The sequence below is a fragment of the Rhamphochromis longiceps genome, linkage group LG10 (assembly GCF_057381845.1).
Source record: "Rhamphochromis longiceps isolate RC_006_pf linkage group LG10, R_longiceps_female_GT1.1, whole genome shotgun sequence".
Taxonomy (NCBI): domain Eukaryota; kingdom Metazoa; phylum Chordata; class Actinopteri; order Cichliformes; family Cichlidae; genus Rhamphochromis; species Rhamphochromis longiceps.
Window position 1 is genome coordinate 27,636,979 of NC_140566.1, and position 120,761 is coordinate 27,757,739.

The 120,761-nt window shown below is 39.9% G+C and overlaps 8 protein-coding genes across 11 annotated transcripts; 4 read left to right on the plus strand and 4 right to left on the minus strand.

Annotated features, from left to right (window-relative positions):
- Nucleotides 1–294: 294 nt before the first annotated feature.
- Nucleotides 295–19,315, minus strand: LOC146661136 (E3 ubiquitin-protein ligase CBL-like). The gene is made up of 15 exons (XM_085421201.1): nt 18,733–19,315; nt 16,574–16,821; nt 14,653–14,799; nt 12,735–12,891; nt 12,253–12,374; nt 12,000–12,137; nt 11,470–11,557; nt 11,185–11,316; nt 9,522–9,731; nt 9,124–9,240; nt 8,023–8,306; nt 7,559–7,726; nt 5,832–5,935; nt 5,480–5,662; nt 295–4,374 (listed from the first exon to the last, which is right to left on the minus strand). Exons 1-15 carry the CDS (start codon nt 18,874–18,876, stop codon nt 4,031–4,033), a joined length of 2,586 nt encoding a protein of 861 aa, XP_085277327.1. The 5' UTR covers nt 18,877–19,315; the 3' UTR covers nt 295–4,030.
- A 692-nt stretch (nt 19,316–20,007) lies between these two features.
- Nucleotides 20,008–25,402, minus strand: alkbh4 (alkB homolog 4, lysine demthylase). Of its 2 annotated transcripts, XM_085421203.1 has the most exons (4): nt 25,269–25,397; nt 23,780–23,873; nt 22,908–23,096; nt 20,008–21,907 (listed from the first exon to the last, which is right to left on the minus strand). In XM_085421203.1, exons 2-4 carry the CDS (start codon nt 23,783–23,785, stop codon nt 21,386–21,388), a joined length of 717 nt encoding a protein of 238 aa, XP_085277329.1. In that variant the 5' UTR covers nt 23,786–23,873; nt 25,269–25,397; the 3' UTR covers nt 20,008–21,385. The 2 variants fall into 2 exon arrangements, with proteins under 2 accessions (XP_085277329.1, XP_085277328.1); XM_085421202.1 differs by lacking the exon at nt 23,780–23,873 and having other exon boundaries at nt 25,269–25,402.
- Nucleotides 25,403–26,510: 1,108 nt separating this feature from the next.
- lrwd1 (leucine-rich repeats and WD repeat domain containing 1) lies at nt 26,511–36,582 on the plus strand. The gene is made up of 16 exons (XM_085421204.1): nt 26,511–26,560; nt 27,412–27,498; nt 28,004–28,238; nt 29,231–29,350; nt 29,566–29,712; nt 29,797–29,889; nt 30,068–30,445; nt 30,965–31,079; nt 31,223–31,329; nt 31,480–31,690; nt 32,244–32,316; nt 32,521–32,664; nt 32,834–32,937; nt 33,292–33,453; nt 34,030–34,139; nt 35,102–36,582. The coding sequence occupies exons 2-16, from the start codon at nt 27,419–27,421 to the stop codon at nt 35,252–35,254; spliced, it is 2,232 nt and encodes a 743-aa protein (XP_085277330.1). The 5' UTR covers nt 26,511–26,560; nt 27,412–27,418; the 3' UTR covers nt 35,255–36,582.
- Nucleotides 36,583–38,267: 1,685 nt separating this feature from the next.
- bckdk (branched chain ketoacid dehydrogenase kinase) lies at nt 38,268–54,565 on the plus strand. The gene is made up of 11 exons (XM_085421205.1): nt 38,268–38,670; nt 43,384–43,452; nt 43,551–43,661; nt 45,886–45,933; nt 47,376–47,495; nt 48,020–48,118; nt 49,506–49,579; nt 50,176–50,304; nt 51,135–51,224; nt 51,453–51,608; nt 51,839–54,565. The coding sequence occupies exons 1-11, from the start codon at nt 38,425–38,427 to the stop codon at nt 51,981–51,983; spliced, it is 1,287 nt and encodes a 428-aa protein (XP_085277331.1). The 5' UTR covers nt 38,268–38,424; the 3' UTR covers nt 51,984–54,565.
- Nucleotides 54,566–58,156: 3,591 nt separating this feature from the next.
- On the minus strand, nt 58,157–64,050 carry orai2 (ORAI calcium release-activated calcium modulator 2). Its single transcript, XM_085421206.1, has 3 exons — nt 63,737–64,050; nt 61,915–62,138; nt 58,157–61,014 (listed from the first exon to the last, which is right to left on the minus strand). The coding sequence occupies exons 2-3, from the start codon at nt 62,131–62,133 to the stop codon at nt 60,445–60,447; spliced, it is 789 nt and encodes a 262-aa protein (XP_085277332.1). The 5' UTR covers nt 62,134–62,138; nt 63,737–64,050; the 3' UTR covers nt 58,157–60,444.
- A 2,140-nt stretch (nt 64,051–66,190) lies between these two features.
- usp28 (ubiquitin specific peptidase 28) lies at nt 66,191–91,967 on the minus strand. Of its 3 annotated transcripts, none has more exons than XM_085421207.1 (26): nt 91,807–91,967; nt 89,091–89,168; nt 87,607–87,727; nt 86,820–86,907; nt 85,653–85,815; nt 82,140–82,226; nt 81,894–82,031; nt 79,739–79,809; nt 79,559–79,635; nt 79,333–79,481; nt 79,093–79,220; nt 78,808–78,903; nt 78,560–78,739; nt 78,147–78,355; nt 77,223–77,293; nt 76,730–76,958; nt 74,985–75,317; nt 74,167–74,300; nt 73,362–73,643; nt 72,991–73,086; nt 72,218–72,396; nt 71,825–71,903; nt 70,886–70,965; nt 70,302–70,425; nt 68,408–68,606; nt 66,191–67,605 (listed from the first exon to the last, which is right to left on the minus strand). In XM_085421207.1, the coding sequence occupies exons 1-26, from the start codon at nt 91,864–91,866 to the stop codon at nt 67,430–67,432; spliced, it is 3,627 nt and encodes a 1,208-aa protein (XP_085277333.1). In that variant the 5' UTR covers nt 91,867–91,967; the 3' UTR covers nt 66,191–67,429. The 3 variants fall into 3 exon arrangements, with proteins under 3 accessions (XP_085277333.1, XP_085277334.1, XP_085277335.1); XM_085421208.1 differs by having other exon boundaries at nt 66,192–67,605; nt 74,985–75,320; nt 89,091–89,165; XM_085421209.1 differs by having other exon boundaries at nt 66,196–67,605; nt 74,985–75,320; nt 91,807–91,964.
- A 5-nt stretch (nt 91,968–91,972) lies between these two features.
- htr3b (5-hydroxytryptamine (serotonin) receptor 3B) lies at nt 91,973–104,456 on the plus strand. The gene is made up of 10 exons (XM_085421210.1): nt 91,973–92,078; nt 92,755–92,792; nt 93,457–93,620; nt 93,797–93,841; nt 93,983–94,092; nt 94,673–94,842; nt 96,253–96,410; nt 99,214–99,424; nt 102,618–102,827; nt 103,238–104,456. The coding sequence occupies exons 2-10, from the start codon at nt 92,759–92,761 to the stop codon at nt 103,501–103,503; spliced, it is 1,368 nt and encodes a 455-aa protein (XP_085277336.1). The 5' UTR covers nt 91,973–92,078; nt 92,755–92,758; the 3' UTR covers nt 103,504–104,456.
- Nucleotides 104,457–106,470: 2,014 nt separating this feature from the next.
- Nucleotides 106,471–112,743, plus strand: htr3a (5-hydroxytryptamine (serotonin) receptor 3A). Its single transcript, XM_085419688.1, has 9 exons — nt 106,471–106,540; nt 107,344–107,507; nt 107,803–107,847; nt 108,375–108,484; nt 108,577–108,746; nt 109,208–109,368; nt 111,493–111,703; nt 112,055–112,291; nt 112,433–112,743. Exons 1-9 carry the CDS (start codon nt 106,471–106,473, stop codon nt 112,741–112,743), a joined length of 1,479 nt encoding a protein of 492 aa, XP_085275814.1.
- Nucleotides 112,744–120,761: the final 8,018 nt, after the last annotated feature.

A 120,761-nucleotide genomic window follows, 5' to 3' on the forward strand; every position in this document is an offset into this window, starting at 1 on the left:
GTCTTGTAATCGGAAGGTTGCCGGTTCGAGCCCTGGCTTGGACAGTCTCGGTCGTTGTGTCCTTGGGCAAGACACTTCACCCGTTGCCTACTGGTGGTGGTCAGAGGGCCCGGTGGCGCCAGTGTCCGGCAGCCTCGCCTCTGTCAGTGCGCCCCAGGGTGGCTGTGGCTACAATGTAGCTTGCCATCACCAGTGTGTGAATGTGTGTGTGAATGGGTGGATGACTGGATATGTAAAGCGCTTTGGGGTCCTTAGGGACTAGTAAGGCGCTATATAAATACAGGCCATTTACCATTCTCCCCCTTAGCATCAGATTTAGAAATTTAGTAACATTTCTTTTCATTTAGTTCCGTTTGAAGTATTAGGTTTTTGCACTGTCTCCAAATCCAGCAGCACATTTATTGGGGGTGGGAGATCCTAGTGTCTGATAATTACGAGAAACATTTTTCAGATAAAGTTCATGTTTAATATAAGTCAATCGCCCTTTGCCCTTTCACCCAAATCAGGGTTAAAGTTTGTTATTTTGACTTTAAAAAGTGGAGCTCTCTCTATTCTGAAACACTTTTAAGTCAGTTAAATTTTTTTAATCTAAAAAGGTAAATTTGCATAAACTGTAGTTCTGATATAGTGTTACCATGGTGAAATCAAGAGAGCGCTTGACCTGAAAACAATCTGCAGTAGTTTCCAACACATTTAAATGGTGAATGTGGAGGGGTTATTTTGGCTTGCCTGCTGGCATGTGCAAGTTGTGATGGACAGAAGGCACGTTTACTGTACATGTCGCTGCGGAGGAATGAAAAGGTGACCAGCTGACAGTGAGCTTCCTTTCACTGTCAGGCTCATTTGATTAAACTGGGTTCTTGTCATCTACCTTTAGGACTTGTAAGAACAACAACAAAAATCAGCCTATGGTTTAAATAATATTCATGCAGAAAAACATAAATGTTCCAGATGTTGCAACTCTTTTTGTGTTGTGTTTGGATTCAGATCAGATCACTGTTCTCCTTTAATGTCTTTAATCTGAATCTTTCTTTAGTTTCTTAAGTAGACAAACCAACAGCCCTCATGCAGGTATGACGCTGAATACCACCGATGGGCTCATCTCAGACGCTATAGGTGTGGTGATGCCTGGAAGTGGCAGCTGCTGAATTTTTTGGTCCATTGACAAGAAAATATAACCTGAGAGAAATCCAAACCTTTAAAGGGCTTTTTACGTGTCAATTTGGATATTTTATTGGCGCGTTAAGGACCTAAGATCTCTGTGCACTGAAAAGCAGCAGTTCATAAAAGTATGTATGGGAAGAGTGTTGATCTCACCAGATGTTTACTTCTTAGCAGCTTTTAAAGAGGAGAAAAGGGGAGTAAAACTACACAGTAGCGTACATGAATCAGCGAAGCTGCACATGGTCACAGCAGGAATTTGGAGAAAGTCCCGTATCGTCAACTCAGACATTTTAAAGGAAAGCTAGTATTTGTAATGGATTGCAACACTACAAGTATTACAATCTAAGTTCATCCTTAGTGGTGGTACCAGAGTTTTGGTGTGATGAAGAGCACGCATGCTTGAAATTTTACGCGAAGAAGTTAACGTGTTAGTAAAATTGGAGCAGATTGTTGATTTCTTTGTTTTTTGTACCAAAGTTAAAATAGAAGTCAGAGTCTACGAGTCCCTGTTCAAAGGTTTTGTGACAATTTCAAGCCAATTTATTCTGGGCATTTATTCCCGACCCATATAGGATAAAACAAAACTGATATTTAGTGATTTAAAAATCTGATATCAACAGTTTGTTTTTCTTTCAGCAGCCGAAATAAACAAATTTGTTATGCATAGTCTATACACACACAAATACAGACAATACATGTCATGGATCACTCGTTTACTCTCTCACTCTGCTCAGAACATTCCTGTTGCCAACAGGGAAGTTACAGAGTGCCCTCTGGTGGAAAACTACGAAACATCACGGATAAATCTTTGAAGGATGTTTCGCTCATCTAGTCTTTTCTTTTTAATTTCCATTTAGTAGCAGTTATATAGTACCAAGAGTGAAATATATCTGCAAATAGCTCAAATCAGCCCCCCAAAAATTGGCTTTCTAAGTTTGAAACTAGTGATCAGGAGCGTGTTTAGAGTTACCACTTGCGCATCTAGAAGCTGGCTATACAACACGTTTATCAGACCACCATCCAATGTAAGGTTTGTGCCCCAGCTGCTCTAAATGAACAGTGTTAGTATTTACCGAAATCATCTCCATACCAGTTAATCCACCAGTATAAACAAGCTATTTGATTGAAATTTTATTTTTAATGCTTGAATATAATTATTTTTGTTGTCCATTAATTTGGTTTAAATACAATTTTATTTTTTTTAAATTAAGATGCCACATACTTATTTTCTTGCATTCTTGCACAGAAAGTTTTTACTGGCTCACTGCTATGCCTGAAAAACATGAATTCTGTTCATTATTAACATTATAACTAATAATACAATTTTGTTTTAAAAAGTTTTTACAAATTTCTAAAACATGTTTTAGAAATTTGTTGGCATTTGTGACAGCTGTAATGTGTTGTAAATTGCTTTGACGGATTAATACAATCCTGAGATTTTTGTTGCCTTTCCCCAACATTCCTCCCATGAAGAGTTTTATGAACTGCAGAGTGACTGAAATCCACAAAATGGTCATACAGGACTGTGGACAGATGGAATTACCGCAGCTACATTCGAGTCATATCCAGAATTTAAAGTTAGAGGACGTAAACGAGCTCATCGAAGAATCAGAAAACAGATTTTAATATCTTAACTATGGTAGCTGTATGTAAATATGCTGCAGGAAACCTAAAAATATAAAGAAAATCCACTCTATGGAATGTCTGTGAGGATGGAGGAAGCGTGTCCTTTAGCATCTGCTCGTTACATATAACCTGGCTTATTACTGAGTACCTGAGTCCACGTGACTTCACCCCACTTTCAGTTTTTTGTTTTTTGCTTTAGGCTTTAGAGTTTGATGTGATTTCCCAGTGAACTGAGTGAAGCTGTTCTAAGAGCTTCTTTCGGTTAATAACTAAGAAACTACGAGCATAGAGAGAAGCTTTGCGACTAAATAAACCAGCCTTCAGTGTCGGGCCACCTCTAGCGGTGGCAGGAAACGATGGAATTAAAAAGAACTCAAACTCAGCCATTGTTAGTACTACGCACACCACAACACATTATGAGAGTACTTAAACATTAAATTTGTTATTTCATCATAGAACTATCACCGAACCTGGAGCTGACAGACGGCAACTGAATTGTGTTCACCTTGTCAGATACCATCGAAAACGGAGCGAGCCACAGCGACGCGTACGACATCGAAGCCCTGCAATACTGCACCGCGACTACACGTTCACATTCATCAGCACGAGCACGACTGCCACACAGTTAATCACCAGTTTCAGACCGTATCGCTACATATTCGTACGCCACGATTTGCAAAGAAGCCAGTAAAAGCACCAGACCGAGCGGCTGCAGGCAGTGGGACGCCCAGTCGGACACGACTATGTGCGGGGTACCTTCGCTGAACAAAGTCTGCACGGCTTTAACACTTAGCTTAATGAGAGCGTGCACGCAGACTGAGGGGAGACACTGCCGCAGCATTTAACTAACTCAGCGAATCACAGCAGGGTCACAGCAAGCCCATTTTAAAGGCTCCGATTCTCCATTTATGCTGTGTTCAGGTCATATCGGACTTACAGTTGACCTCTCACCTTTAAGGCCAAAACCCTCAATCTCCAAATGAATATTACAAGTAAAAGAGATTCTGAGACTGTAATTTCAGCCGCTTGACATTGTCTTTAACAATAGTCCCCCCACCCCACCCCACGTTGCTGTTTTCCCACTACAAATGACTTTGGATGAGATATAACATGAACGCAGCATCATCCCTCAGAGTAAAGCCTTCTGAAAGTACTTGTGGCCCTGCAGGAAAGTGCTTGGTAAATGATAATGGCACAGAGTGGAGAGAGACGAGACAGAGGATGAGCCTGCGCAAAGTGACTATGTGGCGATGTGCGCTGTGGAAGGGATGGAGACAAACTCGCGCAGGATGTTCTTGGCCGTCTCGAGGTTGTTCTGAGCGATCATCAGGGCCTTCTGGATGTCCTGGATGGAGTAGCCTTGGGATATGAGGCATTCAATCTCCCCGTTTAGGGCCAAGCTTCCAGGACCTGAAGGAGGAATAGTCGGAGGTGGAACAGGGGAGGCAGATGAGGAGGGGCCAGGGAGGTCTGGCGGCGGCGGAGGTGGCTCGCGGTTTAACGGACGAGGCCGTCGGTCAGAGTTGGCTCGCCGCGGGAGAGGTTTTGGGGGACGTTCGGGGTCGCCGCCTGCTACAAACATACCTGAAACAAATGAGAGAAAATGAAAGAAAAATAAGAAACGTGATGAGTCAAATACAAAATAAACACGTCAAATACACATTTACATTGACACATGAGCACTGATGAGTAGATGATTTGTGGGAAAAATAATTTAATATTTGCCTTTATAACCAGACATTTGCTAACCTGAAACATCTGAGAAACAGAAACATTTAAGAAGTCCTTAAAAACTGTTAAAAGTATCCGCACTCTGAAAAAACTAAAACACTGGATAAATCATCTGTAACAGTCTGTGAAAGGCAAAGAAACAGCATGTGCCACAGAAATAAAACTTGCAGGAAAAAAGGCCTTTAGGTTATCACTGACATTAAAGTTCTGGCTTCAAAATAACTGTTACCAAGCAAACTGCCAAGCAGTGACACTTGCTCCTAGAATGAATGTGGCTTCCTAACAGAAGGCTGATTGGTCCAAACTACCTGTAGTTCATCTAGAAGCACATAGCTTCAAGCCTGGCACGATGGATTCTGTTGCAACTTTGACCTCATGAATCGCCTGAGCAGTTTCACAAGCTGGCCTGACATGCAGCACTATGTGTTAGAGTATCTATGAAAGCAATTTCCATCACTGACTTCAGTGTGGTTAAAGCAGTAATTTGCTGAAGCCAAAGTTAAACAAGAAGTTTCAAGTTACATTCATGTAGCCTAATTACTTCTCAAATTAATATTCATTTGTCCACCACTACAGAGTCTAACTAAAACTACTTTTCTGTTTGGACTTTTTGATTTTTCTTTAATTGTGATTAGCTTCAATGCCAAAAAAATTGTTTGGCACTTTTTGTTTTATTTCCAGCCTGAGGAAAAATGCTCAATAAAACAACATTAATAGCGTGGACAACAGAGAACTGGATGTCACCGGTTTGTTCGTGCATCATCTTGAAGCCCCAAGCTGAGCATACTGGTGATCACTATTAAAATATAAATCACGCTGTGTTCAGTACGACGTAACTAATGACCACAACTCCCTTTTTGAAACCAGAAATTTCGCCACCTGCTGATCATTAGAAATTAAAAAAGGGGGGAGAAAAAAAACAAAACAAAACAAAACAAAAAAAAAACCCCACACATACTGGGATCTACTGCAGAGTCTATGTTGAGATTACTGAAGGCTGAAGAAGGGCCGCCGATATCTGACAGGGCTCTTCTGGCGGGGGCAGGAGGGACCACTGGTCTGGGAAAGTCATACTCGTAAACATCCTCCACACTGGCCTCCTCCTTTTTGTCCGGCGGAACAGCTGAATGCTGAGGAAGGTCTTGGAGGGGGAAAAAAAAAGTAAATAAAAATGAGGTTTTACACTGATATTCTTAATTCTGTGATGTCAGTTTATCCACTACTACTAGAACAAATAGTCCGATTACTGTTAGTAATCCACAATGATCAAGCACTTCCCATACACTGAAGTGAGAAACTGAGAACGTTACCCAGCTCAGAGTTCTGTGTCGTCTCCGACGAGCCAGCCTGGGCCTGGATGTTACACATGGATTCGTAAACCTGGGGGTCCTCAGAGTCACTGTCCCCCACCTCACTGCAGGCACACAGCGAGACGGAGAGAGATAGAGGAATCATTTAAAGGGGAACAAACTGTGCTTATTTTCATTTAAAGAATCTTATTCTTGGACTCAAATAGTTTTCCATGATTTTAAATAAATAAATAAATAAATAAATAAATAATGCCATTTATACTTTCAGGCCACCGTCCCCTTAAAGTCAGTTTTCTTCTGATAGGATGCCCCTTGCAAACAGCAGGTTTGAACTGTAGGTGGTTGGGGACAGAGCAGTGTGCCTGGAAAGTCTGCATCCTGAGCCCCTTACACTTAACTCATAATCTGAAATTTTGTCTAGTTACCATGGTAACACTACATGACCAAAATAAACAAAAAGAAAGGAAAAAGTATTAGAAGCAGATTTTGAAAAGGGCCATTGTTGGCGATCCTTTATGCCTGACTCTTACACAAACTAATCCTCACAGAGAAAGTAATATTCTCAATGACTGAATCTACACTTTGTAAGCTAAATCACCAAACCTCTGATCAAAAACTCATCATTTCAGTGTGCTAACATCACAAATAGACCGCTAAACATCTAGCTCTACTTCAAACAAAAATCCACCAATCACACAGAGGTATGAATGCTTCCAAATATTACACATTTTAAGCCTAATTAGTCATGCATGGACCCAGTGAAGGCATCTTTGTAGGCTCACACCACAACTTTCAGCTCTCGAGTTTTAAAATTTAAGCAGATTTCCTATCCATTCGAATTCCCTACATTTTAGACACTTTCATCATTTTAATCAAAGAGACAAGCTGAGATGCAGCTGCCGTCATCTTCAAGCAATGCCCTTTAAATTATTTAAGGAGGTGAAAAACAGCAAGTAAGTGAACGAGAGTTCTGTCTAAGGAATGGGAACCTCGAGAGCACCCTGCTGGACAAAATACACAGCTTCAGATTTGAGGGTTGCATTACTGTGTGTCAGACTATCCCTTTAACTTGTTTATAGACCAACTTCCTCACTTTTCACTCTACGAACTGTTTGAAATTCACTTGTAACCTTTCCCAGCGAGATTTTTCTCTGCAATTCACTATACAATTACATAACCACACACATAAGCACATTTTATTACCTGCTGGAAGGTCTGAGCATGTTTGTTGATCTGCTGGTATTTCCAACAACCCAACATCTATATTTTTCCCTTAAAGACAGCGCCATATAGTCCTGTTCCAAAAGACAGCACACCCTGGAGCTTCAAGTCATCTGACCTGATCTGGTGTAAAGTTCTTCCTTTTACACTATACATACTCCATTAATAAGATGACAGTGGGACCAATTGTGTCATTTTTATGCTCCCTTTGGGTCTGATTTTCTTTCACTTGTAGTCTAAATCCAGTGTTGTCTATTTTTTTCCTTACACTGTGATACTTTCAATGCTGTTAAGCTGTGTTCTTCTTCTGGTCATTGATTATGTTTGGCCTTTAAAAACTGAGTCAGAATACTAAAACTAATCCAGAAACCTAAAAATATGGGAAATAAATAGCCCACATGTTAAGTGTCAATACGTTCCAGCTGCGGAGAAGCCTTTAGAGGTCATTTTCCTGAAAAACATTCTTCTAATAGAAGCAACTTCATCCCCCTTGCTGTTCCGTTTACCTGATGTCATTGTGGTTGTTTCCCTGGGTTGGTGGTGGGGGCACCAAGGAGCCTGTTATTACCCATGGGGCACCGGAAGCTGGAAGGGATGTGGGACTCATGTACTCATTATCTTCACCGTCTGACGACAGCTTCTCCCCGCTGGACACCGCTGACCCTGGCAACGACCTGAGCAAAGGTAGACATCACAGAGCGTGTTTTTTCTCATCAGTCGTAAATGACAAATTTGAGAAATCCTGAAGGAGACACAAAACGCAAACACACTGACAGTTTTTTTTTTTTTACTAGTTCTAGAAATATATGAAAGGCATCATTTTGATAGATCAGAACACTGATGTGGCTCTACATTACATCACCAAAACAAATGTTAAGAACGCTGCTGGCAAGGTCGAAGAAAGATGGAAAAATATCCATTCGCTCCTCATCAGTTCTTGTCTCACTACATTATTTCCTGTCTACTACACCTTAGTGCAGCCAGGCAGTACACAGCATTGATCGCCGTCTGCGGTTTGCTCCCCTCTGCGCCGGCTCCGTTGCTCTGAGGGATGGACGACGGGGCCTTCGTTGCAGGGCGTGGCACCATGTAGTTGGCTGCCCAGGCTGGCTGGTCCGGGGTGGAGGGGAGGGGTCTCCTTTGGAGTCTGGATTCCTGGCCGACCAGGGAGGGGCGCTCCGGTGGGGGAGGAGGGGGCAGCTCTCTCAGTGCTGGAGGCAGAGGTAGAGGCTTGTCCCTGTGAGTGGCTACCATCTGGGTCAGAAGACACAGTACAGGATGTTTTTTGTTAGAGATGTGAAGACTCAAGTACACACACACACACACATCCTATTTTGGTATTAACAATAATTGTGTTAGCAGGGCTGGCAGCACACTGGAGGTTTAATAAAAAGGCGTGACTATTAATCTTTAAGTCACACGCAAACAATTGAGCAGTTGTGAATACCAACACTTAGCCAATTCACATAATTTCCAGGAATCTGCAGCCACATTAACACATGATTATTTTTGACTATCAAATGGACATCTGACACACACTGTGGTAACTTCAAGGCTTCTAGGAAATATTGACTAAAATATACTTGGGCTCATTACAGCTTTATCTCACAGGCTCTTTTGATCACAACTAAAACTATAAATGCTCTTTTCTAGAGAAGATATTCATTAGATATTTATATCGTTAGCCATTCATATACATTCATTTATTGATATAAAAAGTGAGTTAAAGCTGGTAATAGGAGGTGGTTAGTTTGTGATATTACTCTGACCTAAATGTACTGCTCTTGTAATGAAGTTTGCGTCCCAGCAGCAGGTGTTGGCCTTAACACTTTGCATATGACTTCCATATGATTAAGCAGTTATTACTTCTGGTTCAACTGTATGTTTGCACAGGGCTCTTCTTATAGGCACTATTCAGAGGGAAAATATTTCAGTGACCGGTAAGTCTTGAATGCACCTTTGGCCAATGCAAGTGTTTTTCTAAAAACTATTTTTCCACCCTTTGAATTCTTTTCCACAGCTAGTCGGTCTCAAAGTCTTTTGTCTTTAGTGCACTCAGGCGTGTACTTACTTTGGCTGTGGCTCCCTGACTCAGTGCACTAAGGGAGGTAGAGGACCTCTGCTGTAAGAGGTCCAGTCGCGGAGGCACCGGAGGCAGCTGAGACACTGGAGATGGAGGGCGCTCCACCTGCACACCCACACATTGATTTACAGATTTTGTAGCAGATGAAGTGCTTGTAATATTCCTCAGCGATATTTACACGATAAGGATCACTCAAATCACCTTTCATTCCTTTTCTGATGCTCTGCTTGAACTTGAGCAGGTCATCTTGACCATATCTATTAGCTAAATTTACTGAGTTGTTGTAGCAATTACCTGATTAATTATGTGCATTAATAAGCAATCGAACAGCTGCGTCTAATAAAGCACCCAGTGAGCGTCTAAATATATGTACGTGCTCGTCTTACTTTGGTGCAGGCCAGCCTGCTCATGACAAGTTGCTGGTCTTCCAGCCGATCATCCTCTTCCTCTTCGTTGCCTGCGGCTTCTGCTCTGCTCGACCCCTGGAAACCAGCAAAGGAAGCCCCACTGGCCTTCGGGTGAAAGGGGTCCACTACAATAGGCTCCGTGCCTTTAATCTCACATCGGCAAAACGGGCAGCCCTGACCCTCCGATTCCTGAAATGCACACACACAGAAAGACACAGCAAGGTTAGGAGGTAAAGGTAAAGGAGCAGACTGAAGCTTTCATCATTTGTAAAAGGCTTTGCTTTGATTTAAACCCAAATTACAGCTGCAAGTCTTTTCAAGAATGAAAGCTGAAGGAGGAAACCATGAAAACTACCACAAAAAGAGTCAACCTGGATAGGATGAATTATAATGTAAATAAAACTGAAGATGTCAAATAAATGTTGTACATCAAAGATCTGCAGAAGGAGCACTTCAATAAAAACCATGTCTAAAGAACTCTGCAGTCATGCTGCGATTAATTAATCTGTTAAATTAGCCCGGAGAGCATTTCTGTCGTGAAAGCAGAGTAGTGAGAACAACACGACTGTGCTTGGGAAGACAACGATTATATTGTTCGTCTGATGTCAACCACAATCAAAATAAATTCCATATAAGGAAGTCTAAAGTCCAAAGTCCATCAAGAATAAACAGCACATCAAATTAATTCACTTAATCACTCACTCATGGCAAACAAGTCCTTTGTGTCACTCTTAGCAAGTCTATGTTCCCAGCCAGTAAAGTCTATTTAATCTTTTATGTTTGAAGAGGAAAAGTTGTTAGTTGTTAGTAACAAGAAGGATTTTATTAAAGGAAGTACAAAAAGAAAGTGCTTCAGCTTCACTGACTGTAAGATCACGTTAATAAAACAATAAAGTTACAGCTACACGTGACCTCGGTGCGTTGGTCCAGTCGTCACCTTGTTGTGTTTTTATCAGCACCCTCGTTAACCTGATCTCACTTTAGATTTATTCTTAGTGCCGATTGGCTGCTGAAGCTTGATGGTTAGTAACTGGAATCTCTGTCCCTCCCCTCTGCCTTTCTGTTGCTACAGGCCTGTTTTTTGATTTTGTTTTTGGTTCTTAGTTAAAAAAGGAAGAAAAAAAGTAGTTTAGGGGTGACGCCTGAAGCAGACAGTCTGGTGTGGTTCGTTCATGGTCTCCTTCCTCTTTTGTTTGTTTGTTTTAGCCGGAGTTCTTTTGCTTCCCTTTGTTTCACACTTTCATTATTAAAACTCAGCAGCACTGTGGGATCTTATGGCTCAAAGAACCGAACGTATAAGTTTGGGGACTGCAACAGTTACACTGAGGAACATGACACGACTCCTCTACTGCAAGAACTACTACTAATAATTTTTTAAAAAAAGAAAAAAGACATTATACTTAAGTTTAAACATGCAGATCAGAGAGTGGAGTAAAACACTTGCAATCTGAAAATGAATCTAAATCAAAGACTTATTATTAATTGACCTATTTAAAAAGGCACCATTGAACACAAAAAACTGAATTTAAAGAAAATTCTACAGCAGGAAAAAGAAGATCCCTGTCAGGATTTATCGAGCTGCTTCAAATCAGTGTAATAAAAGTTTATAGTTTAAATGGAGAGGTGGCAGATAAGGTCATACCTGCCAGGCGGTCAGACACGAGGTGCACATCAGGTGTCTGCACGGCTCGATCTTCACATCCTTGTCGTTCTCTGCACAGATCTTACAAAGCTGGAAAGTAGAGCCCATCTCGCAGTAGAGTTCGTACTGCTCCTACACAGAGAAACGAGGGAAAGAGGGAGACCGTTCAACACCGGCTGCTCATGTTACTCTCATCCTGTAGAGATTTATTCCTAAAAATCTGTCATTTTATGCATCTGTATTTGTTCTCTGCATTAAAAACATGCACGCACATGAGAAACAAACCTGAGTAACTTTGATGTGATCCTGTGGAGACGGTTCACACAACCCTGTCAGGTCTGGGTTCTGTGCACGGCCATCTGGGAAAAGATAGCTGGAGAACCACGGCGCACAGAAACGCAACCAAGTCACGAAAAAAGGGTCAGTTTCAGATTTTATAAATCAACAGTAAGAAACAACAACCTCGCCATGTTTTTACAATTCATCGAGGCTGCCAAACAATTTCTCATTATAAAATCCTTAAAAAACAACAAAACAGGTCTGTTTCTCTGCAGGATGACACAAACTAGTTAATTATACATCGATTGTGACACCATTTTATCCACACTCTCCAACCTGTTCCTCGTAAGGTTTTTTGTTAAATTTTGAGGAACTACTACAAAGACTCCACCCTCCACACTATTAATTCAGTAACCTAAAGTAACATGTACTCAGCAGGCTGAAAGACAATACCCTCCCCTGACAGCTTGCAGTTTAATAGTGCTATAAATCGACACTAAATACTAGTTCATTGACCCCGATGATATGCGACTCACAATCCCTCTCTGTATCCATCAATGAGTGCTTGGAAGAGTGGTTTGTTATGCGGGATGGTCTGCAGGATGTTCCCATCAGCTGTCACATAGCCAATTGCCCACTGGCCCAGCCGAGTGCAGCTCAGCCTGAAGATATAGCTGTGGGAGAGAGTTATTTCAACCAACAGCTACAAACTCCTGCAACAAAATATTTAATACAGTAGGAATTTCCCCCCAAAAGTATTATAGGATATATCTGATCTGTGAGGCCTACCTGCCAGGTTTGTGGATGAACCTGTGCAGTCGAGCCTTCACCTCATCGTAGGTTAAGAAGGCCATATAACCAGGGTGTGTAACAGCCAGGCTGTTCCAGTTCCTTAGAAGAGATGACCATGGCTGCAAGACAGATTCACAAATGCAAACATTTTATTTATGTTGTGTACATCGGCTGTTTTGAAGTTGAATTCACAACAAAAATCAGGTATGAGACTATAATGCATATAGGACAGAAGATCTGTTTGCAGCAATAAAATTACAAACACCAACTCTGATCGCTGGCAACACTACAGAAAAACATATGCGAGTGGGTTCAGACCCTGCTGCTGCATTTACACAGGAGAGACTAAGCTGGACTCAAATTTAAACAAATAAACAAATTTAAGCGTCCTCATATAATTCACCGCCTTTGCACTTTAATAACATTTTAGTAAACTGTGCAGTTTTACAGTGAACTACTCTGAATGCTTTGTGACGTACCTGAAAGAGCCTTGTAAAGATGTCAAACTCGAAGACAGAGATGTAATCGTTACAGGTGAGGTCGATAGTGGATTTGAGCGCCATGGCCTCCAGACCTGAGCTAATAGGGTGAAACTCATGAAGAGCCTGCCGAAATGTCCTCCATGGCACTATAGTCCTGGGTAGAAGGGAGGGAGAGGAAACAAATGTTTGTTGTGGGAACATTGCCTTTCACTATTAGTTAAGACAGAATTTGGGGTTAAACAGAACCTAAAATGTAATAAAATTGCAGATTTGCTAAGCTAACACCTAGCTAACTAGGCAGCAGACCTTTATAAAGACAACTCTAAATATATACACAGGTGTATTTTTAGTTGACTAAAGGGGACCTGGTATGCTTTTCCTCAAATACACACACTCAACTGTGACTTTATTAGATACGTGTGTTCAACTACTGATTAATACTAATATCTGAGCATGACAGCAACTCAGTGCATTTATGCATGCAGACACATATGTATATGGTTACTAGGGGTGTGGGAAAAAATCGATACTGTGAAGTATCGTGATATTTTGTTTGCTAATAATGTATCGATACAGGGACAGCAGAAATCGATATTTTGTTACAAAAAAAAGTTTTTGTGGAATGGAACATGCTCTGACTTCAGAGCATGTTGATCCTTTTTCTGAGCAAAAGATTAACTTTTTTTTGGCAGCAATAAACATGACAGTTTACTTATTTTAATTTAAGACATTTTTTATTTTAATTAAGTTTAAAACTTTTTTATTTAATGTAAAATTATATTTTGTTTTCATTTACTTTCAAATTCTTCAGTTGCTGAAGGGGCTGCATAGTTTTCATAAATTGCATAGTTCAGAATAGCTATAATTGTACCAGATGGTTGCATTCAGTTAAGTTGGACTAGACTGTAATACAAACCGTTCAGTTTGTCAGCAATAAAACTGACTGAAATGAGAGAAAGACTGAGTGTGAGACTTTGATATTAGATAAAATGAATATTGATAAAGTTTACCTTTATGTACAGAATCTGAATATTGCAAAATATTTTAAAAAATTGCAATAATATCATATAGTGCATTAAGTATTGTGATAATATCGTATCGTGGGATGTATGGTGATTCCCACCTCTAATGGTTACCACTGCCTGCTTAAGTTCAAACTGAGCAGAATGTGGGAGAAAGAGCGATTAAAGGACTTTGAATGGGACATGCTTGTTGGTGCTGCTCTGAGCATTTCATAAACTGCTGATCTGCTGTGATTTTCCCCCCACAAACATCTCTAACATCTTTTGATAGCTGCTTTCAGTAAAATAACATATCTGGTGATACAGCTCCAATCAAACTGGTTTTCTAAACATGACAGTAAGTAACATCCAAGCAATAGCATTCAAATGGCCTCCAGAGTCCAATAGGGAAACCTGGGTATGTGGCAGCAACCTTATGATCCTGTCATGTCACTATAGACCAAAATCAGCAAGGAATGTTTCCAGCACCTTGTTGAATCAATGCCACAAAAATGAAGGCATCTCTGAAGCAAGGTGCCCCTAATAAAATGGCTGGGATGCTCACAGTCAAAGGTTCAAATCATGAGGTCATCTTACGTAGCCTTAACTCATGACCCCAAAACCCAGACCTCCCACTGCTATAAATGCTCAGTTTCAGCGCTTTTGTTGTGTTTTTTTTACTTTGCGTATGTATGTTGCCCATGAATGTGACTATGCTAATATGGTAATCTGACTTCTGTTTAAATCTTTTGTTTGCAAGAGGCAGGAAGCAGTAAGTAAGATAAAACTGCTTGTATCAGCCAGAGATGAACTGGAATCGATGGCCAGCATGACATAAATAAGGATTACTGTGAAATATGAGTCATTCGAGCATCACCCAAGAATAAGAATAAAGAGCTGAAACAAAAACTCACTTGTCCCCGAATGACCTTCTCCAGAATTCAGCAGCATCAGCTTTGGTAATCCTGAAGTTGTCACCCTGAAATAGGCCATTGGGGAAGATGGCTTTTAACTCCGCTAGCATGTGACTGAAGATCAGAGACAGCTTGGTAAGGTTTCGCCTAAGTGAGAGAAAAGGAAGAGAGACAATTAAAGGAAACCGTAGCAACAAGTTAGTTACAGGTATCATCAGCCTAATGTCTTTAGTATTCTATAACGCCATGTTCGGTTTTAAATAAAAAGGGGAAGTTACACTTGCATGCACACAGAAATAGAAGTTTTCAGCAGCCAGACACTTTCGAGTACAAAACAATCAGGCGGAATCAAAGATGGTACCACTCGTCTCGTACATTTCCCTCTCCTCTGGCACATTTTATGGATCTACAGTTAATTTTTTTCCTCTTTCTCAACAAACACAATAGTCAACTGGACATTTTCTTCTTCGCTTTTTTCTTTTTCTGCTGTTGAAACAACTGGTGTTATTTTGTTAAATGCATATAAAGCACTTTCTGTAAAATTACTTGTGGCCGGCTGCACCACCTCCCAGATAAACGAACCCCATTCCTGACAACTCAAGTGTCAAATTTATAAAAATATGTCCACTTAGAGCTGAAATGATGAACATAACTGCAGAAGAAGGGAAGCAATGTTGAAAATTGACATTTACACTTGCGTTTGCTTTACATTTGAAGATAACTGGTTTGAGCAGTCTACACGAAACGCTACTTTTCAGAGGAAGTGAGTCCACCCTCATTGGGGTTGAACATAACCAGTGCGGGTGCATAATCTAGTCCAAACTTGTTTTGCTTTTTTAAACAGTAAATCAGTTTAAAAGGAGGCACAAGGTGACACATGACAAAAAACTGAACCAAAAGTCGCAGACGCATACTGAGCACAGCCAGTTGGGCAACGACTTTTTAAAATATATATGTTTATGACATCGTCTGAGCATGACCTCAGCTTTGAAGGTTCAATTAAAAGGCTTTCCGATGACCTATACATGCATTTGCTAATGCCAACACAGCTGTTTGTGTAGAACATCTTACACTTGATAAAAATTCAGTGCGTAAAAGGAAGGATGAACTTTTGCTTAGCAAAGACTTTCTGAGAAGCAGAGGAAGTACACATGATTGCGAAAGTGCAATCACTTCCCTATAAAGTTCACTTTGCTTCATATGGTTTGATTTAATCGCAGCGATGGAAACTTGTAAGAACATTTCGAGAAAAAAGACAAACTTTTTCAATACTTCAAATTAATATTTACAAAAAGATTGCATGTTTAATGTTATAGAGCTTAAATGACATCAGCAATTCCAGTAGTTTTCTAGTCATTTTAAATGCACAGAGTTAGAGATGTGCAAGCATGCCGCTTTTTTTTTTTTAATCTTTTTAATCATCTGATGGAGAAAAAAAAATAGCACACAAAAAATCTCAGTATGAGTTGTATTTCTTGGGTAGTTTAGAAGGTTTTCATTAAGAACCCATTTTTTATTTTGGTTAAAATAAAAATAAAAAAAGTCAGCCAATGCTGACAGCAGACCTTCAGACAAAGGTGGTCCATTAGTGAAGCTTTTATTCTATTTAGGTAACGATCTTTATTAATGTGATCATCAACATCTGTGCTTTCCAACTATTTCATGTCAAAACAGATGCTGTGAAAAAGCTCAGTTCTGTGCTCCATAGGACAGAGACGGTCTCGAATTATCGTACCATCATGAGCTTAAGGGATTATTTTATTGATAGGAAGCCAAGAAAAACAACGATTAGCTCTTTAACTGTGCCATGATTCAGATACTCCCTGCTTCACAGCTTTTGCATCCTGGCTTTCTGCTGGTGCAATATTCCGTTTCCCCCCACAAAGATGAATCGTTTTGACCAGATATAACGTGCGCCTACCTGGGCTGGGAGTTCTCCTCGTACATCCTCTCCTTGGCCTCCTTAAAAAGGCTCATGGTCTGCTTCGTCTTGTTCGTCAAGTTGTCGATGACCACGCGGAAATACTCATTCTCGCCGAGGATCTCTATTTTGCCCTCATACCTGGACAGAATGGTGCGTAAATGCTGGTAGGTATCCGGCAAAAGGTCTAGGATGTAGGGCGGGCTGTTCTTCAACGCCACCTTGGGGTTCTGGCACAGACGTACCACCTGGACAGAGAACGCAACGGCTCAGAGATTTTTTTATTTTTTTTAACTTGCAAACAACGAAAAAACAAAAAACAATAAAACAAACAGGATTAAAACCTTTAGCTGTGGCAATGCGAGATGCTGCAATGTGCATGTTTCACAAAGTTTGTCTAAGTATGGTACTGGAGAAAAGCCTGAGGTCATTTAAATACAGGACTAACCAGTTTAATACTCAGGGCGCTTAAAGAGACCTCACAGATTTCGTGACAGTTTTCCAGCTAGATCATCAGCTATCGCACGCAAGTTTGGATATGGATGTGTCTATAAATTTTAAGCTCATAAAACTGGGTCACGATTTTTGCAATGTGATGTTACTGGACAAAATTGCCATTCTTACAGATGTCATGGTTTGAAGTTTCAGCCAATATTTCCTAATGTTTATGATGATAATGTTCTTGATAAAGTCTTTTCGGTAATCGGAGAATAATGCGGCACAAGCTGTAGATCAAAGTTTGACCAGGAACTGTTTCTTTAATCTGTGACGGACATTTACTACCCGACTAATCACCTGACAACTAAGGTTACTTATCAAATTGCACTCAATTATGCTCCCATACCCACCAAATAACTTCCAATATATTGTGACCATAAACATGAAATGGCTCATAGTACAATAACACGTTGAATACCTAAAATTTGCATCAACTTCACCAGAAACTTAGCTGTCACTATTCATTTAAGTGCATCTTTTCCCCACGTTGCTGTGGACCAACTGTGCATGCAAGTAGGGTTTTGTTTCTTTTTTGCATACATTTGCACACTCACTCTTTATATCAGATCCAGCCCTTCCCCCAAAGGGCAGGGATAGCTCAGTAGGTAAAGTGGTCGCCCCATGATCGGAAGGTCGGCGGTTCGAATCCACTTAACGGCTACCCTGAGGTACCCCTGAGCAAGGTACCGTCCCTACACACTGCTCCCCGGGCGCCTGCTTAGTGGGCTGCCCACTGCTTCACAGAGTGAATGGGTCAAATGCAGAGAAAAACAAGTAATTTCCCCATGGGGATCAATAAAGTATCCATTATTATTATTATTATTAAACCCTCGGATTCCTCATTTTGCTACTTTGATGGCAATATATTCCCACAATACAACTTTACAGCAAGGCAGTAAAAATTTTCAGCACCCAGCCCTGAAGCATACCACCCAGGTGTGAAAGCTTTTGACCTCAAACGTGCCATTTACAAGCACAGGTGTAAATGAGTCTGCACAGAACACTGCACATGCATGCCGTGGTTCACTCTCTATTATCTGATGCACTGTTACTTCCTACATCAGCTCACTTGCATTAATATCTTGTGAGCTCTTGTCTCACCATCTCTCTGCACTTCCCGCTCATCTGATTTAGTTATAGCCAACTGCAAAAGAAAGTAAATAGGCTGCAATGACTATAGAGAACCTTGCTTTGCCCCTGCAACATGTACACCTCTTCTTATCCAATACTAAATATAGGGTGTCCTCTTAGGGATATGAATGTGACCTAATTCAGGAGAAATGACCCCAATTAGACAATCAGACACCACTGTACTCCAGTTTTAGGCTTCAGGTTTAGACTGCTTTAAAGGTTATTGTTTAAAATTTAAGCCAAAGCACCTTCCTGTGTGGATGTCCTGGAGGTTATTCATGTCATGCAAAGGGAATTAGTGATGATTCAATATAACCGCAGTTTCACGCTAAGTGAAGGAGCATATGGAAAAGTTGAGCTAAATCTTTTTTCAATATGTGAGAAAAGAAAATCAGTTAAAGTGGCCTTGCATTTGTCTCTGATGTCGAGTTACAGACAAAAAGAAAAAAAGTCAAGTAAGAAGTTTTTCGTTTACTGTTTCAAACCCCTTTCTTGTAAAGGATTTATTACCGGAAAACCACTGTCAGTACCTTATCCATGAGTTTCCAGCATTTTTCCACCATTTTCTTGTCGACCACTGCGGGCTGGTGAGGCTGGAGAGCTTGCTGGTGAGGCTGAAAGGCGTCCTTCATCAAGCCGATGAGACCGGCGCCCCTTCTCGGATTTCCGGCCATTAATTCGGTCGGTGACCGGGGGTTAGCCCGGGGCTGGGTGTGGGTGGCTGACAACCGAAGATCAGTTCTTGACACGTTTTCAAACAAAACGATCGCTGTCTTCGTGCCCTGCCTGCACTCAACACTGGTAATAATTTGTCATGCAGAGGCTGTCCATGAGCAGAACAAAAAAGGCAGTGTGTACACTATACGCGATGCAGCTAGCTAACAAGCTACATTTGAAAAGCCACTCAGTTTGATTCCGAGCTCAGGACATGCTCACCGTGTTGCTTAATCTGTCCTCAAAAATAGACCTACCGCCTCCCGGCGACGGCAAGTCAAATCTCCCCCTGAGAAATCAGCCCGGCTTATTATAAACTCGGGGCGTTAATAAGCCACACAGCGCGATTAACAAACAGGTTGAGAAGCGGATCCAGCCAACAGCAAGCCAGCAGCTAAAGTAAACAAGGATGTCCGGCCGTACCTTCAAAGTAAAAGCACGGTCAACAAACACGCAGAACCTGGGAAAATTAAAACTGGCTTAACGTAAATTACCTGTAATAGAGCCAAATAGCCAAAGTTATAATAATTAACTGAAACTAAACTAAGAACTAAATCTAAATGTAAAAAAAAAATTAACTCAAAAAAACAAAACAAAACTAGACTATGAGTCAACTGCTTTAAAAAAATGTTTTTACTGTAATATTCAGTTCACTATGATATATTAATTTTCCCTCAATCTTGCACCCCCCATATGCTTTCCACATAATACTAATTAAAGAGACTGAAACAAAAAAAACTAAACTAAAACTAAACATTTTTAGAAAAATAAAAAGCAAAAACGAAACAAGAAAAAAATTGAAAATATAAATCAATTATAACTCTGCTAACAGCTAAAATAGCATTTAAATTAAGCTGCTGTTTCAAGTAAATTGCCATTTATTCAAAATCTTTAAAAAATACTGAGCTTACAAGTGATTTCAAAGGACTCAGAAATCCATAACTTTAACTGCTTTCTTTTAAAAATGTATTGTTTAGTAAAGTAATCTCTCCAGTGACAATTCATTTCCCCCAACATGAAAAATGTTATTAGAAATTGCTCCAAACCCCAGCAGAAATAACACTCTATTCAGGAAATACAGAAGACAATAATTCATTTGACCCTGGCTTTTTATTGAAAAGTTCTCTCTTTTACAATATAATTTATTTTTTCCTTTAAATATCACAAAGTAAATCACTAAGCAGCAGCGGCACTACCAATCCCTCTACATCCTGAACACAGTAACAATAAAGGTTTTGTCTTCATGTTTGTAGTCCTTAATCAAATTCATATGTTGCCAGCTGGATGAACCGGAGACGTGTTGTGAATACAGACATCTGTGACCACTGAAGCTAAATGTGTGGATAACGGCAGCAACCTCAAAAACACATTTAGAGAACTGAAAAATAAAAGCTTTGACACCATTGCACATTTCCTGTTTCTTTTAAATAGACAATGACTTCAAGAAGAATGACTTGAACACAAAAACTTTGTAAAGGCAGTCAGTTTTGAGTGTGCGGGCCACATCCTGTTTGTAGTTCTCACTCTGTGTCTGAGAACTCATCGGGAACTGGACAAACTGGGTTTCCGAACAATGACTCGCAGCCACTGCTGATTCAACAAAGCCAGATATTAAAGGGCAGCTATTGCACATGATTGTTTCAGGTGACAGATCTTTTGATTCACTTTTGCAATCAGATTTGTTTTTGTTTTAAGTCATACTTTACTGTTAAATGTTTAACTTAACAATTACAACTGCAGTTCTGAAGGAGAAAAAAAAAAGCTTCAATCCCAACAAGTATATAATTCTCTATTCAGCTTGTCATCAAAGATTTGTCCTTATCATCACAACGTCAAAGATTAGGTTTGTGTCAGTCTCTCTCTACACACACACACATATTTATATGTGTCAATAAAAGCTTCCACTTTTAAACATCTGTAATCTGAGACCGTCTATTTCCAAGAATGACAGAGACAGAAATGCAATTCAGTGCAACAATTCACTTTAAAGGCCATATTTAAAATTATTTTGACACAATAAAAATAATCAAGCTTACTAAATTATTATTATTAAGGTATCTACTCTGGCCATACCATTCACCAGATTTGAACCATTAAAGAGATGTGTAAGGCTGTGCTCTCCATCATCCAAACACTAAATAAGTGTGTATGTATATTTTCTCTCCATTTGTCATAAAACAAAAAGAAAATTGAAGTTTGTGGTGGAATAAAATAATGACATTGCAGCTATTTTAAAACAATTTCTCCCCAACATTTTTTCCAAAGCAATTTGACTTCAGCTTGGCTTCGCAGCAAAGCAGATGTTCAACTAATTAATGCACACAAGCCTCGTGAGCACTGCTCACTGTTTGGGGAGCTGGCACAGATCCAGCAAACAAGCCCTAGGGTGCCTTAAAGGACACATCTTCACAGTTTAAGACAAGTCCAAGTGATTTAGATTGCAGCTCCCTCTGGATCCATCAAATTAGATTAAACCGGAGAGCCTTGGAAGTTCAAGGCGATATTCAACAGCTGGGCTCCGAGGTCTGCCTGCTGCCCTCCAGGCAGGAACTCTGCAGATAGCTCTCTGTAGGTGCTGCAGACTCTACGTATATGAATGTCCTTCCTGTGAATGGCGTGTTTCCATATATGCCGTGCCTCGCCGTATAAAACTACTAAACATCTGCGAGGAAGGTGCACAGCTACATGGACCTCCCCTGTTAGTCCCAGCTCTGGCAGGCCCAGCTCCAGAGACATGGTGAGTGTAGTGTCTGACAACATGTTAATGGTGACTAAGCGCTCCCCCCATAGCCAAGAATCGTCTAAGTGTGGATCAATGGCTGCACCTCGCTCAGGATGATAATCCAAGTTGCACTGCTCCACTGGCTGGAAGGCAGCTAGAGTTGATTCCTGATACATCCGAAGCACAAGTTTATGGCTCAAAGCAGGGAGTCCACTGAAGCCACCCACACGCACTTTCTTTTTCTTGAAGTTCACCTTCGGGCCAAAGTCCTGCAACAATATTGGACTCCATTACTAATATATATATATATATATATATATATATATATATATATATATATATATATATATATATATATATATATATATACACACACACACACACACACACACACACACTTTCCATACTACATATATCAAATAGAAGATAAGAATTTTCTAACCTATACATTTTTAAGTAGCAGAAAGCAATTCTGGTTATTTTATTAATATGATTATCAAAACTGAGACCACAGTCCAAAATGATGCCAAGGTGCCTGACTTGTTCATTGTGTTTCAGAGAAAGGGATAATAAATATGAACAAATTTTCTCTGTCTCTGACTTTTTTGGATTTTTCTATCTTGTCTCTATTCATTTCTAGAAAGATTCTAGACATCCACAAGTTAATGTCATCAACGTAGCTTCATAATTTGTGAACAGGTTTCAGAGGTGTCGAACTCCAGGCCTCGGGGGCCGGTGTCCTGCAGGTTTTAGATCTCACTCTGGGTCAACACACCTGAATCAAGTGATCAGTTCATTACCAGGCCTCTGGAGAACTTCAAGACATGTTGAGGAGGTAATTTAGCCATTTAAATCAGCTGTGTTGGATCAAGGACACATCTAAAACCTGCAGGACACCGGCCCTCGAGGCCTGGAGTTCGACACCTGTGAGTTAGATGATAAGGTTAAAAAGTAACCACTGACAGAATGTTTATTTCTGCAGTTCTAAAAATATTAACTGACACATAGAAACATTTACCCTTTAGTCATGATGAAACCCAATCGAGAAACTGAATCACGAAGCCTTTGAATTAAAATATCACGATCAACAATCAACAGTGTTGAAGGCAGCATGGAGAAGTATGACTCAAACTCTCTGTGAATCACTGTTGATGACCTGAGTAAACTCGGACTGGCACTTATATTGACTTTACAGCCCTGATAATCGCTTCTATAAATCATAGTCTAAACAAAAATGTTTTGTCTGTTTTTATTTGATAACATGCTTACCTGTTTTCTTCGACCGGACTGCGACTCCTTCCACACATCCTGGTCCATCGCACATATGAGCTCCTTCTCTTCCTCTTCTGATATGAAGTTCTCCCACAGAAAGACCCCAGAAAAGGGGAAGGATGCAGCCTGGGCATCTTTTCCAACAGCGAGCCTCGACTGAGGATCGTAGAGGAAATGATGGACAATCTTCACAGAAAGATAGATAAATAGAAAAACATCGTTATTTATACAGTAATGCAAATGTATTCCTAGAATTATTATTATTTTGGCGATGAAATTGACAGTTTGTAGTGAATGCCTTTTTGTTATAATGACAAACGCTGTTGGTAGTGATGGCCCGCTTGAAGCTGACGCTCCGGAGCGTGTGTCGAAAAAAACAACACACTGGTTCAGAAGCACTGTGTCGAGGCTTGCTTCGTTTGGCAAAAGTCACGTGACCAGTGACGTCCGAAGCTTCATTACGCACGTAACTGCTTCGGTACCTGATTCAAACGGATATAAGGAAGTGAATCATCCACGGGATTCGTGGAGTGTGTTGATGGTGACAGATAGCGACGAGGTGATCATTCCACTGACAGATATGGAGCCAGCGAGGAAGAGAGGACGTTCTGGCGTGTGGGAATATTTTGAGTTGATTTTGCTCAATTCATTTTATCTGCCGAAGTGAAAAACTTGAAATGTCCAAAATCATGTTTTCATAATGTAAATATCATTACAGCATATGACTTTAGGAACACTTCCATGTGAATTAAAGCTAATGAAGACTACAACAATGTATTTGACACTATACGTACATTACATTGCTACACAGTTTAGAAAATCATTTTGTTTATTGTTTTTAGGTGATAGTCTGCAGGACCCAGGAATACCTGCATATCTACCAGCTTGCAGTGTGGTTCCTGCACTCCACAGCCTCTTCTGTTCCATGCAAGTGGATTTTCTCCAGGGCAGGAGAAACTATTTCTAAGAAAAGAAACAGACTCAGCCAGCGCACAGTAACACTAATCCTCTTTTTAAATGTAAATAACAAAAGGGCTACCTTACATAGATCATGTTTTTACTTTGCAAGTTCTTGATTAGGGGTGGGTTTTGATTATCGCCTTTCTGATTACAATCCATGCTAAATTGAATAAAGTGATATTGATTCATTAAAATCCCGTGTCGATTTGTAAATTAACGTTATTATGCCTGAAACGCCAGCATCTCAGGTTAAACCTCACAACATGTCGTCAAACACCATACAGCTAAAACAGTAACTAGGAGCAGGTTTACGGATTCTGCATACAAACGTGAACACAGAGCGCGGACCCGACGCGTCAGAATCAGATTTTGATGTGTCGTCGGGTCCGCGCTGTGTTTGCCTCTTTTTTTTTTTCCGCTGGCTTCTGCAGCTGCAGGTTCATAACTCTCTGTTTACATCTCTAATTAAGTCTAACATGTGTCAGCTTTCTTTTAATAGATATGAAATTATGGATATATACTGTTAAATGATCAGAATTGTAATAGTTCTGACTGAGGCAAAACTTTCCAGATTCCAATCAAATTGAATCGGATCCTGTATCGAATCAAAATGATTCTACAAATCAGTGACGATGCAGCCGTACTCAGCTCCCTAAGCATTTTCCCTTTCCAGTTCACAATCAGTCCCACCCCTAGGTCAAAAATATGTATAGGAATTGGCCTAATCTAATATTTTGTATGAACCTGTCCAGCTGTCCAGTGATTAAACGACAAGTAGATGGAGGCAGGACTTCACAGCAGGGGCATACTCCATAATGTGCTGTGCATTCTCATATGTATATTATATATATTGCTCACTTATTGTATTTACCAACATCAAGGAGTTATGAGCAAAGAAAGGCCACACCATAGTGCATGTTTAAATAGGGAAAGTTTATTGATCAAAATGTATTACGCAGATACGCATTACATTTTTTTCAGCCCCCCAATCGAGAAAACAAAACCAATTACATGTTCAAAGCAACGGAACGGTGGCCCAATATCAGAGAGAACTCCACTCTTGAGTGAGCAGTGATAATTGAGCAGTCCGTTTTATTTTGCAGATTCAAGCTGCTCTTCAAAATTTTCACCACCAGATGTCACCGGAGAGGACTGTGTTGAAAAGCTTCGAGTAATGAACCGTTTTTCAATACAAGCTTCAGTGCTTCGGAAAGCTTCATTTGGCCATCACTAGCTGTTGGCACACATTTATAACCGCAGTAATATCCCTTTAATAAGGATGGAATGTCCTCAGAGGGCACCCGTAGCTTGTTGTGTGTGCGATGCTGTTAGCAGTATTTGATTATTTTTTTAACTGTTATAAGCACAATATATAAGTATTCTGTTGGAAAACAGTACCTTTGATTCACTCGCCTCCGGTTGTACTTTCTCTTTCAACCCTTCGCAAACGAGACACCGGCGGACACCTTTACAAGCGCATGAAGGCACGTCGTCACTGGTGTCGGGAGCCATCATCCTGCATCTTCTTCTTGTGTCAGGAAGAGGCAGCAAACGAAAACATTTTTTATCGACACCTAGCGGAGAATGCGGGTATTTTCAGGGTTTGAGAATTATCCAACCAAAGCTAAAAGAGGATGCAAATAAGAAAGCACATTTCTGAATATAAAAAATACACACACACACACACACACACACACACACACACACACACACACACACACACACACACATATATATATATATATATATATATATATATATATATATATATATATATATATATATATATATATATATATATATATATATATATATATATATATATTTATTCATATATATATATAGAGAGATTGTTGATCGTGATATAAGGGTAAATGTCGGGAGTGGCTGCCTTAAAAATCTGCCCTCCAACTTTTATGTCCTTAAAATACTTGTAAAAACTGTTTGCTTGTTTGTCCAAAAGCCTCTTATTGCCTTTGTTTTCTTAGAACAGATAATGGTACAATAAATAATTTTAAAGTGTTTTTGCGGATATTTTGTTGACTCCGTTAACATATAAGAGATTTTCATATACTTCAGTGCCACCCTGCCTAGACCTCTTGCCCCTCCTTGCCGTTCTGTTAAAGTCTTCATTGTTCATTGCTCTAAACTGGGAGTGCCAGAATGAATGCATTTCAGGGGCTACAGACAGCATAATCTACTCTTCAGTTCTAGACCCTTTCTTTTGAACCACATCCTGAAAATGTTCTGAGTGGTGATTAACGGCACAACTTCAACTAAATCATTCAAAAATGACATGAATTTTACCTTTTTTGTTTTATCACATTGGAACTATACAAAAGCAGAAAATATTCAGATGATGGCTTTTTGGAATGAAATGTCAATACTATTTCACTTCTTTGTGATCCAAAGAACTTAAAATAACGTAATTTTAAATCAATGTCAATTTAATTTATACAGCACTTTTAATTACACTTAAACTCAATGTGCTTAACGTAAATGAAAAAGAATCATATTAATAAAAACTAAGTTATTGTACAATTGTCATAGGGTTAAGGTTAGTGCCTGGCAGGCAAAACCCAGGCTGTAAAAACAATCTCGTGTTTAAACCACGCCCACCGGATATACGTAACATTTCCCCGGGAAAGCTCGGTTTCGGCAAGAGTGTTTTGAGTTCGCTCAAGTGTTTGGTAAGTGATATTAATCACAGATATTGGCAAGTTTTAAGTTGTTTAATAATAAAATCAAAACCACTAACGCTTGCTCTAATTAAGCCAATAATTGTTATTTGTGTTTGTAGCCGAGAAATATAAATATATAGAGATATATACGGCTGTCGGCACTGCAACGTGGTTAGCTAGAAGAAACTCAAACTTATTCTCATATAACACTTTCTCATCTTCTTTAAGTGAAATATCCTTCCTCACCTTAGTATGTATGGATCTCTATATAGACGTTATGATAACGTTACTTAAAGGATAGCGCGTTATGAAATCGCATTTAGCCTGTTATTGTTGAATAGCCGCTAATTTATTGTAAACTGTTTTTGGAGGAAATCTTCCATTTCTTTAACAGATTCATCATGCTGAGGAGCTAGAGGGGATTTTAATTGCTAAATGGAAAAAATGCCAAAAAAGAGTAATTAGATCAGCTAAAACAAGTGGAACAAGCTCAGTTGTAAACAATATCTGTGTAATAATATTAAACACAAATCTACTTTTCTAAGTCTTTGTCTGTACTACAGCGTTTCTCATCCACAGGAATTTTCATTGTTCTCGAGGCTGATCAGTGGTGTTGATTACTAATCAGGCCTTCTAAAGCAGTTACAGACCTTACCCTATTGTTTGTATCTAATTATATTCTTAAAGAGCTTTTACGGAGTTTCAGTCCTTGATGTAGTCAGTTTGTTTTGGCCATGTGGGCGGTGCTCTGGTTGTGTGATTAGAACAGGATTGACAATATAAACAAACTAGGAGGACACTTCTCTCAGCCCTAGCTTCAGTTTGCCATCTTCACTCCTGAATTGTGCTTCTTCCTGCAGATAAGCGATGGAAAAAATCACTGAGAAACTTTTACTGGAGAAAGCCTCTCCAAAAGCCAACAAACTGGAGCAAATCATGACTTTGAAGTAAGGACTTCTTATTCTTCTTATTCTTATTCTTCTTATTATGCCCTGTAGGTGTCTTGCTGTCTTGCTGTTAAAGTTGCACTGAAGTAAACTGGTAATGCTTAGTTACAGTTGTGGTGACAAGTTTACATCCACTCATCATGGGCATGATTGTCATGGTATTTTTATGATGATTCTTGTTTTTTTAAAGTAATTAAAATGTATCCATTCATTCCACCCTGGAAATTATGAAGCCCTAAATGACCATGACATTTATACCAATGCTGAGTGCACATAAACAGCTAAGGCCCTAATAGTCAAAGACATTTTCCAGTTGGCTATTTAAAAACTGGAATAAAACATTGAATTAATGGAAATATTTTTATACTTTTGTGATATTTGTGTGTATGCAATAAGATTTAAATAAATGATTATAGATGTAATACTATAATCACTAAACGGTGTCATATGTAATTTTATTTCATACCCCATGGAAACACTAACTTTGGTGCTCTTTGTGTTTCAGCCTGTCTAAGATGAGGTTGAAGCTTCAGGATCTACCTGTCAAGCTGCTGTCCCGTCTCCAGTCTCTGGAGAAGTTGGATCTTTCTGGAAACATGCTGCAGGAATTTCCCAAGAACCTGGAGCTTCCTGCTCTTCGTTTCCTGGACCTGAGCGACAACCAGATCGAGGACGTTACCACTCTGGACTCGCTAAGCAACGTAGAAGAGCTGAGGATGGATGGCAACCTCTACATCACTGTGAGCACATCGCTTTGTTTTCTCCTTACACTCCTGTTTTAGTGTCACTCTTTGCAGCTACAGCACAAATGGCAAATACATGAACAGGTTATAACTGACACTTGTCATCAGTATTTCATAAAATCACATACATCTACACCTACTGCTGTCTGGCTTGGCTCATGGAGAAATATTTGAGTCAGGCCACATTGCTGAATGATCATATCAGCTGATTATTAGTGTTAGCATTGCAAGGGAGCACCCTGCATCAGTTGTCATGACAATAAAATATTCATGTGTTTGACTCCCTCAGCCAGCTCAGGCCTTTGTCTGCTGAGTTTGTGTATTCTGTCTTAAGGGTTTCCTCCTGCAATGCAAACACATGCTGATGATGTGAAATGAAGTCCTGTAGGTGTGAATGGCTCTTTTTTGTGTCAACTCTAAGATAGACTGTTGTCCAGCCTTTTCCCCCCACTGTGAAAGAGACACAGTTTCAGCCCCCACTATCCTGCAGATGATAAATGGAAATAAGGAAATCCTTGCTCCTCTGTAGGATCTGGTTGTTTTTCTAGGTGATTCATATGATAAAGCAAAACACATCCCTGCATTCTTATTATCCCAGTGCCCCAATGAAAACTGTATTATTAGCAGAGAAATTCTTTTAAAAATGGTTTCCGCTCATTTTCATCATTTGCTTCTGATTGGCTGCCACTCATAAACAAGATCAAATAGCTGGCACACAACAAATATATATGATCTTTGTCAGCTCAGTGATCAGAATGAGTAATTACATAATAATTCTGAAGTATAAATCATTCACTGAACTGCAAATAATGGAGGAATTAAACTCTTTTCCTTTTTTGCTGTGATCTCCAGTGTCTTCCACATTTGCACAGTCATATCAAATGTACAGTATGTTTGAAAGTGTTCACAGAGAGACTGCTTTTTTAGGTCCCTTCATCATAAAATGCCGCCACACTGACTTAATTGTTAACGTTTCTTTTGGTTATCAGGTGAGTGACACTTACAAGCTGATGGTGTTGCTGCCCAATCTGAGGATTTACAACGGTAAAGATGTCAGTACTTATGCCAACCACTTGCGTTATGTCTACAGTGATAATCTGAGGACCAGGGTATGGAACTAATATCTTATTTTGCTCTACTTCATGGTGTTGGTGTTAATGTTCCTGCATTTGATACTGTACAAAGTCATAACATGCACCAAAAAATGATTTTTAGCAGCTGTTGTTTTGGAAAAAAAAAATACTTCTGGCCCAGATGTGGCAATGCGTCATCGTTTCATCACGTAGCCTGGAATCGCTGTCCTAACTATTGCTGTTTATTTTAGATTGCTGCTCTTTGGGAGAATAGCTTCTGCCTCCCTGATCCCATCACAGCAGAGAAAATAGATGTCTTGGAGAGCAAGTTTGTCAGCACTGCTTCTTATCAAGTTAAATTTGGGCCCAATTCAGTCAGTGACTTCACCAGGTGGAGGGTAAGTTTAGAGTGCTTTAGCACTTGTTTTTGGCTGCTTTCTGTTACATTTAATAACTTCTTCTTTGTCTCCTTTGGATCCTAGGTGGGGATATTAGCTAAGGAGTATCTTCTCTCACTGACAGAACCAAAGAAAGAAGTTGATAGCGTGGAGACTACAGGCACTCAAAATAACTCTGTGAGTCATTGTGTGCACTAAATATTGCTGCATTAATGAAGTTGCACCAGAGAGCAGCAGCTTCCTACTTAGTGTCTCTGCTTTAGTCCAGAATATGCTTTTATATCCAAAGTTCTGTAGTCAGCTGATGATGATGTTAGAAGATTTAAAGTTCATACAGTGGCTTCGTCTTACACAGGATGTCTCGAAGCCCGCAAAGAGGAAACAAACTGAATCAGTTATAGACACCAGCATAAGACTGAGGCCTCACAAAAAGCCTCGCACAGATCCCGCAGCCTCTGCAGCCTCAGACAGTCCACGCCAGTCGAGATTCCGCCTCAAGCCTCAGACACAAGATCCAATCGACACAATCAGGAATGTCCCCAGCAAAACAAGTCGGCCTCCCATTACCCCGAGCAGGGGAGAGAGGAGATCAGAGAGACCCAAGAGAAGTTTTCAAGAGCAGCAAACCAGCGAGGATGATGCTCAGAAGAAACGGAAGGAAAGTTTGGGCAAAAAGGATTCACGGAGAGATGCTGACATGCTGCAAACAGTAGAAATTCGCAGCGACACACAGGTAAGGGAAATATACCTTCTTTGCTAAATGCAGTCATTTAAATTTTAGTCTGGCCAGTCAGATTCTCAGGAAATTTGCTGCCAATGCCATTGATCACTGGAAAATTGATCTGTCTGAATTCCCAAGACAAAAGATCTAAAAAAAATTTAAAAAAAAGGAAAAAACATACCTGAAGTCAAAATGTATCTTGAGACAGCCAGTAGGTGGCAGTATTAGTCTGTGTTTCCATGCAGACTTGTACATCTGGCAGCTGGTACAGAACATATGTCCCCTCTTGATGAATTTTAGTAATTTGGCTCTTCTTTAATTTTTCATTTAGCTCCAACAGGTCTTTTCTTTTGTCTAATAACCTGGTTTATTGTCAAAATAGCTGTGAACCCCCCACTTTTCTTTTTTTTTTGCTCGAGCTTTGTGTGCATCAGTATTGGTAGCATCACTATAGGTATCATCAGATTGTGCCTTCATTAAAGTTTCTCCCCCTATCTCCCTTCTCCATCTCATGATTCCTTCCTCCAACAGCCGGTGCATCTCAAGCCGCTCCATGTTCTTCAGTGCCACAGCAAACAGGACAGCTTAGAGGACTTCTCCACCCAGCTGTGGGCCTGTGCTTTCCAGCCACTGCCTGATTCTGCTGGTATTGTTTGAATACACGTTGAAAAACAGTTGCAGGGCATCTCCAAGTCAAACAAAGCTTTAAGGATTAGAAGAAAGAGATTTGAAAGTTGTTGTTTTTTGTAAATGTGGGATTAAACTCAGGCTTTTTATCTTTATTAACAGGCAACGCTGGAGGAAGTCGTTTGGTCGCTACTTGTGGAGGAGACTCTATCTGTTTGATTGACTGTGAAATGGGGATGGTGATGAAGAAGTACAAAGTTCCCGGGGAGGTATGCTCCATTTATTTGGATTAGTCTGCAGTAGTTAGGCTTTAAAAACCTGAATTTTCTCTCTGTCTTTTGCTCAGACTCGTAGGATACTTGGTTCATAATGGCAAGAAAACAATAAAGCTCTCTGTCTGTTGCTTTCCTTTACACCAGGAGTTCTTCTCCCTGGCCTGGACTACAGTGCTGATGTCCAGAGGAGGCAATGCTTCAGCGCAGCACTGCAGCATTCTTGCAGCCGGTGGGAAGAGAGGGATAGTCAAACTGATTCATCCCAGAAACAACGTGGCCTACGGAGAGTTCAGAGCCAGCCGAAAGGCGCTGTCTGTCCTCCGATTTAACCACCAGCAGGGAAACTTCCTCTTCAGTGAGTAATTAATTACACAAACTCAAACCATAATAGCGAGTATGGATAAAAATTGGGAGTTTAAAGTTCTGACAGAGAATCAGATGGTTTGTAAATAAATCTTTTGTCAGGCTTAAACTTATAAAGAGAAAACAAATGAATAGCGAGGTGATTACCCATGTCTGTTGTAATCATTTACCATTGTTTACATATCAACCTCTGCTTCAGCTGTGATCTGATGTAGTGTAATTGTCCAGTTAGGAATTATTACCACCTCTTTGAATGTTTGCTGGACTGTTTTCTGCTCATGTTTTTCTCTCTGTTAGATATATTTTTTAAGGTTTTAGGGATCTGATGCCGTTTGTAAACAGTTGGCTATGGAAAGTGACACTCCTGTCTCTGTGTTCTAGTTGTATTCTTAGCTATGCCTGCTCTTAAGTCCTCACATCTCACTGATATTGCTTTAGCAATAATTTGCTCACCTGTTAGAGTAGTGGGCTTTACATAGTTTGATTTGCTCTTGTTTAAAGTGGGTTACTTGTAAAGTAACACCGCCTCAACTTCTGTCTTGTAGCGGGATCGTACGACAACAAGATCTTGATGTGGGATATCGGCGGGGTGGACAGCCAGTACAACTTCAAAGTTGTGTGAGTCTTTCTGCCAGGAAAAGTGTTTGCGATGCAATTTCTTTAGCAGATCACATCTGTTGTACTGACTTTTCTAAAATATATAACTGTTTATCAATAATACATTTTTAAATATATTTTTTATGTTTTTTCAAACTGCTACCATTGACATTAAGATGAACAGTTCAGACTGTGATGTTGAAAATTTGCTGTTTGACCCTCCAGTCAGCTGCTGGTATTGGAAATCGGTACCACCCCTCTGCACATCTGCTTGCCCCCCACTGCTCCCAGTGCACACCTACTGACTGCCTGTGAGGACGGCTTGCACTGCTACAACACACAGCTCGGTGCCAACAACACCAGTAAGAGGTGAGATTTGAATCTCTCCCAGTCTACCTTTTATTCTGGTGACAGTCAGTGACCTAGACTATACTGGCTCACTATATCTGTTCACTGATGTTTTAATGAGAAAACTATGAATACATATGTGGCCCACCCAGAAACAATTACAGTGTTTTTGTTTTTATCTCCTTGGTAGGTCAGAGGAAATGGAGATAACTTTCCCCATATACAAGAAGGAAGACAAAGACCATGACTACCACACGGTGGACGGCCTGAGTTTTCTTAATGATGACATAGTGGGTAAGTGTACCACAATACCACTGTAGTTTTATTTACAGTGCCTTTAAACACATGCCACTCTGAGCTGGAAACATTGACTCATGCTGGATATAATTAGACCTTTCAGCGATGCTTGGCGTTGGCAGTCAGTCCAGGTTGGTCCTGACTTCATTTAAGTTTGAGGATCTGACTCTGGCACTCTGTAGTGTCATAGTCTCACTGTACAATATCAATCGCCTTGAGGTGACTTCTGTTGTAAATTGGTGCTACATAAATAAAATTGTCTAGCTTAAAATCTCCTGCTTATTACTATTCCTGACTTCCCTTTTCTCATTTTTTTTCCTAATCTTTTGCGCGCTCTGTCAATTATGATAGCATCCAAGAACTACCTGTATGGTTGCATCTACCTGTGGAGCTGGAGCAGGACCAAGGTTCAGCGGCCTGACAAGAAGAGCAAAGCAGTGCGTGCTGTGGTTCTGGCTGAGCTGCAGTGGACCAACACTCAGATTCCCTACCTGGCTCTCAACACCTGTCCTGGTAAGTTCACCTCATCTCATCAGTTCTGATGCATTTAACATTCAGTCGTCATTTCAGGTCATCATCAGTGTAGACAAAGGCAGTAAGCTCATTAACTGCCATCTTCCGGTCACCACAGATATTTTGGGAGCTGGGACACAGAAGGACAGTCCAGACTGGGTCTGAAGCCACTCCATAGTTGCCCTGACTGTCGGCTTTACTGTAGAACTGGATGTTTTCACTTTACAATCTAAATTACGTTCCAGGGTTATGATTTTAACCCTCCAGATTGTGGTGAATCAGATAAATAAAACATTCTAAAGCACAAATAGATGAGTGCACACCTTCACCGAAGCCACACACTCAGACCTGCAGCTCTGAAACAACAGAGAGGACAGCTGATGTAACTCAATCACTCTATGCTGTGAACTAATTTAGAAGATCTTGAAATGCAGACAGCTAATGACCTGAAGGACTTTAAAGTTCATTTAAAGGTTCCTGGTAGTAACTTGTGAAAAAACTACTTTAGTGCTTAGACCAAGAACATCACAGATACTCACCACGTGTACTTTTCTGTGTTCTCATTCCTATCATTAGGTCAAGCCTACATGGTGTGCGGTGATGACAAAGGCAAGATATGGACATACCACATCCCCAACCTCCAGAAAAACAGCTTCCACACTGGGAAACCCATACTGCCCACTGAGGTATCTGTATTCTCAGACAGTAGCTTTCTCTTACGATTCTTGTTTAGAGAAATATCGATTGTTTGTTTGTTCTTTTTTTTCCTAAAAATGAGTCTATTAAATTAGTCTGGGAGGTAGTTGCAGTCAGACAAAACAAACTCTCAGATTAGTGAACGTTATCCTAATCATCAGTTATACTTTCCTTCGTTGTCCTTGTTTTTGCTCTCTTTTACTTTTATGTCTTATTAAAGTTGTTTCACAATCTTAGCTCTGAAAAGTGAAAACACATGGAGCTTCATCCGCCCACTTGTTTGTTTTCCAGCTGGATTTCTGGTGATGTCACAACATACCCAGATCTCAGCACTGGGCTGAAACATTGTCCTTCATGTGTGAATCCACTGAAGTCCCGTAAAGAGAGAGTTTCTTTGTCTTGCACTCACAAGACATTTAAATTTGCAGAAGCAGTTAATTGTGTTGTTCCTAGAGAAATACACGTGCACAGGAATGCACACAGGAAGCTTACAATAGATAAACACGGGCCATTCAAGTATTATTTTAGCTTCAGCATAATTTCCTCAGATTTTGTCTGCATCTCTGATAACAGATGTGTGCAACCACCATAAATATGAGAGATCTGAGCTGTGTAGTTGATTTTTGTTTCATTTTGGAAGATTACACAATGACCAGCTCTCACATATAAACACAGGATTATCGTGCACAGGAGTGCCTGTGCAGGCCATTAAGATAACGTAAAGGATGGAGACATTTTAAACCTACATTTCAATGAAATAAATGTCACTATCCATCTTCACTCTTTAAAGAGAGCTCAGTTTGCTTGCCTCTTTCAGCCTGCACATGAAATGTAAAGACTAGTGATTTGAGACTTCCAAAGCTTCACGTCGGCTGCGTGTAATGAGCCTAAACTTCAGATGCATTTCGCTTTTCTCTCCACTCAGCACTAACATGTTGTTTGTTTTTGGCAGGTGTTGGAGTGGCCGACCCCAGTTAAGAACGGCCACGGCAAGGTAGAAGGCCCCTCCATCAACAGCGTAGCCATGGACCCTGAGCTATGCTATCTAGTTGCCCTTAGTGACAAGAATATGGTGATAGTGTGGAAGAGAGAGGAGTCGCCCTGAGCAACCATGGACTGCACAGCCATAAAGAATCTGAGTGTGCCCCATTACTGAAAATGTGCACATTCATAATTTGCGAGTGTTGATGCTACATCAGCATCTAAAAGCATCACAGACTGAAGAACAAAAGAACTCTGTTACTTTTTTTACACAATAATGTATTATGTGGAGTTTAAACATAAAACTGTAATTTTCAGATGTTTTTGTTTTGACTTAAAGTTGCTGCTGTTATGAGTTATAGGTGATCATAGCTAGGTGACTTTGACTGTGACAGAATTATCCGTTGATTTGTCCAGAATGGACAGAAACGGCTCCATTTAGATCTACATGGTTACAATAATGAACCGTGGACTTCAAAATTCAGCTGATGACTGAATTTGTTTTCTTGTTTCTACTCCCTGGCACAGTTTCACAGTTTGGATGTGCAAACTTCAGTGTAAAAGTACAAGCGAGCCCAACATTAACAAAGCCATTTAGCTGGTTTAAGTTTAACTTGAATTAGTTAAAGCTTTGTTAAACTTTTTTTAGCAGATCTGTGTGTAATGTCAGAACGGTCATGAGTTCGTGTCAAAGAATTATTCCTAACTTTAATGATGTGTTGTGGTAAGGTCTCACCCCTCCATCACCCTTGTTTCCACCAGTAAGGACCTGGTTTTTGCAGAAAAAGCAGTCCTAGCACACAGCAGATTGTGACTCCACATAATAAGACTGCTCAGTGTCTGCAGGATGTTTTAAGGGCTACAGTTTATCCACATTTTCACTGTAACAAACTTCATGTTTCACATTAAATTGGTTCATTCAGATTTAAGCCGTCAAGAGTCTGCGGCTTGTTTCTTTTTTGAAATATATGCTTTGTTGATAAGTATAGTTTTTGAATGTGAATGATTGAGGCTTTTATTTTCCTGTGCTACTTTTTTAATGATCAGATAACACTGAAGAGTGAAACTGCTGCAACATTTACTTTTCTGAATACTTCTCATGTCAGTGTGCTTATTGTGTTTTTATGCTTTAAAGCTGAAAGTGGACTGTTTTTTTTATTTTATTTAATTAAAGAAGTTTTTAGCTTGCTTCTAACTGCTTTTGGCTTTTAAGTGTATTCTGTTGTTGAATCAAATGTCTGAATTCTTAAGAAGTACAGCAAAGATGTAAACAGGTTGTTCTGTTGTACCTGGTATTGACTATTCTCATTTTAACCACTTGGTGGCTGGCATGGTTGTTTTTTCCTTAGCTCTGAAAACACAGACTACATTCTTTGGAAGGAATTTACTTGAAGGGTGCTTGCTACCCACTGTGCCCAGTAATGTATATGCTTAAAAAACAAACAATAAAAACAGAAGATTTCATTACAGAATCATATGTTTGGAAAAGGGGTTCAAAAATTAGATGAAAAGAACCACTCAGCTTATTTTACTGGGAGTACTTTGGTGCTACAAAGAAGAATGGATTCAATTACACAAATGATTTCCAGGAGTAAACATTGAAGTATCTGTAAAAGACAAAGATGAAAAGAAGAAGATGTTCCAAAACTATGAAAAATCTACAATGGACCAGCTCAGAAAGTGTAAGATGAAGGTTTTGACGTGACTCTCCCGGTCCACAAACCTAAACAATAATAGGAAATCTCCTAAAGGTGTTCTGAGACTCCTGGGAACCCAAGACTTTGGCAGGGATGGCTGTAAATTCTCTACACAAGAATCAAAAGACTTGCTGCTACAAAAAAAAACTTCCCCAAACAAGTTTTACTGAGCAGGTTATCCAACCATGCAGGATGTCCAAACTTTTACCTCAGACTTTTGTCCTGTTTTGTCTTCATAGGTCAGCAGAGTCCCTTTGTTAACAGTTTAGAAAGAATGCACTTTTGTATTAATTCAACCACACTTCATGTAAGGCTATATGAGTGCAAAACAAGACCGAGGGAGTCTTTCTCTTCACCTTCAGTGTTTCTGCCCTAGTCATCTTCCTAACATTGAAATATAGCAGGTATTAAGAAGTGCCCTCTCACCAGTAGTTTGAAAAAATTCTACACAATGATGACACATCATTCTTTATTATTCATCATTTCATTTTCTAACACCTATCCTGTGACACCTATTTTCGGCCCTCCTTCTGTTAGGACATGCCTGGAAAACTCATTTGGGACTCCCTCCCAAATTACTTATTAACTCCTCACCCTATCTCTAAGCAAGAAGCGATCTACCGTTTGGAGGAAGCTATTTTCTGGGATCTATGTATCCTAAGATCCCAGGGTTGTCAGGGGGCTTTTGCCTTTGGTAGGGTCTCCCAAGGCAAATCCTGGATGAGGGTACCATGAAAGATAAAAAAAAAAAAAAAAAAATGAAGGGACCTGTTTACTCTGGATTAGGGTTAGGGGGTTAGGGTTACTGGAGTTGCACTCTTGGGCCGGGTCTGGGGAAGGAGCTTAAGGGACAGGGTCTTCTGTGGGCTCACCACATACAGGATCCCCAATGAGGATTGGGTTCAAAGTGTGTTGGGTGGCAGTAAAAGGCAAGAGGCTGGGCGGTTCAATCCGTGGTTCTTGGGGCGGATTGTTGGGACATTCTCTATCATTATTTACATTTATTTAACAGGAAGTGAAACTTGTGGGATTTGCATTTTTCACTTCTTAACAGGCACACAGCAAACACTAACTGCAGGTCCCTGAACCACGTTTTGTTTTTTTCAACAAACAGGAAAAATCCTAAGTAGCAAAAGGCATTCTAATTAATGGTCCTGAGCTCGATTCTACCTGCATAAACGATTCACAAGTAACATACATGTTAAAATGTCCCCTTCAGCCTCAAGTCGGCCAATAAAACTTATGACTGGTGCAATTTGACAATCGGCTGTTCCTGCTTTGCCTCCAGTACAGTACAGTACAGAACAGTACATTGCGGGGGGGGCTTTGCAGACTCTGGGCTCCGGGGTGTTGTTGATGCTGCTTCGCTCCGCCTCTGGTGGACTGATTGGCTGAGCTGTCATGTCGTTCCCCCAGCTCTCTTCCCCACTGGCCAATGCGCACAAAGCCCTCTCTGCACCCTCAACGCAACTGTATTCAGAGATACATGCCTTTGTGCTCTAGTACGACGCGACCCTAATGGCCTCGTAGCGACTGTGATATTCCGTGTTTGTATGAGAGCAGGGCAGCCCTGTTCGCACACACAGCTCATCTCCAGATGCGTCTGGCCCTGGCGGGTGTAGCGGCTGAGATGCTGAGCGGCGCAGCCAGCAGAGCTAGGCCGAGGCTCGGCACCTTCTTGCTGGCCCCCGCCACCAAAACAGTACCGCCGCTGGCAGGCACGGGGAGCCAGAGATTTCGGTCAACGTCCTCGATGCAGGGATATTCAGAGATGGCACGAGAGCGGTCGAAGACTGTCACGTCGTTTTATAACCAGTCTGCAATAGATTCTTCTGCAGAAAAGGTAATAAATGTGACGGGTTCCCGGTCTTTTCTCCTGAAAAGGTCTCAGAACTCTTGGGTAACTAAGCTAGCTGTAGCTAGCTGCGGCAGGGTTGTGCTACGTTCAGGGGCAGGTGGAAAAACAGTGACATGCTGCTACTTAAAAGAGCAGTGCTTTAGTCTTCAGAACTAATGTTTTGTCAGTTAGAAGCTTAAAAACGAATTCCTTCTATAAGAGGAATAAAGCTGTCACCTACATTGCAGTGTCTGTAGTTGTAATTTGTAATTTTCCTTTAATATTTCGGAGATTCCTCTAGCAAAAGAAAAGAGCGTGCTTTGTTCTGTTATTTTGTTGTTGTTGTTGTTTTAAGTCATATAGTGTATTGAATTATAATGGTCTATTTAATAAAAATAATAATTCAGTAATAATGTAAAGCGGCTGACATGCCCGGTACCGAAGACCTGAACGCAACGCCCGGGTAAATTTATCTGCAGCCTGCTGAGCTTCTAGACAAATTATAACGTCGGTTCTTTGCTGTCGCTGATGTTTACCGGACCAGACGAGGTGCCAACGCAAAATTGTAATATTAGCTACACTATAGACATAAGACGATTGTCCAGTAACAGGAGACTTGATGGTGTAAAGTTTCAGCGATGGAGCTGAGCTGACGTTGCCCCAGTTAATGAGAAGCAAGTCTAACAATCTGTTCTGCCAATCTCTAAAATACTTTGCCTTAAAGTGAAATAAAAGAAAGAAAACACAACTCCTGAATGAATGTCGCCATGTTAACTAGTATTATTATTATTATTGTTATTGTTACCAATAAAAATAGCATAGATGCTTTTCTTCCTCCTGGCTCAGTTTTGTTTTGTTTTTTTGGTCACATTCTTCAGTTTTTTTTCACTTACTTACTTACTCACTTACTGGAGTGAATATAAGAAGTACTCTTACAGCAAAAAAGAGGAAGGAATTGAAATATTGAAACAAAACACTACCCAACGACAACATTTTCACTTTACGGAAGACAAATGTTATTGTTTTGTACAGTGATATCGATGCGATGGCTTAATGTTTGCATCAGTATACATAATGTAATACGACCAATCCAGCAGATTGTTGTTTCCAGTGGGTCCTACCTGCGGGTGTAGGACCCACTGGACCTACTGCAAACATTAGGACTGCACTGACATTACTTAGCATTTAGATCCTGGAGCAATGAGTAGTGTTTTTCCACTTGTACATTCTCCACTTGTGCATGTCGGTTTAGCACTGGAGTGTCAGTGTCCTTTTGGGGTAAACACAGCTAGAGCTTATAAAACTGATGCCTGTTTGACTTAGGTGTGCCTGTTAGGCTCCATTTATCCTGGGTTCTAACTTGAGATCTGTTCCCAGATCTGTAGACCATCACCAGGCATACAGCTGTGCATTCTGCTTGTATTTACACAATGCTTTTTACTTGTGCACCTGCAAATTGCATCTTACTGTGGGGTGTGAATGAATGTTATTGACTGGACCTGCAATTTAAAGATGCATTATTCTAACAGTTACTACAGTTTTTATGTTTTTTATCACACTGTAGTATGTTTGATTTAATCAGGCTACTGCAGTGATTCAACAGGAAATCCAAACCATGAACCATTTCTTTAGTGTTCTTGTCTTTCTAGCTAGCTCAGATTGTGCTACTGGCATCTCGCTGTGGCACCCTCGGATCCATTTTGGAGCTGATGCCACGACTTGCTCCAGCTGGTGAGCAGAGTTGGAGTGCTATAAAGTACTGGAGCACACCGTAACATTGCATGCATGCATGTGCACTGTTATAGTGCACATGCCTGTGGTTGGTGAAGTTGTGGCTCCGTTGTAAGGTTTTATAATGTGGCAAGTTTACATACATTAGTCAGTGATGACTGAGCACAGTATTAAATGTTAGACTTGCTTTACCACAGTGACTTACCTCCATCTTAGCCTCTGTAACTATTAGGGCTGGGCCATATTATACCGTTCACGGTAATACCGGTATAATGTTAGGCAACGATAGGAAAATGAAATATCGCGATAGAATGGGAGTAAAACGCGCATGCGCAGTGCCTTTGTTTTCATACGCACATGGCCGATTGTTGAGTGAAACAGATGATCCAGAATTGGTTTGTAAAAATGGTGCAACTTCCGTGATGTGGAACTGGTTTGGTGTTTGTCCATCAGATACACAACAAAGCACATTTTTTTGCAGAACATGCAAGCGGCCGTTGTTATTGTCGTATTTGTCGGACTAAGATGCTCTTAAATCTGGGAGTAATCTGGGTCCTAAACTCCGTAAACCTTCAGGTCAAACAACACTGCAGCATCACTTAGAGTTAAAAACTGTCTAAATTCTTTCATCTTTAATAAAACGATCAGCATTGCTGCTTTACCAGGTGTAACTATGAAGTTTAACTTCCAGGCATCCATGAAAACAAAAGTTATTACATTTAACGGAGTTAGAAGTTAGCAGGAAGCTAGCGGAAGTTAGCTCGCTAGTTTCGCTAGTTACCTAAGCATGATATTGCATGTTCTGACTGAGAGATTTCTGAAAAAAATCAAACGTACACCTCTGCTATCACTTGCAACATAAATGAAGACAGGAAACTAAACAGCAGTGACGTTTGTAGGGTTACTGAAGTTGGGCTAGCTGGTATATAATGATGTGCTACGTGATCGCTAGCGACACAGCTATGTTAGCATAACATAAACAGTGAAGCTGGAGGACGAACACTAACACTTTTCCACTTATAAAAGTTAACGTGAAGGTTCTTCATGGTTAGAGACAAATGCAATCGCATGGCAGGATGCTGTAAACGGACCAAACTTCAGTCAGGAGAACAACTGAGATAATCCATCCACAATACGAGGTTAGTCATTAATATACTGCAACAACATGGGAATAGAGCAGCTGCCAGAGAATTCAACATTAAGGAATCAATGGTACAGAAATGGAGGAAGCAAGAAGAATGAGTTTAATAAAGTTTGATTTATCTGACTGCTTTGTTTCGCTTAATGTGCCTTATAATCCCGTGCACCTTATGGTCCGAAAAATACGTACTGCACACTGCAGTTTAATGTTGCAAAGCACCTCTTTTTAACTTCAGTGGATATTATACATGGTTATGCTCAGGATATGTCAGCCCATTTCTACTGGAAATGCCTTTTGGTTAAACTTTCAGCAAGGAATTTGCATTTGTACTGTTACATTTTTATAAAGCTTTAATGTACATAAAAACCAGCTTCTTGTTTAAGTGAATATAAATGGAAGGTTGTCTTTTTGCGCTAGTAATGTTGTGGAGTTGTATTTTGTCTGGCATCAATTATATCGTCGGTTATATCGTTATCGCAAATTTTCAAATATATATCGTGATAAATATTTTTGGCCATATCGCCCTGCTCTAGTAACTATCACTGTCAGACACTGACTTTATCTGAGAGATATATATCTTCCCTGTCTTTCTATCGATAGTTTTTTCTTTAAATCTGATTATATTCTAATCGATATAGAGATGGAAAATAATTCTTGAAAACAAACGTATTCTTACAAGAAAGTCTAACAACGATGTCTAGGTGATGTTGAAGCTGTAATGCGCTGAACATGGTTCTCTGTTGGCAGTGCGTTAGCAGACAGGATAGCTAATTGTGGGCTGTGTGTAGAGAAGAGCGAAGTGCTAACATTTAATTGCATTTAAAACAATGAAGGGTGTCTGCTTTTGTTAAATTAAAACAATTATCAGAACTGTGATTTAACAGTCTTAAGGCTTTGTTTTAACAAATTGAGTCAACAAAATCTACAGGCCTAGTCAGTGATAACAGGTATCACGAAGCTGGTTATCAACTTTCTCTGCAGACCAGTTTTTCTGCTTCAGGCTCTGTGTGTGCAGATATGAAGGGAGTGTTTCATGTGTTCTTTCTATTATCTACAGCACCAAAATGGACCAAATGAGAACATAATAATACACTAAGCAAATGCATCATTGTTGCTGCAAGCACATCAAAATAGCAGTGCTGTTTTGTACATCCATATCCTGCCTTCGACATCGGTGCATGCTTTTGAAGGCTTGGCCTCACGAGAGGAAATAAAACACACAGTCATGCAGCGAGCGTATAACAAGCTGAGTTTTAGATGTTTCGCTCCGAGCACTTTTGCAGTTTTTTCAAAGTGCCCAGAGCTTTTAGTCTCAGGAACCTTTGTTTCACGACCAGGCAAATAAGTTCACAGACAAAAAAAAGTTGCTAATGTTTTTACATGTGTGACTTTTTAGAAATGTAGTGATTGGATAAAGACAGCTGTCTTTTCTGCTTTCACAGCTCCAGGTCTCTGTGTCTGGGTAGACTTAACCGCCATCAAACAATCACAAAGTAATGCTTTAGTTTTCTGAGTTACTGCAGTTTGGAAGGCCAGATTATGGACTTTCTGAATATAAATTATATACCGCAGTGAAAATGTTTCGTTATGTTTTGCGAACACTCAGCTCTGCTCGTCACCTGGACCAGAGTGTACAGCTAAGACAAGTATGGAGTGTCCTTCAGTGTCCCAGCTAAAAATCTGCATGAACTGCCTGAAGGACTTTATCTGTCACAGGCTAAACAGCCAGTCATTTATGTGGATAACAATCATGTGTGTTTTTACGGCTGCACACTCGAAACTAAAACACAATCTCAACCCTGCTGTTATGATTGTGTGTGTAATTTTATGTGCCGCTTTCTCCCTAGGCCTCTGTTCGACTGACTTTAGCAACCCTGTTGTATTCTGGGAAGTCTGCCGATGGACACCACATCTTGGTAAATATTTCAGCCGTGCTGGGATTTCTGTAAAGTGTAACAATAATGAGACTTCTGAGACTCTTCATTGTTATTTCTGTGTGTTTCTACGCTCACAGAGCAGTGCCAAGTACCTCCACAAGGAGCTGCCTGTACGAATCGCTCATCGCATCAAGGGTTTCCGTAGTTTGCCCTTCATTATTGGCTGCAACCCCACGATTCTGCAAGTGGTAAGCGCACAGCTCTCCAGACACACCCAAATGCAGTTTACAGATTGCTGAGCTATACAGGAAGTGGGCCCTGTAACTGATTATATAAATAGAAAGTAACAATACTGCGCAGGAAAGTCTTGACAGAAAGCGCTCTTAAGATGCTCCCTGTCCACTCCCGTCAGAGTGGACAGGGAGGTATGGCTGTGCATTAAGAGGTACAGCAGGTTTATGGTTCAATACCAAGCTGAAATACGACTGCAAGAACTGAAAGGAGGGGTTTTATTTATACACATAATGGTGACATCAAACAACCTGTAGACTCTTTATGGGATATCCATATCCTGTAAAGATGGGTCATACCAGGAATGTTGTACCGTTCTGTTTTTTTATTAAAATAAAGAGCATCAATGGCTGACGCAGGAGCTGCAGCTTGTGATTTGAAAGCACATGTTTGTATTCAGGTTTGTAGTAAAACTGTCCTGGGTACTATTAATGCTGAACAATAAATGCAGGTTTTGTTTTCTGCCACCCAGATGTTGTTTTTCAGGAAGAGCATTGCATATTACCGCAACAAATTGCACATTTGACATTTTTAGGTGGAAGTTCCCATATTTGGACAAAGTGATGGGGTTTTAAGTTATCATCTGATTTTATTTTTTTATTTTTTTTGTTTTTTTTTAGGAAGCTTGGTTTGCAATATGCATCATAAACATGCTTATAAACACATAAGTGGTGCTTAGTAACAGACAAATACACAAAACTGAAGCACAGGCTGCCTGGATGGTCATTATCAGAAAGCTTGTCTTATTATTTGTCATTTAAAAAAAAAACTTCAGAAGGCACCAACACTGCAAACACAGTGGAGAGGTTCAGTTCACTTATTTGAGTTAGCAGAGGTGAGCGCAGGCAGTAAGGTGTCAGCACACCTGTCAGTCTAAGCTGCCGTGCCCTGAACGGTTAGCTTCAACAGTATCCAAATGTAGGAAGCAGAAAAAAGTCCCACAAAACCTTTTATTTTCTGGATGCTTTCCGGGGCTGTTTAGTTGGTCATTTTAACACAGGAGTCTATGGAGATTGATCCACTTTCAGAAACAACCTCATGTGGCCATTCGAGGAGCCTTTTGGCACTTAATTGTGGTTTGTTTTCCTGCCACTTTCCACTTTCCTGCCAGCTGTCGCAACTACTTTGGAATGATTTTCTGGCACCAAATGCAAAATATTTTGAAACAATGCAATTTCTCAGATTTGGTAATATTTGCCATTGTACTATTTTTAAATCATAAATAGGGTTTAAATGACATCGAAAACACTCTTTTATTTAAGTTTCTGACAGTCTTCCAAACTTTTTGCAGGCAAGGTTGTTTTTGATTAACTGTAACGACATCAGTGCCACACCCTGTCCAGTAAATAATTTTGATACTGTTATTTCACACATGACTTAGGCCTGTCATATCAATAACTCATACTTAATGACTATGCTGTCATTCTCTACTTTCCTAATTTTTCATGGGAAATGTTTCTTCCAGCAGAAACTGTCCACATCAGCAGGATTCTGATCTTGCAGGGCTGTTTAGTTTTTCAGATGCAATTTCAGACAGAGGTCAGGTTTAAAGCTCCTTTATACATAGATCTCAAAAACTTAACGAGAAAAATACGCATGTGTCTGGATATAACAGACTCTTTGACACCAAAAGAATTGTTGTTGTCATTGTTCCCGCTGAGCCTTTAATTCCCCTGCAAGCACTTTGAGTATTTCGCTGCCTCTGCATGTCTCGTTGCTGGTGAACTTTCACCCAGATTCCTTCCTTTTCTGGTATCACGGAACCGCTCTGTGTCGATTACATAAAGCAAAAGCTCCTTTTCTGTGCCACTACTTGTGACGTCGGAGTGACTGTACCGTCACTGTTTAGCTCTTTGATCAGAAATGAAATAATTGCTGGAACTGATTTTAACTCTCCAACTTTTGCACATCAAGATGATCAGATGGATTTTAATAAGCCAGTCTAGTCATTTATGCAGAATTCTGATTCAGAGAAATTGCTCAACTCTGCAAGTAACAGAAAACTCATCCCACTGATGCTTGGAGAAAGTTGCCACGTGTAAGCCTCACATGGACTTGTCAGTAACACAGTGAGGCCCAGTCAGGGGGGACAGTACTTGTGGTGTGATGTTTTCTGGCTGAGTGAACGATCACAGAGAAATCGGTCTAACCATAGCCCGCATCTCTCTTCTTTTCTCACAGCATGAACTGTATATCAGAGCCTATCACATGCTCAGTGACTTTCCAGAGGTGAGTGCCCGACCCACTCAAACACGAACAGTAAACACACACGTGCACAAACACGGGTCACAAGTTCCAGTTTTATTTCTCAGGGAGTGGGTTTGCTCATGAGCAAAAACAGGAAGTGTGAACCTTTTTCCTGTCGAGACGTGTGATGAATCTGCCCGCAGCCGCTTTAGGATTGGCTCATTTGAGTAGTAAACAAGCCGTGACTCTGTTATTAAAACTAATGAAACATTAGCCGTATGCATTGTTCGAGTCAATAAAAATCTGTTTCTCGCCAATCATTCTGTTTGGCATTGAAAGGTCGTAGAGGGAAGGTTAGTGGATAACTCTTCTCTGCTATCGAGTTTAGGATTTGTAGCTTTTCTACGACACTGATTATTGTTTGTATTTATTTGTGTACTGTCAGGGCTATAACACGTGTTCCATCACAGTCATCCTTGCTTGCTAGATGTAATGCATTTCCTGGGTTATCAGTGCCAAACTGTCTCACTGACTGCTGCATGCAGTAGCAAAGTGATCATTGTGTTCTGTTCTTTTTAGGTCTGGACAAAGCAGACGAGTACACCCAGTTGCTCAGTGTGTTCGCACATGTATGATTGGAGATTTCAAACTGGCTGAACCTGTTTTCCTCTGTGTTAATGTAAACACTAAAATCTGATAAGTAACCCTAACATTGTCAGGTTAAGAAAAAACAACACCTATTTCAGTGCCTATAAAGGTGTGTGCCTTCTTTATGGAGCGTGGAAACACTGTACTGTGCTGAGACTTTCAGACTCCTCTTGTTCTCTTGTATAAACACATTTCTAAAGAGATGAGGCAGACGCAAGGTTAGCTAAAAATAAAAGGTCCCTAGATTTAAGAGGAAACTACAGAGACAAAGGATCAGATAATGTGACTCTGGGTTGGAGTCACCTATACTACAATAGCTCTCAGGGGAAATCATAGTGTCTAAAAACATCTCTGTGCTACAGAGGCAGGTCACGCTCACCCGGCTTTTATCTGTATGCCTGAAACCTGCTTTGCTTTTACATTTGAATTCTCTCATTGGTGGCTTTAAAATGACAGCGGTTTGCACAGAATTGCTCTACTGATTCTCAGTCACTGGTCCTGTGCATTCTTTATTTATTTCTCAATACACCATTTATGGATTTAAACAACCGTTAATGTGAAGCTCTAGTCGTGAAAGAAACGGACAATTTCATAAATGGAAGCAGCGTTTCTGTGAAAGAAGAAAAAAAAAATCTCTGTGCAGTAGAAGTGTTGAGTATGAGGCCGTTGCTGCACTGAAGCTGACTCTATCAGTGCAGCAGGTAAACATGAAGCGTTGAGTCATTCAAGCCAGAATAAATATAAAATCCAAAATAATTAAAAGGCTCTTCTTAGAGCAGGCTGTTTCTTTAAACGTCGGGTTTCTCGGGTTTAGTGTGAAGCATCTCTGTTTGCAGATCAAGGATCAGGACGTGGAGGCTCGTTTCTGCAAACTAGTGCGGCAGCTGCTGGACGACCACAAGGATGTGGTCACAATGCTGGCACAGGGCTTCAGGGAGTGTCGCAGACACATCCAGGTACAGAGATACTAAGACTGACCTGATTCACCATTTGCTGGAAATGACTCCTTACTAAAACAACTTACTCTCGGTCTGCACAGGTTAGGTTATTAATGTCAGTTTGTTTGTTATTCAGTTTAATTAAACACTATTTTATTATTTGGAAAGACTATTTAAGGCTTTCTCAGCTAACAATGATGTGTTTTCTTAAGAAAGCTGCTGATCTGCCTTTAACTCTTTACTCCTTAAAGCTTTCAGGGAGTCACTCTTGAGGCTCTTTATGTCATATTTCAGGCCTGCTTACAGAACTAAATTACTGGGGCTGCATTAGAAGTTAGTGAGGGCGGTCTTTGCATTTGCAGCTACACAGGAAAAACCTGGAAACTTTTCTAATGGTCATTAAATCACATCTTTATGTCAGAACCTTTATGGGAGGTAGAGCTAAAATAAAACATTTGCTGTGATTCACCAAAAGCTGTTAGAGTTGATAAGTTAGTTTCAACTGTGAAGTTTCAGTTGCTTTTTTTTATTTGCTGTCACAGGATGAGATGGTCATCCGCAACTTCCTGGATACAACGCTGTGCTCTCGTTTGGGAATACGAATGCTGGCCACGCACCATCTCGCCCTTCATGAAGATAATGTACGTGCAACTGTTATTCAAAGGATTTGAAAACCTCTGAACGGTGACGGTTACCCAGAGCAAATCATGCGGTAACTGTTAAGGGGAAAGGTGATAGTTGTCCAGCTTTTCTGCAAACATGGGATTAATGTTGGGTTGGGACCAGTGTTGGTCAAGTTACTAGAAAAAGTAATCAGTAACTAATTACCGATTACTTTCCCAAAAAAGTAATCCCGTTACTTTACTGATTACTTATTTTCAAAAGTAAATAATTACTTAGTTACTTAGTTACTTTTTAAAAACACAATTTACAACCTGAATAGGTGATAAAGCGATAGATCTTTCAGCCCAATTCTACTTTTATCTGCATAATCCATCATACAAAATGTAATCAAGTGGAAAAGTCTCTTTTTTAAAACTTGTTTAATTAGTTTTAATCTTTTAACTTTATGCATCAAGCAAAAATGTAATTATATGCAACATTCTCTGACTGGAAGAAATTTGTTTAACATTTAAACCTATTTTCTGCACATTCCAGCACATAAATTTTTTTTTTTTGTGTGTTTACACTCAGTCTTTCAAATAGATGCAAGTAAAACACAGCAGAAAATAAATAACATCAAAGACTAGCGGTCCTTTTGCTCTATTTTCACCTGTAAAGCAGGAGTAGGGTAGGCGGAGGTTTACCCTGGTGCAGGTGTGCCGCGGTCAGTTGAAGAATCCGCGAGTTTCTCTGTGAGTTTCCCATTACGTCGTTGCGCACTCGGTGCTTGCTTGGAAGTTTAGGGGGGTTTTTTTCGCTGTAAAAAGAAGTTTTCTTCCCACGCACAACGGACGCTAATGTTTTTGTCACTTTTTATGGAATCAAACTCAAAGCAAGGTCAGTACTTCCACGCTTTAAACGCTGCACGCTCATACTCTCTCCGGCACTCAATATATGATCCATTGTTGATCTGCACACAGCTGTTGTCACGGACTCGCTTACGTCACTGACATGAGACATTCTCGCAAAAAAAATCACGGTTTTAGTAACGCAGTAACGCAGCGTTCCTACGGGAAAGTAACGGTAATCTAATTACCGTTTTTGCAATAGTAATCCCTTACTTTACTCGTTACCTGAAAAAAAGTAATCAGATAACAGTAACGCGTTACTGCCCATCTCTGGTTGGGACAACAGGATCCTGTCAAATAGAAGTTGCTGGTTTCATGGTGTTTACCTTCAGCTACAAGGAAGCATAAAATACGTCATGTTTGTTTTGGCAGCTGGCTATTTAAGTAAACGCTATTGTGTAATTAAACCAACCGTATTGATTAATCAGCGGGGATTTAGTTATTTTGTGAAATACTTTTTAGACTTGACTAAAAAGAATGTTTGTTTTCTTCGTTGTTGTTTTTTTGTTCATTCCAGCCTGATTTTGTTGGGATCATATGCAGACGTCTCTCACCCAAAAAGATCATCGAGAAGTGGGTGGATTTTGCCAGGTGAGTGTTTGGTACGGCTTAGTTTATCTCACCTTTCGGTGACTTTGTCTCTGTGCTGACCGAGGCAAACCAGAGTTCATCAGATAACCTTTCAGAAATGGCATGTGGAGCTGTGAATGGGCTCTCATTCTTGTTTGTCTTTGGTAATCTAATCAAGTGACCTTTTATAGACTTGTTTTAACCAAGTTCAAAGGAAGTTTGCAAAGAAACAATCAGAGATACAGCGTGTTCTCTGTCGTTACAGTTTAACATTTGTATGAATGAAATTGGACTTCCATTTAATGAACTGTATGAACTGTAATTGTCATCCAGCAGCATTAGTAGGTCCACTGCTTTGGTTTCTAATCCCACGCAGACAAAACTAACACCTTTCCCATAACTGTGAGGTTTACTTAGTGCTTTGTCCATGGTAACACCCTACACTACGTGTGGCTCCTCCTCCTTTTTTTTTAATCAGGTAAAAAAGTCATTAATATTTTTTTAAAAAGTGTCATGAAACAGTTTCATTTCACTCGTTGTGTGGAAGCAGAGAATTTGTATATATTTTTGACCTTGTAGTCTTCAATATTATGAGAAATGTTCTTGGTGTTTGATAGACGTCTCTGCGAGCACCAGTACGGTAACTCGCCCAGGGTGAGGATCAACGGACACGTAGCAGCTCGCTTCCCGTTCATCCCTCTGCCTCTGGATTACATCCTGCCAGAGCTCCTCAAGAACGCCATGAGGTAAACTAACCACTCACTCACCCACAGAGATGTCCACTGACCTCAAATCAGCTTGTGTTAAATAAAGTTATATTGAATGATTTGGCTGGGTTTTTTTTTTTGTCTGACAGTGAAAAATTATGTGAATCAGTAAAATAATAGATGAGCAATAATGTGATGGCAATAAAGGATCATTGAGGGAGAGCAGTGAAGATTTTAGTTGGTGCTGTTTGACTGGTGTGAGTGAGCCCTGGAGCTGGCTTAATGTTGGCACCAGTGTAGCTGTTGCTAATGGTTTCCAGGGCAACAGCGGGAGAGAAGGGGTGCAGTTTGGAAAATGATTGGCTCTTTTGATGTAGCTTTTAACGAGTGTAGAGAATGTTGTTGATTTCAGCTTGGACATAGAAGCCAAGTCCAAGTCGGTGTGCACACAGGTCCTTTTTAAAAAAAATTTACTGGGCTATTGGACCAGCATTTAGAAAGATTATTGTGTGTCATCCACCTGGAAAAATTGAGATTTTCATGTGTCACAACAGTGGCTCTGGCACAATTTAATTTAGTATTATGCACAAGAAGAACAGGTTTGCAACAGAATCTTCACTGTTCGCTCAAAAGCCTGAAAAAGTATGTAGTTTAGACTACACATCTGCTTTTTAGCACACAACTTAAATTTAAAAGTGGATTGCATCAGTTAATCAATTAAATGAGCTGAATACTTGCTCTTGCCTCCTCTGATTGACAGACTGTAGAAAAACAAAAGTATTATTAAAAAGATTTTTTTTTTTTTGCATACTGGATTGTTATTAAATGGGAGTACAGTTGTCACATCGATCTTCAATTTGCATCTTCAGGGCCACCATGGAGAGCCATCTGGACACCCCATACAATCTCCCCGATGTGGTTGTCACCATTGCTAATAACGACATAGATTTTGTCATCAGGTGAGTGCCAGAATTGTAATCCAGGTGTGTCCTGAGCCTCTGAGCAGGTTTACCTGTCCAGGCATGGTGACCAAATACCCAAACCAGCCCAGTTGATTTCTTTTAACGTGTAGGACCAATAATTTGTACTTCCTTTGCAAATCTGTGCGCTCCTCACTGCTGCAGGGGAGACTTCCTGTAACAGAAGGTATCGTTACAAGTTTTTGTTGCCATTTCTTTCTAATTCAGGATCTCGGATCGCGGCGGCGGTATCCCTCACAATATCATAGACAAGGTGATGGACTACCACTTCAGCACAGCTGAGGAGAGTGCACAGGATCCCCGCATGAGCAACCTCTTCAACAACATCACCAACAGTGGGAATCAGTCTAACCCTATGCATGGGTAAGCTCTTTACTGATGCACTTCTGTTTGTGTCAGAGATAAGAGAGGAGTATTGATTTTATCCAGTCTCGATGATTCCAGTAGGCTTCTTTATGAGCCAGTAAAAGCTCTGATGGCTGCCTGTATTTACCTGCAGCTTAATGTTTCACCTACAGTAAATCACTTTCAGCCTGGTGTGATTCTGTCACTTCACGTAATCACCTTAAACCTGTTGCCTGTGTGTTGTACAGGTTTGGCTTCGGCCTACCCACGTCTAGGGCCTATGCGGAGTACCTCGGTGGCTCTCTGTCTATTCAGTCTATGCAGGGCATTGGCACTGATGTTTATCTGCGTCTGCGCCATATTGATGGCAAAGGAGAGAGCTTCAGGGTGTAACGTTCCCCACGTCAGTAATCCATGTAGACGCCAGCCAGGAAATCAGGCCGTGCAGGAGTGCAGAGGGTTTCCCACGACGAAGGCTGGTGAGGACGAGGACGAAAAGTGTTTTTCAGAAAGCTCCTAAATTCACTAACCCACTACTTGTTCTTTAGTTTGTCTTTTTGCCTTTTGCCTGTCAAGGTGATGATTTCTGTTGTTTTTCCTTTTGTGTTCTTTTTGTTTTGTACCCTGTGGCATGTTGTATTGAAGTTTGAGGGGCGGGGCGGGTAATGAACTTTGAATGTGTAGGTTATCGGGACAAACTGTGCATGATAATTGATATTATTGATGACGATGATTATGAGAGACAGAGGAAAGCAAGAAAGAAGAGCTTCAGTTTTAAAGAAGTTCATGATGAAGTTGCATATCTAATAGCCTCAAAGTAGAAATTTCGATGATAAATGTTTCAAGTGGAACTATTGAGACACTCCAGCAGCCCTGTCAAAATCTCCTCAAAGTTATCAATGCTGCTCATGTGTTAAATTACCAAATCCTCCCAGCGTGTCATTGACTGCAAGGGGAAACGTTGGTAGAAGCAGTATACATGCTTCGCTTAATTATCCTCTTCTTAAAGCTCATGCGCTCTCCTCAAACACCGCTTTCTTCTTCTGCTGTACAGCTGTGGCTCTTAAAAACAGAAGAAACTGCCAAAAACACCAAATGCTCATTAACACATTTCTGTCTTCTGTTCTGATGAGCGTCTTCGTCGAGCAGCGTCTTTGCAGAGCTTTTGAACGGGGAAGTCGACCGAGATGTTCAGCTGCCTTACGCGTGACACTAGTCCTTTAACTGCATGCTGAGTTCTTTTGTTTTCTTTGTGGTACTTACCTTTATTGGGTCACACAGACGCACACCATGTCAGAACGTTTCACTAGTAATGAATAGGTTTCCTGTTGTAATGCTCAGTGCAGATCATAGCAGGCTTTAACATTGTAACAACTTTCAAAGTAACAATATACCAGAGAAGTATTGTCTGATATACGCTTCTTTATTCGTTATTTGACTGTTTTCTCACAGTTTTTCTTTAGGAAGGTGTATATTTTCTTTTTAAAACAAGGCTTTGCAGAAGGTCCCATTTAATTTCACAGCATCAGTAGACAAAGGAGTTTCTCCACCGTTAGCCAAGTTTGCTGGTCTTCTATTAGGTATAGATCACTGCTTGATTATGTCATTATTGTGAATGGCCAAACTTGTAAGTAGGACACACTTTATGTGTGTGTATAGTCAGTGTGATTGTCAATTTGGTGGATGAAAAAGTAGCACCAGTACCCTACAGGTGGGTTCAAAGCTTCCGGCTTCCTCCCACAGTCTAAAGGTGTACATGTTAGGGTGATTGGTGACACAAAATTGTCCGTCTCTCTGTGTTTGCCCTGCGATAGGCTGGGGCTCCAGAAAATAGATGCATAGATGGACCGATGAAAAACAGAATGTGTTTGAGAAAATAATGAGATAACCATGTTGTGATCTCAGTATTTGTACAAGAAAATCACAGCAGCACTGTTGGGAGTAGAGAAAAAAAATCGAGCAGAGTCAGGTGTTGAAAAAGTTGCGATATATGAGTTAACACAAACACTCCTTGCAGTTTGTTGAACATTCCCCAGTGGGTCCCAGCTCCAACAGATCAATCAGAAAGCTACACCTCTTCTGTTTGATCCGTGGGCTTGTTATTGCATTAACTTTTTTTGTTTCATTTGAAAGGGCATTAGAAATCTTAGGATGTTATCTGCAAGATGTAACATCTCTAAATTTTTAAAATCCGTCAGGTTTTTGTTTGTTTGTTTGTTTGTTTGTTTGTTTTTTAGATTTCAGTGATACGGTCTTTATCATTAGCCTGAAGTTGTGCGACATATTATTCTACAGCTGAATGCATATTACTTGTATAGACTATGAACTGGTTAGAAACAAAATGACAAAGATCTTTAAAAAGTTGAGTAGAGAAAGCTTCATTTCTTCTTTCCCTGATTTTACATACAAATTAGTTCAAATGCCATTTTAAACCTGTGAGACATTGTGAACGTATTCTTTTGCCTTCAGAATCTATTTAATTTTGTAAAGGCTGGTATTTATTTTGACATTTTGTGAAGCAAAAACAGCCCCCTATGATTAACTGTTCAAAGGTCAGAGAGGGTATACTGTCTGTACCTGTATTCTTGATGAAGCCTTCTACATGTTTTTATTACTGATTTGACAGTCTTGAAGTTCTTGTATATACTTTAGCGTATACACGTTAAGGCGAGGGAGCATAAACAATCATAGCTTCAAAAAATGCAGGTGAACATTTGAGGTTTGTATCTCCTTTTGGAAATATTACTGTAAAGAGCATTTTGAGGATTCCTCCTATTAAAAAAAAAAAAATGCTGAGAGTGGTTTTGCACATTTTGAATTTCACTGCCAGGCTGTAGCTTTTCATAAACATAAAATGTGCACTGTATGCCCCCTGTAGGCCACAAAAGAGAAGGGCAGACTGAAAAATACTGTTCATGGAGAGAATATCAAGTGATTTTTTTTTTCCAAGGAAGAAGAGGACATGGTGAATACAAGTTAATTTAATTGTCTAGAATTCAGATTAATTTTGCATTTTAAAATGAGGATCAGAAAAAAGTTCATTTAGAAATGATCTCCAGTACAATACCAAAATATTCAAGTCATGTTACTGAGAAAGTGTGCTTTTTTTTTTTTTTCTCTGACTGAAATTAGTTTCTCCCACATTTTCTGTAGATATTAAATTTCACTTTGTTGGAACTGAGAGTGAGCTTGATTTTTATTCGTTCGTTATTTTACAAATGGTCTCACCTTACCGTGTTAGGTAGGGTGAGAAGCTTGACGAGGAGTTTGGCATAGAGACGACATTTCTGTGCATTAAAAGGTGCTTTTGTAAGGGTTCCTAGGTGAGGTATTTAGGGGATGTCATATTGAGGCAGTGCTGGAGAGACTGTATCTTTTGGCTGGCTTGGGAACACATGGGGTCACCCTGGAAGAGCGGGAGGAGGTGGCTGAGGAGAGGGTCTACTGCCCCCGCAACCCGGGCCTGGACAAGTGGCACAGAATGAATATATGGGTGTTTTGTTTTTGTGGTTTTTTTTTTTTATTTTTATTTTATAGCTGACACAACTAATGGACGTATGTGACTGTTTAAAGCCACCATCAGTGCTCCTTTAGTTTATCAATGCTAAATCACAAACTATAGGTGAGTCAGTGTTCCCTGTGTATAAATGGTTAAAGAGTGGAGTCATAAAGAAAAATTATTTTTTTGTTAGCTAGACATTTGCAACATATAAGTCAAGGCAGAATACACAAAGTCTCAAAGGTAACATATTTACATACACAGAATTATGTATACATCTATAGGGTTTATAGGCCTATATTTAGCCCTAGATTGACAACAAAGTAAGGAATGTCACACAACATTCTTGTGTACTAGCCAAATATGTGGATTGTTAACATACCTTTGTGTGCTTAGTCACTCTGGGTTTTAGTTTCTTTTATCCACATTGCTGGTGCCGCATTGGAGTAGAGTGCAGTACCAAGACCAGAGAAGAAAAGATGTTCAGATGGTTAATGCCAGAGGAATACAAACTCTAAGAGTGAAAAGAATAGTAAAGAATTTATAGGGTGTACATTAGACATGGGGATTTTTTTTTTTTTTTTTTTTAATAGTAAGTATTGACCTCTTAGAAGCTAAAATTACCTCAACCTGACAAATTAAAGCTGTGAACTGGCACATATGCATTTAACATTAGTGCTATAAACAGGTTATGTGTAAACGCGAGTAAAATCTTCAGTAAAGTCTAAACTGCAAACTCAAAATGGTTATTTGAGATGCTCTTAAGTATACCTTAGTGAAACCAATCACTGCAATCCTGGTATATGGAAGAGCAATGGAAACGTGCAAAAAAGAACTTGGTGTCTGAAGGTAGGTGTGTGTGTGTGTGTGTGTGTGTGTGTGTGTGTGTGTGTGTGTGTGTGTGTGTGAGAGAGAGAGAGAGAGAGATTCTGCAGATAAGTGCTTGGCAGTGATGTGTATGAAGTGTGTGGTGTCATTCCTGTCACTGTGTGTTCAGGAGTGTGATGTCTTGGGGGAATAAACTGTTCCGCAGTCTGGCAGCGAAGGCCCGGATGCTCCGGTACCTCTTTCCAGAAGGCAGCGGGGTGAAGAGTGTGTTTGAGGGGTGTGTGGGGTCCTCCACAATGCTTGTGGCTTTGCAGATGGAGCGGGTGCTAAAGTTGTCTGTGATGAAGGGAAGAGAGGCTCAAATGATCTTCTCAAATGCTCGTTGTAGGGTATTGCAATAGGATACGGTGCGGTTACCATACCAGACAGTGATGCAGCTGCTTAGGACGCTCTCGATAGTCCCTCTCTAGAACGTGGTGAGCATGGATGGAGGGGGATGGGCTTTTCTCAGCTTCCGCAGGAAGTAGAGACGCTGTTGGGCCTTCTTAGTTATGGAGCTGGTGTTGCGGGACCAGGAGTGGTTCTCGGCCAGGTGGGCACCAAGGACTTTGGTGGTCTTGACGACCTCCACAAAGGATCCACCGATGTTAAGTGGACAGTGATCTCTCTGTGCTCTCAATCATCTCCTTTGTTTTGTCAACATTCAGAGACAGGTTGTTGATTCTACACCAGTCCGTTAGCTGCTGCACCTCCTCTGTATGCTGACACAGTCGTGTCATCGGTGAACTTGATGTGGTTTGAACTGTGCATTGCTGCATTGCTGCACAGTTGTCTGTGGAGCAGTAAAGAAAAACACCTGATGGAAGTCGGTGATTTTTCCTAGTGGAAAAAGAGATGTAAACAGAAAATAAAAAATGACCTAAAAATTGAACTCTGTGCTACACCACAGGTAATATGTACTGCAAACTATGAATGATTGCTCTACCTGAAGGTCCTTTCTGAAAGGGTGTTCTTTAACTAAGCAAATATAGAGTCCTTGATGACAACCCATGTTTAAAGCTCTATGTATGAGCATAGGTCTCTTTTTACTGAATCTCAAATTCTCTCTTTGCTGTAAATGTTGGACCGAATTCTAAAATGACACCAAAATGTTTCAAGTTTCTCTTTTTGAAGTCTGTTTTTAAGTCAAAGCCAGCGTCCTTCAGTAGTCTTTGTGCAGCCGGCTTAATGGTTCTCTGAATCCTGGACAGAGTTCTGTTTCTCTTACAAGGTTTGAGTCTTTCAAAGGTTAAGTGCTTCAAAATATGCACAATGTCCTCCACTGCTGAGCAGAGGCATGCTCGCTGCTTCATATAGCGCACTGCACTAGTCTTAGACATGGGCTAAACTTCACTTGGTGACACTCATCTAAACAAATGATTTCAAGCAGAATTTACATTTCAGGAGTACAAGAATTCCTGTTTGCTCACCATATTCATCATCACTGTTTAGCATTTTTATCAAACTGTTAAGAGTGATGATTTAACTCAGTGCCACACACAGAAACCTCTGGCTTTAAATACCGTGGATCGTTCAAGCCATGCAAAATGCTAAAAAAGTGCACTATCATATTGATATTGCATGTTGGAGATCTTTTACTTTTTTGCTGTCTCGTGCTGTTCAGGATGTCTTTGGCTTGCTAATCAGTCACAGTCAATCAGTTATTTTGTAATACTGGCAACTGCAAGTTCCCAGCTAGCAGGAAATCCTCCCACAGTGTTGATGACGTTCTCACGGCCTTCTCAAGAAATGTTCAAAGAACATCAGAAGGACGTTTATCACTAAAATAAGGTTCCTTACAAAGGTTTGTCTAAGACATTATGTTTTTGACAGCAGTAGTCTGAAGATGTTTTTACTATTAGCATGTAGCACTGCAGGAATGCGTCACAAAACAACACAGTGTGACCTGTTACCTCAATAACACCACCTCACATTACAAGACTTTTTTTTTTTTAAGAACGTTTGGACATTTCAGGCCTCAGTCTCATCCTGAGAAGATTATCAGAACTAGTTTACCTGGTTGGGACAGGAGCAACAAGACAGGAAAAGTTTGATTTTATTTATCTTTTTCTCAAGTACCATTTCCTCCTGTGGCCATTAGTCAAGCCACACGAGGTCAGTTCATTTCAATAGACAGAGTGAAGATAAATCATTATTTTTCACAGTGCCTAAAAATGGACGTGGACATAAAAGACACAGAGAACTTTTTATTTTTATTTTTGGTAGCCTTCAGGGTGTTAATTATCTTACAGCACAGGTCTCCGTGTCCTCTGCAGTATCCATTTAAGAAGCAACAAACACAACACAATGGAGGACGTTCTTTGATAAGAAACCGACACTTACTTACTGTACAATTAAACTACAAGTGCACTTTCTGTTCTGAAAAGAAAGAAACGACACATAACTGAGCAACACTTTGGTCAGTCATATTTGGAATGTTGTTTTGAACATTTTTCTTTTTTCAAACATCGTCATTCGCCGTGCGGATTTCCGTTCATGGACCCGCACTTAACTGAAAACATTTAAAAAACTGTAAACTGTAAACACCATAAATCATGCTCGTTACATGCACTTTGTGACTGTTCATATGTGACTCTTCCTCCAAATATTTGGATGACACCCAACTCACATTTTAGCTTCACTACATTTCCAACAAAAGATGTGCTTGTGTTATGACCTTTAGCAAAACAGCGTTTCATAAAAGGCAACAATTCTGTAAGGCAGAACTATATTTGGACAGTAACACATTCATATTTAAGCAATTTGTGCATCATCAGTATATACAGAATAGACACATTTGACATCTTTTACAAAGGATCCAAGGTCTTAACAGACAGTAAAAGCTATTTGAGTAAAAAGGGAAAAAAAAAAGGTTTGAGGCATTTGTGAGATTTTGGCTGAAAAAACACTAGAATGCAGCTTTTTTAAGACATACCAACAATAGATACTTAGTTTAACAATTCCCCTCCAGTCAGAACAGAGACACCGCACAGCTGCTTGCAGTTTGTTGTATACCCCACTGGAGGGGCAGGTTGAGGGTGAGCAATAAGGCCACCACATAATGCATGAGGTCTGGGGTTCAGTAGCATTTCATCAAACCTAAATCAAGTATTGGCTTTGCTATACAAAGCCAAATCTTTGAGTCTCTCACAGAATCCATCTGACAATTACACACAACTCGCGTTTTTGTTGGCAGTTACACTTTGCCTGTCATTATAGAGTTAAGCATGTAGGTGCAAAAAGCTGCATCTTTCTATATCAGGATGGCTGTGGCTCAGAAGGTAGAGCAGGTTCTCTAATGATTAGAAAGTTGGTGGTTTGATTCCCAGCTCCTACAGATTGTGTCTAAGTAGCACTGGGTAAGAAATAGCTTCCAGTGCATACATGTTATTCAGAAAGTGCTTTGTGGGTGAATGTGGCTTGTATGAGTGTTCAGATATAAGTGCTGTAAAAATATTAAACCTTAACTTGGTACAACTAATTAAAAAAAGGTAAACTGACCAATTCCATAATTGACATCAAAGACCTTCTACAAACCTCTCTCTAAAGTAGAATTTTTCCACTCTGGATTGAGACTCAGACCCCTTTCAGACACACACTCTTTAACTTGAATCTGATGGCACCTAAATGTGTCATCTTCAAGTGAAGTAAAACCTTGGTCAATATGATAACCGCGTCACAGGATTATGAGCATCTCTTCCATCTTTGTGAGTAGCTCGGCTCATTCTAATGTCACGTATACGACGATTAATATAATGATCCCTCCCACAAAATGGCATCTGCGTGGGAGGGATGGTACAGATGCATAAAGAAACATGTTTTCAGTAACAACAGTAGGAAAAGCTGAACGTTCAAAAGCATCGTTACACTTTGCATGACAAATACTGCACGCTATGGCTCTCTCTGTCACAGTTATGCCTAAATAAAGCTGAGCATAGAGACCAGTTTTCAGAAAAGACAATAATCAAACAAAAGCCACATTACATTATGGCAAATTACTTAAGGCAAGATGATAAACAAAGCTTAATCAGAACAACTTTTTGAGAATTATTGGTTACTTTTATGCCATTAAGTGAGGACTTATAAGAGATTCCAAAAAAATGAGTCATTCTCAGACTGAACAAACATTGCAACAATGGAATCATCACCAGCTCCCAACCCTAACATGAAAACAGAGATATAGCAAGAATGGCACACAGAACTTAATAGCCCTTTTTTTCTGTAAACCTTTTAACTTGACCTTTCATCAGCACAGATTAAAGATTGAAAGCACAGAAAAAAGTCACTGCACAAATCCTACAATACAAGTTCACCATAAGAATAAATTAGCAGTCTGGAACACATTGGTTGTCGGCACTGCAACACTTTAAAGCTCACTGCTGACATGTCCAAGGTATTAAAAGTGACCAGAATACATTTTAGAAAAGGGAGAGAGGGTTTGATAAATATATGAGACAAAGTGAAGTCATTAAAGCTGCCGTCATGTCTTCAGACATTCTGGAGTCCTCTCTCGTGGCCGTCCAGCTGCACCTTAATCTTGTGCAGTTCTTCGATCTCCTGGTGGTGGCGCTCTGTCTTGTGGCGAACCAGAGAGCGATAGAAGTGAATGGTGAACACCACAAAAATCACCCCCACCGGGACCATGATGATGGTGGAGGCCAGGGCAGCCTGCCAGCCGGGGTTCTGCTGCGAGGGGGTGGTGGTTTCCAGAGGGGTGGCTGATGTGGTAGTTGTCTTTTTGATCTTGCCAGATTCTACAGGCAAGAACTTGATCCAGCAGAGGAGCACCACTTCTGCTAAAAACAACAGGATCCCCAAGGCCGTGGAGAAGCCCCAGGCCAGCTCGATGTAGTAGTGCATGCGTTCGTGAGGCGACTCGCTGACGGAGTTGAGGTTGTGGATGTTGCTGACAGCTTCCACATTAGGAAGAATGCAGGTGCTGATCAGCAGAGCAAAGAGGTGCACTGCCACCAGGATGGTGGTGCACACACTGAAGGCGATGAGAAGCAGACGAGGGTAACTGTATTGAACTTCCAGCTGCACCTCAACCATGGCCACCTGAGACATTTAAACAGAGACATATCCAAATTACTCTACATCCATGAGTACATCAAAGCACACCAACACAATGCAAACTATACTACGCAAAGAATTTCAGGCATTTTCTAACCCTTCTGTATGAGGTCCCATTAACTGTGGTCAGAAGTATTTAAGCCACTAAGAAAGAGCAGTTTTTTGGCAAGTCTAAGCCTTCAGAAACTTTCTGGAATGTTAACTCTCAAGTCAGATAACAACCACCATGCTTCCAGGGCTGAAAAATAAAGCCAACAAACTGCAGTCCCTCAAATGGAGGCTTGAATTGGCTTCAGCATGAATAAATCTCTAACTCCAATGATCAGGGGTGTCAAGCATAAGGCAAGAGGGCCAGAATTGGCCCAGCAAAGACCCGGTGGCGCGCGCACGCGCGCACACACACACACACACACACACACACACACACACGGGAAATGAAGCGGTTTATGAAATTTCAGTTTCTGGGTCAGTGTCAGATTCTGTTTCGAAGGCAATGCGTTTTGCTCTGTCTGCCTTACTCTCCATAGCAACAGAGGCTGTGGCTTGTCTTGTGAGAAGCCACAATGCCAGAACAGCTACAAATGCTTCTTCTTGATGAGCAAAATAATTAATTTACTATGGAGATAACAAAACAGCAACTAAGTTAACTATATAGCTGTTACTTTGTGGGAAAATTGCTGTCCAAATTTGATCACAACAGAACACAAGATGTGCTTCTCTGTCAAAAACTTAATTCATCAACTTTAACGATATATTTAATTTATATTGTCAGAAAAAACACTCATCCCATTAAGAATGCAAATGGACAGCACAAACATGACATTTAAAACCACTTCCTTCCTGCAGGTTAGTGGGGATTTTTCATATTAGACTAAACTGACTAACCATTGCAAAGCCAGACAACAGTGCAGAGGTCCTGCTGGAGGCCTTCAGCTTGGCACGGCTCAGATAGAGTTTCCTCCATGACAGTGCCTGCACTGAGTGGTGGTTGGAGCTGACCAACTCCAGGTAACTACGTCGCACCCAGTCCCTGTAGTCCATCCCACTGTTGTCTGGGGCATGCTCTGCTGGAGAACCCATAGGCACATTCAGCTCACTGCTCATTTCACCTGGTGGATATGAAGCAGAGACAGAATCACATCAATGACCTGGTGTCTCAGATCCCATTACAGATTAAGATTAGAGATATGAGATTAATACACGTGGCATGTTTAAGTGATAATAACAAGTTTGTTTTTTTTAAAATCTCCTGCAAGAACCCTTTGACATGTACCACTTTTATGCAAAAAATTAAGCCACTTTAGCGTGATTCTTACTTTAGCGGTTAACAGTCACAGCTGTTAACCGCTATTCTATCACATTACCATGAACTTTATTTTGAAAGCACTTCCTCAAATTAATCACCAAATTATGATTGATTGAGAAACAGGAGACAGTGTTAACCTTGTGATCAGCGTACTGTGGGACATTTAACAAAACCAACCTTTTTTTTTAAGTGACTCATTTTGAAAACAGAAAACTTCCCTTGTGGTCACAGGAGATACGCATCAGATACAAAAATTTACATTTGGTGATGCTGCTGTGGACAATTGTAGCTCATAAATCATCAATCTGTGACATTCATATTTTTAACCATACAATACTGCAGCATTTATAGCCAAGATGGTTTACCAGCTCCTGCCCATATCTAGGTCTGTTTACATATTACAAAAAAGAAAAAAAAAAGATACATCATGGGTCCTTCAGTTTATTAACTGTGATGTTATCATAGTAACCCAATAAAGTTTATATATAAAGAAATGCTCGGTTGTGAATGTTTATCTTTGCTGTGTTTTCTCCTGACCATCAATCACAGGAGCTCACTATCCAAATACTCCCAAACTCTGTGTGTGTGAGTGTGAGAGAGAAGAGGGGGGCTGTGTCAACAATGTTTTGCACCAACAACCTATTGGCAAAGAGCCAGGGGAGCTAAAGGGAGGGAACAGGAAATCACTATTTTGGAAAAAAAAGACAAAGTTAACGCATGAATACAAACAGCCATGCCATGAGTAAAAACACATGAAAAAAGCAAAGACTTAAGCATGTATATATAAGCACATATCCACTGGCATATTCTAAAGTGATGCACTCAACAACAACATTCAACAAACTGCACAGCAGCAGTACGTCTATCTCCCTTCACGATGTGCAAGCACAGGCTGTGCAAACACAAACCACTGAATTTTACAGTTTGCACTTTAACCATTAATGCGTCAGTGCTTATGATAGTGCGCACCACTATCTATATATCTAACTATCTCGCCCACTCTCTTTCTCTCCATCTATCTATATATACACACACACACAGACAGACAAGTGCAAAACGGTGGCCCCATGATTTTGCAGGGGTAACACGTTTCAGCAGATGGGTGCACCTTTACGTCTCTATGTATATTTAGAACTCTGGTAAGTTGGCAGGATCCGTTTACAGAGTTTCGCTAACAGAAAGCTAAAATACCGCTGTTATTTCAGTCAGCGTTAAACAGTAAAAGCCGGAAGACATAATGCGAATACTTATGCAAAAAATCTGGTGCGCATTTTAGCCTGAGTCCATCTTCACCTGATATGAGCACCATAACAAAATTCAGAAAAAGCAGGTCTCTACCAGCTAGCTTATTTAGCTAGCCATTCTCAGCAAGTTCGCCTGTTCCTTAACTTTCCGTCTTACCTATCCGCCAAAGTGCCTTTTAATTACGGGTGCAAACTCCGAGACAGTCCTCTCTCCACGTTGCCACCCGACAAATGAACGCTCTCCGGTCCTCTCCGGGTGTTTTAGTCAAACAACTTCCGCTCTTGGCTTGTAGTTAATCAATAAAAGTACCCCCGTTTCACTCCTGCATCTGAACCAGGTCCTCCAACTGCACTGCTCTCCTCCATACCCCGACAACCTGCGTGACAGTTGCGCTTCAATTCCAAGTAAGTTCACCTGCCGCCTGGTTTCCTGGTTCGGATGGTGCGGTCCCAGCAGAGTGCAGAACGGAAGCTGAGGAAAACTAAAGTCCTTAAAATAAAAGGTTTCCGCTTGGGCGTGTAACTTTCAAAATAAAAGCAGGTTGAAGCCTCCCGGTGTCTCCTACAATACAAGGAAGACTGTTCAAAAAGCCCCTTTCATTGTTAATGCATAAAATAATTCCACATAAAACACTTAAAAACAATTAAAGAAAGTTTAACAGTGAACCCTGTTCCCAATAACACTGCATTATAAGCATAAATAGTTGTCTAGACTGGGTTTAGAAAAATGACTTGCACCATGTTGTGATTGTTTCTAGACCCAGCAATGCTTTATGTCACAATCTCTAAAGTAGGCCTCTCACTGGGTTAATAAGATACATAAATTAAATAATGTTATTATACCTCTTAAAGTATGTAATAAGACCTGTAATGTTAATTTTAGATCAAACTCAAAAGTGCAACTAACTGTAACTGGTGGGTAAGATCATCCAGGGCTATTTTGGAGGTAATATCCTCTGTAAAGCTGACAGAGTGGTTATATCCCTCACACCACTGGCACTAGCAAAATGCCAGTATGTGGAAGTGCATTTACTGCTGTCAAAACTTTTTTTTTTTAGATGCATCTATTTAAAGATTTTTCATCCAGGAGCCAGGCTCACGCTTGCCACTCATGTCAGTTTCCTGTGGCTGAAATATTGTATTGTATATTATGAGAAATCTTGCCTTATGCACAAAACTACTTACCTGTAGAGATCTTTTTTTGGTTGTTTCTGAAATTATATTTTAAGAGTAACTCTTGACAAATTGTCTATTTAATTTGCATACATGCTTTTGTTGTTGAATACCTATGTAGTTGCTGAAAGTAGCTGGTAATGCCTTTGCACCTGCTGTGAGGATTGCGAAACTCTTTACAAACAGAACAGTCACTGCTGTTTGTAAAGAGCAGTGTGTGTGCTGAAGTGGTCCCAGATATAATCCGGGAAACACTGGACTTCTATGCTCCTTTAAAAATGTTGCTGCATTCCTCAAATGATGAACTTCAGATGGAACAATAACACTACATGTCCTGAAAACTTCAAACAGCTGTAGACATATCAACAGCCCCCCTTGACATCCTTCAACAATGCTGACTAGCGAAAATCAGATCTTAATCCACCTCGTGCCAACTCTGACTCTCAAGTATTATTGTCTTAATCTCAGTATAACTGCAGAGAGATCATAAATAGCAATAGATTTACACGTGGTCTAATCAGCAGATGAAATTAACTCATTGAGAGTAAAAGAAGAAGAAAAAAATCCAACTAAATCTGGTATTATCCTAATGTAAAGAAATCTGTTAATAGGCCAATGAGAGGTAAGTGTGTCTGACTTCTGTAACATAACTGGTTCTTATTGTAGATTTACAGTACTGTGCAAAAGTCTGGAGCCCTTCTTATTTCATTATATTTTTCTAGGAAAATACGTGTAGTTAAAAAAGCAAGCAAACATCAGTGAAAATACAATATTTGAGGACAAACATAGTTTATACAATTCTAACAAGCTTGAAAATCAATATTTGGTGTGACCACCTTTACTCTTCAGCAACTGGGTGTCTTAGGTAAGCTGTCCTGTACTTTCTTTAAGTAACTCCAGGAATTGTTCTCCAGGGGTCTTGAAGGAGATTCAAAGCTCTTCTTTGGATGCTGCCTGCATTTGTTCTGCTCTCTGTCAAGATGATCCCACACTGCTTCTGGAAGCTGAGGAGGCCAATCCATGGCTGATAGTGTTCAATTGTGTCTTTTTTAACCAGGTAAGCATTTACTGCATCTGCGCAGTGTGTTTGGGATTACTGCCATGTTGAAGCTGTTGCTAGTCAGATACTTTCTAGATAATTTTGCATGGCAGATCAAAATTTGATGGTCCTTTTCTGTGTTCATAATTCCATCAATCTCCAACACCACTGGCTGAAATACCAAACCATGACAGAGCCTTGTCTTATATGCATAAAGACAACTAGTGCACAAGTCAACTTGAAAAAAAAAATACAATAAAGTATGACTCCTTGGAAGAAGCAGCCAGCCCGGAAATGGGTATTATCAATTATCTTCTGTGGATTAAAACACATGGCATATGTGCTATCTATCCAAAATAAGATGTTTACTATAATGCAAAAAAAAATCCCCAAACATTGCTGCTCATTGATTTATTTTTCTTTAATACTTACTGGGGAACAGCCAAACTCCTTAGGCGGATTAATTCTGTTTGGGTGTTTGTGATGCTGCTTTGGTTTTGGGAAGGAACAACAGCTGGAACAGCTTCAAAGCCTGCCCACACAAGTCACAATAATAGTCTCAATAATAAGCACGCAGAGAGTATTTAAAACATTTATTTGTATCATCACAGAGCACAAGTGAAAGACTGAAATCAGTGGGCAAAAATGGCTGTTACAGTAGCTCATCTAGAAATCCTCATTCATTCACGATAACGTGTTGCATCTGCGACACAAAACAGGATTGCCAATATCAAGTCTCCTTTCAAAAGGCTTACAGCGTTTACAGATAGACCTTCAAAGATAATAAAGTAATATAAAACATATATTTTTTAAAAATCTATTAAACACTATTATTTTCTGTGCAGTATAAATTTTGTGGGTTTTTTTTAGTCTTGTATATTCACAATCCAAATATCAATCCAGTCACTTACTGCAGAGCTGAGCGACAGGACAACTGTTAACACTTTTTCAAGTTAACGGGGTAGCCCAGCTAAACATTTCCATATATGAACATTTGCACCAATCAGAATTTCAATGCCTCACTGTTCTCCAGCAAGCTGGTTTTGTAAATTGAGATGGTCAGAGCTACTTAAATCTTTATCGGTCTCTTTGTAGCAGGTAACATAAAGACAGTTTCAGACAAGTTTCAAACTTTTAGGTGTTACCTGAAAAGATAATCCCCGCTTTAGAGTTGCTGGTTCTCCATCTTGTACCAGGCAAAACATAGCAATACTGCAACCTTTTGGGCTTCTTTTTGCATATCCTTGTGATGTAGTCCTTAAAATTTTAAGTACAGTTTGTACCTCTTTTACACATTATAGCTGTTTGCGTATGGTGAGCAGTCAAAGTGCATACCTTAATATTCTTGAGAAGAACATTGACTTCTTTTTGAGGCTTTTGGGGTAAAATGCCACGATATGTGTTCTTGTAATAATTATGTATTCGTGTGGTGACAGCCCTGCATGGTCCATCATTTACCCACAGGGTTTGCTATGTGAACAAGGCAAGTGTGCAATGCAAAACAGCAGATATACTAAAATAAACAATCTGTGCTAAAACTACATGATGTCTCCGCCCTACAGTCTGTCAGTGGAGAAGAAACCATCAGCCGGGACACTTTCAGTTAAGATACACAGTTTAAAAAGAGTTGTTGGGATTTCACTTCACAATGACCACTGATGTGTTGTGGATGGATTCCATAACAGCAGCCAGGCGACTGCACAGGTCGTAGGCCTGGGTGACGTGGACTTTGGGTGGGTCTTTAAGCACTACTGTGTCAGCTGAACCGTCCAGAACTCTGGGAAGCAACTCGCCGAGCTTCACCTGCAATGACTCTGAACACAAAGGAAGAGCAGCAGAAGTGAGCGACTTAGTTTATTGTTGATTTTCTTTATTGCAGTTTTGTTTCAATTTAAGGTTTAAATTTTAATTAGCTAGCAGCATTACTGGTATAGAATTAAATGTATGTGTGTAATTACAGCAAAATGTTGTCTAAGGGTGCACCTACACTATTGAGTATGCAAACTTTATACTGTATTGACTCAATATAAGCCTTTATGCCTCTGTCCCACATTCCTTTTAATTTAAATGTATTTCAAACTCTCAGAATAAGGGATCCTCATCTACTGTATACACATAAAATATTTATTCAAGATGCACCAACATGCTGACTTAAAGTAATTTGATTACATGTGAATTTTCCATATAATTTTGTTACATAAGTCATAATGTAAAATTTAATGGAATCTGGTCAAATGAAATTTACTTTACTGGTATACATCCAGTTTATATCAAGCACATTTTCCTCAGTGATGAATTATTTGAAAAAATAAACCCTTTCTTTCATATATGTCAGTTGCATTTAACTGAAAATTAATGATTTGTGTTTATTGAAAGTTAAAAAATAATTGAGTGTATTTTGACATTTTTGATGCAAACCCTACAGCAACCTAAAAGCATCCTAAAAGTCAGTATTGCAGAAAATGCACAAAACCATGGCAGCAAGCCACCTTATATATTTATTTCTTTTTGAGCTGCTGTAATTAAAACTTCTAGCTCATCATATGAGACATCATGTATACAGCTATAAGAATAATAGAGCTGGACGGTACAGACTGATGTACAATCTAAACTTACGATCCATGTCTCGGCCCAGGCAGCAGCACCAGTGGCTGCGGATGGCCTCCATTGCATCTCGGTCTTCCTGGGGTAAAGTCGAGTCCCGGTTCATCAGGTGAAGGCAGGGGATGACGGCTTCATCCATGATGGCAATACCCTCTTCTACTTTGGCCTCCTCACCGCTGCAAAATAGCTGCGATGCGCTCTCATTTAGTGCCTGTGTGGTGGATGACAGGACATATGTACAAACCCTGTTCTGAAAATGCTAGGATGCTGTGTAAAGTGTAAAAAAAAACAGAATACAATGATTTGCACATGTTATCACCCTATATTTTAATCACAAGCACCGGAACCACTGTGTAGCCCTCTCAACTCCTTTTAACAGCAGTCTGTAAACATCTGGGATCTCAGGAAAACAGCTGCTGAACTTTTGGGAATGTTGTCTCATTTTTGTCTAATAGAGGATTCTAGCTGCTCAACAGTCCTGAGCTTCCTTGTTTTATCTTATTCATTTGATTATGCTTATGAAATGTTTTCAGCTGTTTTAAGGTCTGGACTGCAGGGCATGAAGCCATGCTGTTGTAATAGATTCAGCATGCGGTTTAGCATTGTCTTGCCGAAATATTCAAGGTCTTTCCTGAAAAAACTGTCATCTAGATGGGAGCACAAGTTGTTCTAGAACCTGTATATATCTTTAAGCACTAATGGAGCCTTTCCATATGTGTAAGCTGCCAATTCCATAGGCACTAATGCAGGCTTTTTAAACTGAGTGCTGATGATAAGTCGGATAAACCCTTTCCTCTTTTGTCCAGAGGATGCAGCGTCCATGACCACGGAGCAGTTTTCCACTTTTGCTCAGTCCGTTTTAAATGAGCTGTGACCCAGAGAAAACATCAGCCTTTCTGGATCATGTTCATATATGGCTTCCTCTTTGCGTGACAGAGCTTTAACCTGCATTTGCAGATAATATGGGGAACTGTATTCGCAGACACCAGTTTCAGGAAGTCTTCCTGAGCTCATGCAGTGATTTCCATAACAGAATCAGGCCTGATTTTATTATAGTGCTGCCTGAGGGCCTGAAAATCACAGGCATTCAGATTTTTCCAAATTTTAGAACCTTTTCATGATATTTCACGAGTCATATTTCACGAGTCTTTGCAATTTTACATGGAGGAACATTATTCTGAAATTTTTCCACAATTGGCAGACACATTTTCTTTTTGAAGATTGGTGAACCTCTGTCTGCTTTACTTATGAGAAACGCTGCCTGACTAGTTACCCAATCATGTAACTGACCTGTTGCCAGTTAACCTAAGTAGTGAAAATTGTTCCTCCAGCGGTTTCTTTTTAGCACCACTCACACCAGTTGCCTTGGTCCCAACTTTTTTGAGACGTGTTGCTGCCATCAAATTCAAAATGAGGTTGATACTAAACTATTTTAAATGTAGGGCATTTTAAAAGTAAAGGTTCGAGAGACACAATCAAAAGCTGCAAAACAGCAATTAAAGAACCGTCGTTTCCAAGTCAATATACTTTATAAAATTCAATACATTGGAGAACAAATCTACTCCTGCTCTAATACTGTCCGACTAGATTTTATACAGGCTGTAATGGGAAACTAAACCAAGCGCAGCTTATCAAAACATTTCCTCTCCTAAATGTGGCCCTCTTGGCCAGTCAGTCCTTCTATCCACATTTTTGGTACAGAGAAATATATTTTAGAAAATGTCAGGGGGACATGGATCACTCCCAGAGGATGGATTCTAATGATCTGCAAACATCTTATTTTAAGCAAACCAAAACCTCTTATTTTTAGATACTTTTTCTTTATTGATATTTCAGACTTTATAGAGAAGAATCGAGCTCAGCGATCTATCTGCAATTCGACGGAGTGGAAAATAGTCCTACTCACAGTGAGACACTTCCTCCTGTAAACAGCAATGAGAGACTTGTCCACACCACGTTTCTCTCCGTTTCGCAGCAGGGTGCTGTTGGTCTCGTAGGCGTGGGCCAAGTAATTCAGTGCATCACGCATCCTGCAGTACGCAAAGGCAACAACTGCTGTCATATTACACAAAAAATACACTTTTTGTAAAAAAAGAAATGGTTATTTCCCACACAATGTAATCAAAATGTAAGCAAAATATTTAGTTTTATGATCTGAAAACATATGAAAAGTATTTAAAATGAGGGTCCCCATGCTTTTAGAAATTGTTTCGTGTTATGTTACTCTAAAGTTATAGTATTCAAGGATATAGATATCTGAACTGTACTATCATTAACTATTCTTTGGTATGTATATCCTGGCTTTAAATGAGTGCATCTTTACTCTGTGTAAAGAATTCATAACTTAATAGGCAGTGTCAAAAGGATCAGTGATGTGTGAGATTTTTTATGTGTAACGCACGAATGAGCACAAACAACCATATATTAATCTGGAAAAATGTGGTCAGACACATGCTGAGTTGTGGGTTGTGCTGAATATTCGACACCTACTTCCCGTGCTGGTAATGCTCCAGCCCAGTCAACAGATTGACAAAGACCGTCCTGAACAGCCTGTAATCGTCATGCCACTGCTGTGAGAGAGCAAACAGAAATATCACCATCACGTAATTCCCTCTTTTACACTCCTCCTATTTTTTCCACTTGACAGTATTTGAATAAAAACTTCTATTTTGTAGAAAAAAAGAAAAGAAAAAAAAAGAAGTAAAATCAGACTGTTAGAGGCTGCACAGATATAAAGACATAGAGAATATGTCATTTAATCAAAGACAAGTTTGGTGTTAGGTTTATGCTATATTCTTGATATAAGAAACAGTTTATTACTGCAGTCTGTGATTGGTGTCTTCACCATCCCAGCTGTCTTTCCATGCTGGACATAGTTCTCATTCCAGTGTGAACAAATGTCACTGGGTTTACATGCTCCCTACTGGAATGTCAACCACGCAGACCCAAATAAACACAGATTAGGGATTTAATATACTGAACACAAACAAACTTCCTTCATAAAGCTGAGATAGCCATGTAATAATATTTTTATAAACGCAAAATACTTAATAAAACTGACATTTGAGAGCAGTGCAGGGTGTCTATTTTTACTTTTGGATTTTTAGCCTTTTATTGCTATTAAAGGCAAGAATGAGGTGATTTGGCCACAAATCTGTTAACAGAGCCACTAATTTTCCACAGATGCTCAGCAGTGGAACAAAAATTCAACCCAGTGAAGCTACTTAACAGATGTCTGCCCCTGTTCTGTTTTGGGGGCAAGTCTCAGCTGCTGTTACAGATCACTGCCATATTGCATCATGGACCTAATGACATTTTTTCATCAAATATCTGTTTGAAAATTATACTAATTTCTTTATTTGCATATTTATGATGTTTTCCCTGCATAAAAAAATCAAACATTTTATCCGTTCAGCCTAGAGACGGTACCATGTATTCTTCCATGTCCATGTCTTCTGGCTTAATGAGACGAAGTTTGGCCCGGGCTTCCCTCATGATACTGATGGCTCTGTAAGTACCAAAAATGATAAATGAAGTTTAACAGCAAATGCATGGAAAGGAGAAGATACTGTAAAGTTACAGCTCTGAACTCTGGACACTAGATGGCACAATATGCATGCTATATATTCTACTGTATTTTTAGTTACCATTCTGCTTTCCAGCCACAGTATTACACTCCTATTCCTGTATATACACACACGCTACAACCTTGAAATGCCTCTGTTCTATGTTAGTTCATTTATAAACTTTTTTATTTGGGGTAATCTAGGACAAAATTCATCTGTGTTACAATTATTTTGGCCACTCAAGGGCTGTGTGCACCTCTCATCAAAACTGAGGTTGCGGTCAGTAAACTGCTCAAGCAGCGTCCTCTCAATGACACGCTTGGGTGCCTTGTTCTGGAAGAAGTAGACCAGAGCGTGCTGCAGACGTGCATCCTCCTGTGGTGTGGTCTCCTCTTCAGAGAGCTCATACAAGCGCGAATACTCTTCATGGAAAGCCTGAAAGAACCACGGGAAATTTTAATGTTTTTAATGCTTTATTTAATTAATTGTACACTTTAAGGCCTCAGTGTAACTTATACAAGGACCGCACATTTCACAAGTTAAAGTATTTTCTTTGTTGTTTAAAATCTAGGAAATATGGGGATTTCATCATGACTTTAGTGACAAAGTTAAAATACAGATCTTGCTATTGATGTTAATCTTTTTAAATATGAAACACTGTGCTTCATAGAAGTTCTTTATCAAATACAGAAAGAATACTTCAAGAGGCTTCTCACCCTGCAAAGTGAATCTTGCTTCCCGAGCTTATTGCAAGAGAACCTCCAGTTTAGGATAAAAGGAATTCCTTCAGGGATTAACTTCTAGCGAAAAAGTCCCATAAAATGTGCATTTTTGTTTTTGAGTGGATTTTTAATAAAACTGTCTCGCAGAGAGATAAAAACTGCAATTAGAGCACGGGTTGATCCAAGGACAGTTTATGAGTATCTGGGTCTAAATCAGGTCAAATCAGTCATACAGCTTTTACAGATTTTTTGCAATTTAGAGTTGATGTGTGATTAAAAGAACATCAATATCCCAAACAAAAAATACCTTGATGAGGCCAGCCTCAGGACCCTCCTTATCAAAAATTTGTCTGGCCTTGGCTATGGCTAGAATGACACCCTGCATAGCTGGAGTTAGCATCATCTGGGAAATGACATGACAATGTAGAGAAAAAAGAGAATGATTATACCATGAAATGACAGATAATTAGTCCAAAGGGTAAACAAAGAAAAAACATATGACACATATGATATATGACTCAAAACCTATTGTATCTCTTTAAATCTCATCAACGTTTACATTAACCCTGCATTTGATCATTTAGCTTATATTTGTGTCCACTGACTAGGAAAGCTATCAGCTGCAGGTATGTATTTATAACTGCTTAAATCACACTCCATTAAGACATTAGGCCTTACCTCTTCATTGTATCCGTCAGCATCCGCCCTCACCATGATCCGGCCCACATTGGGGATCTCCACTTCTGAGACCTCATTCTCAGTCTGTCGTGGTCTGGCTGGAACCTCCTGCTGCTGCTGCTGCTCCTGATTGCTTTGCTCTGCGATAGGTTCAGGAGCCTCTCCAGAAGCCTGGGGCTCTTCTTCAGTTTCAGAGACGAGGCCGGCCACCTCTGGGTCATCCTTCTCTACGTGGATGTCAGATGGTGTCTGATCGCAAAGCTCTACATCAGGGCCAGGGATCTGACAGAGAAAGTTTTCAGATAGAACACGTTAGTATATACTCTCTTATATCAGCGTATGCTTTCACAGCTTTTGGGGGTCTTGTCAGCATACCAGTAAGCTCTGGAAGTCTAGTACCTGGCTTGAACAGTGTGTCTCAAAGTGCTAATTTACAGTACTTTGCAATTCTAACAACAAATGTATTCAATGAGAAACATGGTGAGAAATATTGTGATTCAGAATAGTTATCTGCATTCAACAGAAGCGGGTTATCTGGGTCAGCAAAAACAGTTATGTTTATATTATGATCACAACAAAAAGTGCAAAAATTACTTCAAATAACTACTTGTTATCTGTACACTAATCTAAATAGGTCTCTAAATAAGCTCTACATAAGTCCTGAAGGGTCATCACCATGCTAACTGGGGAAATCTGATCGCTGACCCAGATGGACGCACTTTATTTTTGTGGCCTAGAATTTCTGACCCATATTCAACATGGTAGGGTAGGGAATGATAGGGTGAGGTGTCGTGTACTTGTTCACCTGATTCTGCGGCTCCTTCTCCTCTGAATCAGAGCTCTGGCTGACCCCCGTGGTGTCAGTGACTGTTGGAGTGCTGGTATCACCTGGCTGGCAGCCAGGGCCCTCTGGTGGTGGGGGAGATAAATCTGTTTGCGCTAAGGTCAAAAAAGAAAGACAGGCTTTGACTCTTCATGTGTCTTTTGAAAAGAAGAAGTGCTAAATATATAATTACATTACTGGATATATTCTAATCTCATCTGGTATTAGAGACCCCACCTAGAAGGTCTGAGCAATGATACAGTCTATTCGTCCAGCCTGAGGGCAGACTTCTGTCTAGAGTTAAGAAAGCTCTGCAGTAACAAGTGTTCATTACATTTTTGATGGGCTCTTGTTACACAGCCAATAAAACTACATTGGAGGGAGGTGATTTTGTTGGAGAGAAAGTGATAACTGACACCTGCTTAATTGGACAAAGAAGTGCAATCAACTAGTTCAATATTTCATGTAGAATTAGATTTTCTTCTATTGAGAATTGCTTATCCTTGCTAATTATATTTTGGGTCCATACAGTTTTTAAATACAATGTCTACTGCTGTTTTGGGCTCCTTAGGCTAAAGCTTGAACAGATATATAATACTTTGTGTTTTAATCTGCTTCTTAAGTCTCATCCTGTATATATTGTGCTCCTGAAAGAGGTTCAAGATTTGATTGAACTGGCTTAGTTGCCCTGGTGTGAACATAATTACAATGACTACATGTTTCATATACATCTCCACATTATCTAGAGTGGTGATGAAATATTTTATGTCATTCTCACTTTTTCAGGCATCACTACAGACCTTCTGGCTCTTTTCTGAGATCAGGTTCTGGCTCTTTCTCTGCTTCTTGGTCTGGCTGTGGCTCTGGAGCAACTCCTTCATCCACCTCTTCAGTAGTGGATCCTGACTGGGGTGCTGGCTCAACAGGTGACTGCTGTATGTTATCCAGACTGGGACTTGTGGGCTCTGCAGAGGCGGTGGACTCTTCCTGCGGGGTTGCTGTCTGGCAGAACTGCTCCTCCCATTCGCTGAGCTCCTGCTGGAACCAGCGGTTATCTTCGTGGACATAGCGCCTGAGGATGGGTGGCAGAGAGTCCATGCCATGGAGCACCTGGCCCGTCTCATCATCTGTGTCTTCTGGGTGGGATGTAAGACATTTTAGTTAGGAAATTAACTGTCATTTATTATCATTTTAATGCCTTTCAAGTAATACCATTTGAATTCATGCATATTAATATCCATTGTACAAATAGGTATTTCAATATGCTACTATACTTAAAATGTTTGCATAGAAAAATGTTTATGCGTTTCTAGTTTCTAGTATCTAGCCACTACTTCACTACTGGGTGAACTCCATATAATTTATACATAAATTGTTTTCATTTCAGTTTCCTTTATCTTTACTGAATCTCACTACATGAGTCCAAGTTACAGGAAAAAACATATTTTTTGCTCCTTAACGTTGCTTAGCACTTACATAAGTACATACATAAGTGATGCTGTCTATCTAGTGATGTGTCCCCTCATATAAAAGGTCTTGAATATTTTAAAGACCTCAGAGTACCGTATCACCCCAACAGACTCACTCAGCAGTTCACAGACTGCTGGCTTGTGGTTACTACAGTATTTATAGGTAGAATAGTCACTCTTCTGCGGAACCAGCTTCCAGTTTAGTTTCAGGAGACAGACACCCTCTCTACTTTTGAGATTTGGCTCAAAACTTTCCTAAGGTTATAGTTAGGGCTGGATCAGGTGACTTTAAAAAAACATCTTTTAGTTACACTACAACAGACCTTTGCTGCTGGGGGACTTGCAATGAAGCACAGAGTGTTCTTTCTTCTTTAATAACCATTCTTTCACTCTCTACATGTATTTATGCACACTCACAGCATCTCTTGTCCTGTCTCCCCCTCCTCTCACCTCTAGCCCCTCTCTAAGCCTGGTTGTGCCCAAGGTTTCTTACTGTTAAAAGGGAGTTTTTCCTTCCCACTGTCGCCAAGTGCTTGTATCCATCATCTTACAATATAAAGCGCCTTGGGGCGACTATTGTCGTGATTCGAGCTATTTAAAACTGAACTGAATTGAATACTGGAATGAGGAATTCTTGACAAACCATTTTTATAATGATATGCTGAGCATTTTGTTTCATAAATACAGTGTGAATTTTAAATTTACTTGAATTTGGCAAATGAAATGTACTAGTTTGGTATACATTTATAAATCTATAAAATCTCAAATAAATCCTGGCTAATAAACAAAGTGATAAACCTTTGTTTTAAAAATAAATATATTTCAGTTGAATTGACTTGAATGGTACACCTCCGCTTGTCAGCTATAGTATGTTGATGCTTTGGTTTCTGCTCAGGTGTTTGATAGCATTCCTCTCTTGAATATTAAGGTTGGACAAAGGAATCTTTGCACTGGAGAGAGCAGCTGAAACCTCTGAACTGCCTCTTTGCATCAAGTAAACGGAGAACGCTCTGCAAAAATTGCTTTCATTCCTCTCATTTCCTCTTAAAAATAAAATAACTGAAAGGTAGGTGTACCTGTGATGAGCTGAGGTAGCCTGTCGTCAATGTACATTAGGCAGTAGGCACTTGCGTTGGTCATGCCTCCAAAGGAGTCTCGCTCCAGCTCATCCCACGATGACTCAGTGACACTTATGTCATTGTACTTCAGCCAGCGCTGGTTAGCATGGTCATAGATGTAAGCCCAGTAATGACCAGCTGATGCCTGGCCTTCATGGACAAGCACTGCATGGAGTCTGTAGGGGGCCTAAGAGTCACACAAGAGACATAGAGAAAGAACACTGGAATCCAGCTTCCCAACTTAATATCAGCTGTTCGCCATGAACTGCAACATTACTTTCAGTTGACCTGTTCTTATTTGTGTCCTGTTGTCCTGTTTACATGACACTATTTTCTGTTTCTCTGTAGATATCAGTAAAGTTTAATCTAATCTCAGCTCATTCACTTTCTACAGCTGCAGATGTAAAATATGTAATTGAATTGCTAAATTAGGTGAGTGTGCAGGCCTTACCTGGCAGAGACTGTTGTCTGAGTACATGCCCTCGAGCGTCTGAGTGAGCCTGTCAATGCTGGCCTTTAGTTCTGGCAAACAAGCAAAAAATAAACACAGACCCTGAAAGGAAATGATTTTCACAACTGTTGGAACAAAAATAAGTCAATCTGAATAATACTAATTTGCATGCTTGCATAGCTGTCCTACATTTTATATGATATGTGCCATAATGGGGAAGTTGAGAGAGCCGGCCAAATGTCTATCACCCGTATTCAAAGAAATATGACTCATCTTGACATTTAACATATTCTGATGTATTGTCTGCGCCTGAATGAGTCACAGTCAGCAGAAGAACATTGGCTCTATTTTTGTGCAGGTGCACAGCTCTGTGCCAGTACACTTTTTGTTCTTTACTCACCTGCAGCACTTATATTTAATGAAATGTATTTTATTCCACTGAAGATGGCGAATAAGTGTAGCAGACCAAGTGTCATTGGAAACCGTGGGGCTCATTGCAATTTCACTGTCAAGGCTACCCACATTAATGCATCATCATCATCTGCTGTATCCAGTTTGGCAGCAGTTTTATTGAAGCATATCTTTAAGCACAGTGTTTTTATTACTGGGTGTTCAAGTGAGTTTATATAATGTGGAATATGCCAGACAAGGTAAAAAACCCAAGGAGATTTATGACCCCACTCTACTCTATGCATGTTTGGGTTTTATACTATGCAGCTTGATTGTTTTGGTTTACTCACTCTGAACTTATCAACCCTCAAGCAAGGCACCAAAAGACAAATCGTTTGCAGCTTAACAACTGAAAACACAACACAAAGAAAGCTGAAGGATGTTATGATTTCATATGATGCTTACAAAGCAATATAAGTAAATCTTTAAGGTAATATCAATGTGGGTATAAAAAGAGAATTATCATTAGCATACCATTTATGTCATTCTCAACTTCAGTCCTCCAACGCTGAAGACAGGTTTTAGCAAAGTGCAGCTCTTCTTCTGTGATGCTGTGGGGGGCAGGGTGTGGTGGGCAGTCAATAGGTTGTCTGCACTGAGTGAAGGGCTTGTATATGGGGGTCCTCTGGCAACTGGAAACACTGGAACCCAGGCTCTCTGATGAAACTGATTCTCCGGGATCACTAAAGAAGGCAAGAACAACGACACAGCAGTTACAAGCATGTCAGGATTTCCCATTTAAAGAGACGACTGTGTGGAACCACACTAACTGAGAATAAATTAAATCTATTAAAAGATGATTTCATTTTCGAGATCCCACTTGTGGCCTCGGTGAGTATAATGCTGTTGCTCTATACAAGAAGAGTAGAGTTGAAAAAGGTAAACACCTGCTTTCTTTGGCAATGGCTTCACTGAGGGGGGCACTTGGAGGAGTCGGTGACGATGCGGCCTGTCTCGAGTCTTCAGCTGGGGAAACGCTAGTCGGCTTGGTGGTAGCAAACTCCAGCACAAACTGGAGCATGTCAGCTAGAGGGTACTTTGTAGGTCCAGAGCCATAGTTTTTATAACTGTGAGTAAAGAAAGCAGATAATTAGATGGAGATTTGACCTTAAAAAAAAGAAAGGATAAAACTTACCACTCAAGTTTCTGTTGAAGGACTGCCAGTTGCTCCTTTAGTTTCTTTACTTCTCCTCTCCTCTCATGGGTCTGCTCAATGTTTTTGTGAAGATATCTGTAACCACAAAAACAAGAAGATTCCTACAATTAAAAATGTGGCAAAGTTATATTTAAATATTTACACCATACACACATCATAAAATACCAATGGAATAAAGTTGGATGACCATTTTGGTGGAAATGACCGCGGCCTAAGTTATCAACAAGCCTAGTCTGGAACCATCCCCCTCTGTTTTAAACTCACCTGTCCATATAAATGATTTGAGGAAACTCCAGTTTCTTATGTATCTTCTCAGGGCGCCCAAGCTGGGTGTTGAATTCAAATCTCGAAAGTTCAAATGTCAAGACTGGTGGTAGCTTTTTGAACCATCTCTGAAAACATGAATAAATAAAGAGTTTCTTAGCAGATCATTAAATTTCACAAACTCTAGCCGAGCGTGCTGCACAAAGAGAGATTCAATTTTAAGTTTATCAAATTCTTCACCTCACGTCCAGATGTGACATGATGCTCTGAATGAACCGACTCAATCTCCTTCTCTACCATAGCACCTTCTAAGCATTCATCAAGATTGTTGAAGCCATTGACTTGCAGGGGGTACTGGCCAAACTGCTCAATATTATATACCATCTTACCTGAGAAAAAAATCACATAGATACCAGGGGATGACTGAAAATCATAGACAACACCAATAAAAAGACCAAACTCATACCCTCGTGTCTTCTTTCTGTCACAAAGGTACCATAGAAGAGCTGGACCATGGGGTTATGTTGTTTATCTTCTGCATTTCTAAAAGTAAAACATGGCATTATTTTAAATTAATTTAGCAAGCAGTAGTGCACTAAAGATGACAATGACAAAACACGCTGGGTGCCATCAGCTTAAAACGTACTTTCCACTGGCAGCCAGCTGAAATGCATCCTCGAGCCAGTCAAGCAGTTTGTGGGAAAACTCACTGACATCCTAAAAGGGACACATTTCAAAAAGGGCAATTTACTTGTCTGAGTCATTTATTTAATTGTCTTTCTGTTATGTGCTTTTTCTGTACTCTGTCTCTGATGTATAAAGACCTAATGAAGGGCTGTCTAAGAACTAAAGGGACTGCTGAGCATTAGTATGTGCTGAATCTACATAAACATATAAACAACAAATGGGAAGGTTAAATATTATTACATTTACATGACAATCTTCACTGAAAGTTAGATAAAGAAAAAGTCTTTTAGCTCTTAATTAAAATCTTAATAAAAGATCAACTTGTTTCAGTATCATCTCATGGTCTTCCCCAGTGAATGGAGCTTGTCTAAGTGTATGACCACCTGTTGCATGACCACTGGGAAGTCTTAAACCAAGACTAAATGATGACCAGGTGTGCATAGCACTACCTCTGGCATGCTGAACACTTGAACTCAGTCAGCCACATTAGCTAAATCTTCAGCTGATTCCCTTCTGTGAATTTTACCGGGGAATAAAAGAGTCTCAAATTGGCATCCTATTTAAACAGTTTCAGCCTGCTTATAATCTCACTGTCCGCTTCATTAGGTACACCTTGCCAGTGCTGGAATGAACCTTATAGTGCCCTCATAACTGCCTTAATTATTATGGCATAGATTCAACAAGGTGCTGGAAATGACATGAAGTTGCTGCACATTTGTAGACTGCACAACCGTGACGAGCCATCTCCTGTTTAGTCACATCACAAAGGTGCTCTATTGGATTGATATCTGGTGAATGTGGAGCCCAAATGAGTACAGTGAACTCATTGTCATGTCACAAAACGAGTCTGAGATGATCTGAGCTTTGTGGCATGGTGCGTTATTCTGCTGGAAATAGCTATCAGATGATGGGTACACTGTGGTCTAAAGGGATCGGCATGGTTGGCAACATGTGATAGGCTGAGGCATTTAAACAATGCTCAGTTGGTACTATGGGCCCAAATGCGCCAAGAAAATATCCACCACACCATTACAACACCACCACTGACCTGACATTGAGTCGAGGCAGGGTGGATCTGTGCTTTCATGTTGTTTACTTTGCCGCTGTGATATAAGGGTGATGAACAACATGGTTCCATGTTGTTTACACCAAATTTTGACCCCATTATCCAAATGTTGCAGCAGAAATCAAGAGTCAGCTGACCAGGCAACATCTTCTATTGTCCAGTTTTGGTGAGTGCATAAAAACTGTGGCCTCAGTTTCCTGTTCTTAGCTGACAGAGGTCACACCTGGTGTTAGCATATTGTGCATTCAGAGATGCTCTTCTGCATATATTGGTTGTAACTCGGTATGACGTTATTTGAGTTTTGCCTTCCTATCAGCTTGAAACAGTCCTCCTGAATTCACCCAGAGATCAGCCCCTTTCTTTAATGCCTGCTCTTTTCACTTAAGCAGTCTTGTTGCTGCTCTCCCTATAGACTTTGCAAATCTGCAGGTAGAAGGATTGGAAGGTCCCAGCCTAAAATTCATAATTATTACAGATGAAGTAACAAACCTCTTTTAACTAAAGTGGCCCTGACAGAACTGGGCTAAGAGCAGGTCAGGGCAAACATGGACTGCATGTAAATTTAATGGATTCAGTGCAAAACCCAGATAATGATGCCTGCCGTCTGCTGATCCTATTACAATGGACACTAAAAAAAAAGTTTGTGGGCAGACTTGCTCTGGAAAATTATGGCTGGTTTCTGTCATGGTGGTTTAGAAGAGTTAAAACATCATAAATCCTTCAAAGACACAAATAAAATATTCAGCTGGAAAATAGAAAAAATAAAGAAAATGAGTCTGAGAAGGACAGCAGCTGAAAAATAGAGAGACTGCTGACCATTAAAGCCTACATGTCCCTGTAGTTAATGAGAAACAATGAGGCAGTGGCTACAAATTTCAGAGAAACCAGAAGTCTGAAGTGCCCTGCAGAAAAGGTGCTGACAGATGTGCTCTGGTTACTGTATCTGAGAGAGGAACACCTCAGCTTTATCAGCAAGTCAGAGAGTATTAAAAGCAGGTGCGGAGTTAGGTTGTTCCTTAAAAAGACAAATACTGTACATATCTCGTACCTGTTGGGCCTCATTGGTCCTGAAGGCGTCACGCAATAACTCCACAGCAGCAGAAGGATCCACAAACCTGCGGGTAGAGCCCACCATGAGGGCAAACAGGCAGCGCAGCTCCTGCATGAAGGCTATGTTCCTCTTGTCCTGTTAACGTAAACTCATCAACTTCATCACCCTTATATCACAGCGGCAAAGTAAGAAGAGTTATGTGTTATCCTGTTCTGTATATACTCGTGACAGTAGCTTACTTACTGAATGGCTTTTACACTTCTCCAGTATTTTCTCAGACAGATGGTAGTTGAGAACCAGTCTCCTGAACACAGGCAGGTGGAAGAGTGACTGTAACAAGACAGCATAACAAGGCACATAAATCCAGCCATCCACTGAAGGTTGGATATGGGAGATTACCAGATGGCAGATCATCGCTACAGCAGAACATTTATTGTAACTTGGTTGAGGAGAAAATGTGGACATATGTTTACAAATATGTTGCTTGATTAACAAAGAACACTGCTAATGTTCTGCCACTGACATTTAGCTTGCTGTTTGGAAATTTGCATGCGAGTGTTAAGTAGATTAAGTATTCACACATCAAACAACCATCACAATAACTGAAAGGTGAGGCTAATGACATCAGTTCTATTTTTTTAATGCAATGTTCTGCAGGGAAAAATAGTTGCTTGGGAATGGCTTGAGGAATACATGAGGCACAGGCAACGACCAAGCATCCAAACTTCCAAAGCATCAACTGCGAAAACCACAAAGAGCAACCAAAGTCCTGTATCCATGCCACAACGGGTCAGAGATATTTTGGTGGTTAAATAATTGGTGGAAGGTTTTGATGTTGTGGCTGATCTGCATATGAATACTGTGGTGTAGTTTCACCTGGATTCAAAAATGTAGGCTAAAATAGGCCAACATCCTCTGTTTTTTTGTTATTCTTTTTTCTTCACATACAGTGTTGCGAAAGAGTACCTGCTCCCTTCCTAATCTCTTATTTGTGGACATTTTTCACACTTACATGTTTCAGATCATGAAAAAAACTAGATAAAGATAACCTGGGCAAACACAAAATAAAGTTTAACATGATGAGTATATTTATTAAGGGGAAAAAAGCTATCCAACCCTATGTGAAAAAGTAACTGCCCCCTACAGCTAATAACTGCTTGTGCCACCCTTGGCAACAAGAACTGTAATCAAGTGTTTGTGATAACTGGCAATGAGTCTTTCATATCACTGTGGAGGAATTTTGGCCCACTCTTCTCTCCAGAATTACTTTAATTCAGCTACATTGGAGGGTTTTTGAGGATGAACAGCCTGTTTAACCCTTTAAAGCCTGAACCCTGAAATTATTGCCAAAAAATAATAATAAAAGACACATAAATTGGCTACATTCCGTATTTTATGGGTGCAATTTATTACTTAAAAATGTATTGAGCTATTTATTTAGGTTTTTTCGGGGGGGAAAACGTTACATTGATGATGTAAAACAGGGGTGGGGGAAACTCCAGGCCACAAAGGCCGCTGTCCTGCAGGTTTTAGATATTACCCTGGGTCAACACACCTGAATCAAATCACTAGTTCATTACCATCTGAAACATGTAAGTGTGACAAATATGCAAAAGACTAAGAAGTCAGCAAGTCGGAAAATAAGGTTTTATAACGGTATATGTCAATAGCTTAATATATTTACAGCCAGGAACAAACCCCATATCAATTTGTCATAAGATACCTATGTTTCTCAGGATAAACTAAATGCATTAATACTAATCTTATGTGTCATGTGCAGGGCTGATGGGAGCTTATAAGCACTTCTGAGTATCAAGATATGCATTTACATTTCAGAGGGAAATTCAATTACGGTTTATCTCAGTTTTACTGCAATTTAGTCCACAAAGGATAATTGAAGAAATATGAGCTGACAACTGAGTCACGTGGTCACTCAGCCTCAATCTGATAGCATAAAAATTTTCTAGGGGAGACGACGAGTCAAGCTCTGTTGAATCTACAACAGCTCAGTTGTAAAACAAGGAAGTGACTCTGGTACAATAAACAGAGAAAAAAAGGTATGATCTGAACGCCATTTGTATTCTAACAATACGGCCTTATTTCCCCCATTTCAATTTCCAGATAAAAGCCCGTCATATGCGGGTGGGACTTCTTAACAGATATGGAAGCATATCTGAGTTTAACAGAGAGAAACAATCACAGTCTCTTCTGTTTACTTTATACTCAGGCTGCCACCGCTCACTCCGTCCTCGCTCGCTATTTAATTATCAATATAGCCGGTGTATCTCAGTTAGGGTTCTGGTTTCTGCCGAGCTACCTGATAGGCCTGGAAAAGTTAAGTTAGCTGGAATGGACTTATAATAGAATTAAGAGCTCAGATTAATACTGTATGCTCAAGCTCACCGGGAAGATGTTTAACTTTATTAGCAAGATAGAGGGTTGATGAAAAGGTGAGATAGAAGGGAGATTCTTGTGTAGCTGAACAGGTTCTGCTTTCGCTTTAAAAAGATGTCTGTACTGTACATTTTAACCCAGTGTGGTCAAATTTTACCATGGAAAAACTAGGTGACAGATATTGCTGAAAGCAAAACAGACATGTGATGATTGACACTGGATCAAGAGAAGTTAGAAATCTTTGAAAGGAAACTCCAAGTCTATAAATGTTTGTTGAACTAAGTGCAAGAGCTATTTAGGTCTTGGGAGCAACAGAGGCGAGACTGTTAGAACAGGTGGAGATCGGTGATGAGTTTCATGCAACAGAATACATGCTAGGTGTCGCTATGTTTTCTGAATATGAATTTGAATACTTTTGTGGTCAAGTGTCATATGGGTCTAACATCGACATGTGTTATATATACACTACATTAAAAATACAACACTAATTTATGTTAGTGGGTATCAGGGTTATTACAGTCAACTAAAATTAAACTTAAAACTGTTTACTGCTTAAGCTATTACAGCTTGGCTGATGAGGCTTTGATGGCCTTGTTTTTGAGTCGATAGATGTCTACAAGATTGTGAGTCAGCTGCTTTCAAAAAAGTAGTGTTTTTATTGTAATACCTGAACTGATTTTGCTAAATCTTGCCTCTGACATATGCCCTTTATACAATGATAATTAAAAAGACTGAAACTCAAAATGCTTTCACCCAAAAATGAACCAAGAAAATCAATTTAGGAAACTAAATGAAACAACTTAAAACAAAAAGTAAAAAAAAAAAAAAAAAATTAAAACACTTGTGACTGCTAATGCTAACCCTCAACCTCCTAATTCCTCCTCAAATTGGTGGTAAATATCTGTTATAAGTCAACAGATTCCCTATTATGTTTTGCATATTTGTTCTTCCATATGTTTTTTACTTGTCTTAAATACTTAAATTTTAAGATAGTTATTTTATAAGGAATTTTAAGTAAGTCTGTTACAGACAAGTCAATTAAAGTATTACATCCATTTGCTTAAATTCACATGGATCTCATTCTATATCAACATATTCAGGACGTTTATGGCATTACAATGTCATGTGTTCCTATTTGATCATATTTATGATTGAGGGTTTTTTTTTTTCATTCTAAATAAATTACACTATTTTACAAGCAATAATAGATTTTAGCAACATTTTGATTGTTTAGTATCTCTCTGTGAAGCATGATAGGGGTTATATTTATGGACATTTGTTGTTATTAATCTGACCTCTGTAACCAAAATGCTCCTTTTTCATCTTATTATTTGTTAGGTGAAAAAAGCTCCTTGTCCTCACCTGGATGACAGCACTGAACCAGCAGGTGTTTCCTACATTACGAATGCCCACAGGCCAATCTTCCTGACGGATCCACTCTGCAGGGCTACACATTTCACTCTGGGCTTCACATCTCTTCCTCTTTATTCTCGCAGCATTCTCCTCTGCACTGGCTTCCAGAGCCCTGCACAACATCAGTTTACCACTTTAAAATGGTTATCTGACAACGCTATTGAACACAGGTTAACTCATTCCCAGTGTTATGGGTTAGGGTTAGTATAATGTAATCTTTATAAGTAAAATCACCCCAAAAAGATTTGTAGAAAAACATTAAATGTACATCAAGAGGAGCAAATGAGTCTAACAGGTAATCAGTATTGTGGGAATTATGAGCATCAACATGCTTATACATTAAATCCAGCATTTGAAATGAAGAACAGCTCATGGTGAATGAACTATGCTGAAGTAACTGCCCTATTCATCTGCTCACATCTCAGTGGCAAAAGAGCTGCAATGCAAAACGCGGGCCTGTTACTGGAAGCAACTCCAGGTTCAGTGTTAAAACTGCAGCTCCCAAGCTGCACACAGTTTACCCAAGTGTCCTTGGGTAAACTGTGTGGGGTACTGCTGGACCAAAACCGCCATAACTACCCATTTTCAGTGTAAACTGAAACACTGCATGGGATGAAACGTTAAGAAATCTGAGGTTCCCCAAAGACATGGAGCTAAATCATCTTAGGGCCATCTATGATTGGATAAATGAAATCTCCTCTTCATCAAAAGTCAATGAATCACCATTACGATAATTAGTTAAGGTCTTTGATAGATGGTTATCATCTGAAAGAAATTTCATTTCAATCCATCCAGCATGGCTAGAGAGAAAGTGTAGTCAGACACTTAAAGTTCTTTGCTATTTTATCTACTTTTGATCTCAGATTAACTGCTAGACCACACTGTTTTGTGTGTTTTTGCTCCGTGTGAACTGTCAGCTGTCAGCAGTGACCTTTGCTGAGAGTGTAACACTCACACAGCCAAGATAATAGTTGTGGCATCCATGGCCATTTAGTAGCCTGAGAGGAAAAACACTCATGCCGCTAACATTTTAATTTTCATAGTTCTCTCTATTGAAATTAAAAAGTGAATTAAACCAAAAACAAGTGTTGTATCAAATGAAAAGTCGTCCTTTACCTATGAAATTCTCGCTCCTCTTCCTGGGCTTTGTGGGACTCCTGCAGGCTGAGTTCTATAGCGGTCTGCAGTTCATCTTTAGGAAGCCCTGAACAAAAAACCACAAGAGCGTTACAACAGAGATCCTATAATTCAACTTAAAATGGGTTAATGTAAAAATCACACTGAGCACTCATAATAAAATTCTGTTTCTTCTATGTGACTCTGCCTTCACTCAAACATTGTTTTCTAACTAAAGTAAATGGATGACCCATAACATTGCTCAGATATTCTCCTGTTAGCTTACTTACCATTAAAATCCCCAAACAGATGGCTATGAATGGCAATACTTTAAATGTATATTAAAATATGTGTAAGTTCACCTCGAAAAAAAAATGCTTGACACATTCTTTGTACATTTTACTTGTGTTTGAAGAGCAGTGTGTTCCTTATCTGTTTCATACCTAATTTCCCTAACGCCACACATAAGTCAATCGATTTTGGCAAATCTGTAGTAGCCACTTTTGGCTGCCCCCTTGCCACAAGGGGTCACCACATGTTTGATTTGGCAGAGTTTTACTCTGGATGCCCTTCTTGATGCCACCCCAAAGGAGATTTGTGTCTCCGGCTGGACTCAAACCAACAGCCTTTTGCTGGCCAACTGAATGCATTTACTGCTGTCTTCTCTTCTCTTTTGATGTCTCATAGTAAAGCTTTCTTTATATTCATCCATTAAGCTCAGTTTGCATTTGTGCTGGAAGTGTCACTTCTGCTATCAGCTTTGTGTCAATTTGCATCCCCAGAGTACCTTTCTGGCCCTCCCAGGCCTCTCCAGATGTCCCTGACTCCTGTGGTTCTCCAGGGTCCTGAACCTCTGCAGTCTGGGTTGTCAGCAGTCCAACAGCATGTCCAATGTCCCCCTGACTGACCTTGAGGAGAGAGAAGAAGGAATATATAAATATTGAGGATTTTATCTGTGACTGCAACATCTAATAATACATCACAAGGATAAATCAACACATTTTAAAGACACACAAATCAAAATATAAACACATGGCCATATCCAGTCGATTGTGCTTTAAACAAGAATTTTAGACTTGTATGACTCAACGAATACATAACCCTATTGCCGTCTGCATCTGGTTACACGATGCCTGTGAAAGTTAACCAGTGTGTTTAATGTACTGTTTGTTTAACTGTTACTTTTATGATGTTCCAATTCATTCAATCTTTTAACGGGGTTTTCATATGCAGCTGTATTTAAACATGGTAAGCTTGAGGTAGAGTGCTGGAGTGAAAAAATGGGACCCTATGGGGTCTTTAACATAATTTACACTTCAAAGACTCTTTAGCTGCCTAATAGTGCGGGAATGGATTGCTACAGTTTAACAGTTTTAGATTCATGTTCTTCATGGTATTAAATCTTGCTATAAAACATCTCCTACCTTTTAAACTGTCTAATATATTTCTCCAGCTAAAAGCAGAATTCTCACCATTACTTAGATTACCATTTGGATTTCTTTACAAATAACTATGGCTTCAGGATGTTTGCTAGCTTATCTGTTTGTTAGCAGCATTACTCATAAAGTTATGGATGGAGATGCATTTACCAGACGTAGCATAACTTAGAAATGTTTCACATTTTTAGGGAATCTGGATATTAATCTAGGAATGTTTGTAAGGATACTTTACCATTATGAGATGTGGGCAAATAATCAATTAAAAAATACACACATTCAGATTAGTCTTTACTCTATGTATTTCATTTCTTTCTCAAAAATCATTTTAAATATAAACAATTTCCTGAATGTCTGGAATAAATCGTCCATTTTGTACCTTTAATAATGTCATCATTTTATAATAGCCCATAACACGTTTCAAATATTGTGGCAACAGGGAGCGAGAAGCTTGATGAGTGGAAGAAAAAGTGTAAACCTTTTCTTCCATGAAATGTAAGTTCAGGTTAGCCTGACCTAAACCCCTTCATTAGTCGACTATATAGACAATCATATTAAAATGAAATATTATTAAAGTGAAACAGCAGATTCTTGTTGAGGCTGGTCTGCTGAGCAAGCTAAATAAGAAATGGTATTAACTCTATCAGTTTGTGGTTCATGGTGTTTTAAATGGCCTACAAGCTTTTTAATCACATTAAAACTACAAATCTCTCAGCCACGGGAATCCCGTGAATGTTGTTCTACTGTCTGAAAGTCATAGTGTCAAACAACTGTAGTACCCTAAACATGTGATGCTGCAGATTCTAAAAGCTGATGCTAAGTTGTTGGGCCTTACATTCAGGGCTCTGTAGAGGATCTGTTGGTCCTGGATGCCAGTGATCTCCCTCAGCTGGCTGATCAGCATTTCACTCTGCTGAGAGAACGAAAACACCAGGCAGACTTTAGATCTTTCTATCACCATTACACACAACTTCCTGTATCGGATCCATGCATTAGAGGCAGTGATGGGCTGGCATTTCATTTCCATTTGGGTAGACAAAATGGACATAACTGTAGCACAAGTAGGCGATCCACTGGAAGTATTATTGGCTTTGAAGTTACAACTGTTACGAAATAAATATCACTACAGTAACAATGGCAACAATAAGTCCTCCATTTAGATTGGCTCAATAATCCTTGCTTTCACTATCCAAGTCTGTCCTCCATCAAGAATGAAATATGTTGTAAAGAATACGCCACCAACAAAATAAATGAATAGTGCTTTTGTTCTCACCAAAAGCTATTGGTAGTTTTTCTCTGATAGCTGAAATGGCACTCAAAGAAAGAAAAATGTGAAAAATTGACTTTCAAAAGAGAAAAAAAGAGCCCTGTTGTCAGAAGAGGCAAAAAAGATGATTTATCCAAAGGAATTCAAAAGTAAAACACCAGTCAACTTCCTTATGAGCATTCCCTCAGCAGAGAAAACACCAGGATTTCAGAGGGGATCTCACAATCATTCAGCTGGCATTACTCCTGCCAGAAAGTGACGTCTGGTCTATATATCACCAGTACTGAGGGTACACAAGACCAGTCTAAGAAAGTCACTTGTGGTAACCAAAAGATGTCAAGGTTAGTGTGTCATCCCACTTACAGTCCTCCTTACCTAATGTACATGGAGTGGAACAAACTGAGGACCACATAAGTGCATGGCTCATGTGTGGCTCATCTCTATTCTGTGACTTACACAGGCAGTTTGCTGAGTAGGAACAGTTAAACAAAAATGAAATTATATTTCCAATGAGTAGAACTGAAACATAGTTGGAAGAAGCTTTGGAATAGCTAGAGATATTGAGAGGCAGTAATTTATGGGTGAGTTCCACAACAACAAAATGGATCAACTGATCAGAATGTCAGATCAGACACTGACAAAAAGCCAGGAGATGTAGATGAAGATGTTAAAGATGGACAGCTTTAGAAATAAGTACATTAGAGGGAGAGTTCAGGTTGAGCAGTTTGGAGACAAAGTGAGAAAGCCAAGGCTGGGATGGCTTGGACAAGTGCAGAGGAAGAATAGTGCACATACTGGGCAAAGGATGTTGAAGATGGAGCTGCCAGGCAGGTGGAAAAGAGGAAGACCACAGAGAAGATTAATGGATGTATTGAAAGAGGACATGCAGACTGGCTGGTGTGACAGAACAGGATGCAAGGGAGATAATGAAATGGAGGGAAATGATCCGCTGAGATTCCTAAAGGGAGCAACTGAATAAACCTTAGCGATTTGCTGGGATGTCAGTCTGTGTATCTGCCTTCTCTGTTTAGTTTCAAGTAGACCAGTGAATCAGGGACACTGGCCAATCGGGGGCACTTTCAGGTACCCTTCCTCCAATTAGATCCCCCTCTTTTAGCCAGCAGGCTTTGCATGGTCAGTCTCCCACCACCACATTATTTGTTCCACACACGGACAGGCAAACACAAGTGTTCCCAGGCAGTCATATACTTTGACCTCACAGACACATGAAGTTTTAAAAAAGAAATAACACACGTTTACTGAGTTAGAGGCTCTATATAAAGCCTGCAACCCTGACACCAGGTGCACATGTCATGGTATCTTTCTCTTACACACAAAGGAAGCCAGGAGCAGGCTGACCAGACTTATATGGAGTCCAGTGGCTATCTGAGACCCTCTTGGTTAGCCTCTATTTTCAGCTACTGACATGGATAGCACAAGCTTCTGTTTATCATTCCACTCACCATGCCACCAGGCATGGTGAGAGGGCAGTAGTGGGTCTGTCTCTTTCTGTCTTCAAACACACCTCCTGTGTCAATACCAAACCAAAAAAGTGTAATAAACGTTTAGATTGCATTGCATTTTCATTAACACCACATCATATATAATTAGAGGAAAGCCCTCCCTGAAGTATAAAATCACTAATCACTCCACACTGTCTTAGAATAATTACAAAAGCCTATTGAAAGAGCAATCGGTTGGATTAATAGTTACTGAGCCAAATAACGGTTTAAATGTAAATGTTACGTAGTTTACGTTTAACTAGTGGGAATTATTAATAAAATATGTATTTATATACAAAAAACTCTGCATAATTAAAGTGTTATTATTTTATCTTTGCAAGCTCCTTTGACTACGATGACCTGGATGACTGAGAACCTCCACAGACATTATTTTATCTGTTGGTCACTAAACGAGCAAAAAAAAAAAAAAAAAAAAAAAAAAAAAAAATAGAAGTTCAATCAAACAAGGCTCAGTTAAGTAGTCACATCTGGTTAAAAAGCCATGTCGGAAGTTTGATTTAAAAATAAAAAGTGTATTTTATGCCTACCGATTTAAAAAACGTTATTTTTTAAAATTTGAAAACGTTTTAAAATGTATTTTTATTTTGAGTTACATTAAAGAATATCAGAGGAAACTTTAAAATCGCAGATTTTTGAACACACACTGGCCTCCGGGGGTTGTGCCCACACAACAGAGGGGTTAGTGTTAAGGTTAGCTCTGCAGGCGTCACAAACATGCCACTTATTGTGTTAATAGCAGCTCCATCATCCTGAGCTCTCACCGAGTTGGTTGAGTTTTCTCCATTTTCAGACTGATCGGCTCTCATTGCAGACGAAAACATGAATTCCTTCTGATTTTTTCCCCCCAAATGCTTCCAGCACTGCCTCCGACTCAAACCAGCTCCATCTGTCAGGCACGAGAGCGACAGGCCAGCTGTGCGCGCTCACCTATCCAGACACGCGCGTGCCTTGGAGCGATCGCTAACTACAGTCAATGGTCGCTAACTTAAAACCCGCGCGCACCCGTTACGTGATTGTCGGGACGTTTCCTCAGGTAATGAAATACTTCCAGTGTCTATGGCAGATTTATTATCCAACGTTAATGGCTTTACAGCAATTATGTAGCTAGTTTACAATACGGTGACTTCCGCCTCTCTTACAGAAAAAACAAAAAAACAAAACAAAACAATTTCCTCGTCTCTAAGAGCCTTATTGTTGTTTTTGTAATTGAATTACTGCTTTTCTTACGAGAAACTAAATGTGATTGCAATATAAATGATATGCATTTATATCCATGGTATTACAGTCACGGCAATCTGTAATGTGAAATATTTTTATGCCTTGCATTTTATGGCTTTATTTTCCACTCTCTGGTTCGCAGACATGTACAATTACCCATCAGTCCATTCTTTAGTTCTTCTGTTAGATGCTTCCAGCACTTTTACAACACATACTTAAGTGTTTAGAATTATCCGAAGCTGTAAACTGGACTAAAAACACCTCCAGGGAGCTGTCTCTCTGGGGTGTTTCTATCACATGTATCACCTTACCCGGGTAGTGGAAAATCAATGACAACCAAAAAAATGTCTGCTCTACCCTGTTCATTGCTCCTCCCCTCCTGTCAGGATTGCTGCTGTTGAACTTATTTGATGAAACTGTGGATATTTCTACTTTAACAGGGCAATCATTTTGGGTATGACTTGGATAACACCTGTAATCTTGGTTTTTAGCTTGATGTCTCTCATTTGGCTGACGCTGCTGATCTCAGGTAAGATGCTCTTTTTGTAATTGATTGAGATGTCCACATGAATTCATTTAGATGCTTCGTCTTTGTGGCATTTCACATCAGAATGAAGCAGCTGTCACATGTCCTGATTTTTTGTTTTGTTTTAATTGTTTGAGCCATTGCTTTGCTTATTGTATTTGGTCAGCAATACCAGACACATTCAGATGTTACGATAAATGCAGAGATAAAGAAAAAGTCACCTTGTCTGATGGTTATTATAAGCATCCTCTTAACAATGTATTTAAATCAATACAAATTTATTTAAAAAATGTGGATTTCCTTACATTATTCTCATCGCTTTACATTAAAGTGGCAAAATGAAGGGAATGCGGAACAATGAATGGCTCATGCAGCTACCTTTTTGCAAGACTTAATAAGTGATCCAGGAAATTCAAAGGGGACTTCTTGATACCCCCAGCTTACCCCAAAACTTAATTATCCAATTCTTTTTGTGTTGTGTAAATTCAAGTAGGCAACAGATATTGAGTCTAGGCATGATATGATATCTTTTTTAGTAATCCACTGATGTAATAGTTTAAGCCTCAGATTTTCCTCTGCACCACTGGGTAGCAGCACATCGTTTTGTCCTTTGTGTCCTGTGAGTGTGAGTTGTTTGTCCAAGTGGTAATCTTTCTTTAATTTTCAGCCCATCTGGCTGAATGTGTGCCAGAGAAGCCAAAGAGGTCAGCTCTGAACCAGCTGACCAGGACCCTGCTGAGGAACTACGACTGCGGCGTTCGACCTGTTCACAATTGGACCACTCCTACTACTGTCTACATAGACCTGACACTACGGTCTGTCCTTGATGTGGTATGTTAGTTTTGAATGCTTTCTGCTGTGTTTGTATTGCTCCTAACGTTTATGATATTGCATTTTATTCAGTATCACTTTTCATGCATTTCTATGTTGTTTACAAAGCAACTCAAACAGTAACCTTGGAAGAAAAATTTTAGAAATTGTGTTGAAACTCATTTTCTTTTCTTCAGGATGGAAAGACTCAGAGCATCACTACAAGTATTTGGTACAGACAGGTAAATAGCCTTTTTGTGCTTCCTTATTGTTTCTTGCTACACAAGTTAAGAAAAAAAGGCATTTTTCAGTGTATTAAAATATATATCTTTATGGATAAAAGAGCTTTTTAGTTTAGCTGAAAAATCCTTTGCACTTTTCAGGTCTGGACAGATGAGTTCCTGGTTTGGGATCCAGACGAGTTTGAGGGTATCAAAGAGATCTCGCTGTCATCTGAAGCTATCTGGATACCTGATGTTATCATTAGTGAATTGTAAGAAAGTGTCTGCACAAACTTTTTTTCTTGTGTTCAGTGCAGTGTCCTTCAATTTTGCCCAAGTCTCAAACATGATTGAGTTTCTTTGATTTTAGAAATGTACCACAGATTCCTACTGATCTGATTGTTTTGTATTGTATTAAAGCAATAATACATCAATTGATAACATGGTTTACATTTGCAGTACATTAAAATATTCACATATCTTTTAACATGGCAATGTTTTTTTTAATTTAGTTGTAAACTGTTAGGAAATTACATCTTTCCGGTAACTGCTGATGTCATGTTTCTGTATTTGAAATTGGATTTTGGCATCCCAGAGGTAATCATGAAATAATCAGAATCACAATACTTTATTAATGGCAGAGGAAATTATGTACGTCTCAATCTCAGTAAGTCTAATCAAAATTAGGTTAGGATTCATGTTAAACCTGAGCATTTATAGGTGCTGGTTTAGCATGTCCCCGTTCATGGGACAAGGTCCACGAAACAGCCACTTTAGTTATGGATCAGCTCAACAAAAGGTGTCTTGATGATCTCACCTGTTCTCCCCTCTTTCTCCTCATATCCATTCCAGTGTGGACGAAGGGAAGTCCCCTCCGATCCCCTACGTTTACGTCAACTCTTCTGGCTCAGTAAAGAACAAACGGCCCATACAGGCAGTGCTAGCTTGCACTCTCGAGATGTATGCCTTTCCATTTGACAAGCAGAATTGCAGCCTCACCTTCCGAAGTTTGTTGCACTCAGGTCTGTAAAATCAGCCTACGTTTACAGCAGGAGAGTACAGTTTTCATACCTGTGGTGGAGACTTTCACCAGCTTTAAGTAGAGAAATTCAGTCAGAATGACTTCACTTGGTGTATCTGCTTAATCTCAAAAACAACAGCGTTTTTATTGTTTTTTATTGTGCAAGAGAAGACAGGATGTGACGAGATATATGAGTGTGTGTAGGTGTGTGTGTGTTATAGGGGCTGCTGTGTGGAAGTATGGGGCTCTATTCAGTCCAAAAGCCTATGTTAGTGAGGGAGGGAGACAAAGAAATAAAATAATAATAAAAATAAAGAAATTAGAAAAAATAGGAGCACCTATGGTGATTCAACAGGTTGAGGCTGATTAGATCAACAGTGTTTTTATTTAGTATCACATAAATTGAACTTTTGTTTTTTATAATTTCAGAATCAGAAAACCTTAATTATGTGGTCACAGTTGCTCGAAGAAAGTAAGAACAGTAACTAAGTAAAATAAATTAAATGTTACAATATTTTACAAAGTTAAAAAATCTAACCAAAAGCTCTGATGAATTCATCCAGTTTACATCTGTTAATAGAATCATAGATATCTATTGCTGCATAAAGTTCAACAAAACTCACTTAACTTGTCTTATTCTTCTAATTCAATTCAATTCAATTCAGTTCAATTCAATTTTATTTATATAGCGTCAAATCACAACAACAGTCTCCTCAAGGCACTTTATATTGTAGAGTAGACCCTACAATAATGCATACAGAGAAATAAACCCAACAATCATATGACTCCATATGAAGAAGCACTTTGGCGACAGTGGGAAGGAAAAACTCCCTTTTAACAGGAAGAAACCTCCGGCAGAACCAGGCTCAGCGAGGGGCGGGGCCATCTGCTGCGACCGGTTGGGGTGAGAGAAGGAAGACGGGATGAAAGACTATGGTGATCCACTAAAGCAGTAAACAGTCGAACTGTAGAAGCTGTACAGCTAATGTTTTGTAATTTCAGCTAGTGTTCTTTCATATGCCTTTGCAACCATCAGTTATCATTGCCTTGTAAACGACATAGCTTCAGCCCTGTGATAAAATCTGAACCATCTCTAGGACAACTGATGAAAGTCATCAACCGATAAAGACAGTGAGTGAAATGCTGAGCTTATTTTATTCCGTATTTGCAGTGTTTATCATTCCATTCAGCTGTAGGGTTTGCCACAGCTGACAGATGACATGTAGATATGACAGTGCACCTTGCTTAAAAATCTGTGGATAGTAGAAGGAAAACTGAATAATTTGAAACTGATTTGTCTGCCACTGTGAGACAAAGGTGACAACACAGTACAAGGAGATAGCAGATACACACTACGCTCATTGTTGTTTCTTCTGCCATATTTTATTCTTCATTATCTCTCCCTCTGCAGTGCAAGAAATAAACTTGGCCCTGTTGAGGAATGAAAACACCACTGCTAAGGATAGAAAGCAGTTCATGAATGATGGAGAATGGGAACTGCTGTCCATTCCTTCACGCTACCGGCTGAGTCAACAAAACGAAACTGAATATGCCTACATCCAGTTTAACGTACGTGACTTATCGTACTTAGCGTACATTCATCACATTTACTGTTATTGGGAGTAATTTAAATGAAACCGGTTATCTTATAAATCTAACAGCAATCAAATACTAATATTTCGGGTGTTTGATAGATTATTACTTCAGAGGCGTAAACGCTCTGTAACAAGTGAGAGAGTAACTGTGCTGTGATGGCTCTGATTGCTAGTCGATGGTGAGCTTTAAACTGTAGTTCTCTGCGGGTTACACCCTGAAGCGTTGCGGTGGAATTGTAAAGTGTAAAGCAATTGGCTGCGACCTTCATGGATTGAGCTAGAGAGCTAATGCCAAATGATGAGGCTGAGGCTGTTTCTGGCAAGTAAAGAGACAGATAGAGAGAGAGAAGCTGATAGACAGGGGAGGGTGAGCAACCATAATGAGACTGTCTCAGTGGCTGCCTGATCAATGGACTTCTTGTTAGCGGGGAGCAAAATGGCCCCATAGCCCATTGCAGGTGGAGAGCAGGGAGGGCTGCTAGTTATCCAGCTCAAAGAGCCAAGGTTTTTTTTGTAATGGAGCATTTCATGGCTCACTGGGATATTGTTACACTGTGACAGTGTTGTTGCGTGCAATAGATATTTTATATAAAAACGTCTGACTTCTGAGAAAATGTTACTTTTCACAAGCTGGAGAAAGTAACAGAGCAACATTCAGCTGCTATTAATAACCCAAATACTTGAACATGAACAAACAAATCTACACACATTCAGAATCGAAATCTATAGCCCGAGAAGACCTGATTCTCTATTCATCGAAATGAAAAGTCAAAGTGAAATCCAAACATATTCGTTCCAGTTTGGAAGTAAAAAAATGCACTAAAGCATTCATAGTGACGCCTATTCATGCCTTGGAACACAAGCTTATTTAACAGTGGGCCACTTGATGTCAATGCACACTGCTATATTGTTGTTACATAAATAATAATGGCTTGGCTCTTTTTTATCTCTCGTTGATGACTGGGGCCCATTTCATGAATTTGGCAATTGGGGTCAACTACTTTCACACTAATTTTCTCACTTTTAACTGATCTGAAGAAATGAAAACCTTGAATCCTATGCCCGAACATGGGAAAGGACTGTCAGACTTGCAAATTTATATTTAATTTGCGAGTGATGATAACTTGGGATGCCAGCAATTTTTGCAATCTGTACCAGAGTAGTGCTCATAAATCACTTTGTGAAGCAGGCTGTAGCTTGACAAATTGAGACGAGCTGAGTGATAGACGTGTTTGTAGACAGCTGATATTCTGCAGAGAACGATGGAAAATGACTTTGAGAGAGAGTGTCCTAGATGTGATGAATAAGACACTCCTGTGATTACATATCATATGTGCTGTGAATGCTAACAAAGTTTAACGAGTGCAGTGTAAACAGAAGTTACTTCGGGGACTCATTCTCTCAGAGAGAGTAATGAAAGGCTCCCTCACAGCAGCAGCTAGTGAAACATCAGTTAGCTGGTAATTATTATCAGGGATGGTTTCAACTTGTTATGACGGGAAACTTTCTAACAGGATTATGTTTAGTTTTTCATTAATCACCATCACGGCAGCTCAGACACATGAACACACTAGAGAGGGATTTAATGGTGGTTTTTCAGGGTTTGTGGTTATCAAAATCAGACATAATTGAATTTTATATTATTACTTGTACTCAACACACAAGTTCACTCGTGTTATCACACAGGAGCCAACAGGCAGCGGTGGTTAGGACTGTTACCACACAGCAAGAAGTCCTTGGGTTAAAATCCACCATCTGGCTGGGGTCTTTCTGTGTGGAGTTTGCATGTTCTCACCATGTCTGTGTGGGTTCTTACCGGGTACCCTGGCTTCCTCCCACAGTCCAAAGACATGCAGTCAGTGGGGTTAGACAATTTAGGTGATTCTAAATGAATGGTTGCCAGTCTACGTTAACCCTGCGACAAACTGGTGACCTGTCCAGTGCATATCCTGCCTCTTGCCCTATGGCAGCTGGGATACGGTCCAACACAGAATAAATGAAAGAAAATGGATGGAGTGACAGTGGAAATATGTTCAAGATTCGTGAAGTTTATTGTCATATACACCACAAAATACAAGTAGTTATGCAGAGCAATGAAATTCTTACTTTGCAGGTTCCCTTCACACATTTAAATAACAACTAACTAAAAGAGTAAACTTAACCCTGAACATAGAAAATAGCACTGAAAATAATAATAAAGTAAAACAAGTGCAGCTTATGTGTAGGTGTAGTCAGAATTTAAAGTGCAAGTAGTTGCAACACTGTCCCAGTGTAATATATGCAGAGTATGCAATGTTTATATTGTATGAAGTTGTGTTATAAATATATACATATATAAATGTACAAAATTGCAAATTTACAGGTGAGAGATCATTACAGTTCAACAATTAGTTAGTGATTCAGTAGCCTGATGGCCTGTGGATAGAAACTGTTTTTCTTTAGTCTGGTTGTCCTTTATGTTACAGCTGATAATGTGTTTTGTGGATTATACAGACTAATAAGGACATTTATTTTGTGAAACAAGACAGTGCTGCTGCTGTTTTGTGTCCTAAGTAAAATGTTCCTCAGTTCCATTCAGGTGGGTTTGGGGGCAGAAATGTCAGAGATAAGTGTTTCATGCACACAGCTGTTTGTCTGGAGAGATAAACAAATATTCCTTGGTTATATTTAAAAGTGACTCCAAAATTAGGTGTGTGAACTGTCAAGACTTGTGGATATTATTTCTGTCTGTCTTCTGTCCTTCATACCTCAGCTCACTGGCCTCATCTTTTATTCAGGTGTTGATTCGCCGGCGCCCCCTGCTGTACGTGGTAGGACTCCTCATCCCGAGCATCTTCCTCATGTTGGTAGATGTGATGAGCTTCTACCTGCCTCTGAACAGCGGTACACGCATCACCTTTAAGATCAGCATACTGCTCGGCTACACCGTCTTCAGAGTCAACATGACAGATGAACTGCCTGTTACTGCTGTCAGAACTTCACTCATTGGTGGGATTTTAAAGACACACATATGTAAAGCAAACAACCTATATCCTGTTTTTTATTCTGTAACTGAAGCCAGAAAGGTTAATGTAAAATAAATTCCAATGTGCACTGTCTGCAAAACATTAATTTGTAGAATGACAATAGTATGTCTAGTAGTACTGGGGGAATACAAGAGGAAATTATTTATTTAGAGGAAGTATTATTTACCCAGGGAATTCTCTCACGTCATCTTGGTGGCTGTTTATGTTCCCCCCTCTGCTAACCCCACAGCTGCATGTGACACTATCCACTCTGCCATAGCTCGGCTACAGACTCAGCACCCGAGTGCCTTTATTGTGATCTCGGGTGACTTCAACCATGTATCACTGGACAATACACTACCAACATTCAAACAATATGTGGACTGTCCCACCAGGGGAGAGAAAACTTTAGACTTACTGTATGCTAACGTCAAGGATGCATACAGCTCCTCCTCCCTCCCCCCACTTGGTAGGTCAGATCATAACCTGATTCACCTCACCCCCCGCTATGTGCCAATTGTGAGGAGGGAACCTGTGACCACCAGGACTGTTAGGAGGTGGTCAGAGGAGGCAATAGCGGAACTACAGGGCTGTTTCGAGGTGACCGACTGGGAAACACTCTGTGAGCCTCACGCCGAGGACATCAATGGGCTTACTGAGTGTATCACAGACTACATAACTTTCTGCACCGACTCCATTGTTCCAGCTCAGACTGTTCATTGTTACCCAAATAACAAGCCGTGGGTGACTAAGGACATCAAAGCCCTCCTCAACAACAAGAAGAGGGCTTTCAGAGGGGGCAACAAAGAGGAGGTGAGGAAGATCCAGGTGTTACTAAAGGACAAGATCAGAGAGGCTAAGGACAATTACAGGAGGAAGCTGGAGTGGAAACTCCAGCAGAACAGCATGAGAGAGGTGTGGAGGGGCATGAAGACCATCACTGGATTCAGGCCAACCAACAGCAGGGGAGCTGAGGGAGGTGAGAATAGAGCCGACGAGTTGAATCTGTTTTTCAATAGATTCGACACCACAGTGTCTGCTCCCACCCCCACAACCTCACCTGCAGTCAGCCTGGAATCCAGAGCCACACCACTGTGCCAGCCTCTCTCTTCACATGTTGCCTCCTGTGAGATTCCTGACACCCCTCCCCCACCCATCACCTTCACTCAATACCAGGTTGAGATGCAAATGAGGAGACTTCACTCAGGCAAGTCTGCTGGACCAGACGGAGTGAGTCCCCTTGTCCTCAAGGCCTGTGCCCCCCAGCTGTGTGGAGTCTTTCATAAACTGTTTATGCTGAGTCTGAGTCTGCAGAGGGTCCCGGTGATGTGGAAGACATCATGCCTCGTCCCTGTACCAAAGACGCCTCGTCCCAGTGGCCCCCAGGATTACAGGCCCGTGGCACTGACCTCCCACATCATGAAGACCCTGGAAAGGCTCATCCTGGACCAGCTGCGACCCATAGTAAGACCACATCTGGATCCCCTTCAGTTCGCTTATCAGCCTCGTCTCGGAACAGAGGACGCCATCATCTACCTGCTCAATCGTGTCTACACCCATCTGGACCAGCCGGCGAGCACTGTGAGGGTCATGTTTTTTGACTTTTCCAGTGCTTTCAACACCATCAGGCCGACCCTCCTGGGTGATAAGTTAGCAGCGATGCAGGTGGATGCTTCTCTGGTGTCCTGGATTGTTGATTACCTGACAGGAAGACCACAATATGTACGTCTCCCACAGTGTGTGTCTGACAAGGTGATTAGCAACACAGGGGCACCACAGGGGACTGTCCTCTCCCCCTTCCTCTTCACCCTCTACACCACAGACTTCAGCCACTGCACAGAGACCTGCCATCTTCAGAAGTTTTCTGATGACTCTGCGGTGGTTGGATGCATCAGCAGGGATGATGAGACAGAGTACCGGGCTGTGGTCGACTCCTTTGTCACGTGGTGTGAGCAGAATCATCTGCAGCTCAACGTGGCAAAGACCAAGGAACTGATCGTGGACTTCAGGAAGACCAGGAAACACTTGACCCCTGTTTCAATTCAGGGGGTCAGTGTTGACATTGTGGAGGACTATAAATACCTTGGAGTACACATTGACAATAAACTGGACTGGGCTAAAAACACCACAGCACTTTACAGGAAGGGCCAGAGTCGTCTCTATTTTTTGAGGCGACTGAGGTCCTTCAACATCTGCCAGAAAATGCTGAGGATTTTCTATGAGTCTGTGGTGGCCAGTGCGATCCTCTATGCTGTTGCATGCTGGGGGAGCAGGCTGAGGGTCGCAGATGCCAACAGACTTAATAAACTGATCCGTAAGGCCAGCAATGTTGTGGGGATGGAGCTGGACTCCCTCAAGGTGGTGTCGGAGAGGCGGATGCTGTCCAAGATAAAGACAATGTTGGATAACACCTCCCACCCACTCCATGACATGTTGGTCAGTCACAGGAGCTCGTTCAGTGAGAGACTGAGATTACCGAAAAGCACCACTGAACGACACAGGAAATCATTCCTGCCTGTGGCCATCTCCCTGTACAACGCATCCACTTAACACACTGTTGCTGCTACAACTACACATGTTTCTTTTCCAAATATTTATTTATAAGTGACTTATGTATGTATGTATGTATATATATGTATATATTGTACTATTCTTAGTTAGCGTATTGTCTGTCTTGTCTTAATGTTGGTTTAAAATGGAGCACTGTAACAAAAAATAATTTCCCCCAGGGATCAATAAAGTATTCTGATTCTGATTCTGATTCTGAAAAACAAGTGGAGCCTAATTGAAGAAGCAGAATCTGAAATACCTTAATTAAATTATGAAGCTCTGAGTGCTCCCCACATTTAATTTTACACACAGTAATTTATCTGGGGAGGCTGCAAACCTGCTCTGCCTTAAATAGAGTGCTCCATGAAAAACCTATAAAGAGTAAGGGTAATGTTAAACCACAGAAAAGATCACTCTTAGACTAAATACCCCAAGACTGGCAGTGTGTCACAATATGAAGGCAGTTTGAGGTAGAATCAGACTGTGAGCATGGAAATAGGTGTCTGGGCAATCAGTAAAGCTTTATTGTAAATATCGGTTATAGTTTGGATTTTATGTAACTAGACACTATTGTAAGTGTTTCTATATTCTCCACCAAGTTTCTGAACTATGCAATCTCCATTTAGGGGTATTCTTTGTGGTGTGCATGGCCCTGCTGATGCTCAGTCTGATCAAGTCTATACTGGTTGTGAAGCTGCTTCACTACAGTGAGAAGGAGGTCAAGGAAATGTCAGTGTCTGCCTGCCTGTTGGACAAGTACGGCTCAGCTGGTCATGTCTTTACTGAGAGTGCTTTAACTTCCATCAAAACCCTCGACCACATAAACCCGTCTGGAGGTAAACTTTAAGACTCGTTTTCCCAAATGTGCTATTGGCAGCGGATATAAGAGTACACTTTTTTTTTTTTTTTTTTAAACTTTGCTTCAGCAAAATTGAAAACAACATCATGAGTCATGGGAGGAAAAACACTTAAACGGGAGCCAAGGCACATCTTATCTGTGGGAAAATTTAAGCCCTAAAAATAGAAATAGAAATACACACTGTGCCAAAGCGTATGGAAACTCTTTTTGAAAGTAGGACAAAAATGCATTAGCGGAATAGTTGAGGGTGGAATAGCAGCAGGGTGGCACAGTGGGCCAAGTCAATGGGGCTATTGTACAGGATATAAAGCTGGTAAAGGATATAAACTGTCTCCTACTCCATAAATATATATCCATTACTTACATTGTAATGTTTTTTTTTCTTAGACTATGAGCTTGAAAACTCACTGGATGAGGATCTGCTGTCCCTGAATGAGATCCAGGATACTCCCACTGGGCTGGAGTGGCTCCTCCGAGAGCTGGTTTCCCTCCGTCTAGCTTTTTCCCAGGAGGACAGCGAGTCTTCAGCTCAGAGCGAATGGCTGGCCCTCTGCTCTAAGCTCGACTGCTTCCTGTTTCGCCTTTATCTGCTGGTTCTGGGCTTGTATGCTGGAACGCTGCTGCTGCTCTGGGTCAACTGGAGCTTTGCTTGACTTAACTGCACATTTAAAAACAGTTCTTGCCTATGTCCACTGTACTTGCAGAGATAAATACTGCACTGTTGCTGTGTATAGAATAAACCTGACTTAAATAAAAATATAGGCTACTTCAAGAAGTGCTCATATATATTTAACCTAAGAAACCACTGGTTACAATACACTTTATTTGTATGTTGTTGTTGTATTTTATATGTTGCAATGTGGCTGTTTTTTGACTGTTTTTAGTTTTAATCACAGTTTTGGACCTTTGGGGTCTAAGAACAGGATGTGGTCAAAACAACAGTTTATTCAGATTATATAAATTATTAAAAAAAACTATGTTTATTACTGACAGATTGAGTAATGCCTTTTAAATAGCCAGTACAAATATTTGGCAAAACTGCAAAAAGTACACTTGAAGTCTTCTGGAGCAATAGCTACTCTTTAAATATGCTGCTCGCGTAACCGCCACCGCTCTAGCCATCGTAGCACTGTATCATCATTCTGACAAAGACATTATTGTATCGGCTCTGTTATTATGTTTCCCGGCAGTGAAGATTTACTCAGAGATACTGTACAATAAAGTAGCTCTCAGGAGAAAATTCTCACTTCCAGTGTGATGCTATGATATTGTATTCATACTTTAATCTCCATCCTACTGCCACAAAATGGATCAGTGAAAACCTTTCAGAGCTCAGCTGCTGTGTCTCTACTCCCTGGTGGTTTCCTAATAGTCCTAATAAGAATATCAAATGTGCACAGAAAACTTGCCAGTGTAACGATCAATATTAATGTAGTTTTGACGGTATCAGCAACCTCTTTTTTCCAGTATATCTGGTTACACGATGTTATGCAACACATCTGAAAATAAATCTTTCATCATTGCTTTGTTAGTGTCTCTATGAGGCTTCCAGTGGCTGTTTAAGATGTCTGCATTCGCTTTGTTTTGGATATAAATGTAATCTGTAGATGTTTGTGCCTGTTTTTTTTTTTAAAATAAAAATAATAACCACAAAAAGAATGTGATTATTTTGCAAAGATAAAACATGACAGAAGAAGCAACAAAAGCTTTTGTGAGGCAAAGGAACGATGGATCCTGCCTTTCTGAAATACACATGATTACAGACTTAGTATGCATCCATTTAGAGAGACAGCTACAAGCCTTCAAAGGCTTCGCTGCTCATATTCATTATTTCTGAAACCCGGAGAGCAGGCGAGTGAAAAAGTAGGCCACAAAACCTTTCTTTAGGAAATTTCACATGAATGAAACTAAAGAGTTGTTACAACCCTCCATGGCTTAGAGCTAAAGGTTCAATCCAAATCAAACCTAGGTTTTTTTGTTTGAATTGCAATCTGAATTTGAAAACTACTTACATTATATGAGTCAAAAACCAAAGCTTTCAGTATTTTAGATATAGTCAGTGTGAAAGTGAACTACAATATTGTCCTCTTTCAAGGTGCAGTTAAGATCAGGGGCTAAACATGTGGCACAGAGGCCAGAATTTTAAGATTTTAGGATTAGGCTTAAAACTTTCCTTTTTGCTAAAGCATATAGTTAAGGCTGGATCAGGTAACCCTGAAATCTCCCTTAGTTATGCTGCAATAGGTTTAGGCTGCTGGGGGATTCCCATGATGCATTGAGTATTTCTTCTTCAGTCAGCTTTCTCACTCACTATGTGTTAACAGACCTCTCTGCATTGAATCATACTTGTTATTAATCTGTCTCTCTTCCACAGCACGTCTTTATCCTGTCTTCCTTCTCTCACCCCAACCAGTCGCGGCAGATGGCTCCGCCCCTCCCTGAGCCTGGTTCTGCTGGAGGTTTCTTCCTGTTAAAAGGGAGTTTTTCCTTCCCACTGTTACCAAAGTGCTTGGTCACATGATTGTTGGGGGTTTTTTTCTCTGTATGTATTATTGTAGGGTCTACCTTACAATATAAAGCGCCTTGAGGAGACTGTTGTTGTGATTTGGCGCTGTATAAATAAAATTGAATTGAACTGAATAAAACTGGCCTGCCAAAGAGCCCAGTTCACCTTGCTACTTTTCAAAGGCTAACAGTTGCAAATGATTCATTAATCATTTAAATTTTTTAATAAGGCATACCACTATTCCTTGTATAGCCATGAAAATGTATTGAAAGTAAATAGTATTTCTAGATCCTGATAAATTGCAACATACTACTGTTGTTTAAATCCAAAAGCACAGAACATGTGAAGCTTACGTGCATTTGTGGACTTCACTGTTGTCTGGAAATTGTACAGCAAGTGTAATGATAGTAGACTCAGTAGTAATAGGGATGATGGAGCATTTTGAAGGCAGATCCAGCAAAGATTATTTCAGTGTTGTAAAGATAACTGGGCTGTATGCGGCACATAATCAGTTTACTCATAGTAAGTACTGTAGATAGAGCAATCCTGGCCACGAACATTTGCAGTATAGTATGCTCTGAGGTGTGAACAAAATATTATGCCCTTTCCTTAAAAGTTAATGGGCATATTTACCAAACAAAATGTACCCTGATGTAAAACTGAGGACAGCTGAAAACTGGCTAATAAAAATTCACACCGCCACGCTCCTTTTTAATTGTTTTTAAGGCATTAATTGCTGACACTTTGAGACTAAAATGAGATGACATTCTTGCCTAATGGTTTCTTAATTGGTAAACATTGTAACATACTGGCCTGTGATCGTATTATTGAATTAAATAACTTCTCAGACATGACATATGATCCAGTCGCAGAACTCTGGCTCCATTTATCTGAGCGAGCTGCTGCTTTATTGAACAAGGAGTGGTGTCAGAGCAGACGGATACACCCTCATGAGTGGAGTGACACTAACAAGGTTTTGATAGTGGATGTGAGCGAAGCGATGCATATAGTGGATGGATGTGGAGGATATAGGTGCCAGGCATCCTGAGGCCTTTCATCAGAGCGACAGGCAGACTTCAGCAGCAACAAGGGAAAACACAGGTGAACTAGCAGCATGAGATTCTCATCAGCCTGGACAGCACTCTGCTTCCTTCTGATTAATGAAGCCTCAAAAGAATGCACAGGTACACCAGAGGATTTAATTTTATTGTTAACCTAAGCCAGTTTTGGGCCTTGGGTTCACCAAATATCAGGGAAAATATTAATGATAGTTTAAAATGGTATTAGCTTTCCTGTGTAATATTTTTGCTAGTCTTCATTTGACTTTCTAGTCCAATCTTAGCTGTTTTATTTTAGTCACATCTGTCTGCTAACAAATTAAGTGTTTTTGCAAAAAGTTGAATCTTAATAATGAATCTTAGTAACTAATAATTATATATATCTATCATTTAAATTAAATAAAATTAAAGTGTCTCAAACAAAGAAAGAAATATCGCAGAAACAGCTGACATTAATTGTACGTATAAAAGATAAAGGATATATGTTGAGAAATAAAAAAAGCAATGAACACTTAAAGTACTGTTATATTTGTGGTGAAATACGTTATGGAACTTCAAAACATTTATGCTTTGAATGCTTGGAAATGTAGCTTTTTGATTAAATATACGTGACATGTAGCTGTTATCTGTCATCTGAAACAAGAAATGCATATTCCTTATGAAATACATTTAGTTTAAAAATATTCAGTGCATTTAATATTCATAATGATTTCCTTCTAATTATTTTTGATGAATTCCATTTTTATTTTTATTGAAGTTGACCACAGATGCAACCGATCTTATTACACATTTGTTTGTCATTTGTGATTTTAACTATTTCTTTAACGGCATATATTTATATGTGCATATATTATTATATATATATATTATATTAGTGTGTCTATTAGATTTTTTATGGGTTTTTCAAATTTTCACTGTAACTTTTTCAGCAAAGAAACTGGGCAGCAGCACTGGAAGATTTGCCAATGCCACCTTAGTGCGACTGGCAGAATTTTTGAGTGTCGGTTATAAGAAAGGAGTGAGACCAGTGAAAGACTGGAACACCCCTACTAATGTGGAAATTGACCTCATGGTATACTCTATCCTTAATGTGGTGAGTTATGCTGTCTACAAAGCAATTACTATTTTCTGTGTGTTATATATATATATTTTATATAGTATATATAACATTATATATATAAAGAAATCATCATTAAGTACACAATGTGTCATAATTATGCATACATGAGCATGCACAAATACACAGTCATTTTGTAAAACTGAATCTAAATCATTGCTTTCACATGTTAGGATTTTTTTTTAAAAAAACATAGAAGCACCAATGTAACGTGGACCATATACCATTTTTTGTTTTTCCCCTGATTTCTCTGTTTTGTTTTGTGTTAAAGGATGAGAAGAATCAGGTGTTAACAACATACGTCTGGTACAGACAGGTAAGAAAAATAAAAAATCTTGATGTATATTGTTTGCTTACTTTATCTGTAATTGTGGTATTATTAATTTATCACATATTTGATCTATTTGACATGGCAAACATGTGGTTACTCAACAATAAGTTTTAGTATTCACATTCATGCCATTTAAAACAAAAAACTTTCAGTTATGATTGATTTTTTCCCCCTCTTTGAAACCATTACATTTTCTCATGGGGCTGTGTAAGTGCCATAAACACAGACAAACAAACCAAATGTTTGCTTGTCTTTGTTTGGACAAATGACTAAATCAATAAATACGCCATTAAAAGACACAAAGTATTATCTATAAAATTTAGACATTAGTCAACTTATAAAGTGCTGCATGAAATATGTTTGCTTTAACTTACATCTGTGTTTGCTTTTCTTTGTATTCCTTTGTGTTCACTTAATAATGACACCACACTCAGTCCATATTTTCTGACATAGTGCAATTAAAAAAATCTTTACATTCTGTTTGGTTCTTTCTGCACTCCTGAATATTTCAGTCATGGAAAGATGAGTTCCTGGTGTGGGATTCACAGGACTTTGATGGAGTCAAAAAAATTTCCATACCCACGGCTAATGTTTGGGTTCCTGACATCCTCATCAATGAGTTGTAAGATTATGCTATTACTAGTTCTAACAGACAGACCCTCTCGCATTTCTGTTACAATGATTAAAACTGTTATTTCTGCCTGTGACCTGCAGTGTAGACGTGGGGAAGTCTCCAGACATTCCTTACGTTTATGTCACAGATGATGGAGTTGTGCGCAACTACAAGCCCATCCAGGTTGTCACAGCTTGCACTCTCAATATCTACAACTTCCCATTTGATGTACAGAATTGCAGCCTGACCTTCCAAAGCTGGCTCCATACCAGTAAGATATTTCACCGAGTTATTAATTAATTTATCATTACATAACAGTCATTCTCACAATTTTGTTTTTCTAAAAACATTTTTATTATATGACATTTAAATGAACATTTTATTATTTTTATTCCTAAAAGTATTCCCATGTATAAGAATGCTAACAAGCCTCTAACAAGCCAAACGTACATTTTAGGTTAGAAGTATTTGTGAATGCTTTAAAAAAAATGCAATGAATAGTTCATATTTATCAATTACCTGCATGCAAATTGAACTAAACAGAAAAAAAAAGCTAAATCCAATCAATGTCTTTGAAGCAGCACCACTTCTTGTAAGTCTTGGCTAGAACAACTGCTCTGTTTGATGAATCCATCAACTCTCTCCCGCTGTGAGAGAGCACAGAGGTAGGTGAAGGCTGACGTGTTGCCATGGCTGTTTCACGCTGCTCCCAATATTGTGTTCGATTTGTAGTTGATGACATCAACATCACCCTGATGCGAGAGCCCGAGGAACTCAGTAAAGACAAGAGTGTCTTCATGAACCAAGGAGAGTGGGAGTTACTTCATGTACTATCCAAATATAAGAACTTCAGTGTGGACAAAGAAGAGTATTACGCTGAAATGAAATTTCATGTGAGTGTAAAGATTTACTAAGTTGTATAGAGCATACAAAAACTCAGAACCAATCTAATAGGTCAAGATAGAGAAACAGTGAAAACAATAGACTGACCAAAAATAAAAAATAGACATAAGAATTTCAGCTTCAATTTAAGGGGTTTATCAGAAGTACTGAATTAACTCTTCAGAAATTCAAGCATTTTTATACAAAGTCCCTCATTTTTGGAAGTTCAAAAGTAACCGGACAACCCCGATGTTAAACAAAAGAATTTTTTTATGATTAAATTCTTTGCACTCACTGACTGCCTGAAGTCCATGGCCATCATCTTTTTCCTCCGGCGATTAAGGACTATCCCATTTTTCTGCTTTGAAAAACTTGTGAGGTGCTTTTGCAGGTTGTTTTGCATCACTAACCATTTGCTCTGTGAAACGCTGTCTGGCTGGCAGGATTTGGTGGAATCTAGGAAAGTATAACCCTTTGCACTTCAGAATTCATCCTGATACTTTTATCAGCAGTTGAGTCATTACTAAACACCAGTGACCTGTCTCTATGGAAAGCCATGTTTGACAGATGATGTGGGCCATTCCTTTCCCTCTCCATACGTTTCTTTTCCAGTCAGTCTGTTACAAGTGAATCCTCGTTCCATGATTTGGATTTTTTTCCAGAGCTGTGCAGGCTCCTTTAGATCTTTAGAAAAGTCTAATCTGGCCTTCTTGTTTTTGAGTGGAACAAGTGGTTTGCAAGTTGTCGTAAACTGCATTTACGATGATGAAACCATCTCTCAATTGGAGACTTTGATCATGATACACATACCTTCTTGAGAGTGCTCTTGGCTTAGCAAGGTGTTGTGAAGTTGTTTTTCTTAACCATGGAAATAATTCTGTGATCATTTACTTTAGTTATCTTTTGTGGTCTTTCAGACCTTTTGGTGTTGATGAACTACAGTGAATTCATTCTTTTTAAGCACACATCAAACTGTCGCAAAAGCCACTAAAAAGGCTTTTGCTATCTCTCTGACAGGTTTATTTTCATTTTTCAACCAGATGACGGTCTTGTTTACTTGCACAGACATCTCTTGGATGTCTCTTGAACAGGCACCAAATGCAAGTTCAGTACTTGGAATTGAAAAAAGACAGGCATCACCTGATCGTGAAATGTTGTCAAGCCAATTCTCTTTGAACCTGTGAAAATAGGGGACTATGGATAAAAATTGGTATAATTCCTAAACAACTAATGCAACACTTTTGTGTAACCTCCTGAATTTAAATCTTCACTTTAATAAAATTATCAGTGTTTTATTTCAAATCCACTGCAGTGGTCCCGAGAGGTAAAATTACAATTGTTCAAATACTTCCAAATAACTTTGGACCTGACTATGTATTCATCATCATGCTTTATAGTCAGGGGCTGCACATAAGTGGTCCGCAGGTGCGCATTCGCTGTCAAAATAAAAGACGCGCACCAGATAAGAAGTTGCAACGCGCGTTTGAGATAAGATTTTCTGGAGGAGGACAGACATTTGTTTAGAACTCTTAAAGATGTCGAAGATGCAAGCTCCTTTAAGCAATTACTTTGGTGTTCCTCCACCTCCAAAGAAATGTCAGAAGGAGTCCGAACCACAAAAGAAGCACGTATTCTCGGAAAAGTGGTTGCAGGAGGTGAGCTGGCTTCAAACAAATGATAAACGCACAGAGATGTGGTGCAGAATATGCCGTGAAAATCCCACTCTACAGGACAAAAACAGTGCTTTTTATATGGACGCAAACGCGCGTTGCAACTTCTTATTGGGTGCGCTTCTTTTATTTTGACAGCGAATGCGCACATGTGGACCACTTATGTGCGCCCCTGTTTATAGGTTATAGTTAATGTTCTTACTATGATTTACAGAGAAAGCTGAAAGGTCTTTTTAAAAAAATCATTTTACCTTGTGTGTATTTTTCTCATTGCCTGTGGTACAATTACTCAAAATCTATTCCCAGGTGATAACACTGTTGATAAACTGCTTATACCAACAAGAAACAAGAAACATGTTCCCATCTGTTCCCCAGATTCCCAGTTTTTATGAAAAGAAATGCTAAACATGTCCTCCCTCATTTGATAGCACACATTTTAACTTGACTCTAAACTAAATCTCCCAGGTGGTGATCCGACGGCGACCATTATTCTACACCGTGAACCTGCTGCTGCCCAGCATCTTCTTAATGGTGATGGACATTGTGGGTTTCTATCTGCCACCAGACAGTGGAGAGAGAGTTTCATTCAAGATCACTTTGCTGCTGGGCTACTCTGTCTTCCTCATCATTGTGTCTGACACTCTGCCTGCCACTGCCATAGGAACCCCGCTAATTGGTGACTAGAATCAATTACGCTCACCGGCAGTTTGTATTCAAATGAGCATTTTCTGTGACTATGTAGAGATGAGTTTAAAATATTTTGCCTGAAGGCAGTCTTACTTTTCTTTAAATGTATGGGTAAACAAAACAGAGAAAAATATGTCAGGGGAGATCAACACCATGAACAGCTATTGGTTTGTAGTAAAGCATGCAGTGACAGATGGCTGAGGGCAAAACATCACCTGAGCTGAAAACTATCCCAGGATGGATTGGGTGTCAGGCCACATCCTTTCACCATTTACCATACTACCCTTTATCATTTATATACTACAATTCATTTATTTTTTTAATCTTATCTGTCCTACAGGTGTGTACTTTGTGGTTTGCATGGCCCTCCTAGTAATCAGCCTAACAGAAACTGTACTGATTGTACGTTTGGTCCACAAACAAGACCTGCAGCCCCCTGTGCCCCAGTGGCTGAAGTATCTGGTGTTGGAAAGAGCTCCAGTCCTTTTCTGCATCCACAAAAAGCACCGGCTATGTTCCAGACTTTCCTCTCAGTCCACTGACATGGAGAACTACAAGGAAAACAACTATGGAAGTGGTAGGTATTGAAGAAAACAAGTAAAGTGGCTAATATAATTCATAATCGCACTTAAATAATGCAGAAAATAAGGAAAAATCCCTAAATGCTTTTAAGCTTTAGCACTGTAAATAATCCTACAACTCCAATCAAACCCTACAGCCCCGTGCTCACTCCACCACACCTGTGAAATCGGCCGAAAGCTCAGCCAGCATGAGAGAGAAGATGGACTGCTTGGACTGCACCTGACTCCAGCTAAGGACAACGTCCCACCTCTCATGGACAACATCCTGCAAGAGGTGACAACGATACGTCACTTCCTAGAGAAGAGGGACAAGTGCCGTGAAATTGCCAAGGAGTGGCTCCAGGTTGGCTATGTGCTTGACGTGCTGCTCTTCAGAGTCTACTTGGTGGCCGTGGTGGCCTACAGCATCACCCTGGGCACACTGTGGTCTGTTTGGCAGGCCGCCTAAGTTATAGCACTGTACTGCTGTGGGCACAAGCTCGAAAGCAGGAAATCAAGAATGCCAGAGTTAGTCGGCCTGTGCCACATGTAGCTCATAGGATACATTAAGGCACTCACATAGCAACTGGATATGAAACAATACAAATAGTCCCACACACATGAAAATGCACCTATTATCCATCATTATGAGGGATTACAAAGAATGAGAAGCAAGAACAGAAGCGTGTGACTCAGATCTGCAAGACAAACATGAAAATACAGCATAAAATGCAGGTAAATATCGTATAAAACCCAGACGAATATAGCAAAAGTGCTGTGACAAACCAGGAGATACACATAAAAAAAGTAAAATTGGTCAAAGTGGTGACATTAAGGTTGTTATCGCAGATGTTGCTGTGTCAAATTTGAACTCAAGTAGTCTACAGTCGTTGTTGGGTTAAGTGGTGAGTGGTAGGTTCTGGGAGCAGAAGATATATGTGAGAAATTAAAGTGCTTAACATGCATAGAAGAAAAGTGCTATGTAAATGCAAGTCCAAATATCCAGCATGTGTGTTATCTGTACATTAATTTATATTAGTGAGGCAAGAATTGCATTTTATTAACTGCTTTGCATACGAGTGATGTTGTTTGTTTATTTAGTGTCTTTTTTGGACAGAAGACTGTTAATTATTTTCATGCTTCAAAGCATGAGAAATATGTGAAATCTATTGAATTCTTTTTATTACACACTTTCTGGTGTTTTTGTGCCATCAAGAGATGATATATAATTATATACAGTGAAAAAATACAATGTCTGTATAATTATACACTGAAAAAATGTAGAATGTTAAAAAAAAAATGTAAAATGCATAATGTTCATTTACAACCAGTTAAAAATACCACTGGTTAGTCATCAAATAAAAGAAGTAAAAAAAATAATAAAAAAAATAGCAGTCTTTGCTTTTTATAGAAGTCCATGTGTGCCACAGTATTTCATTAAAAATACACAGTCATATAAAACATAAAATCAAACAAAGCAAATGATAAAAACTACATTTATAAGAGCTTCCATTTATGTAATGGTGTGTAAAATGACGTTTTTTAAAGATATGTCTTTGCACCTGGACACTATGAAATGAAAAATGACTTCCATAGTTTAGGTTTCGGAAGCTGCATTGTTCCACTCTACTAAAAATATAATGCTGAAGTTCAGAGTTTTAAAAAATCGTAACAGAGAAAAACACCTTTTCATAGAATTTATCACAAAAAGAATCATAACCAAGCCACTGAAGCTGTAACGTGCCTTGCAAATGAACCCACAGATATTAGACAAACACACTCACACACAGTACAGTACGTGTCACATGTGATGTGCAGTTTATAACAAAATAGACTTTTTAGCTTTTTTTCTGCCTGCAGTCCACCACAGCTGCCAGAGGATGGCACCATGTACAATAACATCAGTTTCCCTCAATAGCAGTGAGTCACTGAAGGTCTGATGTGCATATTATCAGTGGCCCGCATGAATGCTTCTTATCAGTTTTAGTGCACCCAGAGAATTTTTAGAGTAATAGCAGAGGGGGAATACATTTGCGATATTCACTGCCATCTTTTTCTCTAGTTAGACTAAATGCATTTTGTGGATTTTTTCCCCCACTTTCATGTTCCACAATTTGGACAATGTCACGTTAAAGGTTAATTAAATCAGTTTACACGACCTATCAGTCTGTTCAACTTGTAGCTCTTTGTGCAAAAACACAATGCAAATGAGATGAATGACACTATATAAGGTCTCCTCCCTAGCCCCATCACAATTGCATGCTAAAAGATGAATAATCATTTTAAAGTATAGCTCTTCCTTAGTTTTGTTTTTCTCTCAGGAAAATGGGAAATAGGTACAGCAACATACAAACATACATGGAAATAAAGTACACAAAAAGAGTTTGTACATTTCCAATAACCTCGAATGTTAATATTGGTAATGACTACTTTTATTCTTCAGTACATGCCTGAACTTTCTGAGAAAAGCTTTCTCGCAATTTCCTTAAGTAGTCCTCAGGAATAGTTAACCGGGCTTCTTGAAGGACATTTAAAGCTCTGCTTCGGGTGTTGGCCGTCTTTTGTTCTGTTCGCTGTCAAGATGATCCCACACTGCTTCAGTAATGTTGACATCTAGTTACTGGGGAGGCCAATCTATGACTGGCAGTGTTCTGTTGTGTGTTTTTCTCTCCGGGTATGCTTTTTCTGCACTGGCAGTTTTAGGAACCTTTTTTTTTAGGTCAGTGTTAAGTGGCTTAAAAAACAAACAAAGCATTGCTCTGGTCAGGTACAAGGACTGGACTGAAAGTGACTGAAAAAGCAATCAGAAAGCCTGAAGAACTATTGCTCATGACCACTTAAAAATGAAAAGGAAGTGTGTCTCTTTGGAAGCAAAATTTAAAGGAATAAGGGATCTCTTAAGTCTTAAGACTCGCTTAAGCTTCTATTTTACCTCTGAGCAATAAGCTGTGCAACTTAAGGTATGTGCTATGTAAAATGCACTGTGATGATAACATCATATCTGAAAAGCTCTAACATATATCAACTTAGCTTCCTCTTAAATCATTGACCGATGACTGGGGTTATGTCTGAACTGTTTACGTCTTTGCTGACAAGATTTCAGATTCAGATTTCAATGGCGTAGTTCATGTGGTTGATTTAAAAACAGTCTGGTTGAGTAAGCGATTAATAGTTGGAATTAAACCATCATTAATCCTCCCTTCACCACCAAACAGGGAACCTTGGAGTCATCACTCTAATAATCCACTCTTTACATATGTGGGTCAAAGATCAGCACTCAAACCTGATTCTGTAAAACAAAGCCCCTACACTGTTCCTTCTACCATCCTGACAAACCATTCACTTACCACTGCCCTTTCCTTCCCCATGCCCCAAAATAACATGAAAGTCACATCAAAGTCCAACAAATCTGCTCACAGTTAGTTTTTGGCCTCATTTCCTGTTTTTGTTTTCTCCCAAAAAAACAAGAAAAGAAGAAAAAATCAAACGGGAAAAACTACACTAATCTGCAATGTGTTTTGGATGTAATACTTTGGAGTGTTCTGCATAAATGAACAGGGAAACTGGAGAGCTGCCTCATTAGTTTCCAATACGCTGAAGTCAAGATCTGATCTCGTGTGCCAGAGAGAGGAAATGAGCAAATATAGGAAGATTATTGGGATATATTGGAGACACTTTTGATGTGACACTGTATTTATTTGTTGGACACACACAGCCGGGCTTGCCTTCTCTAGTTTTATTGGGCATAAAATTCTGGGAACCACACAGAACTGACAATGGATGTTTATTACCCCAGATATGAGCGGCGATGACATTAACTACAAACACACAACACTGCAAGCATTTACAAAATATACTCCATATATATTATGCACTGCGCAGTAATGCACACTCAGGCAGGATGATTATACTGATGTCAGAACACCTCATTGTTAGTACATTTAATTGCTGACTATAGCAATGAAAGGACAGTTAGAGGGATGTCTTTTGTTTTTTCCTATCCTGCCTGTGTGATGTGAATGCAACATTTAAGCCTCACCAGCACTGAGGATGAAATTTCAAAGCTTGCTCTAAGTATCATGGTACAGAAAAGACCCTCAAATCAGTGAAGTCAAAGGAGTTTCTTCTCAGGAAACATACATTTTCTCAGCAAATGTTGTACAATCCACCTATTCAGTGCTGTGTTTTGTTTGGAAAGGGTAGCGTGTGGAGATTTTAGCCTGATGATGGCACTGGGAAAAAAAATATCAGGCCTTGTTAAAGCATTCATACAAAAAAACATGTCCAATGCACCAGAGGAGACAAATAAATCCTGCTCCCTCACCAAATTATGAACATGATTATGTTCATAATACTATTTAACGTAAGCATAAGTAAGTAAAATGATGAATAATAATTACCATATTTCTTTTTTTTTAAGTTTTCTCAATTGTTTTGATACAATTCAACAATCAAAGCTTGTTTCACATGAGTTAGAATATGCAGTCGAGCACTTCACTTAAACACAGTGACCGCTGAGTAAAAGCCTTTACTCACTGCTGTTTTAGGACTTTGACATCAAAATGTTTTTCTACTTTTTATCAAAAAATACCAACAATTTTTTTTACTGGCCCTAAAAAAAAAGTGTCCAGACCCAAAAATGAAATGTGAAGAATTAAACATTTTACACAATAGAATCACCTATTGGGATCCAAACCAGTACTAGACAGATCTACCAAAAGGTGTACCTAATAAATTGTCCAGTGATACTGCTATTGTTACACTACTAAAGATATTTGTTACTGTCTTGATGAACTTCAGAATCAGAATACTTTAATAATCCCTAAGGAAATTATGTCATTTGAATATGAAAATGTCAGGGTCCTGGGACTGGGCGACCCAGGATCCCTGGGCAGTCATGGACCTGTGTATTATTATTATGTATTTTTGGTGTCGTTTCCCCTTCTCTGTGCGTGTACATATGTGTGTTTCTCTGTGCTGTGTTAGTCTGTGTCCCACTCATATGTTTAGGCGAGGTATGGGTGTGTATGTCTGCGGGTGTGCCTGGAGGATGGAGCTCGGCCACCTGCAGGCCTGAGGGGTGTGGCCCTGCGGAGGGACTGGCCACACCCGAAGCCACACACCTGCCGCTGATCAGGGCTCGTCGGGGGAGCTACTTAGGAGAGTCTTGGAGCTCCCACCGACGCGGGATCATTGAGTTATCTTACCAAGTCAGTGTGTGTTAGCTTAGGTCTGTGCTGTGCGTATATGCCCGCCGAGGGTTAGTGTTGACGGCTGCGTCTCTGGTTTCCCTACAGGAGGAGGAGTGGTCCGGAGAGGCAGCACGCACGGGGGTGCGGAAACACAACAGCGGGGAGCACGAGCACAGATATCGGAGGGAAGCACGCACACGGGGTTCGAGGGAGCAACGGGGAGTTATTGTATTTACAGCCTTTTCACTGTAAATAAAGAGCACTGTTTGCATCGCAGAGTCTGCGTTTTGGGTCCTCCTTTCCCCACATCCCCACGGTCTGCCAGCCAGACCGTGACAGAAAACACCCTTTTTCTACTAATACTGTCCAGCATTGCATTAATGTTTCCAGTCCAGTGACTTCAAGCTTGTATGAAAGAGCAAATACAGTAACGCCTATTCAGAGGTTTACTTGCAACAAATAGAAATGCATACTTTCAGGTTAGTGTCAGCTGCTCATCCAAGTTTCCCTTTTAAGCAGCCCCAAGGATGCTCTACTGGATACTGTTGACTGAAGGCCATTGGAGTACAGTTTTTTCAGTCTTCTGTATTTTGGTGAGACTGTGACTCACCAATGTAGCCTTAGTGTAGCCCAGTGGCAAACAGATGGAATTAGAGACTGTTTATTGTAATTATTATTAAAGGTGTTTTATTTTGTTCAGTTAAAAGCACTCATGATTGGAGAGAGACTCTAAAGGAAAAAATCCAAATTATTTTGTATGGAATTGCATTATTTGTGTTATTTATTTATTTTGTTTCTCAAAGGTTATTTTTTGACCTGGATACAAATGCAGTCCAACCAATGGGATTGTTTGTCCCGCCTTGTTTTTCATGTTTGGTTGCGCTGCTAAGGCTGCTTAGACCACACGTGCCATAGCAGTACCTGTGGGGAAAACGTGGTAGCTGTTGGTGTCTGCTTGATTAGCCGCCAGATTTGGATAGCCGAAGCTAGTTTTATGAATACGAAGTGCTTTGCACTGGTGAGTAACGAAACTGTTATAGCCGCTGATCGGCATCCTGAAATGTTAATGTTGTTCGCTTCAAAAAACAAACGCTAATGGTGACGGTACTATGCAAGTAGCTAGCGAGTGTGCTAAACGCTCACTCCCGTTGTTAAGCGTTAGTTGAGAACTTATTAGCTGTTGTTAGGTTAAGGAAAAAACAGTATGTCTATCTGTTGTATTGAAATGTTTTATTGTGTTACTTTTATTCATCACTGTTGTTACTTGACCGTGAGCAGAGTATATTGAGTTTGCTGCTTTTAATGAGCAGTGTGAATTGCTTTAATGATTGGTGATAGCTACATTGCCATGTAATGAAAACGTTTAGAATTTGATTAGTTGTACAACATTAGAAATTGAAACACATTTTGTTCATGATTTATACTTTAAACAGAAGTGTTAGTTAAGTGTGAACCATGTTCATTTGAAGTAATTCTGACCTCACTCTTAGGTCAGGTTTTTTGAGTTGGAGAAAGGAGCCGAGACTCCTCGGAGAACATTGGATTACAGACTTTGTGGAAATCCGCAGAAGAGGAATAATTTTCCATTGCAATGGATGGCGAGCCACAGCCCATTTGGAATTGAATCTTGAAGTCTGGTTGCCTGAACTGTGGTAGGACAGGACAGTGCAAACCATACATCGATCGTGGACTGAACTCATACCAATAACTCACCAGATCACCAAACAGGCCTGATCTGGATCCTATTGACACTTTAAAAGACCCGGGTCTAACATTCTTTTCTTTTTTATTTTGGGTATCTGTGCGCGCGCACACAATTTTGGTTGTTATTGTAAAGGCAATACAGTGCACAAATTTCAAATACAGTTGAACTATTGCTTCATCATTTGCAGTTGTGTTTTCATTGTGGTTACCCATCCTCTGGGCTCCTGTCGTTCCTGAAATCTTCTGATTTGCCCATTGTTTATATATTTTGTTACATACTGGTTACAGTGTAAAAGTGGCGAGCCAGCCAGGAGCCTTGAATTAATGGGTGACGATAGTGAAGCATATTGTGTGATTGAGCTTTTGGTAAGACCGTCTGTCGCACCAAAAGATGGATTTTGTTGAAAAATTAGGTATTAAGGTCCCAAATGCTGTCATAGTGCGTGGGGTAACAGGATCAGAAAAGGATGAAGAGATTTTTGAGTTCTTAAAGCAGTACGGCTCTATTAGTAGGGTCCTCACCATTGATGATCAAGTATCTGAATTCAACAAGGATCAGATAGTGGAGTATAACTCAGGAGTAGCAGTGCAAACATTAGGGCAACAAGGGTCCTAATGTTTGCACTGCTACTCCTGAGTTATACTCCACTATGTCCACCCCTCAGCTGCCAATCCTGATGTAGTATTTTCTGTACATGCTTTGACAGATGTTTATTCCCAGAGAGTTGGGGGGAGGTGTCACAGATACTTACCTGAGTGAACTGCGAGGAATAGCCAAGCTAAGTGGGAAAGATTTTGAAGAGGTACTGAGAGAGGTGATGACAAAAATTGAAAAGTCTGTGGGTGTCGCCGAAGAAAGTGTTGCACTCAGTACTGAGGTTGAAATAGAGGAAGTTGATCATACTGACAGGCCCAGCCAGACCCCTGCTACTTTTATTGAATCAGCTGGTATTTCAGTCTGTCCTAAGCTTGGCCACGCTGATGATGAATATCGCACACCGACTTTAAGCTCTGGAACCAAGAGATCCCTGACTCTAAATCCTGGTGAGCTTAACCCACCAGACGTACAGAGAATTGTGGTTGAACACATTGTAAAGAGTGATGATAAGATGTCACGTACCCATTCCACCTTGAGACTGAGAGCTTTTTCTGGGAAGATTCCCCGGCCGTATAATGAAGCTGATTATGATACTTGGCGCTCTCATGTTGATTTAATGATGGAGGACACTTCTGTTTCTGACTTGGAGAAGACTCATAAAATTCTCGAGAGCCTCCTCATTCCTGCTTCAGATGTAGTTCGACATCTTGGACCTGAAGCGCCACCATCTACCTACCTGCAATTATTGGAATCTGCCTTTGGCACAGTTGAGGATGGGGAGGAATTGTTGGTGAGGTTCATGAACACGTTGCAAGATCCTGGAGAAAAACCCTCAGCTTACCTGCATCGCCTGCAGGTGGCATTGAACCGTACTGTACGCAGGGGAGGTGTACAGCCACAAGAGGTCGACAAACACCTCCTGAAACAATTTTACAGGGGTTGTTGGAATCATGACTTGCTTGCTGTCTTGCAGCTAGAACTTAAGGATCGACA

What these genes read in the sequence shown, in the direction of transcription:
- LOC146661136 (XM_085421201.1), bottom strand. Translation starts at nt 18,876, where the DNA reads ATGGCCGGAAATCCGAGAAGGGGCGCCGGTCTCATCGGCTTGATGAAG. An exon ending in GATGGATACAGAGAGGGATT is followed by an intron (nt 11,558 to 11,999) that starts GTGAGTCGCATA and finishes GTGGTTCTCCAG; the next exon opens with CTATCTTTTCCCAGATGGCC. An exon ending in ATCACATCAAAGTTACTCAG is followed by an intron (nt 11,317 to 11,469) that starts GTTTGTTTCTCA and finishes TTCTCTGTGTAG; the next exon opens with GAGCAGTACGAACTCTACTG.
- alkbh4 (XM_085421202.1), bottom strand. Translation starts at nt 25,385, where the DNA reads ATGATGGCTCCCGACACCAGTGACGACGTGCCTTCATGCGCTTGTAAA. An exon ending in CGGAGGCGAGTGAATCAAAG is followed by an intron (nt 23,097 to 25,268) that starts GTACTGTTTTCC and finishes CTTTCTGTGAAG; the next exon opens with ATTGTCCATCATTTCCTCTA. An exon ending in AGTCCGGTCGAAGAAAACAG is followed by an intron (nt 21,908 to 22,907) that starts GTAAGCATGTTA and finishes ATATTGTTGCAG; the next exon opens with GACTTTGGCCCGAAGGTGAA.
- lrwd1 (XM_085421204.1), top strand. Translation starts at nt 27,419, where the DNA reads ATGGAAAAAATCACTGAGAAACTTTTACTGGAGAAAGCCTCTCCAAAA. An exon ending in GCCAACAACACCAGTAAGAG is followed by an intron (nt 32,665 to 32,833) that starts GTGAGATTTGAA and finishes TCTCCTTGGTAG; the next exon opens with GTCAGAGGAAATGGAGATAA. An exon ending in AACCCATACTGCCCACTGAG is followed by an intron (nt 34,140 to 35,101) that starts GTATCTGTATTC and finishes TGTTTTTGGCAG; the next exon opens with GTGTTGGAGTGGCCGACCCC.
- bckdk (XM_085421205.1), top strand. Translation starts at nt 38,425, where the DNA reads ATGCGTCTGGCCCTGGCGGGTGTAGCGGCTGAGATGCTGAGCGGCGCA. An exon ending in TGCTCAGTGACTTTCCAGAG is followed by an intron (nt 45,934 to 47,375) that starts GTGAGTGCCCGA and finishes CTCTGTTTGCAG; the next exon opens with ATCAAGGATCAGGACGTGGA. An exon ending in TCGCCCTTCATGAAGATAAT is followed by an intron (nt 48,119 to 49,505) that starts GTACGTGCAACT and finishes TGTTCATTCCAG; the next exon opens with CCTGATTTTGTTGGGATCAT.
- orai2 (XM_085421206.1), bottom strand. Translation starts at nt 62,133, where the DNA reads ATGAGCAGTGAGCTGAATGTGCCTATGGGTTCTCCAGCAGAGCATGCC. An exon ending in TGTTGTCTGGCTTTGCAATG is followed by an intron (nt 61,015 to 61,914) that starts GTTAGTCAGTTT and finishes TAAATGTCTCAG; the next exon opens with GTGGCCATGGTTGAGGTGCA.
- usp28 (XM_085421209.1), bottom strand. Translation starts at nt 91,866, where the DNA reads ATGTTTTCGTCTGCAATGAGAGCCGATCAGTCTGAAAATGGAGAAAAC. An exon ending in GGACCAATGAGGCCCAACAG is followed by an intron (nt 79,810 to 81,893) that starts GTACGAGATATG and finishes TGTCCCTTTTAG; the next exon opens with GATGTCAGTGAGTTTTCCCA. An exon ending in CAGCTGGCTGCCAGTGGAAA is followed by an intron (nt 79,636 to 79,738) that starts GTACGTTTTAAG and finishes TTTTACTTTTAG; the next exon opens with AAATGCAGAAGATAAACAAC.
- htr3b (XM_085421210.1), top strand. Translation starts at nt 92,759, where the DNA reads ATGTCTCTCATTTGGCTGACGCTGCTGATCTCAG. An exon ending in TACGGTCTGTCCTTGATGTG is followed by an intron (nt 93,621 to 93,796) that starts GTATGTTAGTTT and finishes TCTTTTCTTCAG; the next exon opens with GATGGAAAGACTCAGAGCAT. An exon ending in CCGAAGTTTGTTGCACTCAG is followed by an intron (nt 94,843 to 96,252) that starts GTCTGTAAAATC and finishes CTCCCTCTGCAG; the next exon opens with TGCAAGAAATAAACTTGGCC.
- htr3a (XM_085419688.1), top strand. Translation starts at nt 106,471, where the DNA reads ATGAGATTCTCATCAGCCTGGACAGCACTCTGCTTCCTTCTGATTAAT. An exon ending in TATACTCTATCCTTAATGTG is followed by an intron (nt 107,508 to 107,802) that starts GTGAGTTATGCT and finishes TTTGTGTTAAAG; the next exon opens with GATGAGAAGAATCAGGTGTT. An exon ending in CATACGTCTGGTACAGACAG is followed by an intron (nt 107,848 to 108,374) that starts GTAAGAAAAATA and finishes TGAATATTTCAG; the next exon opens with TCATGGAAAGATGAGTTCCT.